The following is a 120,522-nucleotide window of genomic DNA, read 5'->3' as shown; positions in this document are numbered from 1 at the left end:
CAACTAGCACTAGGGAAATAGGCTGGGCTAGAATCTCAATCTCCACTGGCTGCCAATTAGTTTCTGGGTGAAGTACAAAGTGTTGGTCATTACCTTTAAAGCCCTACATGGTTTGGGTCCAGGTTACCTGCGGGATCGCCTTCTCCCGTACAATCCGCCCCGCACACTCAGTTCCTCTGGGAAGAATCTACTTCAGTCTACCAAGATTAGGCTGACGACCTTTTCTTCTGTCTCCCCCAGACTGTGGAATGGCTTGCCAGAGGAGATTCGTCAACTTAACTCTCTCTCTGAGTTTAAGACAGCTATAAAGACTACTCTCTTCCAGCAGGCCTACCCAGATGAATTTTAAACCTAAGAGTTTTAAGATATTCTGACTGTTATTTTAATATTGTGTTGGTTTTATATGCTCTTTTATTTAATCAAATGTATTTGATTTATATTGTATTGTTGTTCTCCACTTCGATCCAAAGGGAGAGGCGAGTAAGAAATTGTTGTTTTTAGGGATTTTTTTTAATGTAGGGAGTATTCAAAAATGTTATCCTATGTAAGAGAACACTCAATATACTCAAGAAATCTGTCCAAATATATCTAAATACCATTTAGGTACACTTATCTAGGGGTTAAAGGAATAAGCTTTCTCCTATGTGTTTTAATAAAGCATTCATAGTCCTGCCTTTTAGCTCCTCAATGGAGCCCCCCTGGTGTCTTGCAGCAATACAATATACACTTTTAAACAATCAAAATAGATGGGGGAAATAAGCCACACCAGTGACTATTAAAAGCAGCCATTGTGACCAATAAAATTAACTGAAACATATTCCTGTAACATAGGAAGCTGCCAATATATATTCCTGGAACATAGGAAGCTACCTTATACTGAGTCAGGCCATTGGTCCATCTGCTTCATCGTCTTCACTGACTGGCAGTGGTTCTCCAAGGTTTCAGGCAGGGCTCATTCCCACCTTTAATCTGGAGGTTGAACTAGAGTCTTTCTGCATGCAAAACATGTGCTCTACCACTGAACTACGGTTCAAACATAGCTTTTACTTGGTGCCTAAAAACAGGCAGTGGACAACGCAAATTCTCAAGGCAAGCAAGACATTTCATAGGTTGGGTACCACTACAAAAAAGGCCCTGTTCCTCATTCCATCATATGCATGGCAGCTGTGTACATTGATTGTTCTATACTGTTTGTATGATTTTATCTGTACACCACCCTAGATCCTAGTGATATAGGGCAGGATACAAACACTTTAATAAATAAATGTCACTGGACCTCCTCTGAGGACTGAATTGTGTGGGCAGGTTTATATGAGCAAACCTCACAAATGAACAAGGCCAAGCCTCCCATGTTGTAAATTTAGCAGCTACCAAACCATGCAAAGTATTTTGTCTGTGAGGTAGGAGGCAACTGTTCTCTTGCCATTAACCTGCATGACTAGTCTGCGCTAGGAAAATGCAGGCACTTGGGAGATTTCTTCCTTTCCTACCAAGGCGTCTCTGAAGTCCACAAGTTACACTTAGGGAAGATTGCTTGCTGTGGGATGGCTTTGTGGTTATCACTTTGCAATTGAATAATTAGTGCATCTTTGCGGCATCCCCAAAACTCTCTTGACCTACGATTGCGTAGTTATCCTCCAAGAGGTACCTAACATTTATAATCATGACGTGGGTGAGAGAAATCAGTCATTCATCTCTTTAGTCTTGGGGGTGTTAGCCAATAAGTACAGGAGGGTGCATTTGAGTCATAATCTCTCCCACTCATCTCTCATCTTCCTTAGCAAATTCCAGGGATTTGTCTTTACATGACAAATCATCTATCTGTAGTAACTCCTTAGTGCAGTCTTTCTCAACCTGGTGCCCTCCAGATGCTTTGGACTACACCTCCCAACATTCCTATTGGCTATGCTGGTTGGGACTGATGGGAGTTGTAGTCCAAAACATCTGGAGGTTACCAGGTGGGGGAAGGTTACCCTGGTGTGCTGACACCAGGGATAACCACCTCGTGGCATGTGAGCTTCCAACTTAGCTGACAATTGGTCCCTGCACAAACCAAGTGACCATACAGTGCAGAGGCGTCTCTGAGGTTCTTTCCTTTTCTGTGCCTCATTTTCAGCCTGCTCTGCGCAGAGGGGAAGAGACTGCACAGCGCAATTGGTGGGTGGAGTTCATGATTCTACAATGAGTGTTGGAAAGGCTGAATCAGGAAGTGGTGTGTGACTGTTAACACTTTATTATTCCTTATTGACAGGAAACACTTGGTCTCAGTCTTGAGCTATATACAAAAGAAAGAATTGGTAGAATGGGCGCTACCAATTTAGACTGCAAGCAGAAGGAAAATCCCCATTCCTGAATACCTGCTCAGATTGGCATTCTCTTGCTTCTGGAAGGTTATCCTGAAACTGCCTTAATATGAGCATTCAAGGTACTCCTAGGACAGGAAACAAATTTAGATGGACAAGATTTTGTTCTCAACAATGGCCCTGCCTTGCTCAGAAGACACCTTAAACCACAGTGCTTAACTACTGTGGTTTAAGGGGTCTTCTGAACAGGGCCAAAGTAAATTATGGCACTCTGCGAGAGCTTCTGGATAGGCTGCAGAGGATGTGATTAGCAGGTTAAGCGTCCTGCTGCCGCCACCGCTCCTCTCCCTTCCCCTGGCGGCTGTGGTCAGCCTGCTGCTACTTGCCATCTTTCTTTTGCACCTCTGCTGATGGAATTAAGGGCAGAGGAGACCGTGCTGCTTGCTAACTTCTACCTGCATAGGCCTGGTGTGCTGTCGTCTCCACCCGGGGGTAATAGCAGTCAACCATAAAGAGCTGACAAGGAAAGTATCAGAACCAATTGTACCCTTCATATTTCCATGAGGCTTGGAACCTTACCATCTTCCAGCACCGCTTTGACTGTAATGTAAATAGCAACTGTTGAATAAAAAAAGGTACGTCATGCCCGACTGCAAGGCAGTGAATTCTAGGACAATTCCTGGCATGGGAGGGGGTGTGTACTGAGCTTGTTTTAGCTGTGTAATGCAATACTAATTCTGACTTGTCGAATGTTGATGTTTTCATAATCCTGGAAGTATTTAGTTTTTTTGGTGTTAAATTTGCTAGCATAAACAGACAAGCACCAGCTTATCTACATTCTGCAAGATCCAAGGTAAGAAGCAGTGAGGACAAGAATGTTACTGTTATCTACCCAGAACCTTCCGCCAGCAATCCCTGTCCTGACAACCCTTTTGTACCCTTATACTACAAGCAACTCCTTTCCTCTGACCATCACAACCAATCTCTATTTTGGTATTCAACTTAAGGCAGTGTCACTCTGTTTCTGAAGCAGCTGCACCAGCCACCGGAGATGTAAATCTTCATAATTAATCCTGATTGTACAATTTTGGGTTTGTATGGGCTACACCTTAACTGACAAACCAGTTCTGAAGTATGCGAAGTGTTCCTTCTGAGCCAAACTTCCTTCTAGATGTTTAGTAAGGACGGAAAGGAAAGAACTAGCCTCCCCCCCCCCCCCAAAAAAGCTTAGCTCCTACCATGTAAAAATACATGTAACCATGGAACATGCCCAGAAGAGGGTGACAAAGTTAATGAGGGATGTGGAAAACTTTGCAGAATGTTTAAAGGATTTGGATATGTTTAACCTGGAGAAGTGGTGATTGTTTGAAGATGGCAGTCATGTGAGGCAATAGGAGCAAATTTGTTCTGTTGTTCTAGAGAGCAAGACCCAAATCAACCAGTCCAAGCTACAAGAAAATTTGGATTAAATATTAGGAAGAGCTTCCCAGTGGCACAAGCAGTTCAACTTTGGAGCGGGCTGCCTTGGAATGTGGCAGCCGTTTTTAAACGGAGGCTGGATGGCCCACTTATCAGGGTTGATGTAGTGGATTTCCTGCGGTGGCAGGGGGTTGGATTAAAGGACCTTTAAGGTCCCTTCTGAGGCCATGATTCTGTTTTCCCTTCCCCCTCCAAAATAAGACATCACATTAGACATTGAAGGAATAAAGGAATGATTTATTTCAGGGTTTTTATACAATTCAAAGCAGGAGGGGATGGGGAGGCATTAATTCCCTTCAATCCAAGTTCCCTCAAAAATATTACGCATCCCAGGAAGGAAGCCCATCGCATGTTATCGCGGCTAAGTCCTAGGCAAACAGACAGTGTTGTCTGAAAGAGAGGCTTCCTCATTCAACCGTAAAGCTAAGGAAACCAAATACATCCCACTCTCCAATTTTTTTCTGCTTACAGAATCTCCATCTTTGAGAACCCAAAGGTTTCAGCAGTCTCACTCATCCAAATTGGTACCCAAAAATGGCACACAGGTAGATGGAAGGACTGAGAAGGTTAGTCCATCTGAAAAGTTGCACTCCCTTAACGGCTGACTTTCAACTGAGGGTGGCTTCATTCCCACTCCTTACAGCGGACACCAGCCTAATCATTGGCTCCTTTTAGCGCTCCCGTATCGGAAATACCTCGTCCACCTGCACCGCTTAGTTGTTACAAGGTAGCTGGGCTGCCCCCTCAGGACACACAGATGTGATTGTCCGTCATCTTCCCAGCCTCTCCCTCCCTTTCCCAATTCACAATTGCCAATCAGTGCAGGCTCCACTCTTTTTGGACTTTGTTTTGCATGAAGGAGACTGGGGGGTTAAAAAGTCTGCACACAGTAGTTTAAAAATATCATGGGATGGAATTAGAGGGCAGCCACGTTAGTTTGTAGCAGCAAGATGACCAGAGTGCCGTGAACTATGTAGGAGTTTACATACACCCAGCTGCACGAGTTTATCAGATGCAACAGGGGAAGAAAGGGAGAGGCGGGTGCCCACAAACCCCGCCTTCTCCAGCTAGAGGAAGTAGATGAAGTCATCTGCACAGCTTTTTAAACGACACAGTTAAAGCAGAAGGGGGCGGGGGACACTTGCCCCTCTTCAAACCAGGCACACTTTTCAGCACTGTAAGGGTCTTATCTTGCATTACATACCAGATGGTGCCCACAGTGATGACCAAGGTCAGATGTGCATTACAGAGGTTTCAAGAATGGCACTAACCAGGGGACAAAACCCAACACAGACATGCCCTCCATTTGTCCAGGGAGGAACCACGACTCCTGGGTTCTTGAGGAGTGTTGCATGAAAGCTGGGGATGGTGGTGTCAGAACCGTTTGCTTCTGTTCCCAGTTTTTAAAGGATAATGGGGGTTCAGTGGATTATAGGAGGGAGAGTCCAGGAGCCAGGATTTTATGTTCAACTCCCCTTGCTAATAATGCCCAAGGGATCAGAAAATGGCCCTGCTAAAATCAGCATTAGTTTATTAACTCATTAACAAAGACAATAAAATGCCAAAAAAGGAGATGACATCGCCCCTTTCAATTCTTTGAAGGGGAAAATAAAGGGTAGGGGGAACCGATTTCCTTTCCCTTCTTTAGGGGAGGGTAACAGCCCCTCCCTTCCCCCAACCTGGCCACCAGGGTCTCACCCCAACACATCACATTAAGGGGGTCCAGAGATGGGTTACCAGGGTTCACAGCCACGTAGCAAAGCGCAGTTGTACAGCAAGTCGATAGGGGCACCCCCAAATTGGTACCCCCTGAATCCTGTGCTCCCCTCAAAAATCCAGTAGGGGAGCTGGGTACAGTCCCAAATCATCTCCTGGTGAAGCAGAGACCTGTAAGGAGAGGAAATACCATGAGGTTTATAGCTACTGACACTCAGAGGAGTCCGGACTACAGATCAGTTGACTGATTTGGCCCACCTATGAGGCAGCAACATTTAATCACCTAGTTGCAGCATGTTAGAAGTCACCAGGGCTGCTAAAGGAAAACTAAAACCAAAACACCAGCATCCACATACATGCCTAGGCTTATGACATTTGTAGTAGCAAAAATATGTAAGCTTTGATAAAGGCCAAGAGGCTCCAGGAAACAAGGTTTGTGTTCTCACCCCCCAAAAATTGGGTCATGTGCAGAAGTGTCTGCATCGAATGACCATACAACAGAAAACTTCTCCGTGACCACATTCAAATCGAATGATCGGATAAGACTCTGTCGATGCCCTTTGATGTGTTATGCACACACAGGAAATGTGGCAAGCGTTCCATGTGGATTTCATAACTGTGCGTTAAGTGGCTTGCCACATGTATTAGCCCTACTGTGGGCCTGTTTGCCCTGGGAGGTGGAGTCCTTACCCACTTGTTTGAGGGGGGCAATTCACAAGTTTAATCAGCCTGAGACAGCTGGTTTGCTTGCACAGAAACGAAACGCCACAGAACGATCATGCAGTGTTGGCCTTTGATCACGCGAGCGTGGCTTAGGTCACCCTACTTCTGCACCACAGCTGGCAGCCCTACTCGGAAAGGCTGCACTAAAGCCAGTTCTAGACTAGGCTACTGAAGAGTAACAGCTATGCTCACCAGTGGTCTGAACAGCCCTTCAGGGCCCTTGGTAGCCAGGCTGGAATCGTGCCGTCTCCTCAAATATCAGTTCTTTCAGCTTCTCTTTGGGCAGGTCATCCAGCTCCATGTCAAAAGTGAACGGCTCCTCTGCAATTGGCTAAGGGTGCAGCAAATGGAAAGAGATGGGACCCAAGCGTCCTGGTTCCCAACCTCCTTCCTCTTCCCAAAACCACCAGACAGGGGAATCTTTGGCCGCCCCGAACCAACCAATCCCTTTAAGTAACATTCCATCCCAAAGAACCAAAGCACACAGCACCTCATCTGAGGGATCGTAGTACTGCTCTAGGTACGGATGGGCCAAGGACTCCTCCACTGTGATGCGCTTATTGGGATTAAAGGTCAACATTTTGTCCAGCAGGTCCAGAGCTGAAAAAGAGGTTGGGGGAGGGGAGAGAAAAGAGAGGATGCAGGATCAACAAGTGGACAGCAGATGGCAATCGGAAGAACACACCGGATTGATAAATATACTTGCAGGCTGCAATGTTGGCCAAAGATGGCAGCAGAGAGCAATGCAGGATGGTGAGCGCTGGTCTTTAAGGCAGCTCAGAATCCACAAACTTAGGTCAACCAAACCAAACCAACCAACATCCCACAGCAATAGTCCATCTAGCTCACCTGCCTGAGGTCCTGGAAAGCTGATGCCAGGAAGCTTTGCTTCCAATATCCCTGAGAGTTCTTCACAAATTGCTTTGAATTTCATTATCCTGAATAATTTGGGTACCTCTCTGCTCGCTCCTGACTTCAGATCATGAATACCACAAGTTCCAAAACCTAGTTGCCAGCTTCCCTCCACTGGGAGAAGTATCCATTTATTCCCACACACTTACTTTCTGCAACCAGTTTTCTATAAAACAAGCTCTCCTCTTACACCATAACTGCTAAATGTACTTCAAAGCCTTTGATGAACGGCTTGTGTTAAAAGCTTTTTGAAAGTTTAAGTATAGCCAACCTGAGGCCGTCCAAATGTTTTTGGATTACAACTGCCATCATCGATAACCACTAGCCATGAAGTCTGGGGTTGGTATGAGTTGGAAACCAACAATATCTGGGTGGTAGACACACATTCTCTATCCCAGTCTGAGTCATTCTAATCTACATGCTTGTTGAAACACTGAACAAATTCCAGGAGGCGGGTAAGGCCCTAGAAGTCATGCTGATCCATCCTCACCATGGCTTTTCCTTCTGTGTGCTTAATACTTCTAACTTCAATCATGCTTTCTCTCAAGTTGTTTGGGACAGACATTAGGCTTACAGGCCTGTCATTTCTGAAACTTTTTAAAAATTGGTGTTACATTGGCCCTGTTCAGAAGACACCTTAAACCATAGCTTTAACCATGGTGAATAAGGTAATAAGCCTTATTTACCGTGTTTAAAGTTGTGGTTTAAGGTGTCTTCTGAACTGGTTTTAATGATAAGCTGCACCTACTTCGTATTAGTTCAGCAACTTCACTTCTGATTTTCTTAAGAGTTTGGGGGTAAATGCCACCTGGTGCTACTCCTTTCAAACCTCTTGTCATCTAAAAAAGTTCTACTGTGTTTGGCTGAGTTCTTGATCCTTAAAAGAAAGTGTTTGCCTGTTTTTATGCCTTTTCTTCCTCAATGTATCTGAGAGTAAGTCTGATTGAAGGCAGTGGGACTTACTTCCAAGTAAACACCAGCCTTCAACAAACCCTGTTGCCAGCAGACCTGGGGTGAGAAAGGCTTTGATCTCGGCAAGCAAAAATGCCAAGATCAACACAGAGTCTGTGTTCTGAATGATATCAGCAAGGGTTTCTCCCCTTTCCCCTCCTGAGAATACTACAGATCTGTTTGGCAGGCTGGTGTGTATGTGGAAGTGTGGGGGCTGGCCACACCATTTTCAATCTCTCACTGGTATGGTTTAGTATTGTTTCAGTTTATATCACCCCATGTGCAAAACTGCTCCCTCCAGGCAATTTTTTGCATTATCCTCCAACTATGCAACCCTACATTCCGCCCTTCACACTAAGAATATATTCCTTCCAAATATCTCCCAGTTAACAAGCTACTTCATTCCAACTGCAGGTAGATTCGTTAAAGAACAGGAAAGTTTGCTTTGTAAATGGAGTGATTGCATGGGAGAAGGCAGATGATAATTTCAAATCTCCCTTTTACTTCCCTCAACATCTCTAATTCTGTATTACTCTAGCCCCAATTGCAATGGGCTTCCCACCACCACCACCACCACCCACTTTCCCCATCAGAAAGAAAAAGGCTGATTAAGAAAACAGTAAAAAAGAGTGGGTTATGAAGAGGTGCTGCTGCAAGGAAGGAAACAAAATCTGGAGTAGATTGCAATAGGAGAGGGAAAGACTGCATCTCCCAGCTTTTTAAAGCATAGTTTTGAAGACAGATTATTATTATTTATTACATTTATATATAAATGTAATAAATGATACACCCCATAGCTGAAGCTCTCTGGGTGGTTTACAAAGATGCTTGCTGGGTTTTGCTGAGGCTTGCCAAATATTTAATTTTCAGAAAGAGACCTGCAGGGGACTCTGTCTTATACACAGCAATTCCAACTGTGCTGTTTGCCTTTCTCTTTCTGTGGGGAAAGCAGACTGCTACTTCCTAGTTAGAAAGGAAAATATATTCTGTATGTGTTTCAGAGGCACTTTTTACTAATATATTCTTGCTGGCTACTAGAAATATTTTTGGCCTACTAAGCCAAAAGAAGGACCGAGGGGACAGGAGCAGGCAGAAGTAACATCGGGGCCTGCTCCTGCTGGACTCTCTCCCCCCCCCCCCACAGGGCAAACTGCCATCTTGGCCCTGTGGGGAAGAAGAAAGACCGAGGGGACAGGAGCAGGCAGAAGTAACATCGGGGCCTGCTCCTGCTGGACTCTCTCTCTCTCTCTCTCTCTCTCTCTCCTCCCTCCCTCCCTCCTTGACTCCTTTTCCTTGTGTGTCATGTCTTTATTAGATTGTAAGCCTGAGGGCAGGGACTGTCTTCTTTGCTAAGCGTAAGCCGCTCCGAGAGCCTTTTTTGGCTGAGGAGCGGGGTATAAGTATGATAAATAAAAAATAAATAAGCCTGAACATAATTTGCAGCACCCTGATAAATTCACACAGAGTTGGGCTACAGCAATTGGATATATCATAGGAAGGGCTACTTCTATGGATTGGCTTCATTTACCATCTCCAGCTCCTTCTACACCCTCCCCTCTGGATGGATGACATCAACTGCCAGGGACCAAAAGAAACTGCTGTAAACAACTCCATGTATCACTAAAATATTGGACCTTTTAAAAGATTAATTGTAAGCTGCCTTGGGAGCCTATTTTGGCTGAAAAGTAGGGCATTACCATCTCAGCCAATTTCGCTTTGTGGCTTCTAGTATTAACATAGAAATACCTGTTTATTTTGTGCATCCTTACAATAGGGGTCACCAACATGGGCCCCTCCAATGGTGTCTGTGATTCCCCAATGTGGCGCCCACAAAACATTCTTTTTTTAAAAAAATCCCCCCTTTTCAGCATACATCCATGGCTTTGCATATATCCAAAGCAATGAATACACTTGAAATGCCTATATATGAAAACACAACTTCCTGGCAATTCTACCTAACCTTGTTGTTTCTCTCCCTTGCCCGTCCTTAGCCTTCTTGCTCTCTTCCTAGCCCCCAGCCTTGGCTCTTTCTCTCCCACTCGCCCCTTTATTGTGCTGTTTCTCTCGACTCCCAGCCTCTAGCCCCACTATTTCTCTTCCCTCCCCCATTACCTCGTTGCTTATCCTCCCCTCCTAGCCTCCCTCGCTTGCATCCCTTTGCTGTGCAATTTTCCCCTCCCAGCCTCTAGCCTCGCTATTCCTCTCCCTCAACCTCTTTTGACCAGCCAGGCCCACACAGCAGCCATTACGTGACTAGCCACATCGTCCACTGGAACCATTTTGTCGTGCCGACAGCAGTTTCTCAAATTCCCAGATGTGCCCAGGAGTCCAAAAAGGTTGGGGACCCCTGCTTCACCGGGTTTTTTGCATGGAGTTCCACCCACAACATCACTGACAATTCGTCTGTTGTCTCTGCATACCTATTACAAGTCTTTCGCCTGTCCTTGGTTTTGAGGGCACAGAACATTCTGATTATCCTCACCCCAACCCTTTCTATGGGTGGAGTTATCTCAAACAAGATGCTTCTCAGCTTCGGTCAACTTTCCTCAAGAAGTCGGTATTTAAAAGCTGCTCTGCAACCTTTTTGATTCCAAGTGCCAGGAATCTACTTCTCGTTGAATTCAAGTGGAGCCTCTTTCATGCAGTTCCAACTTCTCCACAAAGTTCCCCAATGCCTAACAAACTGTTCTCTTAGCTGTTTGTCTAAGGTTTGTATTTTTTAATTAGGAAAAAAGGACAGGCAGATCAGATACAAAGAAGCCTGGGGTTCTTGTCTTAGCCATGTTGCCCGAACCCAGTGAGTTATTTGAGGGTTAAGCAAACCTCGCTTAACCCACGAGTTGAAGTAGGGGTTAAGCAAGGGTCGTTTAACCTTCAAATAACCCATGATTGGGTGCAGATGACACGGCACAACCCCCAACCAGCCCAATTGGGGGTTGTGCAATCAAAACCACCAGAGATCATGCCTGGCATATGCCACAGCTCATCGTGGGTTAAATAATCCATGATGAGCCAGCTGTGTCTGTTAGGCTGTAAGCCTCTGGACAGGGACTGCTTATCTTTCACTATGTGCCTAATTCTTAAAAAAATTGTAATACTTTATCGGTGTTAAAACACCATCATCATGTAGCCCACGTTGCACCACACTCTAGATAGTTGCTTAAAAGCAATTCAGCTTTCTATTCAGATCAAGTGCAATATTTTCTTCTCAGTCTATAATCAGGTCCTAGTTGGTCCCAAGGTCTAAAGAGGAGGACAGCCTGTTTAAAAAACTACGAGGAAAGCAGACAAATGATCTTCATCTAGGAAAGCAAGCTAGGCCCCACATGGAGCAGGTCAGGTGGCTGGGTTTGCAACACATTTTGGAGAGTAGCTGAAAATGTGGATCTGCCAACATTACGTTTAAACAGTGATGGGAGGAGCGCAAGCTTCATGTGCTGGTGTGGCCCTCCCCTTTCAGCAGCTATTGGCACGCACGGAATGAAAAGGAAAACCAAAGTGAGATGTTGGGATAGGAGTAGGTCTTATGGTGCATGCAGATATTAAAGGTGGGCACCAGGGTGAAAAAGGAAGGAAAAAATCTGGCATAGGCAATATTGGTAAGGGTTAGCCAGCAGCAGATGAACTTTGGGATGTAGGTTTATCAGCAATGCATGCAGTGACCTAGGAGATGGCCATGCATCTTCTGTCTTTTCTTTCTCCCTTACCTTTGGGATCAGCCTTTGGGAACAGCTTGGCCCAGGGGACCTTGGGCTTTTGGGGCAGTGACTGGAGATAGTTGCGAGCCTTCATGTTGATGATGCAGTTCAGGTCATCCTGAGATGGGGAACCCAGTATACCTGTAGAGAGGGGCAGACAGAGTCATTGGGTATCGAGGGCAAGGGAATTCCTAGAGGAGAAACAGGCATTAAACCTGTAATAAAGGAGGCCTTGGGCAGTAAAAAGAGTGCTGTCAGAGGCCAGGAGGAGGACAGTGTCAGCCATTCAGCAGGAAGCTGAGATGATCTCTCCTACCATGCAGATTCACTTACACACACTGCTCTCGCCAGTGTAGCCATATTTATTAATTTATTTATTAATTTATTACATTTATATCCTGCCTTTTTTCCTCCAAGGAACCCAAGACGGCGAACATAATCCTCCTCCTCTCCACTTTATCCTCACAACCACCCTGTGAGGTAGGTTGGGCTGAGAGTCTGTGACTGGCCCAAAGTCACCCTGTAGGTTCCCATGGCCGAGTGGGGACTAGAACCTGGATCTCCCGATTCCCCAAAAGCTTTGCTCTTCCTCCTTACCCAGAATGTGGTTGAGCTGGTCCAGGTAGTGCTTGCCAGGAAAGATGGGTCGGTTTGACAGCATCTCAGCCAGGATGCAGCCCACGGACCATATATCAATGGACTTGGTGTAGCCCTGGGAAGGGGGAACAAGACATGGGAAGAGAACCCAGGATTTGGGACTTCTTGATCCTTCCCTGCTCTCACCTCCTATTAGGGCCCATGCATAGCAACCCCCTGACTGAAATGGATGACATTTCCTTCCTGCACAGCAGCTGTTGGTTTGGTGGAACGAAAACTCGAGGTTTCAGCTCCCCTCATCAAAAAAGGGATCTTAAACTGTGAACCCAGCAAAAGAGCAGCACTTGGGGAGACTTCACTTCTCCCAGTCCAGCTTGTAAGGTCAGGAAGGGTAAGAGAGAGAGAGACCTCCGTGCTGCCACAGGTAACAGCTCAGGAAATGCAGGGAGGGTAAAACGCAATGCGAGAGGAGTGGGCATCGGGACCCTAAGGAGAAGTCAGAGACTAGGTATGAGTAGGGTGTGGGAATCTGGGCAAGGAAGGATGGGATAAAAAGGAATTTGAAGATTACATCGTGGTTTTGGTATGGCGAGCTACACAGGCAAATGACAAAGCTCCATCTGCTAAGTATGAGCTATGCATTTGTTTCGGTTTTAAAATGTCTTCATGCTGCTTTGTGGCCATGCCAGACCTCATTTTTTCTTCCCGAAGGAGCTGGGAAACCTCACTCCAAACTAACCGAATACCCTTGGCATCACTTGACACAGGAATCCTGGCTTTCAAGCCCCCTCCAACCTGATCTGCTTACCTTGGAATTGAGCATGATTTCAGGGGCTCGGTACCAGCGAGTGGCAACATACTCTGTCAAGAACCCTGTGTGGTCATGGTCTGGGTCAGCGATCCGGGCCAGGCCAAAGTCACAAATCTGTAAGAGGAGAGAGAGAGATAGATAGATAAGAATGGGATGTGCAAGAGTGGCAAACCCCAGGATGATCACAGGTCTAAGCGGGAGGCAGCAGGGGAGAGGATGGTGTCAAGAGGGAGAAGGATGCCACCTTCAGGTCACACGTGGTGTTGATTAGAAGATTGCTGGGCTTCAGGTCCCGGTGAAGCACATTGGCAGAGTGAATATATTTCAGCCCTCGGAGAATCTGATAGAGAAAGTAGCAGATGTGGTCATTGCTGAGCTGCTGGGTTTTCAGAAGCTTATAGAGATCTGTCTCCATCAAATCCTGGACTATATACCTGCAAAGAGAGAAATGGCGCCCCCTCCAGGAAAGGGGAGGCAAGGAGAGCAGTCAAGGAAAGTAACTTTCTGCACAGTTTGCAAAAGGCATCATCTCTGGGGCAAAGTATTAAGTAAGTGCTCAGCCAGAGGAGCCGTGATACCACCCACAAGCTCTCTCCCCCAGACAGGGTTGGCTTTTAGTAGCTGGATGTAAGCCAACCAGAAAGGGCTTACAACACTTTTGATGAATCTCCAGTGGAAAGCATCTCCATTGTTATGAGGCAGCTAATACCACTATCTCTTTACATGCCTGTGATATAATGCTATGCACAGGGGCGGTACTGAAAAAGCTTTATTGGTCTAAGAGGGCATGAGAAAAGACAGTTTCTTAGGCTCAAGCCATTAACAGTGTAACACCTGGAGCCAAGCCCAGAAGGCAACAAGGAACTGATGCTGGTGTATTCCCAGCAACCCTATTACACATCATTCTGTTTTGAGTCACCCAAAGCTTCTGAGCTGCACATTTGGTCCAAAGATGGAATGGGGGTGGTATAGGGAATGCATACAGATCACAATGTCGCACCCACATCCTCTGTGTGTATAAACATCTGTTCGTGTGGGTATCCTCATGTTTGGGGCAACAGTGGTTTGCAAGGATACACATCACGCATCTGATCGATGGTAGGTGCCCGGAGAATGTCATTGATGCCAATGACATTCTCATGCTTGAAGCGCAAGAGGATCTTGATCTCTCGCAGGGTGCGTTGGCAGTACGTCTGGTGCTCAAAGGGACTGATCTTTTTGATGGCAGCTCGGATCTTGTTGACGTGGTCATAAGAAGAGCTGTGAGGAAAGGAAGACCAACAGATGCAGAGTGGGACCTCCAGGTCTATGTTCACGCCCAGGCTTTCTCCTGAGTAAATTAAATCTGCATACCTTCTTTCTCCAAATTGCCATATGTTATTTTTCCTCCCCTCCCCCATTGGATGAAAGGAGACTGGTAGTTCACAAGAGCAACTGATGGGGAAAAGTGCATTCAAGAAAGCCCTAAGCATACATCTTGATTTCAGACCTCAAACAGTGAGATTAATACAGGGAGGGAAGGACAAGAAAAAGCAAGCAAGCACAGGCATTCAGATAATGTGATACAATCATAATTATTCATAAGGCACAGTGTATCACAACTTTGCAAGAGTACCTTCTTTTGACAAGACTACTAAGGCTGACAGAACACAGACTTGAAGGTTCTGACACTAGGGGACATGATCAAAAGCTCTCATGACATGGAGTGTAAATGCAAAAGCCTAGAGATGTTTAGTAAAGCAATCAAGAATGCTTCAGAATTAAGGGGGTTGAAGTTTGAAAGCTACAGGTATTGCAGTACATGTGGAAGCTGAGGTACCAGACCCAGTTGCTAGGTCTGACACGCTGGGATACTGCAAAGAACATACTGGCTTGGGGAGCCATTGTAGGCAAAAAAAACAACAATGCATGTACAACACTCCAGAAGGCTCAAAGATTGTATCAACCAGCCTTAGCATTACAGTAAGAGCTGTAGACCAGGTGTTAATTTGAGTGTAGAAGACAGCATGTATTATAAATGACTAGGATCAACAAGCCTTAATACAGCACTTAACAATGCTGGGGAAACAATCTGACCTGCAGGAATAGTGGTCTAAATAGACCAGGTACTAAACAGGGCTAACATCTTGGTGAGCATTCCCGTGCTACGTAATAACTACATGGCAAGAAGATATTTGGCAAGGAGACATTGTAGCCAATCCTGACTCAGCAAAGCACTCCTGGGGCATCAACAGCTGTGTGACAAGGCAAACTTTACCAGGTGCAGCTTTTCTACTGACAGCACTGCAGTGATAAAAGGTCACAGAGCTGCAACCCACCCGGTGTTTTTTTTACCATCAGAATATAAAAGGGGGCAGAAGCGCCCTTCAGAGGTTGCTGACTTTAGGCGGGCACGCCACCAGCCAGACACTGGGCATCGTGGGTGCTAGCAAGAAGTCTGGCAAACGTTGACACAAGCAGCCTGTAAAGGGCCAGTCCCTGGGAGGAGCTTGGGCCAGGGTGTGTTTATCTGCGGTTTGAGTTTACAATGCTGCTTGATAGAGAGCATCTCCTGCGTAGGTCTGTGACAGGTTTATATGGGAACAATGGGCAGGAGAGCTCTTTAAGGGGAAGGAGACTGCAGCCAGGAACCAATGGGGACGAGATCTGGATGGAGGGAAGTACAATACTGAGGGAACGACACGCGCCTACATAGGAGCTCAGTAACTAAGGAACAATATGGCGGAAGCCTGTTGGCGAGGGTACGGCAGCCGCGCGGGCCAATTTCTGAGAGTAAGTCAGCTAGCCAAGCCTGGGCTGTTCGACCGGGTACGGCACCCGGCCGGGGCCATTCTGCACGGTCCGCGCTCACACTCACCAGACCATGCCGTACGCTCCTTCGCCGATGTACTGCAGGTCCGTGTAGCGCGGCCCCACGTCAAACACCTGCCCTTTCACCGTCTCCACGCCCAGCCTCGGCGCTCCTGGTACCGGGACAGCTCCTGCCCCGCCCGGGGCCGCTGTCGCCGCCGCTGCCGCCATGGCCGATCTGATCAAGAAGCTCCTGCAGCCGCTCCTATCGCAGCTTTACCCGGAACCGACACCGCCCGAGAACAGTGCGCATGCGCATCCTTGGAAACACGGAGCTGCCACCACTGCCCATGCGCTCCACGGCAGCTGCGGCTTGAGGCTCCTCTACAGCGCATGCGCCCAGTCAGCCTGATAGCGTTTTGCAGGCCGCAGCGCGCCTGGATCGGGTTGGGACGTCATGAACTCAACCCGGAAGCGCCGCACCCAAAACATTCCACCGAAGCGAAGCCCCGCCCGCTCTGTCGTGCGCGCTTCAGTCCCGTTGGGCCCCGCCCTTTGGCTCCGATTGGGCCCCGCCCCTTGGCTCAGCGCGCCTCCAATCCAGCGCGCGTTTGCTCTTGTTTCAAGCCCCTCCCCCTTGAATCGGCCTTCTCTCTGGGGCAGCGAGTTCGAATCCCCGGTGCGGGTTTTATTTTTTTAGTTTAGATTTGTGTGACCCATTGCATCCCGAATGGAGATGCGCAAAGCTACATCTGTTGTTGGATCTGTGCTTGTTGTGCAGTGACAGGAGCTCTTCTCTGCCTTTATTTGTTATATTTATATATCCTCATTTAGCCATAAATATCCTGAGGCTTTTTAAAATAAAAACAAAACAACTAACGCTTAAAAATTTAGAAACTAGTAAACCAAAATTCTAACCAAACGCCAGCAAGAGAAGGACAATGGAAGCAGGGCGTCAGATTAAGGAATATAATAGCGACAATAACGTGCTTAATCTATTGCTGGAAGCACAATGGAGAAGGTAAGATTTCACTCTCCTTCAAAACAAGAGGAGGAACGGACTAGTCTGTCTCACTTCCAGTGGGAGGGAGTTCCAAAGAACAGGGACCACTGGAGGAAAAAGCTGTGCTCCTTGTTGAGGGTAGCTTAACATCCACAAGTGGTGATACTCAAGAGCACTGCCATATCATAATCTTTGGGAGGGGAGTATTTATATGGACGCTATTATAATTGTTATTATTTCCTCAAGGCAGCTCACAACAAAAGTCAAACTTTTATACTTATTGTGTAATTTTAATTTCTTAATTTCATAATCATTTAAAATTAATTATCAGCATCCGATGAAGTCCATAAAAACTTTTTTTAATACATTTAGGTGCAAGCCTATGCATGTTTAGACAAACAGAAGCCCTACAACTCCCAACATTCCTTAGCCAAACATATCAGTCTAAAATTCTAAGAGCCAGCAAGAAGAATAAAATCAGTCTTTAAAAGCCTGATAAAATAAAAAAAGTTTCAAAATAATAGGAAGAGGGATTTCCCCCAGGTAGAAATGTTTACTGTCACGGTGCCTACCCCAATATGTCCCTGCTATCTACCAATCTACTAACAAATGATGGACCAGAGAAGAGGGCATCTGATGCCAATCTTTGGGCTCAGGTAGGTTCATATAGATGCGAGCTAATTGTAGGCTGTTTGGTCCTTTATGTACAAAAGAAACAACTAAAAGGGCTGATTACTAGTTGTGAGCGGTCTGGATACAGGAGAAGATGGATATCTGAAGATATGCTCCAACTGCTCAGCTAATTGTGGGCTGAATTGTGTGTCTGTTTGGATTATGTGTGTCTGTTTGCACCCACCCTAATATGAAGCATGCTCCTTAAATGGAGACATGGGGCTTTTAAAGGGAGGTGGATAAATGCCTGGAGAAGGCTATCAATAGCTACTAGTTCTGATGGCTAAGTGCAACCTCTAGTATCAGCAGCAGTAAGCCTGTGTACACCAGTTGCAGGGGAACGTGGGTGGGAGGGTGCTATTGCACTCATGTCCTGCTGCAGCCTTCCTCAACCTGGGGCGCTCCAGATGTGTTGGACTGCAACTCCCAGAATGCCCCAGCCAGGCTGGGGCATTCTGGGAGTTGTAGTCCAACACATCTGGAGCGCCCCAGGTTGAGGAAGGCTGTGCTTGTGGGTCCTCAGTCAACTGCTAGTTGGCCACTGTGTGAACAAAGTGCTGGACTAGATGGACCCTTGGTCTGATCCAGCAGGGCTCTTCTGTTCTTAGATTAATGTGACCAAGTCACCATTAATTTGTGAGGAGACATAAACATGATGTTTTGATACTCAGTGGGAATTCTGATCTCCAAGGGTCAGAATTCACAGTAAAGCAATGAGAATTGCTTCCTCCTTTTCTCTGCTTTATTCTGATTTTGGGTCTGATCCGACAGGATCCCACAGAGCTAAAAAAAGTGGACTATGCCTCTCCTAAACCAGGTGGTTACAGCAGTCATACTGCCCTCTCCTCTGCTTATTTTCAGATGGTTTGGGCGGAGTCCCAGCAGCCTAATGAACATTATCTGGGGATCCTTGTTTTCCCCCAACCCTGTTCCCTGCTCTGTGCAAAGGGAAAACATGGTGAAGGAGATGAGGCATCCTCAGAAAAGAACATATAGTCCCAGAGCCAGGCAGGATTTATTTACCCCAGCGAGTGCAAAAGCTTAGTGAATATTTTTTGTTTATATATGACATAAGTGTCTCAGAAAAGTGAGTCTTAATAAAATTCCAGTGGTGGAGGGCTGTGTGATGATGTCATCAACATGGCTGCCACGCTATTATGTAGTTGCCACATTTAAATATGCATAACTTCTCACCTGTTTATGCTACAGAGATGATTTTTTTCTGAAATGTTTCAAATTTAATGCCAAATGCTTTTTGTAATTACACATTTTTTTGTTAACGCCGGTAGTTTTTGAGATAATTTCATTTGAACGTATAAAATCAGTGTTCACGTTGGTTATGTGTGACGTTTAACCATGATTTATTCAAAAACTATATGACTTTCAAAAGAAGGCTCAAGAACAAAAAAGTTGCATTTTTTAATGAGGATTAAGAAAATGTATAATAACATGGGGTTCACTCCAACGCTTAGGGAATTATGAGTGATATCTCGTTATACGTCCACTTTCTCAGGATAAACTGTAAAATCATACAGTCCTGAGAAAGTGGACGTATAACGAGATATCACTCATAATACGTTTTCTGTATTCAATCTGTGGCCCCGGTTGATCGTTTGGCGGGAAATCTACTCCTAGGAATCAGTGTTCCTGTGACTGGAGCGAAGCTGCTCTTGTATTTTCTGCTCTCCCTGTATGTCGAGGAAATCCAGGATTTCCTCATGCTTCCAAAAAACCCCATGGCCTGTGCTGGCAGGCTCTACTTCAGCCATTGAAAGTAGGAGCAGGGAAGTTCTTCAGGCCCTGAAACTAAGAGGTCTTGGGATAGAATGCAAGGAAGAAATAAGCAGTGGGGGAAAGGAGGCTTTGGGAGAAACCCCCAAAAGGAAGCCCAGTGGAAACCCAGGTCCTAAAGTAACAGGATCTTGCTAGTTCAAAGTATCAATGCAAACCAGCAGCAACAGTATCTAACACTTCCTGTGCTGCGTTGGAAGGATGGGACAATGTAAGGATGAAACGAAATTGCCCAGAGAGTGGGAGTAGCTACTTCGGAGGGGAGAAATGTGATTTAGCATTGATTTAACGCTAAATCAAAGTAACACCCAGCACTGGTTGTTTAGAAATGCTGAACTGTGATCCAGTGGATCGAAGGAGTAGAGTAGTAGAAATAGATAATGTAGTGAGTGCCAAAGCGACAATAGTGAGCGGTATGAACACAGGGGAGGGGAAATAAGTAGAGTTAGCTCTGATGTCTACCTTACCCCACTGCGAAACAGTTGGGGTGCCAGGGGAGACAAATCACCCCCTTGACCTAGGTCACCAAGATCACGGCCAGGTGAAAGACACACCCCAGGGAATGCCTATCATGCTGACTGTAATGCAGAGGGATTACATCACACTGCTGCTGAACTGCATGGGAGCTGAGATAAGGAGTAAAAATACTCTGCCAAACAGCGATTTTTCCTGAGATAAGCTCCAGCACGACTGCGGACCAGCCATGACATCATGTGCCCCAGACAACCTCAAAACGCTCCCACCCCGCAGCAAAACACCCGTGAGGACAGTCTCCAGAACGCAAGTGATGCGAGGCCTTCTGTGACTGATCAAAGTTAGGAAGAGTTCATTCTCAGGCCAACTTGGCAGCAGTGACGGTGGCAAAGAGATGCCACTCCTTTGCCAATGCTGCATCCTCCGGTAGTTATCCAGCTGAGCTCTTCCAAATGGTGAGGAATCTGTTACAACTTGACTCTGTGAATCAGCCTTTCCCAATCCAGTTCCCTCTGGAAATTGTGGACTCCAAATCCCATCAGCCCCAGCCAGCATGGCCAATGGTCCAGAATATTGGAGGGTACCAGTTTGGAGAAGCCTGTGGGTGTGTTAGAACTCTCAGATGAGTAAAGTCCTTACTTGAACTTAAAGGGGTTTAAAAGCTCAAACCATAATATATAACTACATGGCTACTCAGAAGTAAAGTAGATAGAAGGCTGTGGTTGAATTTAACAAAGCACAATAAGGGTGAAAACACTCAACCACAAAAATTCACTTAGAGATGTAAAATAGATGCAATATATTAGAGATATAAGTGATATATACAACATATATACAGTTTGCAATCAATCTACAGAACAACTTCTCCTAGCTGGTACGTGTTCTTAAATCCCTTTAAACAAATCCAAAAGTGAAAAACCTCCACAATAACAATCAATAAAGAAAAACAGAAACAAAACAAAAATGTCCAATGTCACCAGCACTGAAGTTCACAGTAGCATTTTACGTTTTTACAAAACTGCCTAAGAGCACAACTTTTAGATAATAATAGTTCAGAAGTATATCACTCCACACATGCACAATGTCAGGTGTCTAGATGACATTCATAAGGTGTCTATTAAACATTCATAATGAAGCATCTAATAAATTCATAATAAGGCATCTAATAAAACAGTTGTCCGGTACATGTCCTGTTTCGAAGTATCTTCATCAGTTGGACACTGTAAACGATACAAACATACCTCTCTCAACATTGGTAACCAGTCACATGAGTTGTCATATACTACATCCAATACAAAAAACAATACAAAGAATCACCTTTGCATGGAAGGGAAAAAGATGTAGGAAACAGTGGGAAAAATCAGGAAGGTTACAAGTGGAAGATGACAATGTGTAGACAACCTCCCCACCCCACCCCAATAAAATTTTGTGAATGGGACTCGGTGATTGAATGATAAAAGTGTCATCAGGAAGCACTTTTCTCTACTTATCAGCAGAGCCATTCTTTTAACAAGAAAAGAAAAGAAAAAAGGGTTCTACCCTAGGACAATCCAAATTCTGCACTTGGAAAATGAGCAGATATTTCAGATTTTGCCTGATTTAATTATTATATATGCCTATTTCCCATACTTTGTTCTCTTATTACCCGTGATAAGTTAGGAGCACAAGGAGCCATGCCCAACCCTGCAACTTCATGCCCAGGTGACCAGCAATTCCTTTGCCTTCCAAGTTCCCAGGTTGCCCACACATTAATATCAACCATATGGTTATGTGCTCGCCATTCCCCCCCAGCAGCAAGTAGCATCAGGGACTATGCTATTGGGTTTAGTTTCCTTTGAAGGAAGATGCCCTGGACCCCTTGCTTCGTTTCCAAATATAACGTCAGTGCTGACTTCATTGGCTCCTGTTCTGTTTCTGGGCTCAGTTCAAAGTGCTGCTTATAGCCTATAAAGCTCTGTACAGCTTAGGACTTCAGGATCTGAATGATCACTGCATCCTGTATGATCATCCTGAATGGTCACTGGGGCCTGAGATCATCAGCAAAGGCCTTTTTCCAAATGTCCCCACAATCTGAGATATGAGAGAGAGGGAGCTTCTCTACATTCAGCAAAAAACCCACACCCTTACAAGGCTTTCTGTTTCCGGAGTCTTTCTGGGTTTACGATGGGCTCTTTTAGACAGTAAACACGTGATTTAGAATAGAAAACTTCCCTTCTTGGCAATGCTCTATCTGTTCAATGATACAGCACCATTTACTGGCTGTTTTATTATAGTGCTACACCGGCATTACACATTGTCAATATGGCACCATTAACTTTTATTACAGCTTGTCTGCGATCTTTTTGGAAGCAGGATAAAGGGGGGAAAGCATGGGAAACATTCTGGAGGTTGACAATGTTGTGTAAAGAACCCACAAACTTCCATGAAGGACTCACAAATAAATTGATTGTGTATAGAAGATCAGGGTCATTTTTTTGGAGTGGCTCCACCAGTAGTGAAATGCCCTCCCCAGAGAGGCTCACCTGGTGCTAACTTTAATGCTCTTTCAGTGCCAGGCATTTTCCCCCTTAGGCCTTTTAAAATAATTTATTGTAATGGGTTGGATCCAGGATCTGGTTTCAGTAGACATTCTGCTCATGGAAGGTGCCTCCACCTGATTTTCAGGGATCCTCATCCCTCCTTGGGATTGCCTTCTGTGTAGTATCTTCATGGTCTGGAGAGGCTACTGTGGGACAGAATGGTGGTAAAATCATAGAATCATACAGTAGTAGAGTTGAAAGGGGGTCTATAAGGCCATCGAGTCCAACCCCCTGCTCAATGCGAGAATCCACCTTAAAGCATACCTGACAAATGGCTGTCCAGCTGCATCTTGAAGGCCTCTAGTGTGGGAAGAGCCCACGACCTCCCTAGGTAATTGGTTCCATTGCCGTACTGCTCTAATAGGCATTTTTTCCTGATGTCCAGCCGGGATCTGGCTTCCTGTAACATGAGCCCATTATTCCGTGTCCTGCACTCTGGGAGGATCGAGAAGAGATCCTGGCCCTCCTCTGTGTGACAACCTTTCAAGTATTTGAAGAGTGCTATCATGTCTCCCCTCAGCCTTCTCTTTTCCAGACTAAACATGCCTAATTCTTTCAGTCTCTCCTCATAGGGCTTTGTTTCCAGACCCCTAATCATCCTTGTTGCCCTCCTCTGAACCCCCTCCAGTTTGTCTGCATCCGTCTTGAAGTGTGGTGCCCAGAACTGGATGCAGTACTCAAAATGAGGCCTAACCAGGGCCAAATAGAGAGGAAGTCCACTTCTGCCAGCCCACGTGCACATGTCTAAATCTGGATCTAGCCCAATAACTTATCCTCTGCATGTCATGGTGGTTTGCCCTATAAGGCTTTTCGGGATCCATTGTGTTCTATGATTCTTGCTGAAACTGTCAATCTTTGCTTTGCTGTGGTTGTTCTGGTTTTATAGGTTTTTTTGTGCTGTTACTGATTTGGTTTTATTGGAATTGTGATTTTAATCTCTTTGTCGCCTGGAGAACTCTGGTTATTGGTGTCCAATCCATGGGTGGGCAGAAGGTAGACTGGGATCTACTGATCGATCTCCAGGTGATTTGCAGTAGATCAGCTAGGACTTCTGACTTCCAATGGTTTAACAATATCAAAAATAAATTAGGCTCCTTTTTTAAAAAGGGCTTGGCAATGGGGCAACGGTAGTAGAATTGTGCGCATTTGTGTGGATTTGTGTGCGAGCTCTAGTTCTGGTACTGGAATCTAATTTCTGGGCTGAGCATGTGCTTGGAGACACCTTGTTCCTCAGTTCTGTGTCTTCTTTCCTCAGTGAAAAGCAAACTAGATCCTGCAAGCCTGAAGTCTGCCCAGCCCATGTCTGATCAATGTAATAAGTTTGTAAAATATGTACCAGCAGAGAAACGGTGGAAGCAAAATGCAGGCACTCCTACAGGCCATCAAGCCTCCCAGAAAGCAGATTTGGCCATGTACCCCCAAAACCCCTTCCTGCAAAAGGCTGCGCTCTTGGTTTCAGCTAACTCAAGTTAGAAACTTTGGGCATGTCTGCACCAGCCCTTTATCCCGGGTTCATCCAAATGACACACAGGGGATCCCGGGAGCAGGCAGGGCGATCCCTCCATTTTCCTAGGATAATCCTTAGGTGTAGAAAGGGCCTTTGTCGCTCTCTGCCCATCGCAAGAACAAAATGCCTCCCTCTCTCTTGCTTGTACACACACACACACACACTACACACAGCTGGTGTGTGTTTACTCAGAAGTAAGTCATGCCCAGCTCAATAGAGCAGGGGTGGGCAAAAGGTAGGTTTCAACCTACTGGTTGATTTTTGGGTGACTTGCAGTAGATTGGCAGAAGTTTCTGACTCCTAACTGTTTAACAATAGCATCAACGAAACGACTTCCTCCCCACCCTAAATTGTACTGCTGAGATGAAGAAAGCTTGTGGGGTAACCAGGAGTGGTGTTCTGTGCGGCAGGGCTGTGAACACCGTTCAGTTCTGGGACTCAGAGCACATTTCTGGGCTCCGAATGCTTGAGCATTGCAAGCATATGTCTTTTGCACCAGGCTCCAGTTGGTGGGCCTCAGGAGGATACTAGTGAAAAACAGGCCATAGAGCCTACTCCCAAGTAAGCATGCATACCGGATAAGAGCCACAATCTCCCAAGTGCTTCTCTCAGACAGGCAGGTAAACTGCTCATTCAGGGGACCAACTGCAGCTATTAAAGAAACATTAGCCTTTTGCCAAATCTCAACTGTAATGAGTGACACTTTTGGAAGCAAAGTCATAATGACGGACCCATTCACAGGCATGAAAAGAACAAGCTCACAATATTTTCACAGCCATAAGGACTAGAAATTTGGGTGGTTATCGATTTGTGTTTGGGTGTGTATATTTCTTTAGTGCTAATTTGGATGTTTCTGCACCCAATACCATCTTTCTACCCTTTTTTTCCTGGGCTTTTGTGCAATCTGAGGCACAGCCCTACAGGAATGTGGGAAAAGACGCTCACTATACGATGCTGGCTGTTGCATTAGATTTTTTAGGAAAATAACAACGCAGATTGTATCTAAAATGGTTTGACTTTCCTTGTCTTTTCCAGTGCTTTTTGGCTGGGTGGAAGGCCTCTAGATGGTGCAGGGCTGTTCTTCAGGGAGGAGTGAAGAGTCCTGTGCAGCTTGGGAACTTGCAACCTTGCCAAAGAGAGGTGTGTGTTTTTAATAAGGCATCACTCATAAGCCATTTGGGATCTCGCGTGTCATCTGTCTTTCGAGCAAATGGAGCAGCAGTTGCTCTTAATGATGAAGACGGAGTATACGTACAGTGGGGAAACTGAAGAAACGCGGGAGGTGGGGGTGGGGAGAAGACCTGAAGATCGGGGAGAGAGAGAGAGGGGGTAAGCAGAGGCTCTGAGCTCCTGCACGCTGGCCCTTTAAGAGACCAACCCTCCCTCTCTGACAGTTCCAGGGCGATGGCTCTTAAAAAGCTCTGAGCGGCTGCATCTCCAATTCATTGTGTGGCACATCCGCTACAGAGGCTGCAGGTGAGAGCTTAGGCTTGGGGGTAGGGGAAAGGGGCTTCGAGCCGGGATGTGTGCGTGCGTGCGGGTGGGTGTTTACCGGTGCAGCGTGGAGGGGGAGCCTTGCTTGCACAGCGGTGGGGGCTTTTATATTGATTCTTCTCCCACGCCTGTCGCACTTCGTAACGTGCAAAAATCGCCCAGCACACTCATTTTATACCAAATGCACTAAGCCCTGGGAGGTAAGTTTGCACGGCTTGCTGTGCCCATTTTAAAGCCTGGGAAACTGAAGCTGTTTCTGTAGCAGCTCAATCTGCATTTAGGTTTTATTGCTTCGCTATATTTAGCATTAGGAATTTATTTTCTTCCCAGGACAGAGGAGTTGGCCACCCTTTGGACTGTGTGTCTTTTCCGGGGTCCCCCCCCTTCCCTTTGCCCAATATGGTGAAGTAGATAATGTGTAGGATTTGGGCCAGATAGACCTGAGTTCAAATCCACCCCCAGCTCTTTTCAGCCATGAAGTGAACCGGATAGCCTTGGGCAAGTGACTGTCCTTCAGCCCAATCTACCTCATAGGGTTGTTGTGAAGATAAAAGGGAACCCTGTATACATCACCCTGAGCTCCTTGGAGGGAAAGATGGGGTGTGATTCTCAGGGATTCCCACAGCTTGCCTCCCCCACCCCCACCCCACACAATTTGTGGCTTGACTCTATTGCTCGAGTCGTCCAAACTCATGTGATGGCCTGCATGCTGAAGTACGCCTCCTCAGTTACATGTCCCATATAACCCCATGGAGCGGCCTTGTGAGTAAACCGGCCCAGGATCACCGCATGCTGTTCATTTGAAGCAAGCAGAAATCTTTGGGACGGGTTGCCTAGTGGCCAGAGCTCATGGACCCCTGCCAAAAACTGAATGCTTGTGGGTTGACCTCTTAGATGGGCCGGGCTGTGGGGCTGTTACGCCACGGTTTAGCGCATGGGGGATTCTGCCAGGACAAGGGCTCTGGCTGCATGACCCTCGGCCCTTTGGCAGCTGTACAAAGGGGAACTGGCCAGATGCTGTGTCTGAAACCAGAACTCCTTGATCCGAGATGACTGTATGGGCTGAGGCACGGATGCTGGGTTGGGACTCAAAGGACATAGCAAGTTGGAACTGAGGGCTGTCACCGCCACCGCCTGGGGTTGGGGAACCAGGATTCGGATCCAGAGCGCGCTGCAGTGTCCCCAACAGTAACCGTTAGCTCTGTGTGAACTCTATTTTGCAGGAACCATGAGCCGTAAAGTCGTGAGGTCCAGTAAGTTCCGCCACGTCTACGGACAGCCGGTCAAGGCCGACCAGTGCTACGATGACATCCGAGTGTCCCAGATGACGTGGGATGGGAACTTTTGTTCCGTCAACCCCAAATTCCTGGCCATCGTGGTGGAAGCCAGTGGCGGAGGGGCCTTCTTGGTCTTGCCTTTGTCTAAGGTACCTGACACACACGCACCCCTCTCCCGACGGCCACCAGGATGTCCCTTGGCCTTTCTCCAGCCTCCGCAGCTACCTCAGCCCTTGTCTCCTCAGCGCCTCTCGGCCCACCCGCCCCCAATCCGGCTTCTAGGTCGCCCTTTCTGTGCGTTTCCGGGGAGTGTGCTGTGGATGGCGGGAAGGAGAGGACTGAGGGCTTGTGAAACTGCCTAAACAACAGATCTCTCCCCTCACCCCCACCCCGACAGGTTCTTTTTTTTTGCCTTAAATGGCCTGAAGTCTGAACCTGCAGCGGAAATAGGGCCCAGAGAAAGAGGAAGTGGGTTTGGGGCAAGCGGAGGGGGGGGGGGGAAGGAAGAACAGTTGGTAATCCTTTCGAAGCTCTCGCACTGCCGTTCTGTACGTCTGCCCCAGTTCCATGCTCCCCCTAACTGTCTCGCTGCCCCTACTGGTGCTCCAGAGAACCCAGGAGTCCTGGCTCTCACACCCACTCACCCAGAAATGGAAGCCAGCAAATCCTGGTTTCTGTCCTTCTCTAAGCCTTGCAGCCTCTCTGATTCTCCCAGTGAAATCCACCGGCTTCTGTATCCTATTGCCAACATCTGGCCTCCCTTCCCATCCCAATTTTTGCAGCTCCATTCCCCACCTGCTTGGCTTGAGGTTCCCCACCCCCTGTAAAAATGATACCCCCCAAAGGCTTGGAGAAGACCTGGCATGGGTTCGATTTCCTTACACTGCTTACAACCCACCGTCGGGGCCATGTTTATTTCTTTGGTGATTAAATTTAGGCCGGGCCTGTTTTGCCCATTTCCTTGGCGATGATCTTGTACTTGCCCCTAGGCTATGTCTCATGACTCTAGCGTGATCGGGGAGCGAGGAGCGGATTCATACTTTCAAGTGCCGCAAAATGGGGGAGACGGGAGGGGATGCCAGAGAGAGACGTCACGTGAACACTGGCTATGCCAGCGTTGCTGGGGAAATGGCCCTAAACTTCCCTTCTCAGCTGGGCAAGTGGTCGTTGACTCGTTGTCCTTTTTTTTCACTGGATACTCACTCAAGTTGTGGCTCCGGCCCATTCATTGGCTGGATGGGACAAGCGACCCTCTTGGGGACCCTCTTGGTCCCAGGGGGAGGAAGAAGGATTGCACTGCATGCTGGGAGATACAGCCCAAGGATGGGCGGCAGACATCTTTGGGCATCTTCATACAGCTTATACACAGCCATATCTCAGTGACTCCCAAAATGTGGGATCACAGTGGCTCTGAATTCCCCTAAAGTAGCAAAATCCTGACGCCTGTTCCCCTTGATTCTTCGGGTTTTGCCAACTGATCAGAAAAGAAACAAAACAGAAAGAGCAGCCAGGCCTGCTCTTGTGCCGTTAATGGCAGCTTGACGTCAGCAAGTGAAGGTTTTCACAGCGTGGAGAGAAACGTGACCGACTGCGAATGTGATTCAGCTTGCTAAGACGTGTTGTATAAATTGAATGGATAAAAATAGCGGGAGAGGGTAACAATGTCTGCAGATCCACCTGTTGTTAAAGGCGCAGGAGCAGGGGCTGACTGAAAAATTGGCAACCCCGTCGTTATTTCAGGCTGGCAGTAGGGCGGTGTGGGTGGTGGTGAGGGCGTTATGGAGGAGCCGGGCGAGCGCCTGCGTTCGTCTGCGTGCAAAGGAGCTAATTAGGGAAGGAAAGTGGTGATACTGTGCGGGGGGGGGGGAGGGGGAGGGGAGAGAGGAAAGAAGTAGAATGAAGATTGAAGGAACTTTGCAGATATAGTTGGAGGAGGGGGGCAACTAGCTAAGTGCCCAGAAGCTATTGGTGCTTAAAATTGGGTCTGGCAAAGGTCACGGGGATGCAGCATCACTTTCCCCCTCCTGCCTGACTTTTTGAAAAGCCTGGTGGCTCCCAGTAGAGGCTGGTGGCTCCGAGGTCAGTGGGGTGATGAATCCGCTCCAGATTTCAGCCAGAACTCTAAAGCAGCCGGGACCCGGCTGCTTTAGAGTTCTGGCTGAAATCTGGAGCGGATTCATCACCCCACTGACCTCGGAGCCACCAGCCTCCACTGTTAGCTCCGAGGTTTTCCGAAAGGAATTTGTACTCCCAACAAGGAGATTTCAGAGCAGGGCAGAGCAGGGCCTGTGTCGGAGGTCAGCATGGCTGAGCACCTGCTAAGACCCCCACCCTAGTGCGGGGAGGGGGGCACGGTGGACTCCCTCTACTCCCCTGGGCCTGCTCTTCCTCTCTGCTGTTGCTGCCAGTTTACCAGCCCTCATCAAGTGTGTGAGCAATAGTGAGAGGGCAGAGATGGGGCGGCCTGCAGCTCCTTCTAGGCCAAGCTCACAGAATCTCAGAGCCGGGGTCAAAATCTGGCCCTCTGGGATTACCCAGATGGCCGTGCCCCTGGCTCCGCCCCCTGGCCCCACCCTCATTCCCCCTAAAGCACCAATCACTGGTTGGTGTCCTGGGTTCTGTGCAGCTCCCCCCCCTCCAATTCTGAAGGCTTCGTTACTTGCAGCCTTTCAGCTACAGTGGAAATTATTTGCTACCCTTTTCATGCCTGTCAATCATGTCTCTAGCAAAGGCAATAGAGACCCACTGGGAGGGTGGGGGACGGTGGCACTTTGCAGCTGTGAGAGATTTGTGGTCCAAGACTCCCTAGTTCTTCCATGCGGTTATAGATGTTTACTCGGTGGGGCAGGAGGGGGGCTCTGGGCCACCATATTGAGCACAGCCCTTTGCATGCTCTTTGTGTAAGGTGACCCTATGGAAAGGAGGACAGGGCTCATGTATCTTTAACAGTTGTATTGAAAAAGGAATTTCAGCAAGTGTCATTTGTGTATATGGAGAACCTGGTGAAATTCCCTCTTCATCACAGCAGTTAAAGGTGCAGGAGCCCTGCCCTGAGTGACCAGATACAAAAGAGGGGGGTTGTGATGAAAGGGGGATTTCAACAGGTGCTGCCTGCATACCACTGGCACCTGCTGAAATTTCCTTTTCTATATAACTGTTAAAGATGCAGAAGCCCTGTCCTCCTTTTCATTTGGCCACCCTGTCACTGTGGCGTCTCCCACACCTCTGTAATGGGACTGGTAGGCATCACCCCAGCTAGTTCACATAACAGCTTTTCGCGGGCCCATAACCAGAGGTGGAGAAAGTACTTTCATTCCCAGAAATTGGTGGGGGGCAGAAAGGCCGGATAAAAAACACTGGAAGTATTGGTACCTGCGTGAGAGTTCTGTGTTACAGAAAAGCTTGCCTATTTTATCTTTGGTGTTGTGAAGGAGACCATAGTCCCTCTCTCTCTTCCCCCCACCCTCCTTTTGCAGACGGGTCGCCTGGATAAGGCCCACCCCGTGGCGTCTGGGCACACGGCCCCTGTGCTGGATGTGGAATGGTGTCCCCACAATGACCATGTGATTGCCAGCGGATCGGAGGACTGTTCTGTGATGGTGAGTGGGTGGCTGGCAACAACAGAACAAGGCCAGGACTGGGCTCAAGGCAGCCTGCAGAGCCAGAAGGCAACTGGGGTGATTTACCCTGGGCTGCTCCTGCAAGTCAGGGGGGGGGCCTGCCTTGGCTGCTGTGCCTGCCCTTCCTCCCCCCTCCCTGTCATGGCCCAGCTACATTGCTCTCCAGAGCCTCCCCCCCTCTATACACACACATGGGGGCAGATCCCCCATCATCATCACCACCGCCCCAGTTCCCATAAAACCTCTGGGAGGCTCACAGCCCAGAGCATGGGTGGGGCCTAGAGATCCATGGGGTGAGGCTTAAAGACAGGAGAGGATGGGTGGGGGGGGGGGAGAACATAAGAAGAGCCCTGCTGGATCAGGCCAAAGGACCTTCTTATCCAGACCTCCCCAACCTGGTGCTCTCCAGATACTTTGGACTACAGCTCCCAGCATTGCTGACCATTAACCAAACCGCCGGGAGCTGATGGGAGTTGAAGTCCAAGGCTGGGGAAGGCTCAGTGGCTAATCAACTGCCTGCAGGGAGTTGCCAATAAACCTCCCGCCCTGTTACTAGCAAGCGCTGTGGCCGGTCCCGTTTAGCCATCGGGGCTCGTAAGTTTTTATGAGCTGTATTCTCCCCAGATTTTGAGTGAACTATTTGCCCGTGTGAGAAGAGGCAGGACAATGGAGGACAAGGCCCGGGAGATGGCAGAAGCTGAGCTGCCCAGGCAGGGTGAAGGGTGGGAGGGGGCCGACGTGGGTGGAAGCCAAGACAGGGGCTCAGAGAGAAAAAGCAGGACTGGAGCCAGGAAACGGGGGGGGGGGGGGAGACCAAAGCAATGGGGGGAGAAATGAAAAGGACGGGACCATGAAGTCAAGGGGGAGACGGAGAACCTACCTGGACAGAAAGGAGAGAGGCTGCATAGAGGAGAATTCGTATGGCAGGTGAGCGCATAACATTTTGCCGCCCCAAGCTGACCTGCATGGGAATCTGAGCAGCGTCCGTTTCGGGTCCCTTGCAAGCCACCTTGCTGAGAAAGCCAGGGAGTGCAGTAATCCGAGCGCTGCACCCCAAACCCCCCCCCCCCCCCTGTAAGGGATCGTCTCAGCTCATCCCCCAAAATACCAGAGTCCCAAGCCATGGCCTATGCTACATATGGAGCTGGAGTTAGGCAAGATGGAGGCAAGTGAGGCTGGGTCAGCAAAGCATTGTTGGGAGTGTGGGGGTGTCTCTGGCTCCCTGCACCCCTGATGTCCTCTGTCCCTTCTTCCTTGCCTCTCTCACCTCCAGGTCTGGTCGGTGCCGGAAGGCGGCCTGGTGCGATCCTTGAACGAACCCCTGGTGACCCTGGAAGGACACTCCAAGCGGGTGGGGATTGTCGCGTGGCACCCAACGGCGCAGAACCTCCTGCTGAGCGCAGGTAACACACGGCGGCCGCAGGTTGTGGCAGCGGTGGCCGCCTGGCCGAGCTTGTCTCCTGCTCGGCTCGATCGCTGGCCGGGTTGCCCCGGCTTTATATTTAAGGCCTTGCTCCTCTCCCCCTTCCCTTGCAGGGTGTGACAACGTCGTAAAAGTCTGGGACGTGGGTGTCGGGCAGGCATCGCTCTCGCTGGACGAGCTGCACCCAGACGCCATCTACAGCGCGGCCTGGAACCAGGACGGCTCTCTGCTCTGCACGGCCTGCCGGGATAAACGCGTCCGGCTCTTTGACCCCCGGGCCAGGGGCACCACCGCCAACGTACGCACGTGCTTTAGGCTCTGAACGTGAAGGCTTCTTCCTTAACAAGCCTATGTATCATGGGGGGGCAACCACATTTGGAGTCTTTAGGAAGTGTTGTGGGCACCATCACAAAATGGCTGCCATGCGGCAGGGTGTGCATGTCACAGCTTTTCACAAGAGAAACTGAGGAAACACCCAGCCACCCATCTCTCCCACAGCACGCTGCCCCACAACCCTTGTTTCAACGCAAAGCGATGGCTACCAGCCACCTGCCAATGTGCGTCTTCGGAATGCCTCTGGGCCCATGTGGGGCATAGGAGTGTTGATGGGAAATGTAGATGGCGGCAGCTAGAGGTCCTTGCTTGGCTTTGAAGTGATCCCAGCCACCAAGAATATTTCCTTTTTATTTCTTTGTTCTTTCAGTGGACATTAAATTGGGGGTGCCGTTGGCAGGCACCCAGGAACACACTGGCATTCACAGCACCTTGTTGCCAACCACAGATATATATCCTTATAGTGGTCTCAATTTTTATGTTGCTGAAACAGCACCAGGGAGCTATTTGCAGGCTTAGGGGAAGGTTTGCAGAAGTACAAAAAAATACTTTCAGGGGAAAAAGAAACCCAGGCTGATGACCGATTCTCTGAAACAGTACAATAAGGATGGAGCATGCTCAGTGGGCACCGAATGCTGACTATGTGGTGGTGATGGCGGGGGGGAGGGAGGGGATGAAAGCTGGGAACTGGAATGGAGGGCGAATGGACTGGAGTGAATGGCATCGTGAACGGAAGTACTTCACGCTGCAACATTTTGTTGCAGGTTCCACCTATCATGGTGAATAGCCACTGATGCTGTTCATTACTTTGCCTGGTGCTTTTTTTTTTAAAAAAATGCCTCTGCTACTGGCCGTTGCAACATCTTTTGTTGTTTAAGCAGCGAGAAGCACTTCCTTTTGTTCCTCCGTTACCCCCGGGGTGGGGAACTTCAGGCTCAGGGGCCAAATCCGGCCCTCTGGCGTTCCCCAGAAGGCCACGCCCCCTTTCCCTTAATCACTGATCATTTGGTGCTTTTGTACTATTTTTCTCCAAAAATTGGTTGGAATGTTTGTATTTTGGGCTCACCCCTTTTGCCTTTAGGCCCCAGTGGAATGCTTCTCCGAAACAGAATTTGGCTTTCGGGCTGAAAGTGGTTCCCCAGACTTGCTGTATCCTATTCCCAATCAGTTCAGTTCAAGGTACAACCCTGAGCTCGTAATATTTTGAGCCAGTGAGGTAAATATGTGTTGGACGAAGGGCCTGAAGGCACATCTCCCTCCCAAGTGGGTGGGACTTCAGAGGAGTGGGAGGGGCCTGGCTGGAAGAGGCGTGGCTGATGTTTAGGCCATGCCTGATGTCCTCATTTGTTTCTCCGTCTCACCCACAGGAGCTGCCACGGCCTCATGAGGGGTCGCGTCCTGTCCGGGTCGTTACCGTGAATGACGGCAAGCTATTCACGACGGGCTTCAGCCGCATGAGCGAGCGGCAGGTAGCACTCTGGGATCCGGTAAGAAGAAACGAGGATTCCTCTCTATGACCACCATTTTGCCAGCATGACAGGGGAGGGACTCCTTCCAGAGCGTTGGAGAAGGGGAACTGCAGATACCCTTTCTAGAGGGTCCCCTTCTAGACCACTACTGTGCTTCAGTTCCTAAGTGCTCATCATTTACAAGATAGATAGATGGGGGGGGGGGGAACACTTTTAAAGAATTGCACCTGATGTCTCAGGAATGCTGCCCAGTTAGTGCTCCATAGCAATCACTTGAAAAGGATTTTGAACAACGACGCTTCATTTATTTATTTGCATTTATATAGCCATTTCAAGCACTCAAACCACTTTGCTTTCATTATTTCAGTAATCTTTACAATAACCTTGTAAAGCAGGCCAGTTAGTGTCAGGGCCGGCTCTACCATGAGGCAACCTGTCAATCAATCAATCAAGTTTATTACGGCAAACAGCCAGCATGGGATCCAGTCATACTTAGAGCAAACCCACTGAAATCAATGGGACTTCATACATACATTTTATTATGCGGTCACAGACCCAATAGGACCATGAGGCAAACCCTCTCAGGCGGCAGATCCCTGAGGGCGGCAGCAAGACTTGATTCAGGAATCCGCAACTGTCAATGTGTAGTTTGAGCTCTAAGCAGAAGCACTTCATGCAACGAAGGCGACACTCTCGCCAGGGGTATTATCGCCTGCGACAACAGAATTGCCTCAGACTTGGGTTTTCAGTCCTCAAGCTCTCCCTCCCGGAGCCCTGGGCTCCCCCTGCTTGAACTGAACTTGTTTTCTTCTTGCACATAGAGGAATCCCGAGGAGCCGTTGACCCTCCAGGAACTGGACACGAGCAGTGGAGTCCTTCTGCCTTATTATGATCCAGATACTAATGTGGTTTACCTGACTGGCAAGGTGAGTTCTGGGTGGCTCTGACTGGTGGGGCCTGGTCTAGAAGCAGAACTTTGGAGGAACTGGCCAAGATTCATGGGAGGAATGTGTTCCAGCAACAGATGTTAAATCAGGGAGGCTAGAATGATACACCAGAGGGGCAGCTTGACACTGATATGGGGCAGAGGGGGGCGGGGAGAATAGAAACTGACATTTGGAAGAGATGGGAGGGAGCCTCACATCCTTCGAAGTTGTTGGCCATGCCTGGCCAGGAATGATGGAAGTCGCAGTCCAATACATCTGAAGGGAACCAGGTTGGGGAATGCTGCCTCCGCCCATAGCGTAGAAGGGGGTGTTTACAAGTGAGAAATCCTTGGAATGAGGCGGAACCGAAGTCTCACGCGCCCCTCCTGCACTGCAGGGCGACAGCAGCATCCGCTACTTTGAGCTCACGGGAGAGGCGCCGTTCGTGCACTACCTGTCCATGTTCAGCTCCAAGGACTCGCAGCGAGGCGGCGGCTGGATGCCTAAACGAGGACTGGACGTCAGCAAATGCGAGATCGCCAGGTAGCTCCCGTATTTGTGCGCGTGTTCTTCTCCCTTTCTCCTTTCTCCCAGGGGCTCAGAGCGGCTTACCTGGTCACCCCCACTCCACCCCACCCATTTTGACCCCTCAGCAATGCAAATTTTAGGCTACAACCACCTTCCCCAACTTGTTGCTGGATGGTAGCTCCCATCATCCCCAGCTAACATGGATGATGGGAGTTGTAGTCAACACATCTGGACGGTGTCTGGTGGGGGAAGGCTGGTCTATGATGTGGTCAAATTTAAAACCAAAGGGGGGATCTGGAGCGTGGAATCACACCTACAAGAGCTTCCTCCTCCTCTTTGCATTCTCAGCTGGTGAGCTTCATGGCTGGGTGGAGATTTGAACTCCACTCTTGCAGGTTCCAGTCGGACACTCCACAAATATTGCCCCACAGGGACAAAGGGGGTCTTTGGCTCGAGGACACTGGTCGCCGTCCTCCTGTCCAAAAACTTCTCTGTGTCCGTGACCCATCCTTCGTCTCTTCCAGGTTTTACAAGCTCCACGAGAGAAAATGTGAACCCATCGCTATGACCGTGCCTCGGAAGGTAAGGCAGGGGAGGGGGATGGAAGCCTAGGCCCAAGCCGGGGTGGTGATAGCAATGCGTTGAGCAATTTCAAAAGCTCCCGCGAGCCTCAAGTACCCCCTTAGATGCTGTGGCTGTGTGTATAAGCGTACAAAGCTGCCTTCTATCAAGTCGGGCCATTGGCCTATCTCAGTGTTGTCTACACCAGGAATGGGAGAGCTTTTTGTTTGACCCTGACTCAGTGGTAGAGGACCTACTTTGCATGCAGAAGGCCCTCAGCTCAATCCCCTGCATCTCCAGGTAAGGCTGGGAAAACCCCTGGCCGGAACCCTGGGGAGCCGCTGCTGCTGCTGCCAGTCAGTGTTGACAATACAGGACCAGGGGGCCTGACTCTGGAGGAGGCAGCTTCCGACGGTCTCCTCTTCCTGTGTTCTATCGAGGAGCACAATCACTTGGGGCTCATATGTCGGGGGCCGCTCCTCCCCTCTCTTTGCCCCCCTTTCTCTCTTGCTGCTCTCCCCACTCAGCAGGCTGCCAGGGGAGTGAGAGATTGTTCTCACCCAGAGGTTTGAACCTATTGCTTGCTGACTTCTGGTCTACACCGACAGGCAGCTGTTCTCCAGAGTTTGGAGGCAGGCATCTTTCCTGGCCCTTTCTGGAGTTGCCAAGGATCAGAGCTGGGACCTTCAGTTTGCTCCACTGCTGAGCTCCAACCTCGGGCCCCCTCCCTATGACTTTCTGCCCTGCCTCCTTCCAGCCTGTCTCCATTGGCGGAGGGTAGTCTGGCTGCATCAGATGTGACTGGATCATGCAATGGCTCCCCGTGCAGAGACAGCTGCAGGATTAACTGCCCTGAGAAGCCAGGATAATGACTCGTGCAGAGCCTTCCCAGGACTGCATCATTCTTACACCTTCATGCTCACAGCAAACCTTGGGAGGTGTAACAATGACATCGTCCTTCCATTTTTAATTCGGGGTGGAGAGAATCTGGTTCAGCTGTCAGCAGTTTAGAAAACAGCACTGTGGAGGATATGGAGGAGGGATGTCCGTCACCAGGAAATCCAGCCCTCTTTGGGTCCCGTGGCATCCCCTAGCCGGCTTGCATTTGTGAGCTGAATTGTGGGTTTTCCCCCAAATCTGGAAACTCTTTTGTTTTGTTTTATTCATGTAAATAGAAATGTGTGCAAGTTGCAGCCACGATTCGTGTAATTTATGCAAACTTGGGCTGTGTTTTATGCAAATTTGGACTCTAAATTTACTTCCTTTGCACAAATGGCGTCCAAAGTTTGCACAAATTACTATTGACACGTTTTTTTTAAAAAATGAAAAACCCGCAAGCTGGCCTGACTCAACGCAGAGCGAGCCGGCCTGGCCTGTGGGAAACGAGCCAAAGTCCAGGGACTCCGCCGATGAAAGCTCAGTGAGCGCCATCCCTGCAGGAGGTTTCCTCCAACGTCCCGAATATGGGACAGGACAAGGGGACACCCAAGCCAAGATGTCTGGATTTTTCTGGGAAGAGAAAATGAGTGCATGTGTCTTTAAAGGACGTCAACAGTAAAGGACTAAGCTGTTTAGGGAGGAAGTGGCTTCAATTGGAGAATACCATAGAATCACAGTGCTAGAAGGGGCCATTTAGGCCATCGAGTCCAACCCTCTGCAGGAATCCAGTTAAAGCATCCCTAACAGATGGCTATCCAGTCTCCGACTGAACACCGCCAGGGGACCTGAGTGTTTTGTGTGTGGAATGCTGGACTGATGACCCTTTTAGTCTGATCCAGCAGGGCCCCTTCTGTTTTTAATTCAGGTATGGATCAGAGTCCAAGCAGCTTTCCCCAGTCTGGTGCCCTGCAAGTGTGTTGCACTGCAACTCCCATCCTCCAGCCTGCATGGCCAGTGGTCAAAAATGACCGAGAGTCGCGATCCAACACATCTGGAGGGCACCAGGCTGGCGATACAGGGACCCTAGTCGCAAAAGTTGCTGCTTCCTCCAAAGAACTCTCTCAGCCCCACAGTCCTTAGAAAAATGTGTTCTGAACAATTTGGAGAGCGGAAAATAGTGAGCTGATATAATGGCCGGACCCAGCTTCTGTGGAGACATTCCCAAGACATGGCGCTTTCCTGACCCTTTAGGGCAGCCTTCCTCAACCTGGGGCGCTCCAGATGTGTTGGACTGCATCTCCCAGAATGCCCCAGCCAGCTGGCTGGGGCATTCTGGGAGATGCAGTCCAACACATCTGGAGCGCCCCAGGTTGAGGAAGGCTGCTTTAGGGGAAGCCTTGCCTGCTACCATGCCATCTTCTCTGGGTGCTTCCAGGTGGCGCTTTCGCCCTGCTTCACTCATGCAATTTTATGGCCAGCCGGGGTGGGGTGGGGGGCCGACATCATCGTCTTTCATTCATAACCCTCCCATATTTTCCCTACTTCAGAAAAAATTATGCATGCTGTCTATTTGTTAGTGTGACTAGGCCTCTGTCTGGAAGCATCCCATGTACCTGAGGCAACAACATTCATTTTCCCTCTGAATATGATCTTGGATTTATGATTATAAAAATGTCCTTGCTGTATCCTCAGCTGTAGAGGCTTTTCAGGAAATCCTTTACAAAGGGTAGATTGAGAGGCTTCAAGGCCCAGTTCTCCCCCCAACACCAACACCCAGGGGTGAGAGATTGCTATTCCTCTCCCTCCTAAACACCTGGATGGGATCGCTTCCTTTCTGCTCACCCCGTGTTTTCATCTGCCTTCTGCAGTCAGACCTATTCCAAGAAGATCTGTATCCCGATACAGCCGGCCCGGACTCTGCGCTGACATCGGAGGAATGGCTATCAGGGAAGAACGCCGGCCCCATCCTCATCTCTCTCAAGGACGGCTACACTCCCCAGAAGACCCGAGAGTTCAAGGTCAACCAGACCCTCCTTCAGGGGCCCAAAAGAAACCAACATGAAGGCGCATCGCAGGGGGTAAGGAGTGGGAGACCTACAGCCATCCTGGCTGGGGTGGCGGTGGTAGCATTGCAGTCTAACACACCTGGAGGGCAGCAGATGTTTTGGACTTCAACTCCCAGCATTCTTGACCATTTTGCCATGCCTGCAGGAGCTTCTGGGAGTTGAATCTCCAAGCATCTGAAGATCTACCTTTTGCCCAGCCCTTGGCTCGATTATGGCTCATCAGCAGAGCAGGGCCAAGGAGTCCTAGATTTTGGGGTGGGGATGAGAGACGGGGTCTGGGCAGAGAAGCATTAAAAGAACAGGGAGAGCTCAGAGAAGTGGATAAGGTTGAAGGTTGCCGTTTGATCTCTTTTAGAGTCCAGCTTTAGAACAGCTCTCCGAGGACCTGAAGCGGCTCCAAGCCACTGTCTCGGACCAGGAGCGACGCCTCTTAGAGCTGGAGAAGATTGTGAAGAAATAGCTCCTCCTGCCAACCGATGCTGTCCTCCATCAGTCACACGGGACTTTGTTTCGCTGGTCTTTTTAAAAACCCTTTTCTTTTTCTTATGGGTGGATCCTCAGGGCATTATTAAGCTCCACCCACCCCAAACTCAGGGCAGAAACTCAGCTTGCCAGTTCTAGACAGGCCCTTCCTCTGGCTAGCTGGGTTCCACCAGCTGCCTTGGTGTTGCTAAACACCCCCCACCCCACCCCTGCTAAGCCCCTACGAGGGCAGCAAAGGCAAGCAGTCTTTTCCTGTACAATCTGCCAGGGGGGCGGTATTATGCATGCTTGCTATTTCTCCCAGAAAACAATTCCCTTCCCCTGGACTTCCTTGGGAATTGTGTCGAGAGCACCTCCTTTGCTCTGCTTTCGAGGGCAGGAGGTGCACCTCACGCTTTAATGAGGGCGGCGAGGTTCAATCGATTGGTTGGTTAAACATTTTGATTAACCAGGGTGCGTTTTAGTTTATCAGTCAGTAATGTTTCAATATATATATACACACATATACGAGCATTTCTAAAAGCTGCAGATGGCAAGAACCCTCTTAGTAGAAGCATTCTCCCCTTTGTGTGTGTAAGGGAAGAGGACGTGCATCTTAAGATGTGGGCTGTGACGCACGTGTGCGTTGTTTAATAAAAGTATGCTTGTTTCTTTAGAACAGTTGTCATGCGGCAGTTCATGCAAATTTAAATCGGTGCAAATCCATCTCCAACCAAGATCTCTTTGTGGCAGTAGTACTTAAGTTTGTCTAATGATACTTTTAGCCACAATACTAGTTGACCCAGGTATTTCTTCTGCTGACCAAAATGCAAGCTCACACAAATCCACGACCCTGCTACTCTATTCCTTCTTGCTACCAGAAGGTAGCAACACCCACCCACATCCTACAAGGTTTTTATTTTAGCCACCAGAGGGCAGCACCTCCAGTCTTTTAACAATATAAGCACAGCCGGACTAGGCCAAAGGCCTATCTAGTCCAGCATTTGTGTTCTGCAGCAACTGGCACTGAGATGCCTATTGCCTCTGACGATGGAGGTGGCTAGTAGCCACTGACAGCATTATCCTCCATGAATTTGTCTATGTCCCTTTTTAAAGCCATCGCTCCATCCTGCAGTAGCAAATTTGACCATGTGCAGCATGAAGTTGTGCTTTCATCTATCCTGCCTCTCCCACCATTCAGTTTCGATCTTCCTCTTTCATTAGATCCAGAACAATCTTATTTCATTTATCAGTTCTTCACTGGCCAATACTTTGAGATGCATACAGAAAGATCAAAGTTTTATATGACCAGCCAGCGGGCAAATCTTTCACTTGTGGAGGAAAGTAGACTTCAATAAAGCCTATAAATTGCTGGTGTCGCTTTGTGCCCGGAGTAAAAGTTAATTAGGACAACTAAATAGGATAACTAATCAACCAATTAGTTTATATGGTCCCAAAAGGATGTTTAACAAGCGACTGGAGGGCAGAGAGAAGGGGTCTCTCTCAAGGCTTGGTTTCCATGCTTTCCTACAAAGCCAAAAGTGTTATGTTTCCAGCCATATTTAAAAGTTCAATTGGAAGCTTTTAACCTGAAGGAAGAAAGCTTTTTTAAAACAACAACATACTGCCCTCCCCCCCCAGTCCCCCCAAAACGATCAGGGTAGGAAGAGTTGCAGCCTTCCCAAACTAGAGTCCCTCCAGATCTGTTGTGACTGCATTTCCCATTATCCCCAGCCAATATGGTCAATGATCATGCTGGCTGGGGGCGATATTACAGTCCAACGCATCTAAAAGGTACCTGGCTGGAGAAAGGATGAGTTAGAGAGATGGCCTTCAGAGCAGAACATCAACAGGTAGAACAGACAGACATCACTCACACAGAAGCTTTTTGGCTGTTTAATTTACTGCTTCATGCTCTTTCAAGTCCTCCTAGTCCTTCTGGAGTGACATGGATGTGTCCCGTTGTCTGCATCTAAAGTTCATTCCATGGTGCTGTTGCACTTGTCCTCTTAGGGTACTGGGTTTGGTCTCCGTACTGTTGCCTTTCTGTCAAGTGGGGGTGGGTTCCTCTCACTTAGCTTCTTGCTCTTTTGCCCACTGTTCTGGTGTCAGTGTTCTCTGCTCAAAGGCGTGAATGAGTTTCAGCTCCTCTGATAAGAGTTCATTCACCAGCCTAGGGGAGGCAGGGTGGAGAGGGGATGGAAATTAGAAGAAATTCAAGAATACTTTCTTGTATTATCTGCCCTTAGACAGTAATGTGTGTTTCTAAAGTTTCAATCAGCTCAGTTTTAGTGACCAACAACATATAACAATCATGGAAAAGCAGACTGTTGTTCAAGAGGGCGCATGTGTTGCAATCAGTGATGTGGGGTATAAAAACGTTTGGCTGCTGTATTCTGTGGGAAATTTTCCATTTCTAAAAATGAATTGGTTCATAAGCAATCCTAACCCACTCCAAAGGCCTGCTGAGGGGTGTTGGGTAGATGGAAGTGCCACTCCATCAGTGGAAAATAGCCAGACTGCAGGTACTCCTGTAGAAAGCTTTGGGAGCGTAGGAGTAACGTTGGTGCTCCTGCCAGTGACAGGGGATGAAACTGGGCATTCCAGGATCACGTCAAGGATGGCCTTGGCTCCAGTCTCCCCTTGTTCCCCTGAGGTACCCCTGAATTGGATCTTGAAGCTGGCATAATTAATTTCAGCCTCTTTGGTTACAATAGGACAAAAAACGTAAAAAAGTAAAAAAAACTTGGGAAGCAATGGATCTTCCACCATGGAACCTCCCATCCTAAAAAGATAGGATTGCTCTGCCCATTAGTATCCATTCATTATGTCACCCCCCCACCTCAAATTGGTCATTTTCAAAGTTGTAACTAACTTTTTTCATATGACTTATACTATTGAGATCTCTCTCTTCTACATTGTTCTTTGGGCTGTTGGTATGTTAAGTTCAGTGCCTTCATTTTCTTTTCTTAACATGTAAACTATGTAAGGGAACTCTGTGCTACCGACTTGTCATGTCTTAAAATACTTGCAAGTGTTCCAATAAAAATAATTTCCAAGTAAAGCGTTGATTTCTTTGAATATATTTGAGACACGTATGCAGCACCTGTAATTAACATGACACACTTTAATTTTGGGTATCCCTGACTTTGGGAACCTGAGGCCGCAATTCTATATCCATTTCCCTAAGAGTATGTCCTGTTGAGCTCAATGGGGTTGCATAAAGTGCAATCCTATACGTATAGGATAGCACTATTATATTATTTAGACTCTAAATCTTTTGACGACCCTGCCGGGATAGTTCCAGCCACTGAGAGGAACAGAGAGTTAGCCCCATCTCACCCTCCACCTACTAAATTACCTCTCCACTTACCGGTGCCGCTGCAGCAGCGCTTTCCCCCGGAAACGAGGAGAAACTACCAGGACCTTGAAGCTTGTGGCACAGCGTCCAGGGGTTGTGTCTTCCACCTCCTTGTGGAGCAGATGTGATGTGAAGCAAAGGTTTAATATACATTATTTAGAAGAGGATCTAGTGCAGGCCATCCCCTCCCTGACAAATTTGTTGGTAGTTAAAATACTGGCATACTGCTAAATAGCTCAACAGGCAAAAGGAGAACCTGCATGCATTTCTCACGTGCAGGAAATGGAGAAAGCAGCAAACTTGGAAAGGGGCTGTTAGTGAGCATATGGAAAGACAGGATACAACCGCCCAGAGAGCCCTGGCTATGGGAGCGGTATATAAGTGAAATAAATAAATAAATAAATAAATAAATAAGACAAGGGATTGCAGAGAAATACCCTAAAACGAAGTAGAGGAGGAGTGTTGGATGACTTAGGGTACAATCTATGAATTCCAGCACTCCCCAGGCAGTGTGGCTGACTGGAGGATGCTGGGAGTTGTAGGACTTTTCTCTTTTGAAACATTGCACCTTTAAAATAGTAAAAAATAAAATGAGCATTGAGGAGCCTAAATCAAGAGAGCATAGACTCAAAAGCGACAAAGAACTAGTGATTAATAGCTGCATCCTGAATTAAATGAAGCTTGCTTCCAGGTAAGAGAGTATTGGATTACAGCCTAAAAGGCCTCCTAAAAGAAACAAAAACGAATAAACCAATTGGATAATTGCCTACCAAGGTGCATGCATATGCTGCCCAGGACATGCAAAAGAATCACCCAACTCCCATCCATTGCACTACAGAACATCCTTGGCTGCCCAATGCTGCAATCCTAAACACATTTACTAGGAAGCAAATTACACTAAACCCAGTGGAAAATACTTCTAAGTAAACATGTGTTTGATCGCACTGCTTGCGTTTTCAGAGGAAGCTGGCACATCAGTGTCATCTGAACTGACCTGGTCTGAAACGGTGTGATTCTCATCCTTTTACTGGCATTCCCATGTTGGGATTCTAATGCTTTAATTACATGTTACTCAAAACCATCACTTGATGCAGTGTATGCAGTCTACTCAAAAAGACATTTATCAAAAAAGGGTGGGGGAGAGAAAAACCTGTATTTAAAGCACCACACCCTCTATTCCCCAATGAGAGCTACAATTTGCATCTTAATAGGGTGAGGCTGCAGCTCTATATACCTCTTCCTGAGAGTAGGCAGACAACACTGCAGCACATACAAAAACTTGTGCTGTGAGAGGAGGCCAGCAGCCACATGGAGGAAGAAAGAAGGGTGGGGTTTGCAGCAGCAAAAGTTATGTATTCATTTTAAATGCTATTATGCTAGCTCTTAAAACAAAACATGTTCCCAAGATGGCATATAATAAATAAACGTTAAGCAACAACAAAACAAATGCCTAAAATATGGAAAGTTTAAGAACTAAGGATGCAATGCTACACAGCCACTTACATGGGAGTAAGCCCTGTAGAACTCAATAGGACTTACTTTTGAATAGACTGGATTTTAAAAAGAAAAACAAGAGCAGCATAAAACACATCAGTGCAAAGATCAACTCAGAGTTAGGAGCATCACAGTTTTTAAAGGAAGGGTTTTAAAACAAGAGCTGTAAGAAGTGAAAGCCTATGCAGAGAGAGATGAGGGAAGGAAAGGCCATCGGGGGCCTGCCCCACTTACCACATGCTCGGCTTCCAGCCCCTGAAGCAGCCGCTCCCGCAAGGCCTCCACACTGAGAGCTCCAGGCGGCTCCATCCTAATCAGAAAAACCACCCAAAATGAAAGAGAAGGACTATCGCAGCCACTTCCGCCTATGGTATACGTCACTTCTGTTCCTGGCTAGGCCTCCATTTTCATTTGCCAATCAGATCGATCGCAAGTAGTATTACGTCACTTCCGTGTGATTTTTGTCACCAAAGAGAAAGAAAAATGGAGAGTCATATACCACCGTAGTTCATAATAAGGATTTGAGCTAGCTTTCTACTGTAAAGAAAGGTTCCGTCAAGGATACAGCGACTCCGCTCTACACTTATCATAGACTAAGGCTTATAAAAACGCTGATATAAAGAAGCACAGACTTGTTATTAAAGTTACACCTCTTCTTCTTTATGTTGTTAATAAGTCTATGCTCCGTGTCTGCTCTCATGACGTCATCCGTTCCGCTCGTGGGTTGCACCCACGTGAGCGGGACATTTCTTCGTGCAGCCAATTGAATATGAACGAGGCTGAATTCAAAATTACGGCTAGCAGGAGTAGGTAGTGTTGCTAGGCAACACTCGACCGGCGGCCGTCCTCACGAGGGAGGGGTGGATGCTTCCAAGAGGGGTTTGGGGGAGGGGTGTAGCAGCAGAGCATGACGGGAACTGAGACTAGGCTTAGGCAGAGGGGACGATGGGAAATGGGAAGATCGCTGGAGGGAAGGCGCAGGGCATGATGGGAAATGCCAGGGATGTGAAGTGAGGACAAAGCAAGGCGCGCTTTTGTGGGAAAATACCATCAGGCCACGGCGGGAAGGTCAAATGTGGCACTAGGTTTGTATCCAGGTTCCCACCGACCCACCCACGCCCCTCTTGGCTGGGGTCTGTGTGTTGCACGACAGGCAGAAGTTCAATATGAGCCGTTCTTCTTACAGTGGGAATTGAACTGTGTTGACAGGCAGGAATTCAACAGGTGTAGCTCTCCCCCCCCCCCAATGTAGATCCAGTGATGTCGACATCCATGTAGCTCTTAAAAGGTGCAGGAGCTCCATCAGGATAAACTAGCAGGGGTGGACAACTTGTGGACCCCCAAAGGTTTGGACCTACAACTCCCATCAGCCCTAGCCAGTAGAGCCAGTGGCAAGGGATTATGGGAGTTTTAGACTAAAATATCGGGAGGGCAACACATTGCCCACCCCTAAACTACAACAACCTGAACCACGTCCAGAGCAGGGTGGAAAATGGGGAGGTGTGGGAGCAGAGGGCGGGTAGAAGTAGCAACGGGAAATGGTGCTACTGAAAGAGCTGGCTCTGTATTCTAATACTTGTTTTCTCCTTATCTGCAGATCTCTCAGGCTTGCTCAGCCATTGGCGGCAGCCATGGTGGTGGAAGTGCGCAGCTTCTTTGGAGTCTATCTTCTCTACTGCACCAACCCCCGTTACCAGGGCCGGGTCTACGTTGGCTTCACTGTCAATCCTGAACGACGCATAGATCAGCACAATGCTGGGAAACGCCGTGGGGGGGCTTGGAAGACAAGTGGCCGTGGGCCTTGGTAATTCAGGGGGACATAGAAGGCTGCCTTGTTCATAGCCAGTCCATTGGTCATCTAAGCCATTATTGTCAGCACTGACTGGCAGCGGCACTCCAGGGTTTTAGACAGGTCCTTGGAGATGCTGGGGGTTGAACCTGGGATCTTATGCAAGGAGAGCTATTGAGCTACGGCCCTCCCAGAATTAATTTTCTGTCTGGGTCTTCATTGTCATATGTCCATTGTTGAGGCCAACCATGCTGAGGGGGCACCAGTGCATGCTGGGAACTCCATTCAGGCTAGGATAGCGAGCTCCCCTTCCTCTTTCCTTGCAGGGAAATGGTGTTGATTGTCCACGGATTCCCCTCTGACGTGGCTGCTCTGCGGGTAAGGCACATCTCAATCTCTGCTCATAGCTGCCTTTCCGGCTTAGCAACGGGGTCTCCCCCAGTTCCTCAGGCAATCCCTTTTGATTCCCCCGCCTTCTTTCTCTTGTTTGTTCCCACAGTTTGAATGGGCCTGGCAGCACCCACATTCCTCCCGCCGTCTCACCCACGTTACCCGCCGCACCTCCCGGGAGCGGCAGTTCGACTTCCACCTGCGCGTCTTAGCCCACATGCTCCAAGTTGCCCCTTGGTGCCGCCTGCCCCTCACTATCCGCTGGCTCAAGCAGGAATATTGCAGAGACTTCCCCGTGGGCCTGGAGCCTCCTCTACACATGCCGGTGGCCTTTGGGCAGGTCCGAGCTGTCAAGGAGGCCAAAGGGGTGAAGCCGGAACCCTCAGAGGGATGGGTGGCAACTCCAAAACGCTGTAGTATCTGTCTGAAAAAGTTCCAGGTGAGTGTAGACACATGAAGCCTGAAATGTGCTCTCCCTGGCTTAGAGGGGGCAGAAAGGCTAGAACTCTGGGTTCCTCAGTGTTCGGGTGGTTTAAGAACTGAGGTTTCTGGGAAGAGTGTCAGTTTAATCTTATTCAAAGCCAAGCATGTGGCCTCTGAAATGCTCTTGGGCAGGAGTTGGATTTGAATTTGGGGGGCAGGAAAGTCAAGGCACTTAGGTCATCTAAAAGGGGATTTTAGGGTTTATTGGATCAGACATGGCATCAATTTCTTTTCTGTCTTTTGGAGGAAGGGTGTGTGTGTCAAGGGGGGCTTAACTGGAAGGAATTGAGGGCTGTATTCCAAAACCTTCTCTCTTCAGGATGGGGATGATGATGACACCCCCTTGCGCTGCTTCCACTCTGGCTGCACCCTGGCTGCTCACATCATTTGCCTGTCTCAGGTTTTCCTAGAGAAGGAGCCGCAGCAGTTCCTGCCTATAGAAGGGCAATGCCCAGGGTAAGCAACTTCCCCTGTGCACAGTATTGTGGACAGAATTTAAATGTTCGCACTGATTCCCCTCCTTTACCATCCCTCCCCCTCCAAATGACCACACTCTGTTTATTTCAATATTTATACCACTCCATCTCTAAAAAGAGATTCCAGAGCGGTGAATGACTTGGTTCACATGTCGCGACAGCCCACCGTGGCTTCATTTACCTACACGGGTGCCATTTGGGTTGTCGTGTCATGCGAACAAGGCAGCAGGGGTTGCTTGAGGGTTGTCTCACCCCCGAGCCCTGCCGCCTCACTTCGCATGATGCAAGCCAGGCACCATGCAAAAGTGGTGCCAGAGGCACAGCACGACAGCCCAAGCAGGTAAATTAAGCTGTGACTGGTTGTCATGATGTGTGAACAGGCCCATTGATTTCAGTTTTTCCCCACTTCAGCTGCAAGAATCTTGTGCTTTGGGGAGATCTAATTCGTTACTACAAAGGGTGTTATGGTGACCTAGAGGCTGACCCCACCTCCTCCCAGGTAAAGCTCTCTCACTGTTCTTCCTAGACTTGCCTGCTTTGTTCTAGAAACCCAATTCACTGTATTGTTTTCCTGCAGGGGATGTATACCCTCATCTCATGTTTAAACCTTTTCTCCTTATACACCTTTGGACCATCTTTCTTCCCTCTTAGTCACCAACAATATAATCTCTTGTCTGAGCTAGTTAAGTGCTGCCCCCTCCCCTTTATTAGGGCACATCTCTTCATGTATAAGTCCCACTGATGTCTTCAACCCCCCATAACTACCTTTCCTTTCTTTTATGCTGCAGGAACATTGGGCTGATGAACTGCAACAAAATTGACCTTTTCCCTTTGGGAAAATGGAAGAATTCCCAGGAATCCCAGCACTGAGTGTAGTCCAGTTCTTCTTCCTCCTCCACCCAGAGGGCTGGGTCCCTTGAATCAAAAGTCCCTTTTCTTGTTCTTTTCCCAGCTGGACCTGAGGTCTTGAAACTCCCAGCCCCAGAATCATGTAACAAATGAACAAACAAATGAATTTTCTGAAGTGGAATGAGTAAATAAAAGGATCAATAATCAGGCGCGAGGTCTGTGAAATTCAGGACTCCTGGATTCTCTGGAAAGAGCACAAAATCAGGATTGGCAGCCACCCCCCACCCCCCGGTCCCCTTCCTCCAGCCAGCCTACCTGGATTTCCTGGCTAGGAAGGGGATGTTCTAATGCTTCCAGACAACTGTGGTGATTGCACTGCTGAATAGCTACAGCACAGTCAGTTGGGGAAAGGACAACATGAAAAAGGCTCCATGAATCTAAAGTGGGGACAGGCAACCTGATGGCATTCAGACGTTTTGACTGAAACTCCCAGAATCCCTGACCATTGGCCATGCTGAGTTTTATGGGAGTTTCAGTCCAGAACATCCAAGGGGACCCAGCTTGCCCTCACCTGACCTAAAGTGTGTATATAAAACTACGGCTCAGTTCAGACAACACATTTCTCAACGGTGGGTTTAGAACTCCACAGTGGAGTTTTTACACCACAGTTGAGAAATGAATACCCGTGTTGTGCAGAGGGGAGTTCCTGCACAATCATTATGTTGTCTGTTGTGTGGAGGGCACCGTGGAGTTTTCCGTTGAGTTGACTTTTCCCATTGGCTACAGAGTTCTCTGGCAAGAGTGACGAAAAGAGCGAGTGCTGCTCTAGGAGAGCCGCCAGGATTGTTCTTTTGCAGCAATGGCTGATGGGATACCATCAGGACTGGGGGAGAAGAGAGGGCAGAAGAACTGTCAATCAAACAGTTCCTTTTACCCAAATCCTTTTAGAAAAGAGGGAAATAATCCACGGGAGCCCACAGTCAAACAACGGTGGAGTTAGAACATGTTGTGTGGTGAGTACCTCCTAAAAATTCAACCGTTGAGTGGGGTTTTCCCACTGCGTAGAGAAACGTGTTGTCTGTACCAAGCCTATGACTGCTATTACTGTTTTTTATCATGAGTTGGGTGCTTATATGAAACACAGAAAAGACCTGTTTCCTGATCACAGTACAGAAATAGTCTTGACCATTTTGCTATCTCAGCACGTGCTTTTTTTTAAAAAAAGAAATAATTGAGACTCTGCTCAAAGAAAAGTTGGATTTCTCCCCTTAGATAAATTATGCACTTTAAAGAAAAAAAATGGTACACTTCTGGAACAGGACTAGGATAGGCTTGAAAAGCAAGAGGGATCCCGCTTAGAGAACAACAGTGACTGTTGATAGTTTTTATTAGAACAAATGACTTGATTTATGAATGTTTGATAATTTATGTATTTTCCAGTCATAAGCTTTTTGTAAGCAGCCTTTGGACAACATATTAGAAAAGAGGGAAATAAATTATTACATAAACAGGTGTTGCATTGATTTTCTATTTTAAAAGGGTTAAGTTAAAATGAAAACACTTTTAACTGTTGTCAGTTACACCTCACAGGACTCAAAGGGGGATGAATCAGCCTTGTGTGAGCACTGACTAGGAATACCTAGGGTCCGATGAAGACCTCCTCGGCAAGAGCAAGCCAGAATGAGAGGCTGGAGTGTTTCCCGTTTCCTTCTCCAACTTGGGTTGCCAAATTTTCAACTAGCCACTGGACCTGTGCTTTTCACAGCAGCTCGATGTGCAGAGATTGGCAGGTGATAAATGTCATCCCCATGCTGTGAAACCTGTTAATTTCTGCACATCGAGCTGCTGTGAAAGGCACAGCAGCACAACAGGCAAACTGTTTTTTCTGGTCAGTTTGCAATCTTATCTTCAGCCGAAGAGCTGGAGTTTGATTTAACCTGGGCCAGGCTAGACAATGCCTTATTTTCGCTGGGCTCCCATCACCTAGGTGTTCAGTTGCAGACAAAGACTACACCATGCCCCCAAAGCCAGAGCAGACAGCACTGTTCCTCTGCCACTTTCGCCCTTTAAATGCCTCACATTTGTCTCCTTGATGAGAACAGGCAGCTTCAGGCACGGATACAGAATAACAGCAAAAGCGTAATTCCGGGTCAGCAAGGCTGGCTTGGTATAAAAATAGTAGCTGGATCAAAAGTTAAGTCCTTCAAGGAGTGTCTGGTAGTTTGGACTCACGTGTCCTTCCAATGCTGTGATGAAATGCTAACTTTTGCTCCAGAACGTGGTCTGATAATTCACACACACACACACACACCCAAGTTCTGGAATTGGACCTCACTACCACAATTCTTGACCGGGAAAAGTTGGATGATGCCCCACCCCCCTCTTTCTCGGATGCTCCCTCAGTCTTGCTGCTGTTTGCCAAACAATAGACGTGGACACAGATCTTCCCTGACCTGGCGTCCCTGGAAGCTGCCTGATCTCCGATGCATTTTCGATCACCGGATCCAAGATGGACACAAGCGACGAACACCCTCGAAGCCGCCCCACTGCACTCCGAGCCTTGCAACGCTAACATGCGGTGATCCCCTTTGCCTCCGGAGAAGGGAGTTAAAAGACTTCGCACGGACCGGAACCGGTGGTTGTTTCATCAAGACCTTCCTTGGCTGCAACCAATGCAGAGTGTACACAGTTAGAAGGAACAGAAAAGCCTAGGCTTCTTTCTCTTGTCAATTTGGGGCTGAAACTGAATGGAGAGCCCTCACTTGTGGGGCGAGGACTGATCTACACGTTCAGGAAAAAGTGGCACAGTCCTCTTGGGATTGCGTGGCTTTGGAAGGCAAACGGTTTGCTTGCTTGACCGTCGTTCCCCTGTGTTGGAAGCCTACCTTCCAAGTTGCTGCCAGCTACAACCCAACCCTCACTTATCTGGGAGTATGTCCCCATGAACTCAGTGGGGCAGACTTCTGAGTAGACATATATAAGCTTGCCATGTGGGAAATACATATTTAAAATGCAGTCTTTGTAGGTACAGTATGGGATAAAAAACATTGCTGATTGATGCAGAAATAGGATGAAACAGATATGGGTGAGCACATGTGACTGCGAAATAGACGAAATCACCCATCTCTACTTCCCTTTGGCCCCAGCCACAATTTTATCGAAGTCTAATCTGACCGACAGAAGCTCTGCAGGGGCTCTGGAGCAGAGCTCTTTCTTCTCATCTCTTGCTACCTGTTCCCAAGGATCGTATCTGGGCCCTTCTGCAAGCAAAAAGTGTGCTACGGCCGCTTTCCCTAATTATGTCAGGGGGAAACGTTGAGCCTGCTGGTTCGGGGAACACGGCCCGTTCATGAGTTATCTGTGTGTGTGTGTGTGTGTTTGCTTGCTGCCTAGAAAGAAACCGAGGGCCCACTTACCTTACATGGCTCGGGACCACAATATCTGACGGAACGCCTCTCCCAACATGAACTTACCCGGACACTACAGTAGACATCTGGGGCCTTCCTTCGCGTGCCTCCTCCAAGGGAGGCTTGGAAGGTGGCAACAGGGGAGAGGGCCTTCTCAGTGGTGTCCTTCCCCACCCCCTAACTTTGAAACAAACACCCCATTGAGGCCCTCCTGGCACCAACACTGCCATCTTTTCAGTGCATCTATCCTGCTGCCTGAACATGTTGAGTATTCTGTTGTAATTGTTTTTAGCTGTTTGGAAAGGAAAGGAACCTCTCGTGCAAGCACTTGAGTCATTACTGACTCTTAGAGGGACGCTGACATTTTCTTGGCAGACTTTGTCGCGGGGTGGTTTGCCATTGCCTTCCCCAGTCGCAGTTACCTTTCCCCCAGCTAGCTGGGTACTCAATTTACCGACCTTGGAAGGATGGAAGGCTGAGTCGACCTGAGCCAGCTGCCTGAGAACTAGCTTCCGCTGGCATCGAACTCAGGCCGTGGGGAGAGTTTCGGCTGCAGTAATTGCCGCTTACAACTCTGCACCACACGAGGCTGTTTAAATTATATTAAATTTGTACATTTAATTTTTTTTATGCTACTTTTATCTGCGTATTGTTGCAAACCACCCAGAGAGCTTCAGCTATTGGATGGTATAGAAATGAAATGATGATGATGGTCCAGTTAACCGCGTCAGGAAAACCCTCCCTCCAAAAATGAACCATACTTTTTCTAGGCCACCATCTTTGAGCTCACATTTTCTTTCCACCCGCACATGCTCATCCCGCAGCCTTGCTACAGGCTGGGATGCTAAGCCCAGGCCCAGCGAGAGAGGAACGGAGCGCCTCCTACCATGAATGGCGTCTCTGGTGGTTCACAACGTGCGAGCGCCGCGTGAATCTCTTCCCGCAATAGGCGCATTGGTGGGGCTTCTCCCCTGAGTGAATGAGGAGGTGTTTTGTGAGGGTGGTGTTCCGATTGAAGCTGTTCCCGCATTCCGGGCACTGGTACGGCTTCTCACCCGTGTGGATCCTTTCGTGCCTGATGAGGTCCCACTTCTTGCGGAACCTTTTCCCGCACTCCTTGCACAGGTGCCGCTTGGCTTCCGGGTCGGCTAGGCCGCCTCCAAGTCCCCTGTCCTTGATCACCCTCACTGGCAGGCAGCCCCCCCTCTGTGGTTTCCCTAAGCCGCGCTCGCTCATGTGCGATCTCCTAGGGTCGCTCTTGAGGAAAACAGCTTCTCCCAATTCCCCTTGAGATCGCCTGCCTTGTTCATCCGCTTCGGGGTCTCCCTGGCGTGCATCCTTGGTCCCAGCTCTGCTTGCAAAGTTGGTTTCTGTTGGGGGAGGAAGGAAGAGAGCGAGAGAGTGGAAGGCATGTGGTAGGGAGGGACCATAGCTCAGCAGCAAAACACTTGGTTTGCATCCCATGTTCAATCCCTGGCAGCTCCAGTTTTATTCATTTAATTAAAGGTGCAATCCTAGGCATGTTTAGACAGAAAAAAAGTCCTACAACTCCCAGCATGCCGCAGCCAACCATGCTGGCTGGGGCATGCTGGGAGTTGTAGGACTTCCCCTCCAAATAAATATGCCTGGGATTGCGTCCTAAATTGTTTTAAAGTTTAAAATTGTAAGTTGCCTTGGGGTCCTTTCTAAACTGCAGGGTGACTCAGAAATATTTTTTATAAATAAAATAAAATGAATACATTTTTGCTCTGGGCAAGATATTGATTTTGAATACCGGCTACCCAAAGAGCTCAGTACCTTCTCCAGCATCGAGAAACTGCAGGATTGTGATCACTATTGTTATTCTACTCATTCTAGATCAGCCCTTCTTTTCCATCTTCTTATGGCTTTTCTTCCTTTAGTTTTCCTTCTTGCTCAACATTGGCATTCACAACTGGTATTTCTCCAGGGATGGTTCCCTTTTGCAGCTTCTTTACTGGGTAAAATAACATCGAGGCCTGGAGTGATTATGCATTTGGCTGAATCCACGCGCCCTGTGGCAAACCCCAATCTGATGAGCTTTTTTATGTCAAAAGGTTACTTTTGAGCAAGGGGAAAAAGCAATCAGGTGAATCCAACCTAGATCCTACCTATGGGAGAATAGGCTCCTACATGCCATGAACCTAATCCTGCAAACAGCAATAACCCCCTACCCTTCTGAGGCGCTACAGTTACCTTGCAATGAACTGGTATCTTCATTGTTAGCGTTTTTGGCCTCCTTGTATGGATGTCTCTGTGTTGCATCTGACAGAGCCTGATCTACAACAGGGGAGTTTACAATCACCATCTCAATTGGCACTGTTATCTGAAACAACGACAACAAATGAAAGTACATGGTCAAGCTGAACCAGGATGGGACAAACATTATAATTAAGTGTGAGATGCTTTCACTTGCTTTCTGGCTGGAAACAATAGGCAGGGCTCTGGCGATTTGGGCTGCATAGAAACTAATGCTAGGTGCAAAATTTGGCATCCAAACAAGGTCAGATTTCATGTTTTTAGAAAGTCAAGTTTCTAGCCCTTATAGGTACACAGATAAGCTTAAAATGCATGAGGAATGCTTTAAAAATCTTACACCAGAGAGAGAGAGAGAGAGAAACAGAACAAGCGATGGAGAAGGTGCAGAAAAGGGCAACCAAAATTTGGTTGACTTTAAAATGGGGCGGATGAATTCCAGGAGCAGAAGGCTATCAATGGCTACTGGTCCTGTTACCTCCAGTATCCAAGGCAGTAAGCCTATATACACCAGCTGCTGGGGAACATGGCTGGGAGGGTGCTGTTGCACCATGTCCTGCTTATGGGTCCCTGGTTGACAGCTGGTTGGCCACTGTGTCTAATCCAGCATGGCTCTTCCTATGTTCTTATGATCAAGGGGCTGAAGCAACTCCCCTATGAGGAAAGGTTACAACGTTTGGGGCTTTGAGCATCAGAGAACATGGTAAAGGTGTATAAAATTATGCATGATGTGGAGAAAGTGGAGAGGGAGCCGACGAAAGCAGAAAAAACCCCTTTGACACACAACCAAGGCCACACCATCATGTCCACTATTTGACTCTTCTCTAGGCACAACACAATACCCCTGCTTGCAAATCCAAGACAGCCCCCCCAGCTCCAGAAAAAATTCAGGGCTGAAAAAAAACTCCTCACCTGTTGGGCCCATCTCTCGGTCTCCTGCTGTTCTTGCAGGAACTCCTCAGCCAGCGCCACGGCCCGGTCACAGGTCTCAGGTCCACGTTCTCGAATCCAATCTTGCATTTCCTGCGGCAGGATAACAAGGAACTGCTCCAAGATGAGCAGGTCCACAATTTGCTCCTTGGTGTGGCTCTCGGGCCTCAACCAGCGATGACAGAGCTCCTGGAGCTGCCGGCACGTCCCACGTGGCCCCTCGGCATCCTGGTAACAGAAGTGCCTAAAGCCTTGGCGGTGGGTCTCTGCAGAGGTATAGTCGTCCAGCCTCAAAATGGCCACCTTCACCTTGCCATAGTCACCCTTGTCCTTTGCGTCCAGGCTGAAATAGGCCTGCTGGGCTTGTCCACTGAGAACAGGCACGAGCCGAGTCACCCACTCCTCCCGAGGCCACTGAGAAGCGTCGGCCACGCGCTCAAAGGTGGCCAGGTAGGCCTCGGAGTTGCCTCCTTGAGTCAAAGGAGGCAGCTGTAGGTTGTCCCATCCTGGGGTGCTCATGGGAGTTGGGACCACCTCTAACACCCGTTGCCACTGGCAATCCCAGCTCCTCAGCGGCGCCTCTACCAGCTCCTGCTTCACCCTTGCTGCAGATGCCTCCCTCACCGACTCCTCGGCGGTCCCAGATTGGATTATGCCGGGGAATTTCCCACCTCCTTCTCTTGTGCTGCTGCCGTCCACTTGGCACTGAGCCTCCATTTTCACTCGAACCTGTGATGAGAGTCCCAGGTCCGCCATTTCTCCCGGAGGAGCGGCCATTTTGTTTGCATGTTGCTGTGCGGCCATGTTGTTTCTCAAGGGACCGTCACACAGCAGTAGCCTTCTCTCAGCTTCCGTCCCTCTCACTGAAGAGAAACGCTCAGGTCCCCAACACTGGCCTGTGGTTACAGTAATCTGTGGTAAGGCAGCGTAGGCATGGTTCTGTCAGGAAAATGGAACACTGGTAGTTTCCTAGATTAATGGAAGTTGCACAGGGTTGCTTAGGTTAAGACAGGCTACCTTTTATTTCCACCTGCACCTTACAAGGGTCCTGCCTGCTAGCAACCATCCCTGGCGTGAAGATGCAAGGGCGGTAGTTAGACCCAGGAATTTTCACAGGGAAAAAGGAGTAGGAAAGGTTGATAATTCTCTTTGCCTGTCACCAACTCTTACTACCTACTAGCGTAAAGCCCATGTTGCCATGGGCACTAGTAGTCCTGCTCCTTTCCTCCTTTTTTGCCCCTCAGTCCCCTCACCACAGAGGGGTTCATGAATAATGCAAATATGGCTCATGCATAGCGAATCCCCCCTCTGAAATTTGCATGAAGAATGCCCCGCCCCCTTCTTCACGTGCCCCGATTGGCTGGCTCTGTTCCCTTCCTCCAACACCCTGCCAGCGACAGCCTAACCACGCAGCTGTGCCAAGAGCCCGCCTTTGCACCACACTTATTGGCCGAGCAGGGCAATCCGCCATCCTACTGGCAGAGGGGCTACCCTGCCTGTTTGGTGTGGAGGGAATTAATTGCTATTAAAGCTCAAATGTTGCACGTTTTTGAACTTTCAATATTTTCTGCATGTCTACACGGCTCAAGCTTCAGTTTAAAACAAAAATGAGCAAAATCGGTCTGATAGCTCTCGAGTAATAAGCCTTACACTATCGTATTCTTATATAAGATTATTGTATGTGGCGATCCATCCATCTTGGCCTCTGGTGCAGATGCAGTTTGGCATCTGGACACTGGCATGCACAGATGGTACAGCCAGATGGAAGAATGATAACGCATGTAAGTCCTTAGCTACTAGACTGTTTAATTCAGGCCCAAGGCTGGGTCTACACAGACAGCAAAATGGGATGGGAATGAGGGGCAGAACGGACCAAACCTCTACAGATTGCAGATGGTGTACATTTTTTCAATGCTCCCTCAATTAAAATCTCTGTAAATAGAGACCTAGAGTACCAGAAAAAAGAGGTACTGGTTTTCTATTTGCAGGGAGTTCTTAACATAGGAAACTATTAAAAAAAATACCCCTCCCCCACCCTGTAATTTGAAATCTATTCTACTTCTTCATTCTGCTGCATCTATATTATTACTAATGTTACCTATATGGCATCATCCATGTACAGAGTGCTTTATAAAGAACAAGAGGACATTTGCCTACCCCAATATGCTTACAATCTAAAAACAGGAGGGATACAATGGAGGAAGGTGGGAGAAATGGGAGTAGGCGAAAACAGGGTAATAATATGCAATTATTTCAATTACACATAATTGGCTTAGTTACAGTAGGATAATTGCATGAGGAGGTTGGACCAAAAGCTTCATGGAAGAGGTAGGTTTTTAGAAGGGATTCAAGAGGCATTCTGGAAAGCAGTTCCTGACATAAGAGGCAACAAGGGAGAAAGGCCGGAAGCATTTGAGAGCAGGAGTCCTTGGGACAGCCAAAAGCAATGACACTGGGCAATCAAAGGCTATTATTATTATTATTATTATTATTATTATTATTATTATTATTATTATTATTATTATTATTATTATTGCATCTACTCTCTTATATGACCTTTCAAAGTCCCCACCTTTAAAATTACAATTTAATAGACAGGATACAAAAGGGGGAAACAAGCAAATTAAGGCATCAATTATTTCTAAAGTTATATAAACGTTATAAGGACCAGCTGGAATCAGTTCTGGGAAGAAGCAAACTGCAGCTCGTCCCAGCTAAGCCGAAAGATTGGGCCTGGCTGTTTCATCTCTCCCTTTGATGCAGCCAGGCAGGCAGAATGACTGCCGATGGGGACAGTTCTACGAGAGTAGGAGTCAGATATTAAGGTAGCCCCAGCTGAGCCAATGGAAAGGGTCATCTCACCTTTCGCTCTAACGCATCCAGGCCTGCGATCTACCCATGCAGTAGGATGCAGCGGAAGAATGGACCGTACCACTGCAGGTTGAGGATTTGGGAGGGGGGGAGGATCAATGCTCTCCCTAGGTGGGCCACTCTCTGCAAGTAGAAGGCTAGCCCAACAGGAAGAAAGGACTGAGATAGGATCCTTTTTCTTGATGAGCTTTAAAAAAAAAACAACTTGCGAGGGCATTTGTGTGTTTTTTGTTTCAATAAGAGATCGTTGAAAATGGCATCCTCTAAGAATAGTACAGTCCTCTCGACCGCGTCAGGATCCTACCATCTCGCTCTGCTGCATGGATAGAGCCCAGCCTGAATCTATGTAGCAGTAGTAACTAAGGTTCCAGCTTGCCCCAACCTGGTGCCTTCCAGATGTGTTAAGACTACAACTCCCAGCGTCCCCCAGCTGGGGGTGCTGGGAGTTGTAGTCCCAACACATCTGGAAGGCACCAAGATGAGGATGGCGGCTTCCACAAAACAGGAAGAAAGCGTGTGCATTAGGTAATGCAAGACGGAGACCCGACTAGAAGTGGGGGGCTCCACCCCACCAGGGTTGCCCACCCATGATCCAAAGAGGCCAGCCTACAACTCTTGAGCATAATGGACCACGTGGCCCTGGGAAAGGGGAATCCGAACCTCTTCCAACCCTTCCTTGTCCTTTCCCACCAACCCCCGCCCCATCCCGCCAATTGCACGTGGAACTCACCCCTTTGCCCTGGGCAGCCCCTCTTGCTTTGCTGGGCTGGGGGAATCAAATCAGTCGCCACATTCCGTTTCTTCCCCGCTTTGGGCGGAACGGAAAAGCATGCAGGAGCATTTTCTATCCCTCCCTAACCTTGAATATTTCAGAGCCTCTCTAGGATCGTGGCTGGAGTTTTGATTTCTTAACCCCTTTGGAACACTTCGATATACTGAAAACTTCCACCAAGAGAGGTTAGTCTTTCGGTGCAGTGGCACACACGAACGACACGATGGATGAAATCCAACCGAAGTCCTACTTAGAGTAGACTCATTGAGATAAATGTTTGTCTTGACTATTCATTTGAATAGGTCTACTCTATGAAGGGCTTGTGTTGGATTTTACCCAATGAAACCTATATCAGAGGTGGGGCAGAAAATAGACCGGGATGTATTGGTAGGTTTGTAGGGGGTTGTGCAGTAGTTTGGCAAGCAAAGAAGGGGGAAAGGCAGAAATTGCGCTATCAAGAGTGGGAACTTTCGAAAGCAGGAGGCTGCAACGGATTTAGGGACAGAGCGGCACATCTGACTCGTGGGGCACAACCCACTAGCCAGTTCTCCTGCACAAGCCCCACTGAACTGAATCAGAGCGGAGTACTGGGTTAGCAAAGTTCCCGTTCATTGGGTTCGATCCAACAGTAGACCCACGCTCCCCGACCTGTTGCACCATGTCCTGCATGTTCATCAGAGTCCTGGACTAGATGATGGTGATGTTGAACATTTATATACCGCCCCATAGCTGAAGCAATCTGGGCAGTTTACCCTTGGTCTGATCCAGCATGGCACTTCTTATGTTCTTATGTACTTCATACATGTTGGACTGCAATCCCCATCGTCCCCAGCCAGCATGGCCACATCTGGAGAGCAGCAGATTGCGGAAGATGGTGTAGATCCACGGAAGTCATGACTTACTACTGTTCCATCGATTGCATTGGGTATCCTCTAAGTAAGTCTGGATCCACCCCATCGCAAGGGAGAATTGCACAGTGGATTGTGCTCCACTAAAAAGTAGTCTGTAGAGGGCAGGTGCTATTTGAATTTTCTGTCTCAAGCACTACATATCATGGGCCCAGCCATAACAACAAGGAATAATTGACCTATGCCTTCATGTGTGTTGCCTTTTTAAAATTTGAATCAGGTCTAATGTCAGAAATATATTAAAGTAGCACTTTTAACATGCAGAAGACCTTACAACAACCCTGCAAGGTGGATCTCTATACTTCCCACCTTATGCGTGGGAATTCGGGCTGACTTGCCCAAAGCCGCAGGACTTTGAACCCAGACAGCAGCAGGAGGAAGGTCTTGATCCAAGATGTGATCTCCAGTATCCCAGTTGAAGTAAATCCTTACCAAGCATCCTCTCCCCAAGGTTGCCTCTGTTTGGTCTCTGGTGGCATCTGTTCTTCCCTGGGGGACTCTTGGGGACTCCATTCCATTACCTCACCCACCTGGTTATCAGTTTTTTTCCCCTTGTCTGTCAACATTCAGTGCTACTTCAACCTGTTTTTTTTTATGGGGGTGGGGAGATCCTCTCTTACTTTTCTCCCCCTTTTAATTTGTATGTAACATGAGTCTCTTGATACCGTGTGTATGTGTGTGTAGAGCACCCTTTTGGGTATATTTGAGCACATGACGCCTTAAATCCAAATCAGAAAGAATATTATGAAAGAGGTGCCTCTGAGTACATACAGAGTTCCTTTCCCTCAATCCTGAGCAACTGCAACCTGATTTCTTCCAGGCAAGTTGCCAGTGAGGCCATGATATTTTAAGTTATGGTGTTTCCCTAGGAAAAAAAAAAGGATGGGGGAGATGCAAAAATACAAGCACTGTTCTCCCTCCATGGAAAAATACAGGGGTACAGGCAAAACCATTCTGGGAAAACGTTTAAAATGTGTATTTTCTGGTGATACTTCTACTAAAGTACATCTGTGTTGCTGCCTTATATTGGTACCTCTAGCCTAGGAACATTTGTCTTGACAGCAGTCCATGACACAGCTGGCACCTTTCAGACGCTATGTAAACTGATATATTTGTACTATATCTACACAAGCACAGAGCTTTAAGAGTGCAATCTTATGCACACTTATTTGGAATGGAGGGTGCTTCCAGATGAGGCTTTTAGCATGCAAGCACCTTGGCAGGATCTACACTACTGCTTTAAAAAGCTGCAAAAGGCCTCCTCTAAGTTAGCGCTAAGACCCCCCCATCTGGAGGTGCCCTAAGCCCCATTTCACTTCCAAGTAAACATGCCCAGGATTGGGCTGTAAATATGGTAAATATGAATCACCATTAAAGTTTCACACCAAATGTATTAACAATCCAGCTCAAGTGAAGAAGTTATAACTTGTCAATAACGGGCATGACTGAGAGATCCATCAGACGAGCGTTTTATTGCATGCTCGTTACTGGGCACTCACAGATTTTTGCAGGTCCCTCTCATGACGTCATCTGCCTCCCGCACGCCTCCCACCCCTTCCTAGCCTCCTTCGTGCAACAAAAAAACACCCCAGTAAGTCTGACTTATTTTTAAAGATGGAGGTTGCTGCTATCTCCTGCTGTGTGCAGAAGCAGCGTGATCTGAATGGGCCACGTGCACGTTGTTTACTTCTTCTTTCAAAAGAGGAAGTAATGAGGGACAAATGCGCAGCCGGAGAAGCAACGGTAAGCAAACGCGATTTCCCCCTTTGTGATGACGCTCTGAGACAAGAATGGAAGAAAGGTGTTTCATCTGTTTGATGCACCAAATAGTTTATTTCTATTTTTCACTTCACATCTATGGCTTTACAGTTCGTTTCACAGGCTTTTGAATGTCTTCACTTATTCCAAACTCCAGGTGATTAAGGGCCAAACCAGATGAAACATCTTTAGCTCTTGCCTGGCCGACGTTTTAAATAATAAATAGACAGTGCAGGGGATGGGTCGGGGATTGTGTCTGCAGGGTGGGAGAAGGAGGGGTTTAACCCTTAGTCCCTGCCCTGGTCTTGATTCACTGCTATTTTCAGTGAGAAGAAAGCTTCCTTGATGCAACTTTTAAAAATGAATGTTTCTGAGTTCAGGGAACATTACATCTAAATCTGCCATTTATGTCCTTTACATTCAGATGGCTTGCATGGATGAGATTTTTAAAATGTTATTGTTATCATTGTCCTACAGAGTTAAGGCTGCAATCCTATACAGTATAGTATAATTCAGTATGCATATTAGAGATGTAAAATTTCTGGAAATAATGAGGCCATGGAAAAAACACTGGTTTTTCTTATGTTTTTCTGGAAAAGAACAGAAATTTTGGAAAAATTAGAAAATAAGCAATATTTATTTTTGTATTGGTCTTTACAGATGTAAAGTCACTTTGTTGCTTTAAGACAGCTTTCACCAACCTCATGCTCTCCAGATATTTTGGATTTCAGCTCCTATCAGCTTCAGACAGCATGGCCAATGTCCAAAACATTCAAGGGCACCAGGTTGGGGACGGCTACTTTAGGAACATAAAGCAGCCTTTCTGTTCCTGAAGTTGTTTTATGTATAACTTAGTTTGGCCATAAACTTATCATTATATTTTAAAACTTTTAAAAGCAAACTCAGTTAGTAAATTTGTAATTAGTGTCTGAATAGATTAGAACTACATTAAATGACTGCTACAGCACCAGGAACACAGGACTCTATGGAATAAAAGCCAAATTATCAAGAATACACCAAGGTGACTCGACTCACATGATGGGAAACTGAGCATAAATATCTATCAGTAAAATATATTTTAGACCAATAATTTTAATAAGGAATGAAAGAAGTAACTATGCTGGGAATGTTACAGAGGATTAAAACAAATTTTCCTCATGGCTTCATTATTTCCGGACATTTTACATCTAGTATTCTGTAAAAGTGTTCTTATTACATAGTTTTTGGAAATCATTTTTGGGGGAATAGAAGTTAGGTAACAACAATATATAAATACTTTGACTTAAATTCTAAAAGAAAGTATTTCATAATCCAAAGCTGTTCAATTTTTCAGAAAAAAACCCCAAAAATGGTCCTCAAGAAAAAGAAATGTCCCCCCCCCTGGCCCGAATTTTTCCAGGCCTTCACATCTTTATTATAGTTTACAGACTTTACTTAATGAATCCCATTGATCTCAATGTGTTTACACCTGCATATATAGGACTAAAATTTAAAAGATACACGAACCTGTCTTGTATCAAGTCATGCCATTCCTTTATCTAGCACAGTACAGTATATTCCAGGGATAGGCAGAGGGTAGATCTGGGTAGATTTCTGGGTAATTCGCAATACATCAGAAAGGATTTCTGATATATTTAGCAGCAACAAAATGACTCCTCTCTGACCCTAAGTTATACTGTTGAAATGAAGAAAGCTTGTGGTGACCAGGAGTGGATTTGGGTGTACAAGGACTGTGAGCTCCATTTAGTTCTGGGATTCAAAACAAACAACAGGGTTCAGAATCCTCAGTGTGTATCTTTTGCACTAGGCTACAGATGGTGGATCTTGGGGTTCTAGTAAGAAAAGAAAAAGAAAAGTAGATTCCACAATCCCCATGTCTTCCCACCGCTGGTCTACCCTGACTTACATCAGTTCCTCAAGGATTCAAGCAAGGGCATTTCCATCCTCACTACAACCCAGGCTCTTCAGTGATGTGGGAATTGGATGCGGATCTTCTACATACAAAGCATGCATTCAACTGCCCACATCCAGATATATGCACAGGCAACCAATAGCAAAACAAGGATGCAAATATACTGAACACATATGCTTATCCCTATGTGCCTTTCATTCCCAATTTGAGATAGTTTAAGAACTCCAGATCCTCTGGAGATGCAGAGGACACAACATTCAGCAACACACGTGGACACACACTCACAAAGCTGCATATGCAGATACTGTTAACATGCACCCTCAGTCACACAGGCATCCCTTCTCCACATCCCACAACTGGGATGTTCAACAAGGGATTAGAGGTAAATACATGAGGCTATTAGCCAGAAGAGTAAATTCCAGGTCCAGAGGGTAGTATCCAATGTGAGTCCTACTTACAGTCGACTTATTACAATGAATGAAATTAGTCATCTCTAATAGAAGTGTCATTTATTTCAATGGGGTTACTCTACATAGGACTATCATAGCATACTACCTGTAGAACTTATGCCATATGAGGAGGAAGTGGCAAGTATAGAACAGCACTGCAAATCAAGAGTCCATAAAAGTCACTAGCCCACAAAAAGTTTTAAACTGGCCCGCACACATATGCCTGTGCAAGGGACGTGTGCTTACAGGTGGCTCTTCAAAGTGGAGGGGGTACAGTTTCTGCTGTGGGGTGAGGTTGCACTCCTGTACAGATGTACAACCACCCAATCCAGCACCATGAGGCAGCCACTTCAAGCGCTGTTTTGATTATTTGTTGTTTTAGTATGGGTGGAAACAGTGATTCGACTTAAGATTCCATGGCATTGTGCAAAGAATGGCGTTGGAAATCACGGGAGAAATATTTACATGTTTTTTGCAGTAGCACAGTTGTGCTGTTAAAAACAACAACACCCAAAAGTACACACACACACACAGAGGCATGCCTACACCTGGGCATGCTCAGAGAGGAAGAACTTTACAATGGGTGGGAAGAGGGGAGGGAAAGACGGTCAAGGAGAAACCTGTCTACATCCACTTGCTGGGGTTATTGGCAGGGGGTGGGGAATGTTTTAAAGGCCTGCAACACCTTCTATGGTGCAGAAAGCACACGGGAATGCCACAAGCACCAAAAAGCAGTAAAACATCAAGATGTGTGTGCTAGAAGGCTCCCATCTGGCACCAAATATGTTTTGGAGCTGCCCTGCTAGATGCCTCCAGACCCTTCAGATAGGTCTTCTCTTGATGGTTCCAGAAAGCATATATTCAATTCCCATCCTGCCCCTTTACTCACTTTCTTTCTGCTCTGGCAACTCTGTTATTCCCAGCTCTTTACTCAGGGACAACAAGAGGACCCCCACAAAACTATCATCCAGTTACAGAGCACATCTGCCTCCACAGACTGTACCACCAAAATCACGGATCCAGCATTTGTGAGCGTGGCTATGGAGCACAAACATGGAAAACAGGCAAGGGTCCTCATGATTTCATACAATGTTTATAGAGCAACACCCCCAAACCACAATCCAATCACAGAGCACGTCTGCCTCCACAGACTGAACGATCAAAATCAGGGATCCACCACTCGGGGGCACGGGCGCAGTGCAAAAATGTGGATAACTGGCACAGATCCTCATGATTTTTTCATGGAATCCAATCACAGAATACATCCATGCTCAGGGAATGAACTACAAAAAAACATAGATCTGGGCCTTTATGGCACCACCATAGTATTAAATCATGGATATGAGGCACAATTCAGTGTGGATCCCAGGATTTTTTGCACTGAGTTCCCCACCGCGCCAAAACCTCATCAAAGCATGGAATTCATCTTTGTCCAACTGGAAAATCCCATATCTGCCTCTTCAACTCAAATAGGGTGATCATTTATGCAAGGCGTGGATGCTGATGGATCATCTGGATTTGACACGTATGTCCAAAATCCACTTTGAGTCATATAGCACATCCATGTCAGTAGCATGGATCCTATACTTCTCAGAGCCAGGATGGGGGGAGGATTCAAGATGCAGTTCCTTATGGGTCCACTGGATTTTAATGTAGTGTCCCCACAAATGCACTGTTACATCACAGGGCACATCATAAGAACAGAAGACGAGCCCTGCTGGATCAGACCAAGGGTCCATCTAGTCCAGCGCTTTGTTCACAGTGGACAACCAGCTGTCGACCAGGGACCCGCAAGCCGTGCAACAGCACCCTCAAACCAGTGTTCTCCAGCAACTGGTGTATACAAGCTTACTGCCTCTCATAGCGGAATCTATAGGAGGCAGTATTTCATAGGGCAGCTAATTTTATGTATTATATTTTATTTAGTGTTGTTCCCTGCCTCGATCCAGAGGGAGAGGCAGATATATATATACCAAGGGTTTTAAAGAAGTTACTACATGTTCAGCTTCTTAAGATCCAGCTCTGAGGATATTTCCCTCAAATCAATGGTTTTGTACTGCAGTGGAACACTCAAATACAGGATCAATAATTTGGTTCACACTAAACAGTGTGATCTATGATTTGATTATGGCTTCATGTGGATCTCATATAAGCTTCAGATCCATGTTTTTGTGTCGTAGTCACACCCATGAATAGTGGATCCATGATTTTTGTTGTTCAGTCTGCGGAAGCAGATGGGCTCTGTGATTGTAATGTGGTTTGGGGGTGGGTGGGTTGCTCTGTAAAAATCATTTGAAATCATGAGGATCCCGGAGGATCCTTGCCTGTTTCCCATGTTTTTGCACCATGCCCATGCCCATGAGTGCTGGTTCCGTGATTTTTGTGGTTCAGTCCATGGAAGCAGATGTGCTCTCTGATTGGATGGTGGTTTTGTAGGTGTCCTCTTTAAAAATAATACGAAATCATGAGGATCCTTTTTTGATTTCATGGATCCATGTTTGCCCAGACCCAATGAAAAATCCTCTTTAAAAACATTGATTTCAAAAGAAAAATCTTGGGCTAGGGTGGAGAACTGTGAGAACCCATCAAAAATGCAAGCCCCTGCAGGCCTGGAGGAATTTGGGGGTCTCCATTTTGGGGGTGCTGTTTTTCCCTAGCACGACTACTCAGAGTTCAACTGTGTTCAGTGTGACTTACTCTCAGGAAAGTGGACTCAAGAATTGCAGCTTTACAGAGATAATCTGGGTAAAATCCAATGTAAATTCTATTTAGATAAGATTCTTTGAAATTATTTTGTATAAATTAGTCGCGGCTAACTGAAGTTCCATTCATTTCAATGGGTTGAAGTTCCATTCATTTCAATGGGTTTACTCTAAGAAGGATTTACGTTGGAGTTTACCATTCCGATCAGTAGTACTTCCCACGCCGGCTGTATCTTTGGCCCACCCTGGCCCGCTGCCCCCCAGCTTCCCCTGCCTCCTCCCCACCCTTCCGAGGCCTCCTCTTCTACGTGGCGGCGCAGTCCCGTGGAGCGGCAGCAGCCTTGGAGGAGGCAACCCACGTCTTGGAGATCCAGGCCAGGCTCGGGTCCGGCTTGGCCGCCGTCACCCTGAAGGCGCCTTTGCCGTCGGCCTGCCGGAAGCAGCTCTTGGCGGGGCTCAGGCCGGCGAGCGCCCCGGTGGGCTTGGGCGGGCCCCTGGCGCCCGGGTGCACGCGGCTGTGCTTGACGAGGTGGGAGACCTGGCTGAAGCGCTGCTCGCACACGTGGCAGGCGTAAGGCCGCTCGCCCGTGTGCGTGCGCTCGTGCTGCACCAGGGTGGAGCGGTCGCTGAAGCGCTTGGGGCAGGCGGAGCAGGGGTAGGGCCGCTCGCCCGTGTGCACCCGCTGGTGGATGGTGAGGTTGGAGCTGTGGCGGAAGGCCTTGGCGCACACGCAGCAGCGGTAGGGCTTGCTGCCGCTGTGGATCTGGCTGTGCGTGCGCAGGTTGCAGCTCTGCGAGAAGGCCTTGCCGCAGTCCGGGCACTGGTAGGGCCGCTCGCCGCTGTGCGTGCGCAGGTGGATGTGCAGGTTGCTCGGGTGGCGGAAGCGCTTCTCGCACAGCGTGCAGGCGTAGGGCTTCTCGCGCGTGTGCACGAAGTGGTGGCGCCGCAGGTCGGCCCGCTGCTTGAACGCGCGCCCGCACTCCGCGCACGTCAGGTCCGGCACCACCGTGGCGCTGAACGGAGGGTGCCACGTGATGACCGGCAAGGCCGCCGCCTCGTGGATGGTCGCCTGGAGCAGCAGGAACGGCGGCGGCGGCGGCCGCTTCTCCTGCTGGCGGGGACTCCTTTTCCTCTCGGGCAAAGGCGGCTCCTTCTCCAGCTTGGGGGGCTCGCCCGCAGCCTCCGCTTTATTCCGCAGCTTGGGGGGCTTCCCCACCGACGCCGGCTGCTTCTTCAGCTTCGGCGGCCTATCCTGCGCCTCTGGCTTCCTCTTCCTCTTGCCGGGCTGGGCTGTCGAAGTGGGGTTGCCGGAACCCTGCCCTCCTCCGGAGGTTTCCCCCGGCAGCGACGGCCGAGGACACTTTTTCCCGGGGGCGGCCTGGCCTGGCGTTGCCGGCCGTTTCTTCCTTTGCCGGGGTTGACCCTTTGGGGCTGACGCTTGCCTTTTCTTGGGGCGCGTTCTGGCCGGGGCCATCTTCGGGTTTCCCTGGTTCAGAGGCTGTTCCTCAGGGCTGGGACCCCCGAATGCTCCCGCTGGGCCCGAACATTCCCCAGTTGCTTCTGTTACCGTGGCCTGTTCATGTTGTGCCATGCTGGCCCTTTTCGAAAGAGGCCTCTTTTCCGTCGCCTGGTCCTTAAAGTTTGGAAACAGAAAATTTCCTGGAGTGGAAAGAAGGAAAAACGGATGCAGGTTTGCTTTGGAAAGGGGCAAAAAGAGATGTCCCATTCTTTAGCTGAGGAAGGGAGAAGAACCATGCAAGCCTGAATTTTGGGGGAAAGAAAGACCATCACTACTAGATTTCTTGATTGTAAGACCCTGGGGGCAGGGATCTGTCTTCACATTCCTTGGAAAGCACCATGTACACATACGGGGCTCTATACAAATAATAATCGCTATCACTACTTGGGGTGGGTGGGGGAGCACCTCAGTACTGAAAGGGAAGGAAGAGACGTTCTGTTGTCAGATTTTGTACCAGGCCTCCTAGATTTTATGGTTGCCCTGATTCAACTAGAACGGGAGGTTAAAAGAATGAGGGTGGATGATATCTCTTGTTTAAGGACCACAGAGATTACAAGATCCAAGTCATGGTTCAGAAATCTGCATTTGACACTCTGGCTGCTATGGTGTTTGAGATTCTCATCAGAGGCCCTTTTCTGGGTTCTGTCGAATATCTGAGGTACAACAGGTGGCTGCAGGGGAGAGGACTTTTCCAGTGGATTTGGAATGTTCCCCCCCAGTGAGGCATGCCTAGTGCCCACCCATACGTTTCTGGTACCTGGCAAAGACCTTTGCAATCCTTTTTATCCCTTTATGCATGTTTATACAGGAAAACGTCCTGCAACTCCCAGCATGCCCCAGCTTTTATTAATGTTACTGCTGACTCCCTGTATATAGAATCATAGAATAGTAGAGTTGGAAGAGGCCTATAAGGCCATTGAGTCCAAACCCCCCCCCCCCCCGCTCAATGCTGGAATCCACCCTAAAGCATACCTGACAGACGGTTGTTCAGCTGCCTCCTGAATGCCTTTAGTTTTAAATATCTGGTGACATTAAAAATATATATTCTTATTTATAGGATTGGATTCTATTGTTGTTTTGAAGGGCAAGGTGCCCTGTGAGGATTTGCTCTAAAAGGATCTAAATTACTTAAAACAAATATAAATAATATATTATTCATGGACTTTGCCTTTACACCCCAACCCTCACATTCCATATTTTACTAGCCTGTTACAGCATCAACAAGCTGTATGCATATACATAATTATTCAGGCTAGATATTTTTACTCCAGATGCAGGTTTCTGATTGCTGCATTTACAATTATATTATTATTAGTAGTAGTTCTAATACTACTGCTGTTGCAGAATTCTTAAACATTAAGAGTGTCAGAGGCCTTACTTTCTGCCTCACCAACAGAAGCCATCAGACTGGCGGATATTAGGAATAGGGCTTTCTTAGCGGTGGCCCCACACCTTTGGAACTCCTTCCCCAGAGAGGGCCTCATCACTGCTGGCTTAAAAAAAAAAAGAGACCTGAAGACATAATTATTCTAGTCTGCATTTGGTGCCTAAAAATAATTAGCTGCTACTGCTGTGTGTCTTTTTAAATGTAATCTGTATGTTTATATTTTGGGGATATTATAAACCACCTTGTGAGGGCAGTGCACCCTGAAAAGCGGTTTAAAAGTCTTTTATAAATAAATAATAAATCTTGATAGCCCAACCTCCCATGTTTGCTTTACAAAATAGACAAACAACCCAGCTAAACCAACTGCTTAAGAGGTTTGCCAGCTGTAGCATAAGCAAAGCTAGTGACCAAATTAGGTGAATCAGAGCTAAGATCCTGGTTTAATCCCTTTCCTCACCTGTGAATTGACTCTTTGGAGCAGTTTCTGTCATGGTATCACTCTGAAAACACAGTTCTACCCCTTGCTGTATCTGAGCCATTATCTCAGGTTTCTCGTGAGGAACTCCTACCAAAAAGGAAAGGATAGAGATCTGTCACAGCAGGATCACAGATTACTTAAAGGCAAAGCAAAGAAAGGCTACTGTCCTTGGCATGTCTACATAACACTTTTAAAACCAGGTTTTGATCCTGTTTTGACCAAGAAACTCAGGGAAAATAAGATCTATAAAGGGGCTACTAGGTAACCTGGTGCCCACCAAATGTTTTGGACTACAATTCCCATCAGCCCCAGTCAGCATGGCAAGTGGTCAAGGATTATGAGACTTGTACCCAAAACATTAGTAAGGCACCAGGTTGCCTGCCCCAGAAATATCTTGAATTAAACATTTTTAGTAACCTCACAATTGCAGGACAAAGTTCTGAAAGTCAGGCCTACTATTTTAGTGGAAAAGTGGGATAGAAATTAAATAAATGAGTAACTACATGAGACACCAAATAGAAATTGTGTGGTGGAGGTAGAGGGCTGATCCAGATTTGGACTGCAGTAAGGCACAAAGGTGCCATCCTAGGCTCCCACCTAGATCAAGTGCTCTCCTTTCTACCTGCTATTTCTTTTTTAAAAAAATCATTTATACAATGATTGTGTAAATGGCTTCTAGTTTTGGTCATTAAAGAGGATTCAAGCCACTTTATATTTGAAGTGTGCCTGCCAAATATGCTTTGAATATAAACAGTCACAGCTCCACAAGGGAATAGGAGACCATAATCTCCCTCCACAAAGCAAGACCAGTTATGCAATGGCATAAATCAAATTCCCCACCTCGCTTCTGATTAATTATACAATTCAAATCACAAAGTGCATCACACAGAAAGCAGTGGACCACGGTGTACCATGCCAAGGAGTACAGGGAATGTACAGAGGGTTCTTGCAATGAAACCATGCCACATGGAACATAAGTTTGACTTATACTGAGTCAAACCATCAGTTCATCTGGACCAGTATTGCTGACACTGACTGGCAGCAGGTCTCCAGGGTTTCAGGCCTGAGTTATTCCAGTGTTACCTGGAGATGCTGGGGATTGAAACTGGGTCCTGGATGCAGTCATGAGCTGTCCCGCTGAGCTATAGTCCCTTACTCGAGGAACAAGCAACCATCTCCACCCGCAAACCGCCAGAGTTCCACTAGTCAATACAACATGGCAGGGCAAACATCCCTTTCCGCTTGCAAGTGTTCATAACTAGATTCATAAGGGAACTCAAAAAGAGCCCTAGGCCTCTATGCTGTGTTGCCATGGTACAAGAGCGAGGCCTACCCAAGCAGGCCAATCCTCACCCAAGGTGGACACATTCTGGAAATTCTCCAGCGTGACGTCACGATACAATGCTCGTTGCTCCTCTGTTAGGAAGGCCCACTCTTCATTGGAGAACTTCACGCAGACATCTTTGAATGGCACTGGCGGCTTTTTGGATTGGGAGGGAGGAAACAGGCATGTTTAGAAATGGAATGGAACGAAAGTAAATGCAAAATCCCGTCAATCAGTCCCCCAAATGCACTAAGAGAAAAAGCCCTTTTTCTTAGGTCTTAACATGTAGCACTAGGAAAAACAACAGCTTCTCCCAGCTCAGCTATGGAACCTGAACAGTATCCCTAAATGAGGTAGCAAAGCCTCCATTCTCGTGCTCCAATTCAAGCTATTTTACTTTCCCCTAATTCTATCAGTGACAGCTCTGATGGCTGCTTCACACATTACAAAATTCCTGCAAGGACTGTGTAGGGAACAGCCCAATACCCACATACAGACAATAGGACAATCTTCCATGAACGGGTGCCCTCCAGATGTATTGAAGTACAGCTCCCAGCGTCCCCCAGTCAGCCATACTGGGAATAGGTCAAGCTGCCATAGGGTACGATGATCCTACATGTGTGTAAACCACTGCATGAACATATATACTCAATGCTGCAGTATGTATGTGACAATTTATAAGCATGTACCTAACAAATAGGAAGCTCCCTTATACCAAGTCAGTTCATTGGCCTATCTGGCCCAGTATTGTCAACACTGACTGGCAATGACTCTCCTGGATTTCTGGCCGGATATTTTTTTTTTTAAAAAAAATTTTTTTTTTGCCCTAGCCCCACATGGAAATGCCAGGGATCGAACTTGGAATCTTCTGCATGCAAAGCAGGTAGTCTACCACTGAACTCTGGTCACAAGTTATATGACCTACAAGGTGACCTACAAAGTGGGTCCTATGTGCAAGAATGGTGACATTTTGTACTCACTGAAATGACTACACAGAATACAAGTAGGAAACTTCAGTGGACAGACCATAGTGCAGTGGTCCCAGGTTCAGAACCCAAAATCTCCAATTCAAAGGATCAGTTACGAGATAATGGGCCTTTGAGTTTCTGCCAACTTCCCCAATCTAGCACCCTCCAGTTATTTTTGACTTCAACTCCCATCATCCCCAACCAGCAAGGCCAATGACCAGGAATGCTGGGAGTTGTAGTCCAAAATATTTGGAGACCATCAGGTTGGGTTACACGGCCAAATAGTTTAAGGCCTGTGTTGGGTCTCACTGACTTCCTGGTAGGACCACCCAGGAACTGGATGAAACCTCAGAGTAGGAGGAAGATCCTATCACTGGCTTAGTGTTTGCAGGGGTCTAGAGGAGTCAGAGGATGCCAATAGTGCTCCTAAGAACACTATGTGAGGAGATGCACCATTCAAGAAAGCCATGGAACCAAAAGGTCTTGACTGGTCATCTTTTCTGCTCCAGATCTTCCAGGATCAACCCCAGGAGCAAAGGCATCAGCAAGACCCGAATGGAGGCCCAGACTTGGAGGCAAAGGGCTCATCTGGCAGCATGGCAAATATTTCTTAACCCTACTCATGAGGAGGGTGCAGGCAGTAGATCAGGAAGGGGTGGGACAGCAACATCACATTTAAAGCGGCTCAAATGGATTCTAAACATTGCTGAAACAACATCTCTTCCTGTGCTCCATGCTGGACAGCTCCCATGCTAACCTGAATTGTCTTATCCTTGACTTAAAGGACTGGTCCTGGTAAGGCAGGATTTGATCCACATGGCAGGGCTAGCAGGAATGGGACTACCTGGTTACAAAGCAGCTTACTATTATTTGTATTTATTTTATTGATTGATTGATTCATTTCATTTCATTTCTGCACCACCCAATAGCCAAACCTCTCTGGAAGGATCACAAAAATTACAAGCTGCAAATGCAAGGTGTTCCTAATATACAAGTTCCTAATTGGGTTGAAGCTATCACATAGCTCCTGTCATATGACCCTTGCCCTCACCACTGGCATAATGAGCCAGGAATCAAGTAATCTAAGGAAACCTGAAGAAAATGAAAGAAGTGGCAATCTTCAAGAGTGCCAAATACAGATATAACAACATAATATGAGAAGAGCCATGCTGGATCAGACCAAGGGTTCATCTACACCAAGCAGGATATTCCACTATGAAAGCGGTATACACAGGAGCCACACTACTACTTTATAACGGTATGGAAGTGCACTGACAACTCTTGGGGCCCATGACACATGCCACTTTCATACCACTTCCAATGTGTTATATCCTGCTTGGTGTAGATGTGTCATGGGCCCTAACAGTTGTCAGTGCACTTCAATACCACTATAAAGCAGTAGTGTAGATCCTGCAGTGCACTTCAATACTGCAAGAAAGCAGTAGTGTGGCTCCTGCCTTTCATGTAACACTTTCATACCACTTTCATAGTGGAATATCCTGCTTGGTGTAGATGAGCCCCAAGTGTCCATCTAGTCCAGTGCTCTGTTCACTCAGTGGCCAAGCAGCTGATGCCCAGGAACCTACAAGCAGGACATGAGTGCAACAGCACCCTCCCACCCATTCCTCACCCTACCCCATTCCATCAATTGGTGTATATAGGCTTACAGCCTCTGCTACTATAATAACATATAGCCATCAGGACTAGTAGCGATTGATAGCCTTCTCCTACAAGAATTTGTCCAATTGACTTTTAAAGCCATCCAAATTGGTGGCCATCACTACATCTTGCGGTAACAAATTCCAGAGTTTCACTATGCGCCGGATGAAGAAATACTTCCTTTTATCTGTCCTGAACCTCCCACCAATTAGCTTCATGTTATGAGCCCGGGTTCTAGCATTTTGAGAAAGGGAGAAAAATGTCCCGATGCTTAATTGATGTATATGTGAAAACAACCAAGCAATATAGAATGGTAGGGGGTCAAGGAAATTCCATCACCTAAACAGTCTCCTACCTTCAACTCAGCTTTGGATAAAACAGTCTTCCCCAAACTGGTGCCCTCCTGATGTGTTGGACTGCAATGGACTGGAATTGCAGTTTGGAATTGCAGTCCGATACATTGGGAGGATACCAGCTTGGGGGAAGATGGTATAATGTGTACATTCAGTTTAAGTACCTAGCATGAAATAAGCCCCAGGGTTAGCCAATGCATGAAAACGAATGGGAAGAATATCCTATAAGCCTCTCCGCCACCTCTCCCATCTCTCTCACCTCATTTCCCAGCTGGAAACCTTCAGCAAGGTCCACCGCCTGGGCGCAAGTCTCAGGGCTACATTCCCTGACCCAGCTTTGCATTTCCTGCGGCAGGATAGCCAGGAACTGCTCCAGGATCAGTAGCTCCAAGATCTGTTCTTTGGTGTGCTTCTCGGGCTGTAGCCAGCGTTGCCCGAGTGCCTGGAGCTTCCGGCAGGCTTCCCGGGGGCCCTTGGTCTCCTGGTATCGAAACCGCCTGAAGCACTGGCGTTGTGTCTCCGTGGTGATGCCATACTGATGCAGGATGCTCCCCTTGGCTACATCATATATGTGAGCCGACTCACGCTCCAAGACGCTGCAGGCCAGGAGGGCTTTGCCATTCAGGTATGGTTTGAGCCGGGCTAGCCACTCTTTCCTGGGCCAGCAGTGTTCCTGGGCCGTCCATTCAAAGGCCTCTAGGTAGGCTTCGATATCATCCTCACGGTGGAGGTGAAGCACCCACGTGTTCATCAGTGGAAGAGACATGCTTGGGAAGGCCTCAACAGGAGCACCAACGCCTTTGCCAAGTTCTTCAGATGCACCCGCCGGCTCTAAATTCTTCACAGGCCCATCAGCAGCTTGAGTTTGCAGCTTTTCACCAAGGTGTGGCAAAGATGTGGTGCCCACTGCCTGTAACACTTGCTGCCAGGCATCCTCCCAGCACTGGGGTGCCCTGGAGTGCGCCTGCTGCGGCACCATCTGGTGGAGCAGCTCCTCAATGGTCCCACAATGCACCACATTGGGCAGCCCATCGGCCTCCTTCGGAGCTGGCTCCCCTTGGCTCTGCTCGGTGAGAGCCAATCCAATATCCACTGCGGTGGCCATTTTCTTCAACTTTCCAAGCCTGTGCCTTATAGCTTATAAAGTCTCTTTCTTAGGCAGCTGCTGGGCTGCGCTCAATTGTCAGCTGTATTTTCGAGGAACTGGGCTGGGACAATAAATATAGATACTCAACGCTGCTTCGAAATCCTCTTTACCAGAACAGAGGGACCGAAGGCATCCAACAGCATTCTTATCTAAAGAAGCAATGCTTCCAAACACCTCCTTCTGAACAGAGAGAGACAGAGAGGAAAGAAGCAAAAGGTTTAATCTACCGAGAAGCTGTAGATTAATTTTTGTGAACCACCCAGAGAGCTTCAGCTATTGGGCAGTATTAAAATGCAATTAATAAATAAATAAGCTGAATTCTGGGTACTCATTAATCAACAAGTTCCTAACCCCAGCTCCAGGTTTTTGAGATCCCTTGGGCAATACACCCTCAAGGGGCCCCTCCCTCAGTGCCAGCAGCTACTCTTGCCCCTCCTCTTCCTCTTCCTCCTTGTCCTCATTACTGCCACTTGCTGCTTGACCGGCAGCAAGCCAGTGAGCAAGTAGGTGAGGGCATCTGCTTCTTCTGCTTCTTACTGTCACCATTGTCTGGCCAGAGCAAGAGGCACAGGAATAAGGAGGTTGCAATGGTGAGGTTGGCCCCTCCCAGGGTATGGGCCCTCAACAGGTGCCCGACCATACCTGTCCTTGAGTTTGGAGAGGCATCTGTCACAAAAGCTGCAGTGTAGGATGTTGTATACCAGAGTCATCAGACTGATAAATCAATCAAGCTCTCTCCTAACACTAAGGGCATTTTTGCAAATGAGCCGCAAAACTGCTGTTTAAATCTGGGGTGAGTCATTCACAGGTATTATTTGTGTGGCAAATCAGTTAGGTGAATTTAATGGGGAGGCAGCTTGGTTTGTTCCTTATCACTGAATGGGGCTTTCTGGTTGTGATTTGTTTTTAGATCACAGAAATCTAAGCTTGCCTTCCCCACACACAGTGTAAACAGTGAGGGAGGAAGCAGCAGCCAGGCACCTCTCCATCTTGCCTGGGTCCAGCTCCAGCTGAGAGCCCCCTCCCTCCTGCTGTCAACTGTCTCTGCAGAGGCCACCAGTGAGGGAGGAAGCAGCAGCCAGGCACCTCTCCACCGTGCCTGGGTCCAGCTCCAGCTGAGAGCCCCCTCCCTCCTGCTGTCAACTGTCTCTGCAGAGGCCACCAGTGAGGGAGGAAGCAGCAGCCAGGCACCTCTCCACCGTGCCTGGGTCCAGCTCCAGCTGAGAGCCCCCTCCCTCCTGCTGTCAACTGTCTCTGCAGAGGCCACCAGTGAGGGAGGAAGCAGCAGCCAGGCACCTCTCCACCGTGCCTGGGTCCAGCTCCAGCTGAGAGCCCCCTCCCTCCTGCTGTCAACTGTCTCTGCAGAGGCCACCAGTGAGGGAGGAAGCAGCAGCCAGGCACCTCTCCACCGTGCCTGGGTCCAGCTCCAGCTGAGAGCCCCCTCCCTCCTGCTGTCAACTGTCTCTGCAGAGGCCACCAGTGAGGGAGGAAGCAGCAGCCAGGCACCTCTCCACCGTGCCTGGGTCCAGCTCCAGCTGAGAGCCCGCTCCCTCCTGCTGTCAACTGTCTCTGCAGAGGCCACCAGTGAGGGAGGAAGCAGCAGCCAGGCATCTCTCCACCCTGCCTGGGTCCAGCTCCAGCTGAGAGCCCGCTCCCTCCTGCTGCCAACTGTCAACTTTAACTGCTGAACTTTGCGTTGCAGTGCCTGAATTTCCTTTCCTTTCCCCTCTTCTCCTCCTCCCTCCCAATCCCCTTTCCTTTTGTGTCATGTCTTTTAGATTGTAAGCCTGTGGGCAGGGACTGTCAAGAAATACTTTTGTAAGCTGCCGTGAAAGCCTATTTTGGCTGAATGGCGGGATAAAAATGCTTAAATAAATAAATAAATAAATAAATAAATAAAATAAACCACTTTCACAGGGATGGCTGGAGGATCAGCCTGGAATGGCCTGCCGGAGGAGATTCATCAACTTGACAGTCTTTTAGCATTTAAAGAAGCAATAAAGACTGATCTATTCTGGCAGGCCTATCCAGTGGAATTTTAGAATGTTTTTAGGATGTTTTTAGGATGTTTTAATCATGTATGCTATGTTTTAAAACAGTTTTTATGTGTTTTATATTCACTGTTGTTCCCCGCCTCGATCCAAGTTGAGAGGCAGGTAAGAAATATTTATTATTATTATTATTATTATTATTATTATTATTATTATTATTATTATTATTAGATTAAAGCTCAGTTATGCAAAAGGAGGAAGGCAGAACAGACTCTGGCAGCCACAAGTTTGAACAGACCAAATTCTAGATTGAAACAAGGCACCTTGCCATAAATTGATTAATTAAGTCTTAAGAATGGATTTATTACAGAGAACTACAGGAGAAAAACGAATAGCCTGATATTTGCACCTTTGCAACAGACCAGCTGAGAGCCGGTGTCATTTGCCAGCTTGGCTTCTCCCTTCCTCCTGGTCTTTTATTCCTGACTTCAGAATAGATACTGTATCTAGGGTGGTCAGTATCGATTTTTTAACCACTTCCATCTTTCCCAAATGCTTGGCTGGTGGTTAGGTTTGGGGAGGGTCTTTTTTTTCCTTAAAAATTGCTCCTTGGAGATAACCAAAGAAACATCATTTGCTTCTTTGGTCTCTTCTGCATTCCAACTGCAAAGAGCCAGGTTAGATCGCTAAGTGACCAGAAGCCAGACTCTGGAGGTGAGGAGGTCTGCGATGATTCTCCTGTGCTGACAGACGAGGGGAGGTTGATGAAGATTAAAAACTGTGACATCTGCGTCATGTTAGCACTTGGAGTGATGCAAGCCAGAGGCCCTCTGCCAAAGGCAGTTTGCCCAGCTCTTGTATTAGCAACACACCCTGGTGACACATGCAAAATGAAACGGAAGTAATGTCTAGTTTCTATGAATGGTATCCTGAGTTTCTTGCATTGGTGAATCAAACCAAAGAGCACCACATGCACACACATGATTTTATATTCAATTTTTAAATGTCTCTCTTCCACAAAGAACGTATCACAGCTGCTTTCCAGGAATATCCCCTCCAAAAGAAGAATATATACAATGGGGCTGGGCATAAGGTTGTGGCCCCTCCCCATATACCACACCAGCCTTTCTCGTGCTAATATCCCCCAGATGTGTTGGGCCATAATTCCCATCATGTGTGCTGGGGGAAATGGGAGTTGTAGTCCAAGACACGTGGAGGGCACTAGGGTGTGGAAGGGTGCCATAACCTTTTTTTTTTTTTAAGGATGCACTCAGGGCTCTTTCACCCAAGACAGAATTTCCTACATGGAAGCCAATTGAAATATATTTATTACATTCTGCATACGTGGTCAATCTACACACAATGAGCATTTCATCCTCATGACAACCCCAGGTAGGAGAGAGTGAGAGAGAGAGAGAGAGTGAGTGAGTGAGAGAGAGAGAGAGAGAGAGAGAGAGAGAGAGAGAGAGAGAGAGAGAGAGATTTGACAAAGGAGCTTGACAGCTGAGCAAGAACTGAAACCAAGACTTCCTATATCCAAGTTTAATATCTAGCCACCATGCTGCATTATATTGTGCCAAGTGGCCTTTGCTCCCTATTTCACTATCAGAAGAACAAATCCACAGGCAGCTGAATATAACCCCACCCCACAAATGTACTAATCATCCAGAGGTGCAAAAATTAGACCCACACCTAGTGAACATCATACCCAGATGTTTATATGACATGTCACCTACTTTTTTTTTTTTAATGTCCAGGACCATACTCTATCCACTGCTGATGTGGGGGACACATTAGCTGCCTCGTCCTGGCTTTTTTCAGCCTTCACGCTCACGGCACGGCACCCATTTTCGTGGGACCAGCCCCGCAGCAGCTCCCTTGATGTGGGCACCCCACACTATGCACCCACTTGTTCAGATGTCTGCCTTTAAAAGAGCACATTCTGCCCTTGCATCACACCTTACTTATACGCATGCAGGCTAAAAAAGAAATACTCACCTTCTTTCGACATACGGCTTTTTCGCCACCTCGCCCTGTTTCTTTCCCAGATCCTTGTCTGTGCCTCTCTCCATACACCCCTGTGCCAAATTCAGTCCCTGGTCCCTACACACAGATGGCCCACAAGTGACTTTCCCCTACAACTAAGCACAGTTCGACATTCCTATATCTCCTGCAACATCCCTGCCCCATAAAGCCATCCCCCCCCCCACACACACCATGTGTCCACAGTCCTGATCTCCCCGTACACGTCCTGTACCCTTTCCCGTGTGTCGTCTTCTTTTTGGTATCTACCCCTCTGATCCTCTCTCTCTCTCTCTTTTCCCACAGTCCTGCTTGCTTGGACGGGCGGATCCTGACCTGCAACTGTCCAATCATAGACATCTGGAGGAGGTTATTTTAAACTTTTAGAATACAGTCTGTGATAGGCTGGGATGCCTGTCATTCTGGAAGGGACAATGCAACGTGTTTTACGCTCCGTCCCTCCCTCCCTTCATTTGCCTGCCGTCATCCACAGATCCTTTATTGACCGCACAAACAGCTGGCCAAAGTAGAGAAAGACACACATTTTTTTTGATTGCGCACACAACACACATCTCAGTTCTCACTCATCCAGGAATTGGGATAATTTTTTTTTTTAAAAAAGTTCCGTGCTCGTCAATCTATCGTTCATCACAAAAACATAAGAACGTAGGAAGAACCATGCTGGATCAGACACTCTGTTCACCCAGAGGCCAACCATTTGTCAACCAGGGACCCACAAGCTGGACTTGAGTGTAACAGCACCCTCCCGCCCATGTTCTCCAGCAACGAGTGTACATAGGCATATGGCTCTGATACTGGAGGTAGTACATCCATCAGGACCAGTAGCCATTGGTAGCCTTCTCCTCCAGGAATTTGTCTAGCCCCTTCTAAAGCCATCCAAATTGGCTTTAGATTCCATTCCTGATCTGGTGATGGATTAAGATGCATAGCAGTTTCAGCTACTTTCCTTCGGTCTCCCCAGGGCTCAGACTTCTTCTTGAGGTTGGTTGTTGTTGTTTAATGAAATGTAGGTGCTGGCTGGAGAGTTTGGCAGCTGCTTACAAACATTCATGTTGTGTGAAACTTATTTTGTTCCTATGGTGCCCACGGCATTTCTTGTTCTCTTGCTGCCACATCCTATTTTAACTACTTGGTTGGAGTGCTTCTTCTTACTGTAAATGCACACACAAAAAAAGAAACTGCGATTGCTTGGTAAAAAGCTTAAGGCACAATCCTATGCATGTTTAGACAGAAAAAAGTCTTACATCTCCCAGCATTCCCAAGCCAACTGGGAGTTGTAGGACCTTTTCTGTCTAAACATGCATAGGGTTGTGCTCTAAGAAAACTAGGTCTGTGCATCAAAGCTCTCAAAAATGGAACAGGATGCTGCAAGAGTGACTTTGAGAATGAGTTTCACACCAGGAAGTCCTGGTTCAAAGTTTGTCCCCACCATGAATTCAGTAGGTGAAGCCACTTTCTCTCTGTCCCAACCTACACTCTCTGATCTACAGTATGGGAATAATATTACTGGCCTACCTTGCAGGGTTGTGTTATAAGGATTACTGTAATCTTTAATGATTTAGAATCAAGTGCTCTACACAATCTTATGCGGGCTTAGGCAGCCTTCAGGCTTGGGAGATCTACAACTAGAACCTTGAGATCCACCACTCAGAGCCAGGTACAAAATGGTGGCTCTGGTGGGCAGAGAGGCATATGCTAAGAATTAAAGAACAGGATGTCTCTCAGTAGGGTGACCATGTGAAAAGGAGGACAGGGCTCCTGTATCTTTAACAGTTGTATAGAAAAAGGATTTTCAGCAGGTGTCATTTGTTTGCATGCAGCACCTGGTGAAATTCCCTCTTCATCACAACAGTTAAAGCTGCAGTTAGCCCTGCCCTCTTTTGTATCTGGTCACTCTAGTATAGCTCTTGCAGCTTTAACTGTTGTGATGCATACACCTGCTGAAATTCCCTTTTCTATACAACTGTTAAAGATACAGGAGGCCTGTCCTCCTTTTCATATGGTCTGAGCATATGCTCAAGCTAGGGATTTGTAATTGGCATCAAAACAACATCCTTTCTTACACAGATCAACTCCTAGTTTTCTTCCACATATTCCTTTTGAGCGAAACGGATGTCTTCTTAATAAAGACCTGTGTTGAAATGTGTTGGGAACACAACCAGTGCATTTGTCTCTTTTTTGATTTTGGGAAACTATGACTTCAAATGCCTTTCTCTGCAAAGCTAGTTTCCAAGCAAGCAACAGCCAGTCTGTTTTCCGGACAGCCAACATGGCGAGACACATCTATTCATTGAATGCAGGCTCAGCGCAACCAGTCCAATTTGATACGCAAACTCTCTTGTGAAAAGGATGGATCTGCCAGGTGTGCTGGTTTCTGCCTGGAACATAAACCATCAATTTGTGCCAAAGGTCAAGAAAGAGGTTGTCAAGATCTACAAGGAAAATGAGTGATCATATGACAGGATTTGCCCAGATTTGTCTGGGGTTTTGACGACAAATCCATGAGGGGGAGGGGAAATCCGGATTTTCCCCCAAAGAGCAGCTCTAATGGGAATTAACAAAAATGCTTATAACTCCATCATTTTTAAAGATAAAAACATGAAACTTGGTACAATGGTAGCTCTTAGGAAGGGCTTTAGTCATACCAAATTTGAAACAGTTCCATTCATCCGTTTATTTTTTAGGGATTTTTTTAAAAATTGAGGTTTTAAAATTATTATTATTTTTAAAATCATCATTTTTAAAGATAAAAGATGAAAGTTGGCACCATGATAGCTTTTAGGTAGAGCTTTAGCCATACCAAATTTGAAACAGATCTGTTCATCCATTGATTTTTAGGAATTTTTTAAAATGTGAGGATTTTTTTAAAAAAATTAAATGTTATTTTTAAAGATAAAGAGATGAAACTTGGCACCATGATTGCTCTTAACAAGGACTTTAGCTATGCCAAGTTTGAAACAGATCTGTCCATCCGTTGAGTTTTAGGATTTTTTAAAAAGTTTGAGGTTTTAAAATAATTTTTTAAAAATAATTTTAACATGGCGACCATGTTGTCCTCCTTTTTGGTTTCCAAAATATGGTCACCCTATAAATGACCAACCTTTGGATTGAATTGCCAATCAATTAGAAGGGGATAGGGCCTGTCCTGGAATAAGCCACAGCCTCTTGAAAAACGTGTCCAGATAAGAACAATTTACTTGGAAATAGTCTTTGCTTGCAGAATAAGTCCCACCTGCACTCTGTTCCCACCCACAAGGCTATATAGAAGGCATTGGACAATATTGTCAATATTTGGCCACAATGTATGCTTTGAGGGCTTGGTTATCAATGTGAGACATTGAATCCTAAAATGGCAGTCAACTGAGGAAAGAACTCTTTCTTCCAAAGTTCTGGGATCTGCCTTAAATCACAACCACCAACCAGCTTGAGAGATTGTACACTATTATTGCTTGTTTGGAGAGAGGGCCTGCCCTGACATGGGGTTGGGGGGCGCGCGACGGGAACAAAATGGCAGTCCAGGAGCAAAGATGGAGAGCTCATGCTAATGTTGGATCCTGGAAAGGATCCTGGTTACGTTTCCAGGGATTTACTAATTGCTGAGGAGCTGGAGGAATCAGAAGACTCAGCAGAAAACTTAAAGGTCAACGTTGCACCTGGACATTGATGTCATGATTGAATAATTGGTGACTTGATTGTTTCAATTAAGGGATTGCAAGCAGTTGCATCACTGTACAGTTAGCCTATAAAAAGGATTGTATTCCCATGTACATGTAACTCACTCACTCCATCTATATATCAGAGCTGTATTGACTGACCGTATGTAAGTATTTGTATTTGTGATTGCCATAACTAAATTATATTTTTATATGCCAGTAAAGGTTTCTTTAAACCTACTGAAAGTCTCAGTCTTAATCTGTGTCTGTGCTGACTTTGCTGGAAACCGCTGCAAAACTCTGTTATAAGGTTATTGGCCAGAAGCCCAGTCTGGCAATAACTAAAATAAGGTTGTAAATATTAGACCATCATATCCCAACAGGTTATGGGCCCAGGTCCCAAAACAACCAGCAAGCAGAGTGGTTACAGCAAGAACAGTAGGACTGAAGGATTAAGCCGTGGTTGATTAAATTCCTGAGCGTCTTTGTTGAAAGTCGTAGGAACAGGCAGCCGGAAAGCTATTTTGTATAGCTGGTGTCTGAAAAATCACACGGAGAGAACTGGCAAGAGTGGTTTTGAATTTAAGGGGGCACTGAGGAAGCTGAAACTGTATAGCTGGTCAGGCCCTAAAAGAAATTAAAACACTGAAGGGGTTGTATATCAGAAAAAACCTGTTAAATTGAAAGTATGGCATTAAACGTTGGGAACACTGTCCCTATGGAATTACTTACAGACGAAAATTATATGTCATGGTCATTCAAATTAGAAATGAGCCTAAGAAATCTTGATTTGTGGGAGGTTGTAACAGATGCCCCAGCAGAAGATTTGAATGCAGCAGATTTACGGGAGTGGAGACGTCGTGCTGAGCGGGCGAAAGCCCACATTGTTTTGTCCATGAGAAATGACCAACTGTCGTATATAAACAGAGAAGACACAGTTGATGTTATTTGGACTAAACTGGGAGCTGTTTATGTTAGGGATACCGCAGGAACTAGAATAAGTTTAACCAGAAAGCTCTACCGCACACTGATGAAAGAGGGAGAAGATGTAAAAGCCCACTTGCAGAAATTAAGAGACTGTTTTGAAAGTCTAAATGCAGCAGGCTTACCTTTGAGTGACGAAATGAAAACGTATGTGGTTTTGTCGAGCTTACCACCGTCCTGGGACGTGCTGGTGACAACTTTAGAAGCAATGCGGATCCAAGACATGACTTTAAATTTGATATCGGGCAGATTGATAGAAGAATATCAAAAGAGGACTTTGAGAAAGTCAGCCCAAAGCAGTCCAGGCGATAAACCAGACGCGTTTGCAAAATGGTCTGGGTATGACGGGGTTAAGGCTTTGGTGAAGAAGGAGGAAAATGAGTCAGCGTTTTCAACTTCGAGAAAGCCCAAACCTAAGAAACCTCTACGGTGCTTCAGGTGCCAGAAGTTGGGACATTTGCAAAAGGATTGTAGAGTTAAATTACAATCAGAGCCCAACAAAGAGGACAGAGGGAAGAATAAATCAGTGCAGCTAGTGACGGCAGAAGAAAGGAGTCAGCTCTGCAAGCAAGCAGGAGGAAAGAGCTTCCAGTGGCTCATAGACTCTGGATCTTCTACAGTGATTTCGAATAGACCTGACTTCTTCCAGGACTTCAGGGACTCTTCTGAAAAATCTATCACGCTGGCTGATGGCAAAAAAGTTCAAGTGTCTGGCGAAGGCTCGTGCAGACTACCTTTTTTGAAAGAATGCTTTGATAATGCATTGTTTGTTCCCAGTTTAAGTTATTCTCTTCTAGGAGTGTCAAGTTTAACAGAAAAAGGTTTCTGTGTGTCTTTTGAAAAAGACAAATGCTTTATTCGGAAGCATGGACTCCTAAGAGGAACTGCAAAGCTGCAGAATGGATTGTATTTTATACAGGACAATCCAAATGAGGAAGAAACTCCAGAGGTGCAAGCAGGTTATATGAAACTTTTGAAAATGTTCCTAACCATGACAATTGCATCCATGTTTTACATAGGAGACTTGGACATTCAAGTTTTAAAGTTCTGAACAAAACTCTGAATTTTTCAGAGGGTCTAAAGGTTCAGAAGTGCAACAATTTTCTGGATTGTTTGGTTTGTAAAGTTGCAAAGTCTAAGGAGAGGAATATTCCACGTGTCAGAGACTGGCGGAGTCAACACGTATTGGGACTGGTGCACATGGATTTGACCGGCCCATTTCCAGAGAGCTATGGAGGAGCCAGATATGCTTTAGTCATTCTGGATGATAAAACCCGTTTTTCGTGGGTATATTTGTTAAAGCACAAATCTGAATGTTTAGGCACGGTGCAGGAATGGGTTAAATTCATAGAGAGAAAACTTCAGAAGCAAATACGTGAGATTTTGACGGATCGTGGAGGCGAGTTCCAATCGAACGGCTTTAAGCAGTTTTGTAAAAAGACTGGCATAAGTCATAAATTATGCAGCCCGAGGACACCGCATCAGAACGGCAATGTTGAGAGGCGCATCGGCGTGCTTAAAGAAAAAATGCAATGTTTATTAAAGGATGCCGAAGCAGAGCCACAATTGTGGGGAGAAGTGTTTGTGGCAGCCAATTACCTTTGTAACAGGACTTGGACTAAAACCATAAATAACATTCCTTTCTTTTTGCTTTACAACAGGAAACCAAATCTAAAGCACTTGAGAACTTGGGGGAGTTTTGCTGTTGTAAATGTTCCAATTTCACAGAGACGTACTTTTTCTCCGAAGGGAATTAAATTGAGATTCGTAGGTTATGATCACAACAACTGGAGGTTCTTGTGCAAAGGGGGAAGGATAGTGGTCTCTAGATCAGCTAACTTTAGTGAAGCGAATTGGAAAAAGGTGCATGACAACCCGGAAGTGCTGGTAGAACTAGAAAGCAGGCAGGAGCCTGAATTGTTGGTTAACCGTCAGAGTACTAAGACTCAAGAGTTAAGGCAGGAAGAGCAGCAGGAAGAAGCTCCAAGACGCAGTCAAAGAGTTAATAAAGGCATACCACCAAAACGGTACGGCTTTGAAGCTTGCTGTGTGAATTATGAGCCTAGTTCGTACTCTGAAGTAAAGAAGTTGAATTCTTTAGAGAGGCAGCAGTGGGAAAGTGCCATGCAGAGAAAGTTAGACAGTCTCAGAGAAAACGGAGTGTTTGAAGAGACGAGTTTGCCAGTAGGGCAAAAATCTCTAACTTGCAGATGGGTATTTAAACTCAAGCAGCTAGAAACAGGGGAGCAGAGGTTCAAGGCTAGGCTGGTCGCCCGTGGGTTCAACCAGGTTAAGGAGGTCGACTATGACCAAACTTTCGCCCCAACAGCCAAATCAGAGACTTCGCGTTTGTTTTTGACTATTGCAGCCAAAGAAAACCTTAAAGTGAGGCAATACGATTTTCAAACTGCCTATCTCAACGCACCAATCGTTGAGAAAATTTATTTAAGGAAGCCTGAAGGTTTAGAAACAGATGACAACACCGTGTGGTTTCTAAAGAAGGCGATTTATGGGCTTAGGCAGAGTGCTAGGTGCTGGAATTCTTTACTGAACAATACTCTGGTGAGTGAAATGGGATTTGTAAGAAGCCTAGCTGACCCTTGTCTTTATACAAAGGGAAAAGGTAAAGCCTACAAGGCTATTTTGATTTATGTGGATGATTTGATAATATCTTGTTCTAGTGACGCTGAAATCAACAAAGTAGCTGAGCAGCTGAGTAGCAGGTACAATTTAAAATCCCTAGGTGTTGTAAAGAATTATCTAGGAGTTGAAATCAACAGGGCAGAAGATGGAAGTTTTTTGCTAAGTCAAAAGCAAAAAATTCTGAGTTTGCTGGAACGGTGTGGAATGTCTGAATGCAAACCAGCAAAAAGCCCTATGGAACTGGAAGACCTAAAGAATCTACAAGGAGAGGACTTTAGTGATCCAGGCTTGTATCATTCAGTGGTGGGAATGTTGATGTATTTAGTGAATTGGTCAAGGCCAGATTTGTCTGCTTCCGTCAACATTTTAAGCAGGTTTGTTGCTAAACCAACTGTGCCTGCTTGGCAAGCAGTGAAAAGGATTTTGAGGTATTTGAAAGAGACCTTAAATCATAGCTTGAAGTTATCTGCCGAGGCAGATAAGAAGTTGTTATGCTATGTGGATTCAGACTGGGGTGGCTGTGTCGAGGACCGCAAATCCACGTCTGGATACGTTTTGACATTTGGAAAGGCACCGATATGCTGGAAGTCCAGGAAGCAAGCGTTTGTTTCTATATCGTCTTGCGAGGCTGAGTATGGTGCTCTTTCTGAACTGTGTGGAGAAGTTACTTGGCTAATTCAGTTAATAAAGGACTTTTAGGTCCCGGTGGAGAAGCCAGTGACAGTTAAAGTTAAAGCACATAGCCAACACAAAGAAAGTGGAAGTTAGTTTATTGTGAGTCTAAAGAAAACCTTGCTGACATGTTCACAAAACCACTAGGTCCCACCAAACACAGGGAAGTTTGTGAAACTTTAGGTTTCAGGGAGGACAAATGTAAATAACTGTACAATGTGTTGTTAAATCCAGTGTAAACATAAGAAGGGGTGTTGGATCCTGGAATGGATCCTGGTTAGGTTTCCAGGGATTTACTAATTGCTGAGGAGCTGGAGGAATCAGAAGACTCAGCAGAAAACTTAAAGGTCAACGTTGCACCTGGACATTTATGTCATGATTGAATAATTGGTGACTTGATTGTTTCAATTAAGGGATTGCAAGCAGTTGCATCACTGTACAGTTAGCCTATAAAAAGGATTGTATTCCCATGTACATGTAACTCACTCACTCCATCTATATATCAGAGCTGTATTGACTGACCGTATGTAAGTATTTGTATTTGTGATTGCCATAACTAAATTATATTTTTATATGCCAGTAAAGGTTTCTTTAAACCTACTGAAAGTCTCAGTCTTAATCTGTGTCTGTGCTGACTTTGCTGGAAACCGCTGCAAAACTCTGTTATAAGGTTATTGGCCAGAAGCCCAGTCTGGCAATAACTAAAATAAGGTTGTAAATATTAGACCATCATATCCCAACAGCTAAGTCATGATAATGGTAATTATGGCAAAATGACTCATAAAGTATGTGATGCATCAAGGTGGAGTAGATAACTGCACCACAAATTCTGAAAGTGCAGATTTTTGGTGCACAAGTGTGTTCTGGTTCGCATATATGTTCAGGAGGTGAAAAATGGGTACTTTTATATAAAAGTTGAGACTGAACAAATTTCTCCTCCATCCCCACTTCCAAACTGTTCATGCTAGTGATACTGAAAGGAAACCTCCTCCCTGCCCCTTTTGGGAATGCCACCTTCCACCATTCTACTTCCTTTTTAGAAAATAGGAGGGACCTGGGATATCACCACTTAACAGAATATTATTACTGAATATAAAGAAAATGTGAGAAACATTTGAGAAGACTATAATAGAGTCTTCCAGCATCAGCGGCAAAGTTAGGGAATTTAAAACTCTGGACTTACAGAGACCCCATCTTTACATGGCAATTTGTATTACTTCACTTACTTCAAAATGTGGTAAGTCCACCCTGCAGCATTTAGGCCCTGTCCTGCTGGCTGGGGATGATGGGAGTTGTAGCCCAATAAATCCAGAGGGTACCAGGCTCGGGAAAGCTGGTGTATTCTAATGGGGAGGGGGTGGAGTAGAGTTAGAGATAGAAAAAGGTTTGTAAACTGGAAAGCTCAACACCCACGAAATGTAATGAGGTAGCGCCTAATTGGCTGCTCACATAATGAGAAGCCACCGTGGAGGAATTTTGAATATTCATGCCGCAGCAAATAATATTATTATGGATGTTGGCTTTTTTTAGGGTAATTGACCAGGGCGTGGGAAGTAATGACAGGAGACTGTCTGCCCATAGATGAAAATCTGTCTTGAATATTTTGAAGGAGCTAACCCCAGGAGCTTCAGGGAGTGGGCAGGAGTGTGTTGGCTGAACATGAAGTGCTTGCTATACACTGGGGATCTGCTATGTTTCTGCTCTCTCTGGAGATCTGATGTGGGTAGCATCTCTGCTGCCTTGTTGGAAAAGTGATTGTTTACCTTTAAACAAAGCAAATATTATAAAGACATCCTAAGTCTCTAGTAATTTCCCACCAAAGGAAACTACGCTCTGCACTGTTGCCCCTGGAACTGCTTAATACTCAGATTGTTGTTGTGTTGTTGTTAACCACTCTGAACAACCCATCAACAAGCCATGGGTTCTCAAGGTGGCTTGTTTGAGAAAAATAAACCACACTACATGGCTAACAAGCCACCATGCGGAAAACACGCTGTGTTCAGACGACACAATAACCCACCCTGTGGAAAACATACTGCATTCAGACAACACATTAATCCACCATGCAGAAAACGTATAGCGTTCAGACAACATGATAACCCATGGTGGGTTAGTGTGTTGTGTGAACTCGGCCATTTTCAAGTTTCACAGACCATCCAGCAGATTAAGCACTGTATACAGTAAAGAGCACTTCATAAATGACAAATTGCCAAACAACAATTAATATTTGTGTATGTCTCCCTTTCTATTAATTAAGTAGTATTTCTTAAACAATTATGTAGTCTCTAGCACTTTTTAAATAGGTTTTAATTTGTTTCTCTGGGTTTTTAGTAGCCTGATTTCAAGAAACTTAGTGTTTCCCATGACTTTACTTCCATGCCAGCACAATCTTCATTTGCTAAATTCCTGTGGATCAGGCTGCTTATTAAACTATACATAGACAGGCACAAAAGCTCTGGACTACCCTATTTCTTCGATTCTAAGATGCACTTTCCCCCCATATAAACATCTCTAAAAATGGGGTGCATCTTAGAATCGCGGGTGTGTCTTAGGTTTTTTTCCCCCCTGTTGGTGGTACTGAAATTAGTGTGCGTCTTACAATCGATGGCATCTTACAATCGAAGAAATACGGTAGTTTGAAAGCTGGCACTTCCAGATATATGATGTGTAGACCCATAAGTTTTCTTTGACTAAGAAGTGGGATGTTGTGTGTAGAGGAGACAAACAATAGATGTTGGAAGACAGGAGTTGGGCAACTCTGTAAAATAAAAGGTTATATGTATTAATTAGCCCACCAATGCCAGGATATCTATGATATCACCAACACCTGTTTTATAAATGGACACCGTTCATCATAATGCAATTGTCATTCCCTATACTTTGTGCATTTTATTTCTCTGTCACCTCACTGTTTACAGTAAGAACAAAAGAAGCAAAGGCCCATCTTTGGCATTCTGTTCCCAGTGACCAACCAGATTTTTTATCTGAAGCCCACAAGCAGGACATGAGCGCAGCTAGTGCCATGTTCCTCAGCAGCCAGAAACATTCTGCCTCTGATCTTAGAGGAAATATACAGCCATCGGGACCAGTGACCATCGATAGCCAGGTCTTCTGTGAATTTTCCTAGTTTCCCCTGTTCAAGCGGGTGGCCATCTTCCGATAGCGAATCCCATAGTTCACCTAAGTGTTGTGTGAAGGAATACTTCCCTTTTATTTGTCCTGAATCTTCCACCATTTTTTGGATGAAGCCAAATAGTATTATGAGAGAGGTTTTCTCCCTATTAGCTTTCTCCATACCGTGCATCATTATAGACACCTCGATCATGCCCATCCTATCATTTTTCGCTAGTCTACGAAAGTTTATGCCATAATAAATGTATTAGGGCACAATCCTATGTCCTACAACTCCCAGCATTCCCCAGGCTGGGGGAATGCTGGGAGTTGTAGGACTTTTTTCTGCTTAAACATGCATAGGATTGCGCCCTTCCGTTTTTAAGGCTCACAAGTTGTTGTTGTTGTTGCACAGGCTAAAATGATCTCCCCACTGGAAAAAGTTAATGCTTAATCCCGGGGCGTGGGGAACAAGAGCAGAAGGAAAGAATCATTTGCAGAGGAACTTCCTGTTGGGAAAAAAAATCCCCTTTAATTCGCGGACTCTCGAGTTTGATCTGCATGCTGGGAATTTTCATTTGAGCGTGTGTGTCTAATGGATCAAGGTTCAAACCTCTCGCACAAGAAACGCCCTGGTAGGAATTATAACGGAGTTTTCCCCCCTCCTTGGATTAGGAATGTCATTCAAGGAAGGGGGCGGGGAAGGGGAATGGATTTGATCCATTTAAGGAACTGGTCTAAATGTGCACGTGGCTTTCCCTTTTTCTGGCCAAATATCGTCGGGTCTTTTAGAAAGTTCAGTCAGGCGACTGGGGAGGGTCTCAGAGCAGAAAGGGAGATGAAGGCTTGGTGAACTTTGTGGGGAAATAGTGACGCTGGAAAGGAAGGGGCTACAGCGGGGGCTGAAGACTGCGGGAGGCCTTGGCTGCAAACGAAGCCTAGAATTCAGGAGCGGAACCCACGCCTGATTTTATATGTTTGTTACATTTATATGTCGCCTTCCCCCCCCCCACCCCCAAGGAGCCCAAGGGGGAGTACATGATCCTTTTCTCCATTTTATCTGCACAACAACCCTGTGAGGTAGGTAAGACTGAGAGTCAGCGATTGGCCCAAAGTCACCCAGTGAATCTCGTGACGGAAGGGGGGTGGGGTTGAACCCCGGCCTCCCCAGTCCTAGTCCAACATTCTTAACTATGACACTACCCTGGCTCACTTTGCTTGTGGGAGTTATGGTGAGTTCAAAGCGAGGAGGGGAGCCCTTGGGGGGAAATCAGCGCCTTTCACTTCCCCTCGCTTTCAAGCCTAGAAAAAGTGATGGCAAAAGTAAATGGCACAGAGCTGGAAAAGTGCAGGGGAAAAGGCAACCCATATGACCGTGGGGGTTGCTGGTATGATGCACTGTGCCTACGAGGAAAGGTGGTTTATGAAGGTGGAGTGTTGGATTACAGTTCTCATAGTCCCCAGTATACTTGGGTGATCATATGAAAAGGAGGACAGGCTCCTGTATCTTTAACAGTTGCATAGAAAAGGGAATTTCAGAAGGTGTCATCTGTATATATGGAGAACATGGTGAAATTCCCTCTTCATCACAACAGTTAAAGGTGCAGGAGCTATACTAGTGTGACCAGATTTAAAAGAGGGCAGGGCACCTGCAGCTTTAACTGTTGTGATGAAGAGGGAATTTCACCAGGTTCCCCATATATACAAATGACACCTGCTGAATTCCCCCCCCCCAATGCAACTGTTAAAGAGACAGGAGCCCTGTCCTCCTTTTCATATGGTCACCCTAACTGCCAGTATACTCCATTAATATACACTGGCTCAATTGCCTTCAACATTCCATAGGTCCTGGGAATAGTCACAGTACATAGGCCCTTGTTAGGTTGCTATGCTGCGTTTTAAACACTTCTCTTTATTTTAACTTACAAACTAGTCTATTTCTGTGTGCCTAGGAGTCTCCCTAAGTACATTTATTTATTTATTTACAACATTTATGTACCGCTCCACATCTAAAGAGATTCTGGAGGGGGTGATCTGTAAGAGATAAAATAATAACTCTGAAATTCACTGCCTTGTTTTAATTCCATGATTTATACGTATTCTGTCATGGCAGCCTTCTTAAACTAGTGGCTTCCAGATGTTTTGGATGACATCTGTAATTCCCATCATGGTCTTGCTGTCTGGGAATTATGGGTGTTGCAGTCCACATCTGGAAGGCACAAGGTTGGGGGAGGCGGTGTCATGGAGATTGCTTTTAATAAAAACGCATCTGTTCATTTTGTTTTTAATAATGACTTACTAGTTTTTTGACAACAGACTGTTCTGTCCATTCTGAGGAAAATAATAATAAACTAGCTGTACCCTGCCACGCGTTGCTGTGGCTCAGTCTGGTTAAATTGAAAAGAAAGAAAAGACAAAGCGGATGTTTCTAATATGTTTAATTTCACAATGCTTGTGGATATACAATATTTTTAGTTGTTCCATTGTCTGTGTAGATATAGAGATTGTCTGGTTTGCCGACTCTAGAACACGCAACATATAATTGTCCATGTGAGAAGCAATCTGTGTCTAGATCTAAACCTCACAATTCTAAAGATTGGCCCTGAGCTTTGTTGATGGTGATTGCAAACGCCAATCGAATTGGGAATTGCAATCTCTTAAATTGAAATGGCATATCTGTTGGAATCATAGGAATGCGAGGAATGAGGACATCTTCACCTTTGAAAGGTCCTGTCAAGATTGATCTCCGACTATAACAATTGCCACTTCGTCTATAGTTGGAGCATTGAATCTTTGCACATGTTCTCCAGCAGGCGTTTTGTCAGCATGAATAACAATGTTGTGTGTATCAGATGGCATCATGTCAATTGCTGTTTTGAACAAATGTACTAAATTGTTTTTTTCGTGAAGTAGCTGTTGCAGTTTTGAAACGATGGACCTTTTTATGCCAGTATAAATTCCGCAGCGTGCATTCAATTCATCATTGCCATCACCAATGAAATACATTTGTAGGAATTTATGTTGACTATCTTGAAACGGAAGGAAGGAGCCGGCTTTATGATAAATTTGTCCTTTGACTTTGAAAGTTGGCATAAAAGGAGCTGTGATGATTTCTGCGCCGAACGACGTCATTTGGAAGCATGAGTTGTATTTCCTGATGTTAGATAGGAAATGCTTTGATTCTGCGGTATATCCGGCAAGCAAAGTTTGTAATGGCTCTGGTGGTTCTCCAAGTTGAGGCAGTTTAATTTTTCCAGCAGCGCAACACATTCCTTTTGTTTCTCCATTAAATTTAAGAGCCTTGCAATAAGGACACACTTCAGTCATAGTGCCGATGAGAACATGCCGCCTCAAACTATAATCATCAGCTGGGTTGTACCGGAATGCAAGGTGATTGTAATCGTGTGATTGTTTACCACGGAGTCGTGTTTGACGCTGATGTGCTGTTTCTCGTTGACGTCTTTCAGCCACTCTCAGCCTGTCGCGTTCATTCTGTTGAGAACAAAGCAGATCTGAAGCTGTAGAATGCGATTGCTGTGCTCTCAACCTTGCATCCTCAAGTCTGGCTGAACGTTGCTTGGCTGGTTCCTTGGCACGTATTTGAGGCATTCTTTTTCTTTTTTTCTCGTTTGCTGATGCCCGTTCTTCCTCAGTCTGATTTGCAATTCCCGTTCTTCCTCAGTCTGATTTGCAATTTCTCGTCGCAGTGCTTCTGCTCTGCGAGTATGACAACCTAAGTGTGATCTTCTGCAAGGCATTATTTGGATGAAGTAAAGCAGATTGTTTGGTTTTTAAAAAAGGATGTTTTACGGTGAGGAGGTTAGTGGAAACCCCTGGCAGTTACCTTTCTTCAGAACGTGTAACTGTCACAGGTGTGACATCTATATTCACTCAGCCAATTGTGAGAGAACATGCAAATAGGAGAGGACGCAGAGGCAGTGGATTGGCCTACTGGTTGGCGATGTCACAATGATCAGCAGGACTGGTTTTGAGGAGGCCTATTTCTTTGATTTTAAGACAAACTTTTGACCCCATATAGAACATAGTTACATAACAACGCTCACGTATTCGAATGCAACGTTGTGTCAAAATTTCAAAGCAATCGGTGAAGAACTTTCGGAGATATAATGTCTGTTTTGAACGAACATTTACATTTTTATTTATATAGATAGAAGAAGACTGTCTGCACCTGGACGGGGTTGCACTCTCCCTAAAGGATCGGGTCTGTAGTTTGGGGGTGCTCTTGGATCCAGAACTGTCACTTGAGGCACAGGTGAACTCAGTGGCAAAGAGCACCTTTTATCAGCTTAGGTTGATATACCAACTACGCCCTTATCTGGACAGAGATAGCCTAGCTACAGTTATCCATGCTCTGATAACCTCTCGCTTGGATTACTGCAATGCGTTGTATGTGGGGCTGCCTTTGAAAACGGTCCGGAAGCTTCAGCTGGTACAAAACAGGGCAGCCCGTTTACTAACAGGGACTGGCCGGCGAGATCACATTACGCCAGTCCTTTTCCAGCTTCATTGGCTGCCAGTCCAGGTCTGGGCCCGATTCAGAGTGCTGGTATTGACATTTAAAGCCCTAAACGGTTTGGGGCCAGGTTATTTGAAGGAACGCCTCCTCCCATATGTACCTGCCCGGACCTTAAGATCATCTACAGGAGCCCTTCTCCGTGAGCCCCTGCCAAAGGAAGTGAGGCAGGTGGCTACTAGAAGGAGGGCTTTCTCCGCTGTGGCACCCCGGTTGTGGAATGAACTCCCCAGAGAGGTCTGCCTGGCGCCTACACTGTACTGCTTTCGTCGCCAGCTGAAGACCTTTTTATTCTCTCAATATTTTAACACTTAATTTTAACTTAAATTTAAATCTTACTGTTTTAACTCTGTATTTTAATCTTATATCAATTTTGCTGTGTGGTTTTTATCCTGGTTGTGCTTTTTATACTGTATTTTGTAATTGTGCTTTTAACCTGTTGGGTTGTTTTATTGTGGTTTTAATTTTTGTGAACCGCCCAGAGAGCTTCGGCTATTGGGCAGTAAAAAAATGTAATTAATAAATAAATAAATAAATAAATCACCTACAGGGGATGCAACTATCACACTAGTCCTGTTGAGTTTCTGACCCAGATGGAGTTGGAGAAAACGGCTGAGGCATTGCAGGTGTTTCAAGGCTCACAGCTAGAAGCACAATCCACTCAAGTTGGAGCAGACCCCACCAAGAGTGGCATCTCCAAAGGGGAGCGAATCTGTCAGCCCCTACAAGCAATAGGTGAGGTGCAGAATACACAAATCGCTAGATAAATTGCATGAGTTCTGTCCTCCCATGTTGCATTGTAAACTCACTTGCCAGTTAGCCCATGATGCAGTGAAACAATATTGTGTTGTGTTTGTAAGGGCTGCTAAAGAATGGTAAAAGGATGACATGTTCCACACTTTCAGTGTCTGCTTATGATTGGTGGGGTGGATAATAAATAATGATTTTTCAAAAGAAGCATTTGTTAAAACAAAGTAGACAGGGTTTGATTATTTATTTATTTAAAAATCAATTATGTCAACATATCCTTTAAAAGAGAAGTGGGCAACTTGTGCCCCTATAGGTTTTTGACTACAACACCCATCAGTCCCAGTCAGCATAGTCAATTGTGTGGGGCAATGGGAGTTCTAGGCCAAAACATCTGCAGGGCCCCAAGTTGCCTGCCCGTGCTTTAAAAGTAGTGTGGTTTAAAATGAAATCTGAGGTTGTGGGCTCTCCCACACTAGAGGCATTCAAGAGGCAGCTGGACAACCATCTGTCAAGTATTCCTGCATTGAGCAGGGGGTTGGACTCAATGGCCTTTTAGGCCCCTTCCAACTCTACTATTCTATGATTCTATGTTCAAGTCTACACTGTTTCATTCCATGAGTCTCTGTCAAGCACCTTGAGTGAATGGCTCCCCCTCATGGCAATTTGTGGTAGTGCCTGTGACGCTTTCTCATAATGTCAAATGTGTCCCTGGGCCCGAAAAGGTTACCTACCCTCTGGTTATAGCAACCAATTAGTGTACATGCTTGTTCAGGAAATATCTGAATTAGAATATCTGACACTTGACTTAAATCAGTTAGCCCTAGTGAATGGAATGAAGGTTCTAATACGTGTTAGTGATTTGAAACTGGGGAAGGGGGGCATTATTCTGGATTAATTATTCCAGAGTAAAGGGGTGTGCTTTTGTGTGTATAAGGTGTGGAAAGCAGAGACCTTTCATGACTTCACCAAGTATGAACATACTCTGTGCATCAGAAGAAAATTGCTTATATACGGAGCATGTTCTAGTTTCTGTGATAATGGATAGTATTTGCCTTTGTATAAGTGAACTCATCCTATATGCTTTAACTTCCTGTCTTCGTTCTTTGCAATTTCCCCCCTGACTCCAAACAGGGCCTGACTGCCTCTATCCTCAATATGTGCTCCTCCCAATTGCAAACAACGGTGTTCTGGTCTGCAGCCTTGTGCCAAACTCTCCCTTGGTCCAACCAGCACTTTCTGGACCTGTGACAGCCCCTCAAGGAACACTGATTTCCCTTGGACCTGTGGCGGCCACCCAAGGAATGCTAGGTCCCAATGGACTTGTGGCGGCCCCTCAAGGAACACTGATTTCCCTTGAACCTGTGGTTGCCCCTCAAGGAACACTGATTTCCCATGGTCCTGTGGTGTCTCCCCATGGAACGCTAGGTCCCAATCAACCAATGGCGGCCCACCAAGGAACTCTGGTTTCCTGTGGACCTGTGGTGGCGCCCCAAGAAACGCTAGGTTCCAATGGACCTGTGCCTGCCCCCCAAAGAATGTTAGTTTCCCATGGACCTGTGGCAGCTCCCCCCCAAAAGCTGGTGTCCCACAGACGTTTAGTGATGCCCAAGTTGACCTTTGATGATGTGGCTGTGATGTTCTCCAAAGACGAGTGGATCTTGCTGGATGGGGAACAGCAGCAGCTCTACCAGGATGTCATGCTGGAGAATTACTGGAACTTGCTCTCTGTGGGTGAGTGTCCCCTTTGCTTTGTTGTGTTGTGATAGTGATGGTGGATTCCAATTTGGGGAATTCCTGAAAGTTCGGTAGGCTGACTTTGTCTAATTCTGTCAACCTGCCCACCTCATTAGCTAGGTGTAAATAAGAGACAGGGTTAGATTCCCCACTCACTGGTGGGGTTTCTGAGAATTTCTTACTTACACATTATCTCAGTAATCATCACAACAACCCTGTAAGATTGTTCTTAATTGTTTTCCTTCCATGGCAGGCCAAAAGAATTAATTAATTTTAGGCATTTTTATCCCATCTTCCAAATAACATCCTAGAGCTGGCTTACAAAACTTTCAAAATAAAATACATCATTAAATTATACAAACACATTCTAAAAGCAACAATTTTAAACAGTCAGTTAATCACTGTAAACAGATTAAAGGAGCCCTCCTCTGGGTATTTAGAGAGAAAGAGTCCTATAACTCCCAGCAAACATGCTGGCTGGGTGTTTTTTTCTGTCTAAACATGCATGGGATCATACCCTAAAACAAAATCAATGCAGCCTTGTGTATACCAACTTGCTCAATCACCATAGGTGATCAGGAATTCCATGCAGGCGAGCAAGAGGGATGGTTCACTCTTTCTGTCCTCTAACAGCCCACTTGATTTCTGTGCTATCTGTGGAAGAAGGAAAATCCCTTTTTCTGCAACCAGCATGGAAATGCAGAGGGCTTGTTGAGGTAGATGTCTCTATTCCTCCTCCTTCAGTTTGCTGGTAGACAACTCTTTTATATATAGCCAGCCCAGAGGCTAGAAGCCTTTCTTTCCATTTGGCCCATGGAGAATGGGGCTTCCCCTCTTTCAAGACCAGCATGGTAATGCTAAGCCACTTGGCTGTTAGCAGGCTAGTAAGGATGCTTGCAGACTAATCCACTTTTGTTGGCTTATTTACAGTCTTGCTTAAGGCCACCTACTAAATGTGCAGCAGAGGCAAAATTTGAACCAGACATTACCTGGTTCCCAGCTCAGTCTCTTAACCGCTAGCACACTACATTCGCTTTAGATAGAAGCTGCCTGTGTGCCCTCAGGTTTTTCTCTATAGCCACAATTACTAGAAGCTTGTGTTTTGGAAACAACCTAAAACTTGAGATACTGAACGCTGCATCAAATAATGGGTCCACATGGGGAAAGCGTGTGTGTGAAATAGAGAAAGCTCTGGTTTAATGTAGAGGAAGAGGGGACCAGTGACTAAGATGGTTGCATTCTCTAGGATGGGTTTTAGCCAGAGTTGGTAGCATTTTGTTTTGTTTCATTTTTATCCCATCTTTCATCTGTTGGAACTCAAGGCACTGTTAAGCCTGTCCCCCATCTGAACATTGACCAGATCTAGGTCTGCTTAGCTTTAGCAAGGTTGATGAATCACGTGACAAATTATGCCCTCCTTGTTCTGTTATAATTCTGGGTTAAATTCAGACTTAGGCCTTAGCTAGATCTAAGGATTATCCCAGGCAAATGAAGGGGTCGTCCCTGCCTGCTCCCGGGATCCCCTGTGTGTCATTTGGATGCACAGGGATGATCCTGGGACGATCCTGGGATATGGGCCTGGTCTAGCCATGGCCATCGTAATACGTAGAGTAGATCTACAGAAATCATTGGGTTATTAGTCATCACTAACTATAAGTTCCATTGAATTCAATAGGTTTGCTCTCTAAGTATGACTAACGGCACCATCCTATGCATGTTTAGACAGAAGAAAATCCTAAATGTATATAGGATTGTGCCCTAAGTTTGGATCCAACCTTCTGGTCTTTAAGAGTCTTGTTCACACTATTTTCTTATCTTTCTTTTGTTTATTTGAAAAGCAGTTTGAGGCTCCATCTTTCCATTGGTATGTTGACTGCTCTTCCAACTTGTAATCCTTCCTGATATTTTTGGGGCAGGGTTTAAAATACGTAAGCCGGACCTCATCTGCCTGATGGAGGAAGGGACGAAACTGTGGGTCCCAGATATGTACGATTCCAAGGCCACGAAACCAGAACAAGGTGAGGAGAATCTGTGAGTTTCTCTGTGTGGCTTTGCATTCCCTGGTTGCCTCTTCAACCATCTGTAATTGTGTAGTATTACTTAGTACTGAAATGTGCATTTTAAAACACTTAGAGTCAATAGAATTGTATGTATGTTGCGTTTTGGGTTTGGTCATATTACCCCCAACCCACCATTCTCAAAGTGACCCCAACCAAAGGATGTTTAGCAATTGACAATGGTTTCTTTCCTACATTTTGAGAAGCTGTGTGGTCCCATGAGCTGAGGTTTGTAGATCTTGAGACCTGTCCTTGACCCTAAGGCCTAGAAACTTGCTTTAAAAACATTTATTTATTTACACCGTTTGTACACCACTCCACATCTATACAGATTCCGGAGCAGTGAACAAGAGATAAAAATGAACAAAAGATAAAACAAATGAAACATGATATTAAAATTGTTCTTTAAAAAACAGAGTGCCAATAAAAGCGAGGCTAGTCAGCCAAGGAAGGCTTCCTGGCAAAGAGCTGTTTTCAGGGGGCACCAAAAGCAATGCAGTGTTGATGCCTGCCAGGTCTCTAGAGGCAGGGAGTTCCATAGGAAGGGTGGACTTCACTTGGACCATAGGTCCATGTGGAACCACCAGAAGCATGCCCTGAGATGACCTTGGTGATCGGTCAGGTTGGTGAGGGAGAAGGTGCTCTCTCAGGTAGCCTTGTCTCAAGTTGTTTAGGGCTTGAGACATTCAGGGGCAGCACCAATGAAGGGGTTGTTTCCTCTGGGGAAGAGAGTGCTGGAGCCAGAGGTCTACAATTTGGGGCCAACCTTAACTGGTTAAGCCCAAAATTAAGGTCGCAAGTCTCCTCCTCCTGCCAGTCCTCCTGCCGATTCCAGCAAGGTCCTTATGCCTGGCTGGGTGCTGCTGGTCCTTGAACATGTGCTGAGCGCCTCCAAGCAGCAGCATCCAACCCTCCCCCAGAAGAAGGCTGGGGAGTTTGCCAGCTTACACGCTTCTGCTTAAACCTCTTTCACCATTTCAGAGACGCCTGATCACCTCTCCCCGCTCCTTCCCTCCCTCTGCCATTATTTTCAGACCCCTGCCCGCCGACAACCGGCTTGCCTCCCTATACCTGTGCCGCGTGCTTGAAGTCCTTCCGGAGCAGGTGGTCCTTGCGGCGCCATGAAGGCGTCCACACAGGAGTCAAGCCTTTCCAGTGCCTGTCGTGCGGGTGCTGTTTCAGCCAGGCCTACCGACTGCAGCGGCACCGAGCCTTGCGCGAGGGCCTCGCCAAGCCCCACGACTGCCCCTGCTGCACCAGGCGCTTTTGGTGCCGCATGGGTCTCTCCCAGCATTTGCGCAGCCACGCCGGGCAGCAGCCCAACGCCTGCCTGGTTTGCACAAAGCTAAGCAGGCCCGGCCACGCTAACCTTGAGAACGAGGGCAGAACGGCTGTGGGTGACGGCTTCCCCGAGGGGGCGCATGACACAGGGGGATGTTCTCGAACGTTCTGCACGGGGCAGCTTCCTGTCGCCGGAAAGCCGCAGGGGCCCATTATGCTGCAACCGGGGATCCTTTCTCATTCCTGCTTCCAGTGTGGTAAATCCTTCTCCAGCTGCAGGCTGCTAGCTAGGCATTGCCTCAGCGTACACACGGCCCCGGCCGAGCGTCTCCACCAGGGCCTCGTCTGTGGCAAGAGGTTTGTGTTCTCTTGGAAGCTGCAGGAGCACGTGGATACCCACGACCACAGGCTGAAGCTGCACCCCTGCCTGGAATGCGGGAAGCGGTTTTTCGGTCAGTCCAAAGTCCGGCGCCACCAAATGGTGCACACTGGTGAGAAGCCTTACCCCTGCCCTTGCTGTGACCGTCGTTTCTGCCAGAAATCATATGTGGCCGTTCATGTGAAAATGGCCCATGGTGCAGGGAAGGTCAGAGCGCCTCTACGCAGTTGGCATAGCGGGGCTGGTAGAAGCAGGGCAAAAGCTAGCGAGGAGCGCAACCCTCGGCTACCGGAGGCAGCGCGAAGTCAAGCAATCACAGCGGCGGATGTGAAATCCACATTCGCGGTATAGCGCCTCGGCTTTTCGTTCTGCAGTCCTCTTCATACTACACCCCACTCCATGGCAACCCCCCCCCCCCAATCAATTTTGTTAAGATAAATGTAGATTTTGCATTCTGGAGCAATTCTTTCATCTTGCTGAATACTTTTAAACGTTCAAATATTTCATCTGTCAGCTGAAATAAAGTACGTATCTGTGTGACTCAGTGTGTGTGCGCGCATGTGTAATTACGTGAATTTTTGAGAATTTGTAAAAAATATGTTACTACTTTATGTGGCATCATAACATGACACAGCAAATCCCAACCGGGTGCTCTCCAAATGTGTTGGATTACAGCTCCGAGAATCCCCCATTCAGGGGTATTCTGGGAGTTGTAGTCCAACATTTCTTGAAGGTGACAGGTTGGAAAAGGCTGACATCACATAACGGTCCAGCATCCTGTTTTTGACATTGGCCAATCGCATACCTCTGAGAAGCCTGACAACAAGATCTGCCCTCCATTGTTGCTGCCCAAAAGCTGGTAGTCAGTGGTGCACTGCCTCTGTACCTGGAGGTTCTAGTTAGCTATCATGACTAGTAGCCATTGATAGGCTAATCCCAAACACTCTTATTTGGGAGCAAGCTTAAAAAATTTCAGTGCAACCCATATTATGCATGAACTCAGTCCTATGCAAGGACCTTTTGCAGACATCCCCAGCCTTTTTAGGTGGGTGAGCACATTTTTAATCCTGAGAACGTTAAGAGTGCTCTCACAAAACAGCTTCCATGGGGGCATCTTGCCCATCCAGAATATTAAGAAATAAAAATCAGATTGGGCAGGGAGTCTGCCGGCTGACATAAGAGGTGCCCGTAGGAGACCCCGGGAGTTTTGGACTCTTCCTTCCGAGCAAACATGCTTGGGATCCCGCTGCAGACATTGGAGTTGTCAGTGAGAGAAGGTGGCTATTGTAATGGAAGATGCTGGTGGGTGTTTTTTACCAATAGGATTGCTAACTATATTACTGGCCTTGCTCCTGCGCCTTTAAAAACAGCAGGGCAGACAGAACATTTAGCAAATTGTACTTTTCTTGGCATGTGGGGAAGTTGGGAAAATCCTTGCCCACTAGATTTTCTGTCTGACTGACATGCCCCCGTAAAAGGAGCAGGGCCAGGTTAACTTTTTTTCAATCCCACTGACCTTTTTCTTTCTTTTGAGCAACGCCACTGGCCTGTTTTCTCCCCACTGTGCCTCAGAGCCAGCGCTATGAGTTTGGCTTCCTAAGGCTGGGAAGCAGATGGGCTATGGTTGTCTTGCTCAAGGTTCCAGTATTGAGGTTTTGACAACAAGCCAGAAAACACAAGAAATCCGGGGAAATAGAGGTGAGGGGTCCCGTCCCCCCCACTCTTAGAATTCAGGTGAATTTGGGGTGGTGACAATTTTATCGGTACTTTTTTAAAAATAAACAAAAATCCAGGAAAACAAAATTCAATCCTTAACCAGCTAGAGCAAAAATTCACCTCAGTGCCTATGCTACAAATTATATGGCAAGGTGGGAAAAGTCCTACAGCTCCCAGCATGCCCCTGTCAACGGAGCTGAGAGAGACGCCTTGTCGGTGACCATCCCGAAGACTGGAACTCTCTGCTGGCTGGGAATTATGGGTATTGTGTTCTCACACATCTGGAGAGCACTGGGTTGGGGAAGGCACGCGCTTATTCTGGAAGTCAGCCCCATTGAACTCAATGGGTCCTACTTCTGAGTAGGCATGGATAGCATAGGATTGTGCTGTTAGGATCGTAGCCAACTAACTCCCTGTCGCCTTCCCTCTGCTAGAACAGCCGGTACAGCAGTGGCATGCAGAGAGGAAAGGGTTAAGTTGAGGCACCGCCTCCATAGGGGCGGAGCTGTTAGTGGAGGAACCCGAGGAAGTGCGGGGCGCTGCCGTAGCTAGTAGTGGGGTAAGTCAGGACGCCTGGGTTCGTCGGGAGAGGAGTGCGGGGATTGCAATGGGTTTAAAATAGCAGAAGATGGAAGCCGGAGCGGTTCGGTGCACGCTCAAGGTCACATCGTGGGCCAGTTTATCCCAGGGGAACGGAGCCCGTTCTTGGACTACAGGTCCCATCAGCCCCATCCAGCGTGGCCAATGGCTAGGAACGATGGGAGCTATCGTCCAACAACATCTGGAGGGCCGCAGATTCTCCACTCCTGAGTTAGCCCTTCACAAGAGCCTACTGCAACCTGGTGCCCTCCAAGTTGGACTACAACCCCCAGCAAGCAAGCCAGCTATGTTGGCTGGGGGATGCTGGGAGTTGTAGTCCAACACATTTGGTGGGCACCAGTTTGGGGAAGCCTGCTTCACACGTTTTAATCACAAAGGGGAGGTTTTAGGGTGGCTCTCTCCCCCGCCTCCGTGTTTCAGCATGGGTTTATGATTGAATGAGTACTCTAAGCCACATTTGTGCTTTGTGAATGCAAAACGAGGGTGTCTGTGATTATTTCAGATTACTTTTAACTAGAAGCAGGTGGATGTGTATCTATAGCTCTGTCTGTGTCTTCTTGGTCCTGTTATATAATTAGTTTGATTTTATCGTTTAAACGTTGTAATTTGCGACTGACTTCTCATTTGATGCATTGAAGGCTTTCTTAACCATCCAATAGACTGTCTCTAGATCAGGGGTGGGCAGCTTGTGGCCCTCCAGATGTTTTGGCCTACAACTCCCATAATCCATCTGGTTAATGCTGATGGGAGTTGTTGGTCAAAACATCTGGAAGGCCACAAGTTTCCCACCCCGATCTAGATTCTTGTAGGAATAATTTCCATTTAGTCAACTGTTTCAGAGTGAGCTCCAGAATTTACACTAGCAATTCTGAAATGTTGTAATAGGATATATTGATGGCATAGTATTTTTCATGTTTTTGTATGGCATTGATATTCTCTCACCACCACCAGCCCCGAGTGAGCATTTTTTTGGGAGATTTTAATTCCACGGCTTTGTAAATCTGCTGCATTTTTATATCACCATAGCCATTTCCCTTCATATTCTGTTTCCAAGGCTGAACGTCGGGGTGACATCTTCTTGTCCCGTCCAAGCCATGCCCATAGGCTCCACTCTCGCACGGGTGCACGTCCTCTTCCGCCAACACCTTTTGACGGTACTGGACCAGCCGGGTCGCGCCATCCATGCCTCCTGTGCTGCGTTCGCCGGGCACAACAAGTGGTCCAAGGTCAAAAATGTGAAGGGTCCGAAAGACCACGCTCGCTCTGTTCTCTTCAAAAAGCTTGGCATGATGATCCGGTTGGCTGTGAGAGGTACGGCACTGGCCCTTTTTCTTCTCACTTTCTAATGCCAGTGAAGATTGCCATGAAGCCTGGCATTGATGCTTGTTCCATGGGGAAGACCCACGGCCAGGCTTCCACTCGCTGCTGCTCCAATTCCCAGCTCCCCTCCCGTGCTTGTAACTGCAGGGTAGGCTGTGATTGTCCCTGCAACTCCGGTTTCCCAGTTCTGAGGATGGGATTGTTTGGCCATTGTGTTCCTGAGGTACTTGGAGCACCTCATCAAAGGAGAACCCAGTCCAGTAAACTGCCCCCCCCTCCTTGCAAGACGGAATGGCAGGAGGCTTCCTCGCTTGTACAGTAAGCCAAACCAACAAGGCCCGCCCCCCAGCCTCCTTTCCAGCTCCAGACTTGGAGCAAAGGATTGTTGCTGGGGGTCTCACACAGAGGTGCAGGGTGATGCCATTGATAAGGAGAGCGGCAGGTCCCAGGTGATCACAATTTCTGGGTTAGCAACCAAGGGCCGCTTCAAATTGTAGGCCCCTCAACAGATCCCTAGTGGCAATCCTGTTCATTTCAGCTCTACTCTGGAGAGGCAGTTTTGGCTTTGGAGTGTTGAATCTGGGCTTGAAGGGGCCTGGGTTCAAATCCCCACTCAGCTATGAGGCTCACTCGGTGATCTTAGCCCAGTCACATGTTAAAGTAGTGGTTTCCACCTTGTAGCCCAAACACTGAACGGAGTCCACTGAAGACTTCCGCTAAAGCAGGAGAGAATCTAGCTAGGGCTTCTCCCATCCATTCCCTCTGATGGTGTCATCCACCCCCTTGCGGTGGCGAGCACGTCTCCAGGTGTGCTGGAGGGAAGGAGACAGGGAAAGGGAGGGTGGAAGCATGGCTGCTGAACCTTTGGCTTCCGTGAAAAATTTACATGACTCAAGACTGCAGTATGAACCTACCCCATACACTACAGCCAACATCTGATACCTTCCTCTGAGAGCCTCCTCCACAGGAGGTTCAGAGGATGGCAATGAGGAAGTGGGCCTTCTCGGTGGTGGCACCTCCAAGTGTGGAATGTTCTTTCTATAAATGCGTAGCCGGACTCAACGCATATTTTTCTCTTCTTTGCCTTTACCTCTAACTTCTTCCCTTCCCTCTGCAGCCTCCCTTGTGTTGAATTTTAGATTGTAAATTCCTCTCATGTTCCTGTTACTCTGTAAAGTGCAATGTATATCGATGGCGCTGCATCAGAGATGTTGAACTGCAGGCCAGTTATGGCCGGGCTGGGGTCCCAAGCCAGCTTTCCAGGGTTCACCAGGAGGCTACACCCCTTTCCCCTGACTGCCAATCATTTAGTGGGTTTGTGGCTTTTGTGCATTTCCCCCATTCTAATAGGTCGAAACGCTTCTCCTAAGGCTAAGTTACTGGCAGTATGACCTTTAAGCTAAATTTTGCTGTTTGTTTTGGGCATTTTGGTCCTGACCTTTTGCCTCTCCCGCCCACCATTAGAATGAAAGAAGTTTAACAGCCCTGCACTATATAAACAAACCAATTAGTAATAATAATTTGACATCTCTTTTTGCATCATGTCTTTGGCAGAAGGAGGCCCAAACCCTGAGCTGAACACTAATTTAGCCAATGTTGTTGAGCAATGTCGGAGCAAGAGCATGCCCAAAGCCTCCATTGAAGCAGCTATCACTGGCGGGGTACGTATCTCTGAGTTGTTTGGGGACCGGTGTGCAGATGTGGCCGTAGCTGCCTCCTTTGTGGGAGGTGTTTTGTGAGACGAGGGGGTAACAGAGGCATAGAAATTCGGCCCTGGTTAGGCCTCATCTAGAGTATTGCGTCCAGTTCTGGGCTCCACAATTCAAGAAGGACGCAGACAAGCTGGAGCGTGTTCAGAGGAGGGCAACCAGGATGATCAGGGGTCTGGAAACAAAGCCCTATGAAGAGAGACTGAAAGAACTGGGCATGTTTAGCCTGGAGAAGAGAAGATTGAGGGGAGACATGAGAGCACTCTTCAAATACTTGAAAGGTTGTCACACAGAGGAGGGCCAGGATCTCTTCTCGATCCTCCCAGAGTGCAGGACATGGAATAATGGACTAAAATTAAAGGAAGCCAGATTCCAGCTGGACATCAGGAAAAACTTCCTGACTGTTAGAGCAGTGCGACAATGGAATCAGTTACCTAGGGAGGTTGTGGGCTTTCCCACACTCGAGGCCTTCAAGAGGCAGCTGGACAACCATCTGTCAGGTATTCTTTAAGTTGGATTCCTGCATTGAGCAGGGGCTTGGAATCGATGGCCTTGTAGGCTCCTTCCAACTCTACTATTCTGTGATTCTATGAAAGGTCAAGGACTGGAAAGGAATTAGGTATCACCCGCCCTACTTTGTGCTCTCAAGCCAACCATGACTGAAAATAATGGTAGCTGGCCTTTTAAGAACAAGACGGGGTCTTTTTGGTAGCAGCACCCTGACTTTCCTTAGGGAGGTCAACTTGACTCCATCCTTACTGAGCTTTAGACAGGCAGTAAAAACAGCAGTGTTGGATTTTAATATTGTTCTGGCTTGTTTTAAAGTTTCCCCCCTTCTTTTCATTCTGCTGTGATTTATGGTATTGTTTAAAATTATTTATCACTTTCAGGGCCCTGGTGAGCCAAAAAACAATTTTTAAATATTTCCAGTAAGTAAATACATACATATATCCATGTGCCCACCCCATTTCAACTTAATTGCTTCAAAGATGCACCTGAGTATGGATTTATCTTTTTGTGTGTGTGTTTCTTAAATATGGGCCTTAATGTAGTCATTTTTAACTTTTATTTTGGCAGGACAAAACCAAATCCTCCTACCTGCTCTGTGAAGCACGCGGTCCTGGTGGATCCTCCCTACTTATTGAAATATTGACGGACAATGCAAAGAGGTCCCTCTCTGAAATCCGTCGTCTTCTGAACAAACACGGGTTAGTGTGAGCTGAAGAGGGCCGGCTGGTTTGCCTGGGGTGGTGCGCAGTGGTTAATAGCATCTTCCTGGGGTACAGGAGAGGACCTAGACCCAGTTTCCCCAACTTGGTGCCCTCCAGATGTGTTTTACTGCAACTCCCATCATCCCAAAGCCAGGATTGGGTTTTATAGGAATTATAGGAGTTGCAGTAAAACAGATCTGGAAGGCATCGAGTTGGGGAAGGCCAAACTCTGTTGGTTTTTTTACTTCTTTTTGGATCGTAGGAGGTAGAAGCCCTAATCAGTCACTTCCTTAGTTTACGTGCTGGGGGCTTTCCGTTTGGTTCCCGGCAGAGGACTCCTTGCTGCTGGGGCTCGGCATAGTTTTGAAAAGAAGGGGATCGTTGTGGTGAGCAGGGAGGACCGGACAGGCAGTCCTATCAGCTTGGACCAAGCCCTCGAGTTTGCTATTGAAGCTGGAGCAGAAGATGTCCAAGAAGAAGAAGATGAGGATGAGAAGACGATGCTGAAGGTGAGATGTAGGGTAGGTATGGGACAGGGACCAGTAACCAGTGTGTTTTTATACATTGGGTACCAGGGTTGGGTATACCCAGTAGTCCAAATCTGACCTTTTGGGATTCCCCGGATGGCCACAGCCCCTTCCCAATGCCACGCCCCCTCTCCCTAAATTGCTGATCATTTGGCAGTCTTCAAGGTTTTGCAAGGATTTCCCCATCTTAAAAAGTCAAAATATCTCTCCTAAGGCTTCGTTACTGGCTGTAACTAACACACAGCGCAGAGTTAAACAATGGAATTCACTACCACAAGATGTGGTGATGGCCACCAATTTGCATGGGTTTAAAAGGGGGTTAGATAAATTCCTGGAGGAGAAGGCTATCAGTATCCGAGGCAGTAAGCCTATGTGCACCAGTTGCTGGGGAACATGGGTGGGAGGGTGCTGTTGCACTGTGTCCTGCTTGTGATTCCTTCGTTGACAGCTGCTTGACCACTGTGTGAACAGAGTGCTGGACTAGATGGACCCTTGGTCTGATCCGGCATGGCTCTTCTTATATTACGTTCTTAAGAGCTCTAACTTTAATTTGTGCTGATATTTTGGCCCACTCCCATTGCTCCTGCCCCATTTTACCTTCGGCCTTACCCACTACCAAAATGCAGCCCGAGAGCTTCTCTGCAATAGATTTCGGCTCTCGGGATGAAAGGGGTTCAACAACCCGGCCTTAAAATGTCTTTTCCCTCTCTGAGGACTTCGGAGTCCTTCTTCCCAAGCCTCTTCCTTTCAACCCACCCGACCTCAAGTGAATACATTCTGCCAGGTTGCTATAGAAACGCAGGACAGATTCCACTTTGGTATACAGCAACTGTGGAATCACACTTAGTTTTAAAGCAAGTTTATAATTGTTCCCAAAGCCACGATGAAGAGGAAGGAGCTACACTGGGCACTGGGGCCCCTTCAACGTAGGAACATAGGAAGCTGCCTTATACCAAATCAGGCCCTTGGTCCATCTAGCTCAGTATTGTCAACACCAACTGGCAGCAGCATTCCAGAGTTTCAGACAGGAATTTTTCCAGCCCTACCTGGAGATGCCGTGGATCGAACCTGGAACCTTCTGCATGCAAAGCAGATGCTCTACCACTGAGCCACAGCCCCTCCCCTGAGAGCTTCTGAGAGTTCACTTGGCATTATCTGCATACTTTCCAGTAGAAGTCGACACACACCCATGAATAGTCATACCTGATTCAGCTCTATTTAATTTGCACAGTATATTTGGATTACAGAATTTGGCACTTTATTGAGTGTGTGTGTGTGGGGGGGTGTTGTCTGGGGAATGCCAGAGGTCTGGATTTGGGCCCCGGGCCTGAAGTTCTGTCCCCATGCTCGGGGCTAATGGGAGTTGTAATCCAACACACCTGGTTGGAGAGGGTGGTACCAGATCATTTTTCTCTCCCATAGGATGCCCATGCCGTCTGTAGATCTCCCAGAATTCCTCAGGTCTCCACCAACACATTAGCCTCCCCACTCCAGAGTATCCAGTCCTTCCTCCCAGCCTCCCCCAAAACCAGGAAATTAAAATGTTCCTTCATGGACTGAACATTTCAGTGTTTATTTTCAAGGCTGTGTGTGAAGGATTGGTGGCTGAATTCCTTCCTTCCTCTCCTCCTCTCCAGTTTATCTGTGCGGTACCCACTTTACGTCAGGTCCGGGAGAAGCTGGAATCCCTGGGCCTTTGTTCCCTCTCTGCCGGTCTCGAGTTCATCCCAACGGTCAGTGCCCAGCTGTCCGATGAGGAGATGGAGCGAGCGGCCCAGCTGCTGGACTCACTCCGCGAATATCTGGATGTCGTCCGGGTGTATGACAACATCGCCTAGACTTACAGGCCTACCTCTGAGGGACGTCGCGTCCTCTGAATGGGCGCTGCCAAAGACTTATCAGCTGAGTCCTGACGTGGTTTTTGTTTGACCTCGCAATGAGGCTAAAGCTGGAATGCCTTTTCGAACTGTTAAAATTGGCAGCCATGGATGAAAGTTCCTGTTTTAAAAAAGTTTTCCCCTTGTCCCTATTCAGCTCCTCTCTGTCACAATTCCTTATCCAAAGGCAGGCCCACCCTGTGTACAAAGGGCAATGGGTTAAGCAGATGCGGATGCTAGGAGAATGTTCCAGCAAGAGCTTGGAGTTCAGCCCTGTTTTGTACACGGCTTCTGCTGGAAAGGTCAGGGGGCATTTGCTCTAGAGGCCTAAAACCTATCCTTTGTTGCAGTGCTCCCTCATGGACTATGAGCACTGTGGCGACAATGCCTGTGGCTTTATGATCTTTTATCAATGACCCAGTGTCATCCCAAAAATAGCACGTTAATTGAGAATATTCCTGAGCCAATGGTGATAACTGTTCCCAAACCATCCCATATATTTGACTCGATACTGAAACTGGCAAGTGGGGGTATTGACTTGTTATGCTTTCAGGAAAAGTGCGACTCCATTAAACATTTCTTCCTCCCGCAAGGAACTGTAATTCTCCACAGAACCCATATAAGTCTCAGGACATTCACTAAACTACAAAAGGCTGAAATCCTAAGCAGGTGGCAACAAATGCCATTGAAATCAGTGGGACATCCTTCTGCCAAGGTGTCTTCTGGTTCATGCTGGAAGGATTTCTTGACAGAAGCTGTGACAGTCATACTAGCCTGGCAATGGTTTATGGGATAGATTGGGGCGGACAAACTTCAGTCTTGCTGGGTCTCCTTAGTTTCTTCCTAGAACTGACAGATCAACTAACTGGAGCTTAATGCAAAAGACATCTACTTGGAGTTAAAGAACTGTGAGCCCAGAGATTTGTTTTGCATACCAGAACTCAACGGAATTCATATTCCTTCCATACGAAAATCCAATTCTGGTTACCTTACAAGCGTTCTGCCTTTCAGCAGTATAATGGGAGAGGGGGAAGAAAAGAGTGTTTTTCTTCCAACTGTTGTTAAACAATCGGGAAGTGGAAACTTCTGCTGATGTACTGAGGGAGAGATGGGTAACAAATATTTTTTTTAATTATTATTAATAATAATAATTGCAACTTCCAGAGTTCTACCTTCTTCCCACCCACCCCTACTATAGATGCACTTTAAGATGCATCCATTACTTCCTTTCCTTAAAAAAAGTGACCCACAAATGGAAGAGAAACATTTCAAGATGCTGAAACAAAGATTTTATTTGTTTAAAAGCGCAACATGTTTCGGCCTATTTTTATTTTAAGGTCTTTTTCAAGCCTGCAGAATTTTTTCAAGCCTGCAGAAATTCCTGTAATAATGTCTCCTACTAAAATTCACTGGTGATTTTAGTAGGCGACATTATTACAGGCGTCTTTGCAGACTTTTTAGAACCCCTTGAAAAAGGCCTTAAAATAAAAATAGGCCGAAATGCGTTGGGCTTTTTAACAAATAAAATCTTTGTTCCAGCATCTTGAGACATTGTTCTTCCATTCCTGGATTTATTTAGGACACCCCCATTTTTGCATCTTAAAAAAGTGAGCACTCTCAACCAACTGGGAGATTTGGGGTAGGTGTGGGGAGAAACTCCATGAAAGGAAACCTCTTAACAGAACAGCCCAAGTTCTTTCTTATGAGCCATCTACCTGTTTCCTCACGTAACACCCCCTCCCACCTCCAAATTTCCTGCAATGCACAGACAATTTTCAAAGCCTTTATTAAAAACAGCCTTCAGTGGTAAATTTCATGCACAAGCCTCTTAACATATTCAAGTAAATGACGGAAGGGGAAGAACTGATCATGATACACTTCAGTCACCATCAGCTCCATATTCCATGTGAATCGTCTCTTTGTACCGTACAGGAGTTGTGCATATCTGTACAGTTTCTCCTGTATCAGCCTAAGTCTATTCCTGCTTGGTTTCAAAACAGTAAAGATCACCAACTTATCCAGCAGCCTTCCTTAATGTGGAACTGGGCATGTGCAGTAATGCAGGTTAGCACGTTTCTAGGGCGCAATCCTCTCTCTGTTGAAACGGGAAAAGTCCTACAACTGCTAATCCATGCATAGGATTGCTCCCTTATACTCTTGAAAACGTTGGCAGCTTACCAGCATTCACAATTTTATAACAAGAAAAGGGTTCTTCTCTTGTAGGGAAGTTATCTTGTGAACATGCACTCATGTGATCAAATGCATTTAGCATTGGCTAAAAGTATGCAATTAGAAGGCCATATGGGAGCACATTCACCACAGCACTTTTACTGGTTCTGCCACTACCCTTGGATCCTTCTGATTGGATAGTGTTTCCATTATGCAAAAACCAACCTCGCATACACACCCTGCCCAAATCAAACATTGTCAAATACAGACTTCAAGTAGAAATACTCAATTCAAGTACTTGTTTCAAAAGTCTTTGCGAAAGCAAAAATACACCCTTTTGGACCTACACTTAAATTACTGCTCATAGACAATGTTGAGAGTTGGATCTAAAATAGCCTCCCCCAATCTGGTGTCCTCCAGATGGGTTGGACCCCAGCATAGCTGGCTGGGGATTCTGGGAGTTGTAGTCCAACCCGACTGGAAGGCATCAGGTTGGGGAAGGCTAACCTAATGGCAGCCTTTAAAACAACAGGATACGGTACAAGCATTTTACAACATCAATGTAATTGTAGCAACAGGAAAACTCGGGCCAGGATAACAGATGTTGCTACATGGGTCTCCAGGCAGAAGTTCTACCACAGGCTTGTGCCTGGCAATATTCAGTCAGTGTCACTTTCTGGGCTTTGGGGAATGGGGGACCCTCCGGAGGGAGCACAAGGCAGGAAAAGTTCTGCATATCCGTTGCCACTGGGTGGGGAAGGGGTCGTAGCAGAGAAGTCCAGGCCCACGGGCCCTGCCAAGCCTTGGTTTTGGAAAGCCTCGTAGTCAGTTCCGGGATTTCCTGGGGGCAACCCCTCTGGAGGGGGCCCATCTGCCGGGCGGCACACCTCAAAGCGGAACCAGCGGTACCCAGCGCACTTGCGAGCGCCAGAGCAGCTCTGGATGAGGTGCTGGATGGCCGGGTGCGAAAGCCCAAAGAATTCTGCTCCTGCCGGCTCCAGCTGGGCCGCCCCCACAGCCTCCAGCAGTTGAGCATGGCAGGCATCCGGCGTGGAGCCAGCCATGACGCAGCCTGGCTCATCTTCGGGAGCAATCTCAAAGAGCGGCCCGGCACCACCATCCTTGATCTGGCAGGTGTAGAGGCACCGGTGAACTGGTCTGCGGGTGCTGGCAAAGATCCGGGTGCTGCAGTACCCAACCGGGTAGATGGCACTCTCCGTGTGGAAACCAGGGCGGTCGGGGACAATTTCACCCAAACTGTAGATAGTCAGCGACCCCAGCGTGATGGGAAACACTGGCCGGCCAGAAGGATCCAACGGTAGTGGCGGGACCGGCCGGCGGGCACCCAGCTCCGGGGCTGCTCTGCGCTTGGACGCCCGGCCGTTCTCTTTGCCTTTGCGTTCCCGGCGGGGCTTGCGGACAGTCAGCTCGTCCGGTGAGGGCTGAGAAACGGCAGCGAGGTTTGGCGCGGGAGGCTCGTCTTCAGCCTGCGCCTGCAACAAGCGAGCAAGCAGGAACCGGCGCTCTTCGCGTACACGCAGGTATTTGGCCTCAAGCCTGGCGATCTCATCGCACAAAGCCGCGTTCTCGTAAACGAGCACCTTGGCTGCCCGGCACAGACGCCGGAACTTCAGGCGGTAACGCTCGCCTTGGTTTTTTCGTGGTGTTTTCTTCATTGCGAGGAGTGTGGGCAGGAAGGAATGAAGCTGGCAGGAGCAGAAGAAAGCTGGGGAGGAGAAAGGGTCCAAAAGCCAGTTCCAATATTTATATTGAGATTTCTAGCTTAACCATTTCAAAAAGCAAAAACGTAATACATCTAAGCTCAGACACACAAAAATATACACCCTGACATATTGCCATTACTAACCCCAGACACTAAAATATTTTACATCTTCAGGACTTCTTGAAATGAGACTCATAATTATATAGCCATAAAAACCATTTTCTCCAAAGGGGTTCTATCCTGCACATGAGCTAGAAATGGTGCAGAAAAGGGCAACCAAAATGATCAAGGGGCTGGATTTCTGTATTGCCTTTCTGGAATCAACTAAGGCAGTTTAGAACAATTCTAACAGAAAAGAGATGAGAAAAAGAAAGGTTACAATGTTTGGGGCTTTTTAGCTTAGAAAAAGGTAAGTGAGTGTAAGTGAATAGGGAGAAATGGGTTCTAGCATCTCTCCTAATGCTAGAACCCAAAGAGGTCATCCAGTGAAGCTGATTGGTGGCAGATTCGGGACAGATAAAAGGAAGTACTTCTTCAGACAGTGCGTAAATAGTTGCATTCACTACCACAAGGTGTGGTGATGACTACTAACTTGCACTGTTTTAAAAGGGAACAGATGATAGATGCCTATTAGTTAGCCTTCCTCAACCTGGTGCCCTCCAGATGTTTTGGACTTCAACTCCCATCAGCCCCAGCCATCATGGCCAATGGTGAGGAATTCTGCAACTTGTAGTCCAAAACATCTGGAGGGCACCAGACTGGGGATGGCTGGGCCTTAGATAGTGTGACCATATGAAAAGGAGGACAAGGCTCCTATATCTTTAACAGTTGCATAAAAAAAGGGAATTTCAGCAGGTGATATTTGTATGCATGCTGCACCTGGTGAAATGCCCTCTTCCTCACAACAGTCAAAGCTGCAGGTACAAAAGGGGGCAGGGCTCCTGCAGTTTTAGCTGTTGTGATGAGGAGGGAATTTCACCAGGTGCTGCATTGCATACAAATGACACCTGCTGAAATTCCCTTTTCTATGCAACTGTTAAAGATACAGGAGCCCTGTCCTCCTTTCCATATGGTCACCCTACCTTAGATCGCTTTCAAAGGGGGCTTAAGCAGATTCATGGAGAATCCAGATCTATTAGCGGCTGTGAGTCACAATGGGTAAGCAGAGGCAGTATATCAGAAGCCGGAAGTAGGGGCGAGTGGGTCAGGGAGGGCCATTGCTTTCATATTGCGGGCTTCCCAAAACATCTGCTTGGCCACCGTGGGAAACAGATGATAAGATGAACCTCTGGTCTGGTCTGGTCCAGGAGGGGCCTTCTTATGTTCTAGCTAAGCGGAAGTTGGGATTTGCCCTTCTCCACTCCCGGTTCGGCTCCATACATACAGGAGTATTCAAAGCAAGCAAAATGCAATGGATTGCAAACAATCCGGGCTCGTATGCACAGCCCCCTCCCCTTTTTCTCCCCAGCTTCTCACCAGAGGACAGCTGCACACCTCCTTTTCTCTTCCCAGAAGCCCCGGCAGGAACCGGAAGGGGCTGACGATCGAAGGTCCCCACTTCCGTGTACTGTCTGGGTAACCCTTTCCTCCCTGGACAAACGGGGAGCCAGGATTTCATAAGTAGGGAGGGTGGAGAAGTGCAGGGCCGTTGAGTTGCTGGCTGGGCTTCTGCGCCTTTAACAAATGCAGGGCAGGAATCCAAAAAATGAAGCTCCCCCACCCACCCACCCCACGCCCCATCACTGTCTCTCCAGGCTAGAACGAAGTCGCTCTCGCTGCATAGCTCTGTACCCGTGAAATGCACGGAGGCCCTGTCAGAAGAAAAGGTGGCAACCTTATTCTCTAAAGCACATTAAAGAAAATAAAAGATAGTCATGGTGGTCCATGGGGAGGGGGGGATCCAAAATCCATGGTTGGACAATATCTGACCAACGAAAATCCCACAAAGATGTGCAAACTTTAGAGTTCTCCAGAACTTTTCATCAGGCTGGGTGGTGCAAAAAAATAAAATAAAATAAATAGGAGTTGGTGCTTGAAGGCTGAAATCATGTAGGGAAACAAGAGGGGTTCACTGAGCAAGTTGGGTGAATGGGAGGGGCTGAAGCTAAGTGTAGATCTGCAAGGTTATATTCTCTGTATTAATATGCCTGATTCCACCTCTCAGTATTGGTTCACTGTCATTCAAAAGAATTGTTTAGTGATAAGGATGGAAGGTGATGGAATTTATTTATTTAAGATATTTATAGGTCACCTTTGAGGGCAAATGTCCCCACATGGTGGCTTCCGTAAAATAAAATATGCAACATGCATAAAAAATTGCAAATATGAATATATAATAGAACATTAAAACAATACAGTCTAATAACTATGAAATGACCACTACAGCAGCAAAGATAACAAAATCAGGCCCGCATAGTACAGTAGAGGTGGGCATTTTTGTAATAGGTTCTCAAGTGGCGGTACTTGGGAAACCCTCAACCACTGGAAGCCTCTTAAGAACATAAGAACACATTTTTATTTTGGTCTTTAGAAGACATCACCCTTGGAAAAACTTTAAAAATTTTGCCCACAACAATTAGAACTAGGAACTAGCTCTTTCAAAAGAACAGCTAAATATTAAAACAGTTTCACCAGCCTCACTGGCACAACCAGTGACAGTAGTCCAACTCCCTAGGCATTCTTTCAAGCAGGGGTTCAAAAATCCCCTTATGCAGCCCACAAACACTGTTTTGAAGCACATAGGATGGCCATATGAAAAGGAGGGCCGGGCTCCTGTATCTTTAACATTTGTATTGAAAGGGGAATTTCAGCAGGTGTCATTTGTAAGCATGCAGCACCTGGTAAAATTCCCTCTTCATCATAACAGTTAAAATTAGAGTGACCAGATACAAAAGAGGGCAGGTCTCCTGCAGGTTTAACTGTTGCGATGAAGAGGGAATTTCACCAGGTGCTGCATGCATACAAATGATACCTGCTGAAATTCCCCTTTAACAAATGTTAAAGATACCTGTCCTTCTTTTCATATGGTCACTCTAACATTACCACAGCCAGATCTGGCACCAACAGTAGGCATGGTCGGGTACCTGCCGAAGGTCCACACTCCAGCATGGGCCCACTGACAAGAGCCCCCTGGAGTTGCTCCTCTTCTTCACCAGTGCAACCTGTTTGTTCACTGCCTCTCGCTCTGGTCCAGATGAGGATGGTGGTGAGAAGGAGGAGGAGCAGTAGATGGCACAGCCTGCTTGTTCACTGGCTCTCTGCCTGTCAAGAAAGCAAGTAGTAAAAATGATGAGAAAGAGGATGGAGAGCAGTAGCAGCTGGAGACAATGGTGATGAGAAGGGAGGGAGCCCCGTGAGGACGTCTTGTCCAAGGGCCAACAAAAACCTGGAGCCAGCAGTGCACACAGTCCTCTTGGGACACGGGGTCAACCCCTGCCCCTCCAGAAACACTATTATTTCCTCCCAAGCAGCCAGAGGGAGAGATCAGGACATTAATTAATTGATTTAAACCAGCCTTCCTCAACCTGGGGCACTCCAGATGTGTTAGACTACAACTCCCAGAATGCCCCAGCCAGCTCTGCTGGCTGGGGCATTCTGGGAGATGCAGTCCAACACATCTGGAGCGCCCCAGGTTGAGGAAGGCTGATTTAAACCCTATCTCTCCACCAAAAAAGAAAGAAAATGGTGCTCATGGCAGCTAATAGCAGTAAAGCCAAGATTACAATAAACTCAGTTAAAACATAAAAACAAATAGATCATAAACATAATGAAAAACACTACAATAAAAGAAATAAAAGCTGCAGCCAACCCACTGGAATCTGCTTCAACAACAGACTAGCTTACATGCCAAAGGCATGCTTGAATAAAAACACCTTTGCCTGGTGGCAGAAGGACAGCAGAGGAAAAGCCAACCTAGCTTCCCTGTGAGATAGACACAATCTATGCCACTTTGGTGTGAACATTTTGTTCCTAGGGTTAAGGACACGCGTGCAGTATTCTAGCACTCCAACACAACTGGAGGGCAGCAGGTTGTGGGAGACACAAGGCCTTGTTTTAGTCAATGTCTGATGTAGAGGTTGTTGGTGGAGCTAGGGAAAAAATGCCCGCCTAAATCCTTCTCAACTTCCTCCCTTGCCAAATTTGATACCAAATATCTTCCTATTATCCCATATCCAAATATTTAGTGCCACTGATATCTGGTGTTATTTGACATCCAGCAATATTCAAGATGTAATAGCTATTGGTACTTAACAGTTGACTTCAGCATTTGATGGCACTTTTTATTGTTCAGTTACTAAATAACCACATTTTTGGAAGTGCTGCTGCTGTTTTCTGCATGGTGGGGATGCAGTATTTTTGCTCAAATTTGCACCAAGGATGTATGTGTATTAATTTCTGAGAGAGAAGAGAAGAGAAGAGATAAAGAATTCAAGGCCTGCAAAAGCCATCAATTCTGACCTGACAAGTTTGCCTCATTCCCTGTTGCAGGAACAGAGTTGTAAACACACAAACCTCGCTGGATCAATTCCATCTAGCTCTCCAGGGGTCTCAGGCTGATCCACATATTACTGATTGATGCTAATTCGTAAAGCTGGTAATTGAACCTGGGAACTTCTGCATGCAAAGCATGTGTTTTGCCAGGGAGTTACAGCCCTTCCTCAACACCTACCAGCTACCATGGCTAATAATGAGACTAAAGAGCCATGTTTTTGCATCATGGAACACTAGATCTGTGATTTTTACAATGTAGACCATGGATATAGATGTAAGTTTCCAGAATAATTCAGTTAAACTTTACTTGAATGGTCAGGCTGTCCTATTTGCTTTGCATTTTCTGGCCATTTAACTAGGGTGATCATATGAAAATGAGGACAGGGCTCCTGTATCTTTAACAGTTGTATTGAAAAGGAATTTCAGCAGGTGTCATTTGTATATATGGGGAACCTGGTGAAATTCCCTCTTCATCACAACAGTTAAAGCTGCAGGTGCCCTGCCCTCCTTTAAATCTGGTCACTCTAGTATAGCTCCTGCAGCTTTAACTGCTGTGATGAAGAGGGAATTTCACCAGGTTCTCCATATATACAAATGATACCTGCTGAAATCCCCTTTTCTATGCAACTGTTAAAGCTACAGGAGCCCTGTCCTCCTTTTCATATGGTCACCCTAATTTAACCTCACTATTTACACCATGTTGGGGAAGGCTGGCTTACATTTCTCACATCCCCACCAATACATTGTTTTTGTTTATATACATGTACACTGTGACTTGATGGCAGATTTGGGGGGACTCCCCATGTAAAAAAACTATGTGAAGATTAGCTCTTACTTTGACTTTTCTTGCTAAATAGCAATTGTTAGTCCTCTTCTCCATGAATATGGCCAAAACAACCAAGTTAGTGCTCAGCAGCCCATCTTATGGTAGTAAACTCCAGAACATAACTTAAAAGTGGTTGCCTAGGGACTCTGCACATGTTCAGAGGCACTGCTCTGTCACTGAAATCATATTTTGAGTTGCATAGGCAATGATTAAAAGACCTGAAAGGGGGATGGCTGCAATTGATCTCCCTCGCAATGTATAGTATTTTGGACATTCTTTTTACAACAATCACCCCACTCACGCACCCACTTTTAATAGTGCCGACAAGTTTCCTATGCTTGTTGTAATCTGAGCCAAGATAATAAAGCAGTATTTGTGCCCTAGAGACATCATCAAGGCAGGTTGACAACGCGTGGGTGTAGACATGAATCACCCAAGGTCATTTTACCGCACTATGTGTGTGCATGTGTGTACGCACACTAAAAAGAACCAGGAGTCCTACTCCACCCCTAGTTCCCCCCCCTTTGTTTTTTGTCATGGGCACGTGTGGGCGATTCCCACCCCACCGCTCTTGTCTCTGCTTCGGCGGGGGGTGGGGTCGGGGGGCGGCACAGAGGCAGGAGATCCGACCTCTGCTAGCGACTAGCCTGCCTGGTGCGCGCCGACGAAGGGGGAGAGGAGTGGAACAGAGCAGCCGGGCCAGGCGGGCAGGAGGTGGTGGAGGCGGAGCTGGGCCTGGCGGTGTATTGTCTGCCGGGCTTAACCCCTGGCGTGCTGCGGACGGCGTGTGGGGGGAGCGGCGCTGGGGGGCTATGGAGACGGTAAGGGGTGAGGAGTGCTAATCCGAGCTAGGGAAGAAGGGGCAGAAACTTGCAGGAGGAAGCTGGCTGGCCGCACACCCAAGCTCCGGGGAACCTGGAGAAGACCAGGCCGTGCGCTCCCCAGGGGCGGGATGAAGGGGGCTGGCTGGGGGAGATCCTGGCAAGAGGGCTGGGAAGAAAGACGAAGAGGTACCCGGGCCCGGAGATCGGGAAGGTGCGCCCTTGGGGTAGAGGCTCGCGCGGAGGTTGCGCGCCTGTGCGCTCTAGCGGAGGTTGGCGAGGGGGGCGTTTGGAGAGGCTGCTGCGCCCCTGCGCCTGGAAGTAGTAAACCGCCCTGGCATGTGGGGACCGGGAGGCCAGATCTTGGGAGATCAAGGAGGCGGCCTCAAGTTTTCTAAAGGGGACGATCTGCTTCTGAGCAGGAATGGGGGAGTAGGGCTGTTGGGATGAGGGGGAGGGGATATAGGGTGACCACAGGGAAAGGAGGACAGGGCTCCTGTCTCTTTAACAATTGTAGAGGAAAGGGAATTTCAGCAAGTGTCATTGTTATGCATGCAGCACCTGGTGAAATGCCCACTTCATCACAACAGTTAAAGCTGCAGGAGCCCTGCCCTCTTGACCAGATACAAAAGCCAACCCTGCATGTTTTTGTTTGTTTGGTTTTTAGGGGCATGCGAACTTTGTATAATTGCTCATCTCTAAATAGCTTGTCATTTAGCCTTTCAGTTGCTGAACCACACACTTCTCCTGGATGGAGCAAGGGGAGGAGCTACAATTGCTGGACTGGGGAAGGGGGGAGGGAGGCAACTGCTGATGGTGGTCAATGCAGGTGAAGACAGGGATCCTGGCCATGGCTCAGTGATAGAGCACCGGCTTTGCATGCAGAAGGTTCCAGGTTCAATCCCGGCATCTCCAGGTAGAGCTGGAAAAATTCCTTGCCAGAACCCTTAAGAGCTGCTGCCAGAAAGGTGGGATAGAAATTAATTAAATAAACAA

The 120,522-nt window shown here is 47.0% G+C and overlaps 10 protein-coding genes across 17 annotated transcripts in view; 5 read left to right on the top strand and 5 right to left on the bottom strand.

Moving 5' to 3' along the window:
- Positions 1-3,998: 3,998 nt before the first annotated feature.
- MAPK3 (mitogen-activated protein kinase 3) lies at positions 3,999-16,292 on the bottom strand. The gene is made up of 9 exons (XM_063138386.1): positions 16,048-16,292; positions 14,268-14,450; positions 13,435-13,624; positions 13,188-13,304; positions 12,380-12,494; positions 11,792-11,923; positions 6,712-6,821; positions 6,414-6,552; positions 3,999-5,669 (listed from the first exon to the last, which is right to left on the bottom strand). The coding sequence occupies exons 1-8, from the start codon at positions 16,209-16,211 to the stop codon at positions 6,433-6,435; spliced, it is 1,131 nt and encodes a 376-aa protein (XP_062994456.1). The 5' UTR covers positions 16,212-16,292; the 3' UTR covers positions 3,999-5,669; positions 6,414-6,432.
- Positions 16,293-25,056: 8,764 nt separating this feature from the next.
- CORO1A (coronin 1A) lies at positions 25,057-42,108 on the top strand. Of its 2 annotated transcripts, none has more exons than XM_063138771.1 (11): positions 25,057-25,146; positions 26,724-26,926; positions 30,254-30,376; positions 31,671-31,800; positions 31,934-32,118; positions 33,521-33,640; positions 34,444-34,548; positions 34,946-35,091; positions 35,601-35,658; positions 38,385-38,594; positions 38,938-42,108. In XM_063138771.1, the coding sequence occupies exons 1-11, from the start codon at positions 25,071-25,073 to the stop codon at positions 39,040-39,042; spliced, it is 1,461 nt and encodes a 486-aa protein (XP_062994841.1). In that variant the 5' UTR covers positions 25,057-25,070; the 3' UTR covers positions 39,043-42,108. The 2 variants fall into 2 exon arrangements, with proteins under 2 accessions (XP_062994841.1, XP_062994842.1); XM_063138772.1 differs by lacking the exon at positions 25,057-25,146 and adding an exon at positions 25,399-25,482.
- BOLA2B (bolA family member 2B) lies at positions 40,927-44,242 on the bottom strand. Its single transcript, XM_063138774.1, has 3 exons — positions 44,134-44,242; positions 42,418-42,515; positions 40,927-41,217 (listed from the first exon to the last, which is right to left on the bottom strand). The coding sequence occupies exons 1-3, from the start codon at positions 44,206-44,208 to the stop codon at positions 41,115-41,117; spliced, it is 276 nt and encodes a 91-aa protein (XP_062994844.1). The 5' UTR covers positions 44,209-44,242; the 3' UTR covers positions 40,927-41,114.
- A 629-nt stretch (positions 44,243-44,871) lies between these two features.
- On the top strand, positions 44,872-48,828 carry SLX1A (SLX1 homolog A, structure-specific endonuclease subunit). 2 transcript variants are annotated; one of them, XM_063138229.1, is made up of 7 exons: positions 44,873-44,984; positions 45,497-45,703; positions 46,015-46,066; positions 46,188-46,517; positions 46,881-47,017; positions 47,449-47,536; positions 47,826-48,827. In XM_063138229.1, exons 2-7 carry the CDS (start codon positions 45,531-45,533, stop codon positions 47,856-47,858), a joined length of 813 nt encoding a protein of 270 aa, XP_062994299.1. In that variant the 5' UTR covers positions 44,873-44,984; positions 45,497-45,530; the 3' UTR covers positions 47,859-48,827. The 2 variants fall into 2 exon arrangements, with proteins under 2 accessions (XP_062994300.1, XP_062994299.1); XM_063138230.1 differs by lacking the exon at positions 47,449-47,536 and having other exon boundaries at positions 44,872-44,984; positions 47,826-48,828.
- Positions 48,829-49,675: 847 nt separating this feature from the next.
- LOC134406695 (zinc finger and SCAN domain-containing protein 31-like) lies at positions 49,676-58,174 on the bottom strand. Of its 2 annotated transcripts, none has more exons than XM_063138216.1 (5): positions 58,099-58,174; positions 54,480-55,466; positions 53,508-53,637; positions 52,180-52,663; positions 49,676-50,549 (listed from the first exon to the last, which is right to left on the bottom strand). In XM_063138216.1, the coding sequence occupies exons 2-5, from the start codon at positions 55,299-55,301 to the stop codon at positions 50,534-50,536; spliced, it is 1,452 nt and encodes a 483-aa protein (XP_062994286.1). In that variant the 5' UTR covers positions 55,302-55,466; positions 58,099-58,174; the 3' UTR covers positions 49,676-50,533. The 2 variants fall into 2 exon arrangements, with proteins under 2 accessions (XP_062994286.1, XP_062994287.1); XM_063138217.1 differs by having other exon boundaries at positions 54,480-55,436.
- A 7,997-nt stretch (positions 58,175-66,171) lies between these two features.
- Positions 66,172-78,990, bottom strand: LOC134406694 (zinc finger protein 583-like). 2 transcript variants are annotated; one of them, XM_063138213.1, is made up of 5 exons: positions 78,694-78,990; positions 73,817-74,884; positions 70,607-70,733; positions 69,233-69,340; positions 66,172-67,528 (listed from the first exon to the last, which is right to left on the bottom strand). In XM_063138213.1, exons 2-5 carry the CDS (start codon positions 74,660-74,662, stop codon positions 66,174-66,176), a joined length of 2,436 nt encoding a protein of 811 aa, XP_062994283.1. In that variant the 5' UTR covers positions 74,663-74,884; positions 78,694-78,990; the 3' UTR covers positions 66,172-66,173. The 2 variants fall into 2 exon arrangements, with proteins under 2 accessions (XP_062994283.1, XP_062994284.1); XM_063138214.1 differs by having other exon boundaries at positions 78,912-78,990.
- A 4,978-nt stretch (positions 78,991-83,968) lies between these two features.
- TBRG1 (transforming growth factor beta regulator 1) lies at positions 83,969-114,904 on the bottom strand. Of its 2 annotated transcripts, none has more exons than XR_010025974.1 (2): positions 112,035-113,427; positions 83,969-83,978 (listed from the first exon to the last, which is right to left on the bottom strand). XR_010025974.1 is itself a non-coding variant. In XM_063137945.1 (2 exons), the coding sequence occupies exon 2, from the start codon at positions 113,339-113,341 to the stop codon at positions 112,325-112,327; it is 1,017 nt and encodes a 338-aa protein (XP_062994015.1). In that variant the 5' UTR covers positions 113,342-113,391; positions 114,865-114,904; the 3' UTR covers positions 111,266-112,324. The 2 variants fall into 2 exon arrangements, 1 of the variants encoding a protein (XP_062994015.1); XM_063137945.1 differs by lacking the exon at positions 83,969-83,978 and adding an exon at positions 114,865-114,904 and having other exon boundaries at positions 111,266-113,391.
- Positions 96,676-100,887, top strand: LOC134405656 (zinc finger protein 12-like). The gene is made up of 3 exons (XM_063136900.1): positions 96,676-96,816; positions 98,736-98,837; positions 99,911-100,887. The coding sequence occupies exons 1-3, from the start codon at positions 96,687-96,689 to the stop codon at positions 100,885-100,887; spliced, it is 1,209 nt and encodes a 402-aa protein (XP_062992970.1). The 5' UTR covers positions 96,676-96,686.
- Positions 98,818-110,119, top strand: LOC134406468 (translational activator of cytochrome c oxidase 1). Of its 3 annotated transcripts, none has more exons than XM_063137912.1 (6): positions 98,818-98,837; positions 103,907-104,163; positions 105,727-105,833; positions 106,959-107,089; positions 107,424-107,601; positions 109,257-110,119. In XM_063137912.1, exons 2-6 carry the CDS (start codon positions 103,947-103,949, stop codon positions 109,455-109,457), a joined length of 834 nt encoding a protein of 277 aa, XP_062993982.1. In that variant the 5' UTR covers positions 98,818-98,837; positions 103,907-103,946; the 3' UTR covers positions 109,458-110,119. The 3 variants fall into 3 exon arrangements, with proteins under 3 accessions (XP_062993982.1, XP_062993980.1, XP_062993981.1); XM_063137910.1 differs by lacking the exon at positions 98,818-98,837 and adding an exon at positions 102,748-102,811; XM_063137911.1 differs by lacking the exon at positions 98,818-98,837 and adding an exon at positions 102,894-102,913.
- A 4,588-nt stretch (positions 114,905-119,492) lies between the features above and the next one.
- LOC134405278 (zinc finger protein 850-like) overlaps positions 119,493-120,522 on the top strand; it is a 3,740-nt gene continuing 2,710 nt past the window's right edge. The window contains exon 1 of the mRNA XM_063136518.1: positions 119,493-119,526. The gene's annotated coding sequence lies outside the window, so the exon portion shown is untranslated. The remainder of the gene's footprint in view (positions 119,527-120,522) is intronic.

This window comes from Elgaria multicarinata, chromosome 11 (genome assembly GCF_023053635.1).
Source record: "Elgaria multicarinata webbii isolate HBS135686 ecotype San Diego chromosome 11, rElgMul1.1.pri, whole genome shotgun sequence".
Taxonomy (NCBI): domain Eukaryota; kingdom Metazoa; phylum Chordata; class Lepidosauria; order Squamata; family Anguidae; genus Elgaria; species Elgaria multicarinata.
The sequence above is the reverse complement of the archived record's forward strand: the minus strand, read 5'-3'. Positions and strand labels throughout refer to the sequence as shown.

Excerpts from the sequence above, each read along its gene's own strand:
- MAPK3 (XM_063138386.1), bottom strand. The coding sequence starts at position 16,211 with ATGGCGGCAGCGGCGGCGACAGCGGCCCCGGGCGGGGCAGGAGCTGTC. Across the intron at positions 14,451-16,047 it reads GGAGCGTACGGCATGGTCTG|CTCTTCTTATGACCACGTCA; the intron begins GTGAGTGTGAGC and ends CTTTCCTCACAG. Across the intron at positions 11,924-12,379 it reads CCAGCTCAACCACATTCTGG|GTATACTGGGTTCCCCATCT; the intron begins GTAAGGAGGAAG and ends CCCTCTCTACAG.
- CORO1A (XM_063138771.1), top strand. The coding sequence starts at position 25,071 with ATGGTGCAGGGCTGTTCTTCAGGGAGGAGTGAAGAGTCCTGTGCAGCT. Across the intron at positions 33,641-34,443 it reads AGGTAGCACTCTGGGATCCG|AGGAATCCCGAGGAGCCGTT; the intron begins GTAAGAAGAAAC and ends TCTTGCACATAG. Across the intron at positions 34,549-34,945 it reads TGGTTTACCTGACTGGCAAG|GGCGACAGCAGCATCCGCTA; the intron begins GTGAGTTCTGGG and ends CCTGCACTGCAG.
- BOLA2B (XM_063138774.1), bottom strand. The coding sequence starts at position 44,208 with ATGGAGCCGCCTGGAGCTCTCAGTGTGGAGGCCTTGCGGGAGCGGCTG. Across the intron at positions 42,516-44,133 it reads GGCTGGAAGCCGAGCATGTG|GAGGTGGAAGACACAACCCC; the intron begins GTAAGTGGGGCA and ends CTGCTCCACAAG. Across the intron at positions 41,218-42,417 it reads GCGCTGCTGCAGCGGCACCG|GCTGGTGAATGAACTCTTAT; the intron begins GTAAGTGGAGAG and ends TGCCTCCCCTAG.
- SLX1A (XM_063138229.1), top strand. The coding sequence starts at position 45,531 with ATGGTGGTGGAAGTGCGCAGCTTCTTTGGAGTCTATCTTCTCTACTGC. Across the intron at positions 46,518-46,880 it reads TCTGTCTGAAAAAGTTCCAG|GATGGGGATGATGATGACAC; the intron begins GTGAGTGTAGAC and ends TTCTCTCTTCAG. Across the intron at positions 47,018-47,448 it reads ATAGAAGGGCAATGCCCAGG|CTGCAAGAATCTTGTGCTTT; the intron begins GTAAGCAACTTC and ends TCCCCACTTCAG.
- LOC134406695 (XM_063138216.1), bottom strand. The coding sequence starts at position 55,301 with ATGGCCGCACAGCAACATGCAAACAAAATGGCCGCTCCTCCGGGAGAA. Across the intron at positions 53,638-54,479 it reads CCGAGAGATGGGCCCAACAG|ATAACAGTGCCAATTGAGAT; the intron begins GTGAGGAGTTTT and ends TCGTTGTTTCAG. Across the intron at positions 52,664-53,507 it reads AGATACCAGTTCATTGCAAG|AAACCAACTTTGCAAGCAGA; the intron begins GTAACTGTAGCG and ends CTCCCCCAACAG.
- LOC134406694 (XM_063138213.1), bottom strand. The coding sequence starts at position 74,662 with ATGGCCACCGCAGTGGATATTGGATTGGCTCTCACCGAGCAGAGCCAA. Across the intron at positions 70,734-73,816 it reads GTTTCCAGCTGGGAAATGAG|CCGCCAGTGCCATTCAAAGA; the intron begins GTGAGAGAGATG and ends CAATCCAAAAAG. Across the intron at positions 67,529-69,232 it reads TCCAAAGAGTCAATTCACAG|GAAATTTTCTGTTTCCAAAC; the intron begins GTGAGGAAAGGG and ends TTTCCACTCCAG.
- LOC134405656 (XM_063136900.1), top strand. The coding sequence starts at position 96,687 with ATGCCCAAGTTGACCTTTGATGATGTGGCTGTGATGTTCTCCAAAGAC. Across the intron at positions 96,817-98,735 it reads CTGGAACTTGCTCTCTGTGG|GGTTTAAAATACGTAAGCCG; the intron begins GTGAGTGTCCCC and ends TTTTTGGGGCAG. Across the intron at positions 98,838-99,910 it reads GGCCACGAAACCAGAACAAG|ACCCCTGCCCGCCGACAACC; the intron begins GTGAGGAGAATC and ends CATTATTTTCAG.
- LOC134406468 (XM_063137912.1), top strand. The coding sequence starts at position 103,947 with ATGCCCATAGGCTCCACTCTCGCACGGGTGCACGTCCTCTTCCGCCAA. Across the intron at positions 104,164-105,726 it reads GATCCGGTTGGCTGTGAGAG|AAGGAGGCCCAAACCCTGAG; the intron begins GTACGGCACTGG and ends TGTCTTTGGCAG. Across the intron at positions 105,834-106,958 it reads AAGCAGCTATCACTGGCGGG|GACAAAACCAAATCCTCCTA; the intron begins GTACGTATCTCT and ends TTATTTTGGCAG.
- TBRG1 (XM_063137945.1), bottom strand. The coding sequence starts at position 113,341 with ATGAAGAAAACACCACGAAAAAACCAAGGCGAGCGTTACCGCCTGAAG.